Source organism: Phoenix dactylifera, chromosome 1, assembly GCF_051530095.1.
Source record: "Phoenix dactylifera cultivar Ajwa chromosome 1, Ajwa_hap1_PhDact_Kaust_v1.1, whole genome shotgun sequence".
NCBI lineage: Eukaryota > Viridiplantae > Streptophyta > Magnoliopsida > Arecales > Arecaceae > Phoenix > Phoenix dactylifera.
This window is the reverse complement of record NC_143190.1, coordinates 52,956,766-53,100,944: the sequence shown is the minus strand read 5'-3', so window position 1 is coordinate 53,100,944 and position 144,179 is coordinate 52,956,766. Positions and strand designations below refer to the sequence as shown.

General features: G+C 41.1%; 2 protein-coding genes and 2 pseudogenes across 15 annotated transcripts; 2 read left to right on the top strand and 2 right to left on the bottom strand.

The window, feature by feature from the left end:
* The first annotated feature begins 28,984 nt into the window (after positions 1 to 28,984).
* On the top strand, positions 28,985 to 36,564 carry LOC149768749 (uncharacterized). Its single transcript, XM_089925509.1, has 2 exons — positions 28,985 to 30,718; positions 31,443 to 36,564. Exon 2 carries the CDS (start codon positions 33,605 to 33,607, stop codon positions 34,799 to 34,801), a length of 1,197 nt encoding a protein of 398 aa, XP_089781635.1. The 5' UTR covers positions 28,985 to 30,718; positions 31,443 to 33,604; the 3' UTR covers positions 34,802 to 36,564.
* Positions 36,565 to 40,578: 4,014 nt separating this feature from the next.
* Positions 40,579 to 102,663, top strand: LOC103706893 (serine/threonine-protein kinase EDR1-like). 13 transcript variants are annotated; one of them, XM_088706190.2, is made up of 18 exons: positions 40,646 to 40,787; positions 42,644 to 42,822; positions 61,250 to 61,649; positions 67,863 to 68,066; positions 69,695 to 69,886; positions 70,038 to 70,297; positions 71,071 to 71,196; positions 71,461 to 71,553; positions 82,767 to 82,862; positions 85,444 to 85,530; positions 87,864 to 87,981; positions 93,754 to 94,033; positions 96,276 to 96,399; positions 96,496 to 96,515; positions 96,691 to 96,847; positions 101,763 to 102,051; positions 102,145 to 102,217; positions 102,386 to 102,663. In XM_088706190.2, the coding sequence occupies exons 3-18, from the start codon at positions 61,401 to 61,403 to the stop codon at positions 102,466 to 102,468; spliced, it is 2,451 nt and encodes an 816-aa protein (XP_088562316.2). In that variant the 5' UTR covers positions 40,646 to 40,787; positions 42,644 to 42,822; positions 61,250 to 61,400; the 3' UTR covers positions 102,469 to 102,663. The 13 variants fall into 13 exon arrangements, with proteins under 13 accessions (XP_038981434.3, XP_088562313.2, XP_038981436.3 ...); XM_039125506.3 differs by lacking the exon at positions 42,644 to 42,822 and having other exon boundaries at positions 40,579 to 40,787; XM_088706187.2 differs by lacking the exon at positions 42,644 to 42,822 and having other exon boundaries at positions 40,579 to 40,787; positions 96,276 to 96,515.
* On the bottom strand, positions 45,146 to 46,618 carry LOC149768748 (uncharacterized; annotated as a pseudogene).
* An 88-nt stretch (positions 102,664 to 102,751) lies between the features above and the next one.
* Positions 102,752 to 105,421, bottom strand: LOC103706894 (F-box protein MAX2 homolog A pseudogene; annotated as a pseudogene). Its single transcript, XR_015969828.2, has one exon. The product of XR_015969828.2 is annotated as an F-box protein MAX2 homolog A pseudogene (transcript).
* Between the last annotated feature and the right edge of the window lie 38,758 nt (positions 105,422 to 144,179).

Sequence of the window (144,179 nt, the reverse complement as noted above, 5' to 3'; positions counted from 1 at the left end):
CCCCCACGCTAAGCAAGTCATGAAGGTATCAAGCACTAACCTTCAACCTATCGATCGCTCTCCAAACCTTCCTGTCCATGACCTCCTCGGTGGGAATCAATAAAGCTAGGACTCTCTCAGCCAGCTGCAACCCAAAGACCTCCTCATTCCATCTTCTCTCCTCCGGGATAATCAGGTCACAAATTCTACGGCCGATCAAGTTCTCTGAATCGATCATGGTAGGCCACAACCCAAGCAGCTGCCCTATCAGCCATCTGTCATCTATCACATCAATAGACTGACCATCTCCTACAGACCATCTGATCTAGGGGAGCACCATCGAGGCGCGGGCACAGATCTTCCTCTAGATGAAAGAATTGTGTCGCTCAGTCTGGAAGTTAAGCGTCGAGGTCCGTGCACCATCTTTTTGGCCCTTATTGGGGTACTCCATAGACTCTCAGGCTCAAGGAGGTACCTAACGTGTCTAGCAGCAAGGTGCTCTCGCGTCACAAGCAAGGAGTGAACTCCCAGCCCTCCACTGTTAAAAGGCTGACAAACGACCTCCCAGGCCATCAGGTAAATTCCACTTATGCTCTCCCATCTGCCCCAAATGAAGCTTCAAACATCTGCTCAAAGATCCTTAATGGTGCCTGTAATAACCCCAAAATATTTTTTTTTATATAAAAAAAGGATAGAATAGTCCTTTAAAATTGATATAAGGGGTAAAATTGGAAGGAATCAAAAGATAATGGCATAGTTGTAGATGCGTTGAAGTTGTAAGGGTAAAATGGAAAGGAATCGAAAGTTAATGGCATAATGGTAGATATGTTGAAGTGTTAGGGGTAAAATGGGAATTTAATAATATTAAACAAAGGATGAATAGTGCCTTGATGTGATTTAATTGGAGGGTTTGAGCTGGCTTTTGGAATGAAACCGAGAGACAGAGAGGGGAGTCTCAGGCGTGAAACAGAGAGGAAAGAAAGAAAGAAAAAGAGAAGGAGAAGAAGAAGAAAGAAGAAGAGGAAGGGGATTCGAGGAGGAAAGAGATCCCGGTTGCACTTCCAGCTGAAGGAAAAAACGTAGATCTCCTTCCCCTCTACGCAAAGACCTCGATTTCCAAAAAAAAAAAGGTAAATATCCGTCCCTATCTAGTCTTTTGATGACATTAGGCTATACAAAGGGTGGATATAGTCTAGAGGGGTCGGATAAGGGTTGTAGAGGTGGTTAAAAGAGGAAGAATCGGATTTTGACAAATTTTTCCGGCACTACGAAAAAATTGTGTCGAAGTATCAACTTCGGTGAATTATTTAGGGGGCCAAACGACCTCCGATAGCAATGCATATTACCTCTTTGGAACCCCCTATGAGTGTAGAATGTTAGGTAAAAATTTCATCAAATTTGGAGTTTAGAAAGTGGATCAAACCTAGGATGAAGTAACCGGCTATCGGTCCGGATTACTGTTCATCCGAGTGGGAAAATAGGGGATTTCATGCCATAATAGGGTATTAAGCCCAGATTAAGCTAAGGGGACCTTGTACTCGTGCAAGGGAGTCCCTAATACACATAAATGATGAGTTAATTAATAGAAAAAGAAAAAGAGAAAGAAAAGAAAAGATTTAGGGAACGGGGGAGTTGAATCAATTAAAGTTCCCTATATTATAATTGGCACGTAGATTATAGCCCTTGATACAAAACTAAATGTATTGTAAATGCATGTCACAGTTGGGCAAGAAGCTAGGAAACAAGAGGAAGAAGTTCCCCACTGCCTGCTGTAGATTTTTGGAGGCGTATCAGGGCTGTGCCGGATTGACAGGTGAGTGGGAGCTTGTACTTTGCACCATGAGCATATTCCTTAATTCATTTTCATGAATGTCGCCAAGTGTGAATTGATTCCACTTGTGCATATTGATTGATATTGTAGTAGATTCCTCTATAATCTTGATTTCCTATGCTTGATTATTATGTACATGCATTTGAGGGAACATTGAGAGGAATTATGAGGGGTTGATGAGTAATCAAATTGATTTCGAATTGTGAAATGATTTTTTTTGTAAATTGATTTCATTTCCTCTATTTCAAAGATTTGTAGAGCCTTTTTAGTGGTATATTGAGTTGTATTGCACTTCCTTGACCCTCACTCCTAACCCTGATGTTAGTTATGATTGGGTCGTTTGGCCGAGTGAGTGGTAGTCTTGATCATACTTCTTTTTAGTAGAGTATTGGGAGGGTGCATTATGGCATTTATGCATGGCTTGGCAGTATCTGCAGGACACCTATAGTCGATGGGGGTTGAACATCGGCCTTTGTGCACATAGTAGCCTTCTGGGTGGGCGGAGCCCAGTCCTTTCCTAGGGGGGACACGGCCCTAGGCGTAGGATCGGCCGGTCCTACGACTTATATTCTGCTTGCCGCCGGGCATAGTAAGACCCCGCGAGGTGCAGTATGGCTTTCTGTGGATGTAGAATTCCCGCGAGGTGCCGTTTAGTATGTAGATGTGAGATGGATTTCTGTTCTGGATACTGGCCAGTATTTACATGATCAGTATGGTGTCTTATCCTGCATATGCATGTGACAGTATGAAATTGTTGCTGGTTCGCCTGGGGCGTAAAACCCACCTTCCGACAGCTGTCTAGTGATGATTTTGCATATTGACACCCTGATTTACATATTGGTGTGATGTCATATTCTATGTATGCATATGGCAGTAGGAAGTTGTTGCTGGTTCGCCTGGGGCGTAAAACCCACCTCCCGACAGCTGTCTAGCATTTACATGATCGATAAAAATGGTATCTTATCCTGCATATGCATGTGATAGTGGGGAGTTGTTGCTGGTTCGCCTGGGGCGTAAAACCCACCTCCCGATAGCTGTCTTGTTGATGATTCAGCCTATTGACACCTGATTTATATGATTCAGTACTATGACCTGTTGAGCATATTCATGTTATCATACATACTTATTTGATTATTCTATATATGCTCTAGATGAGTTGATTGGGATTGTGATGATTTACTCCTTATTTCTTATGTTGAGTTATGTGTATCCTGTTCTTGATGGCTGCTCATATGCTCTTGAGATTTCACCTCGAGCCATGATTATATCTGGTCTCATGTGCATAGTACTCTCTACTCCACTCACTGAGTATTTATATACTCACTCCCCAGTTTGGTGTTTTTGATTGCAGGGCAGGTATTGTATAGAGAGGAGCAGGATTAGTGGTTGCCTGCTAGCTGTGCCGCTCCATAGTATAGTATAATATAATGTAGATAGAGGTTTATACCTGTTGGTGTATTATAAACCTTCTATTGTATATAGTGCATAGTTACAGTCATAGATCCTGTTGTGGATATGGGTTTGACCATGGATGGATTAGGAAGCAGGTATATATATATATGTGTGTAGATGAGTTATATGCCTGAGATGATGTATTGATATATATTGTCCAGGTTCATTATGTGACAGATTATGTGATTGTTGCTCTGACAGGTAGTGTTGTTGTATGTATTGAGATAATCCTGACAGGTCACTATAGAAAAAGTGATCATTTTGTGCATGTATCATGCCAAATTTTTCAAGATTTATTGATGATTGATAGGTAGTAGGGTTCTACGTGGTGGCTGGTGGCCTTATGCCTACCCGCACCCTAGGACCGTCGCGGCGGCCCGCCGGGAACGGGGCGGGGGTCGTGACAGTGCCATGGGCATGATAGTGTTGGACAACAGGTATACTGAAATCGAGCAAAGGACAGACCATGCTAGGGTGACTTTGACCATCATAGAAAGAGTGCCCGATTAACATCCTTTGAGCCTTTGTATAATGCTTTGTTCTATAGTGGTGTAGCTCGACCTATGAAGGCGTCGATCGGTGATAGACATTTCCAGATATCTCAAAGTGCCCTCCTGCTCGCCCACATTCAGCAATTCTTTAATAATGGTCTTAAGCCACAGCTTGATCTTCGGACTGAAGTAAAGAGTTGACTTAACCAGGTTGACCTACTGCCCAGAATATAAGTCGATCATTGCTCGAGCAGACTACCTCATTGCTCGAGCTAAAAGCATACAATCATCATGATGGAGGACCACTGCAGGGGAAAGAGGGAAGGAGGAGGAAGAAGAGATCCTTTAAATAGACCTTACATTATGACCAAGTCAAGTTAATCAATTGACCAAGTCAATCAATTAACACTGACCAAATTTGGACCCTTACATCAATTAATCCCTTATCAAAATTGGTCCACTCAATTGATACAATTACATGAACCCAATTGACTTGTCTACTAATACAACAACCGACCAAATTGACTTGACTAAAACTAAAGCAAAGTGCAGAAAATAAAAATAAAACAGACTCAAATGGATCCAATCTAGGCCTGACTCAAATCGGCGGCTCAAGATCATCTCCGAGCCATAACGATGTCTGTTGACCCAAAGATTGATTTTGATGATCACAAAATCTTGAAGTATAATTACTAATGGTTGTGTTGCAAGAAGAAAGATAATTTGTTTTGCAAGGAATATAGCAAGTTGGAAGAATGCAAGAAGGCCTCAAAAGTTCTCAAAAAAGTTGAAAGAAAGCCACACTTCATTGGCCTAAGGCTCAAGTTCAAAGAATTCAAGTTGGAGGGACAATTCTAAAGAAAAATTCAAAAGAACAGTCCTCGAGTCGACTCTTGGAAGTTCCGAGTTGATTCTGGCACTTTGAAGTGCTATGGCACAAAAAGAAATTTTCAGCGCTACAGTGCTCGAGTCGACTACTACTATTCACGAGCCGACTCTAGCTACAGTGCCGAGCCGACTCCTACTATTCGAGCCGACTCACTCTCATTCAGGACAGAAAGCAGTTTTCAGCACTACAGTGCTCGAGTCCACTCCAGCTACAGTGCCGAGTCGACACTAGCTACAGTGTCGAGCAGACTCCTATTTACAAGCTAACTCCTGCTTCAGCCGAGTCGACTCAAGGTCTGCGCGAGTCAACTCGAGCATGCTAGGAGGCATAACGGCTAGTTTTTCACGACTCCAACGGCTAGTTTTTCATCTCTAACGGCTCTATTTCATCTCTATTGGCTAGGAGAAGCTTCCCACATATTCTTAAGGCTATAAATTTATGAAAACACCATAAAATAAAGCGAGGAAGAGCTCCACAAGATCAAATCCTTTCAAGAACTCCAAAAGAGAACATAACACCAAATCCATAAAAAGGGGCAAACATTTGAGCAAGAAGAGAGATATTCAAGTTAGGATCAATCAGAGCATCCACCAAGAGCCTCAAGATCACATCCTCAACCTCAATCAATTGGTGAAGAGCTCCAAAGATTAACCACTACACCAATCCGAGTTTTGCTCTCTTTTCATTTGTGCTTTAAATCTTGAGCATAATTCTAGTGTACTTTAATTCTTTCAATTCTTGCATTTGTAAAGGGTCTTCTAAACCTAAATTGGAAATTGTTGAATTAGGGAGATTCAACAAAGGAAAAGGTTTTGGTTGGTGAGCCTTCGGAAAAACCAATTGGATTGTTTGTGAGTCCGAAAAACAAACGGAAAGGTTTTGGTTGGTGAGCCTTTGGAAAAACCAACTGGGTTGTTTGTAAGCCTGAAAAATAAACATTGTAAAGGTTTTGGTTGGTAAGCCTTAAGAAAACCAACTGGGTTGTTTGTAAGCCCGAAAAATAAATGGTATAGATTTTGGTTGGTGAGCTGGGAAAAACCAACTGGGTTGGATTATGAGCCTGAAAAAAAATAATCGGCTTGGTTCTAGTCGGTGAGCTTGTGAAAACCGACCTAGTTCACTATGATCTCATGAAAACAACAAGTTGGTTGTGAGCTTGTAAAACAACCGGACTGTAATCGGTGGAATTATAGTGAATTTCCAAGGGGACGCTTGGGGAGTGGATGTAGGTGCTTGTGGTGCACTGAACCACTATGCATGCTTGTGTTTGTATTATTTTCCTTGTGCATCTTGCTTTACTTTCATGCTTGCATAGTATAGTTGCTCTAGCTTAACTTTCCACTGTTTTACTTGTAATTGCCTAGAGCTTAAGTAAGATAACACCTTATCATTCCACTGCTTTCAATTTAAAGTAAATTTGGGAACATAATTTTTGGAAAACCCAATTCACCCCTCCCCCTCTCTTGGGTTGTCACCTTAGGCAACAGGTGGTATCAGAGCCTCGTGCTCTAGTATTGATTGTTGATCTAGCGATCAAGAGACAAAAATCATAACAACTCAAATAGATAGTTTTCTAGGAGAGGGACAATTAATTAATAAACCTCCACTATTTAATGGACTACACACATTGGAAAGCACACATGTGCATTTTTATTCAAGCACATGATTACGATTTATGGAGTATCATAGTCAATGGGCCAATCATGATAATAAAATGGCTCAGCAAAATGCAAAAAGTCATGACTATTCTATATTGTGCATTAGATGATAGTGAACTTAATAGCATATCTTTTTGCATAACTGCTAAGAAAATCTGGAATATGCTTGAAGTTAAATATGAATGCACTAATATTTTTAGTGGATCTGAAACTGGCTTTGAAGAAGAAGAGTAGCAAATTAAAATTGAAAATTAATATATTGTGGCATATGAAGATGAGGTATGTACGGGAACACAAAATGATTTCTCATTCAAAGATGAAGTATATGCTGAAACTCAATCTGATTTTATATTTGATAAACTTCATGATGATTTTTCTGATCTATATTTAGAATATAAGAAGCTTAGTTTAAAGAATAAAAAGCTAAATCTGAAAAATCTATCCTTTGCTGAAAGCCATGATATAATTCAGAAAAATAATGAATTGCTTTCAGAAGACAATAAAAGATTAACTAAAGAAGTTAACAAATTTAAGCCTATAGTTGAAAAATTTACTATCAGCTCTGAAAAGTTAAACTTAATGATAAATAATCAAAGAGCTGAATTTGAAAAGGCTGGATTAGGATATTAACCTTGGTACACACAAAAATTTCTTAATGACATATGTGTTAAATCTCCTACTATCTATCCTAAAATAGATTCTTATAAATCTGATGAATCTAATGAACAAAAACAGAAAATTGAAAATTCATCAACTAATTATGTTAAATCTATATTTGTTAAATTTAATAAGAGTATGCAGAAATACATTCCTTGTAATCCTAAAACCTACAAACTAATAAACAAAATAGCTATTAAGAGAATATGGATTTCAAAAGAAAAAATTATAGCTAACCTATAAGAACCCAAAAGAGCTTGGGTTCCTAAGTTGAAAACCTAATTCCTTTTCAGCAGGTGTCTCTTGCCACCCAAGGTTCCAATGAAAGATGCTATCCGGACAATGGGTGCTCTAGACACGTGTTAAAGAATGAAACTTAAAATGTAATTAAGAAGAATGACTAAAATGGAAGAAATAATGAAATTAGTAATTCTTGCATCCTCTCATACTGAAATTGTTTTATTAGTTGATTAAAACATAACTTGCAAGTATTAATCTTTTTTGTGATATAAATGATATTTTTGGTATGAAAAGAAAATATATCCAAATCACTCCATCTTTCTATATTATGCTTTACTTATTGATGGATAATTTGGTAAATCAATTCTCCTAGAATAACTCTATGAATTCTCTATATGCTTGATTGAGAGTTCTTATCCATGGCATTTACCTTTATTGATCTTAGATATAAGAATGTGTACTTGGTATATTTTCAGATATATGCATTATAAATACTAAGATTAAAGAAACTAGTTTTTGCATATAAAATCAACTCATACTAGTATGGACTTAATCTCAAAAGATCTTGTCATTGGTTTACTTAGATTAATTTATGCAAGGTCAAAGTTTGATATACATGTCATCTAGGAAAATAAACTAGAATTATTTCTAAATCTGAAAACATTATTTTCACCTCATAGTCCTTGAAAATTCTCCATAAGAACTTATTTGGATCTCTAGGATTGTGAACCTAGGAGATAAACTTCTTGATTTTGCAATTGTGGATGATTTCTCAAAGCTAATGTTGGTTTTGTTCATGGCACTTAAATTGAAATATTTTTTTGCATTGGCACAAACTTAAAAAAAGGTTTCAAATTAAAAAGGTTTGCAAACTATAAAAATAAAGAAGTATCAAGGCACAGTTTTGAAAACTAATTTCTTATTAAGTTTCGCACAAAAAATGATATTTAATACAATTGTTTCTGCACTAAGAACATCACTGCATATTGGGTTTATAAAAAGTAAAAATAGAATTTTTGAAGAAATGTGATGGACAATGCTATGTGATAGTAATTTACCTAATTCTGATTATAGCTATCATCACAGCTTGTCATATTGTAAAGTTTCTATTAGAACCATTTTAGAAAATCCCTTATGAACTCATGAAAAATAGAAAATCAAATGTTGTATACTTTCATGTTTTCAGTTATACATGTTATGTTCTCAATAATATAAAATATGCCAAATCTGATAAGAATGTTTGTCTTTGGATATTACTCATCAAGCAAAGCATATTGAATATTCAAATAAATAGAACTCTAATTATAGAAGAATTAATTCATGTTACTCTTGATGAGACTAATAATCCTTCATCAGGGAAGGACATAGATATTATTATTGATGCAGGTAAGCTTGATAAAGAAATTAAGGCCTTAATCCTAAAGAATTGCTCTGCATCAGAAAATGATCAAGGAGAGGATCAATTTCAGCAAGGTAAATATATTGAATGTAAGCAATTCAATATCCTAAAGGTATAATCATTTAATGATCACTATCAAGACACTAAAATCAGAATCTTATGATAAGTATATAGTTAATCCTTTTGCTTGCATATAACAATCTGAATCTAAAAGACATTAAGAAGAATGAACAAGATGATAATTGGTTAAGTTAAACTAAATCATTTTGAAAGGGATAAAATTTTGAAATCTTGTTGAAAAATCTGAAAACTTGTTTATAATTAGAACCAAAATCAAGTTTTTCAGAAATGCACTTAATGAAGAAAAATTGGTGACTACTAAAAAATTCAATCAAGAAAAGATGAAATAGATCTTAATGAAATTCTTGCATAATTAGAAGTAAAGATCACCATTATCATTTGCTTGCTTTATGAGCTTTATATTCTGTCAAATAAATGTGTAGAATGCACTTATATGTGGTTATTTCATTAAAAAAGATTTATGTAAAATAATCATCTTGTTTGAAAAAAAATACTCATTACAAATATGATAAAGCAATATGTGATTTGGGACAAGCACCAAAAGTATGATATGAAAGCTTGGGTAACATTTTGATAGAAAGCAATATTGATAAATCTATGCATTAAAAAGATGAATTTGTAATATCATATCTGCTCAAAGTATACATTGATGACATCGTTTTTGGTTCTACTAATGAAGCTTTATATGAAGGTTTTACTAAGCTATTACAAGGTGGGTTTGAAATATGTATGATGAATGAGTCATTTTCTTTCGAACTCCAAATTAAGGCAAACAAGAAAGAGGATCTTCATTGACCAAAGTAAGTCCATAAGAAAACTCTAATAGAAGATTGGTATGAAGAAGGTATGTCTATGACCTCACTTGTATAATTTGAAAAGAATGAGCAAGATAGATCTATTATTTTCAAGCTGTATTAAAGTATGATAGAATAATTATTTTATCATACAGCTAGCGGACCAAATTGTATACTCACTATGTGCCCTTGTGCAAGACTTCAATCTAACTCTAATGAATCATATTTTATTGATAATAAATGAATCATAATCAGAATTTTGATAGAAACAACTGATAATCAGATTAAAACTTAATTTGTGATCTTTTGAGCATAATGAGAATTTTATTTGCATGATATATATTTATGTGTTATGCAGCATATTATATTATCTCTTTATTCTGTTCTTTCATGAAAATTACTTGAAAATAATAAAAGAGAGAAAGATAAAGAAAAGAAAAGGAACATTGTTTAGGAGGATAAAAACTAATAAAAGGAACATTGTTTAGGAGGATAAAAACTAAGTAAATGTTCATATGAAGAAAATTAAAATGTTCCTTAATTGTTTAAAGAAAAAAAGCTTACAAAAATATAATAATAATATATAAGGAAAGGAATGACGGATAAATGAAAAGGATTGTTGCTCACATTGATAATCTCTAAGTAAAAAAAACAAACAAAACAAAAGAAAGTTGTGAAAAGGAAATATAGTTTCAATCACTTTAAACCACACCTTGAATATAAAATCAGTGAAGAATTATATTTCATTAGAGAAAGTTTATTTGAAAAGAATTGATTTTGATCCTTGACATGCTAGTTCTTAATACTTTAATATTATGATGTAATGCATATTATGTTTTGCATGTGACATGATGATTTGAATTATGTATTTTCACTTTGCACACAAGTTTTTGCTTTACCTTTGCATTCAAAATAACTTGTGTTCCAAAGCTTAAAATTGTTTTCACTTGCATTCCATACTTTTCAATTATATTTATTTTTTGGATTCATCCTGTACTTTTCTGATTAAAAATTGCTTATTAAATCAGTTTCAATACTTGAATGTTTGAAATACTACATAAGAACTTTTCTAAGTATCTTTGAAAGAAATTTCAAATTAGTCATTCACAACTACCTTTGAAATCTGAAAGTTGAATATATTTGCAAAAATAAGAAGAGAAGGATATTTCTATTTTAATGAATATCTTCTGAAAAATAAAAGAAAAGAGTAATCTGAATTTGCAACTTAGGCAGAATGAACTGATTTTGTTTATCTTTCATCTCGTCTAACATTGGTACATAATGTCCTAATCATGTTAAGTTGCTCCAATCTGTACCAAAATTCATGTTAATTACAAAGATTCTGAATGTGCTCTAATATTATTGAAATATGTGTTTTCAATCTTAGTGATTTAAAATGAGCTACAATGTAAAAGATACATATATAAAATTATAACTTTGAAAGCCTTCTTAAAATTTTTTATGAAATTTAGAATCTGATTTTGTATAAAAGCTTAAACTTAATTTATAAATGCTTATGTCGTTGCATCTTTGTAACTTTAGTTATATGCTTTAGTGATCGCATCATTTAGGAGAACAACTCAATATGATTCCTAGATGAAAATTATAACTTAAGAAAAATAGAATCAATTTTGATGTCTCGATTGATTGCTCCGATATGCATCTGAAACATATCATCTTTTATCTTTAAAGAATACTAAAATTGATCTAAATAATGTGTTTTTTCAATGATCTTGATTGCAAACAAATATTTTAAAATATATGATTTACTTTGATATTAAAAAGATTTATCGTGTTTCATGCATACATTGCTATGAGCCTATGACTAAGAAATCAAATTTTATAAATATACACTTGAATGATCTTCTATATGTTTATTATCATGCATAATTAAGGGGTTCTATCATTAAAAGGAAAGCTATTTTTAAAAAGAAGAGCGAATGATCTTAAAGCTAGAAATATTTCAATTCACTCAAATGATTCTAAAAAAAAGAACAAGTAATTACTTTTGAAAGAAGAACTTTGAGCTTCAAAAGAATTATTTTCTGATTAATTTTTCAGCACATATTCTCAAAAATTAAGAGAAAACATGATTTGTTCTTGAAAGATTAAAAAGAGTGATTGCTATAAATTTTGAAAAACTCCATATCACTCTACATTTTTGATATCATATAATTTCAATTTTATTCATGCTTATCATTAAAATCTAAAATTCAACAAAAAAAAGAATGATTAAAGAAGAATGCATCTTTTGAGGGAGAGCTTTAGATATTCAATCTAAATGCATTCTATATCTTATCCAAAAGTCACTTTTATTTGATACATGTCTTGAATATTTTATGATTTGATTTTGATAAACCTCCTTGTATTGCCTTACTTGACTTAGTTACATAATAAACCTATACCTTGAGTTGAATTCCATAAAGGTTGTCTTATCTCAAACTTTGAGCTTTATGAAAATATGCTCTCATTAGTATAAGCTGTGCTGAAACTTATAGAAAATATATTTTCGAGATTGACAATTTGAATGTTTTATTGAACATTATCTTCAAATTCTAAACTCTTAAATGGAATGTTCAATTAAGGAGAAGAAAGAAAATTTTTAGGAGGAGAGATCATATGGAACTTAATCGCATAAATGTATAACTAAAGAAAAGAGAAAGAATACTAAATGAGAAGTGATCCTAATACTCTCCAATATGTATTATAAAAATCTGAAATTTAAATCTGAAAATCTCTGTAATACACCTTGAGGCTTGCTATTTGGTTAATATATCTTATGCATCAATCATGAACCAAATTGCAATTCAAACAGTTGATCTTAAGAGCCTCTAGTTTAATAAAAAAGGGGGAGAATAATGTGATGAGCTAAATTTCCTTGAGTATCTCTTGTGAACACAAATTTAAAGTAGCTGCTACATATGATAGATTTATAGATTTTAAAATGCACCTAATTAGCAAATCAGCTGTTTTGAAAATTATTTGAACATGAATTCCATCTGTCTCTATTAGAAAATCTATTTTGGAATTCACTAATGAGTTCTTATTGGCTTGCTCTTTAGAGTTTCAATCTTGTGCCAATTCATTTTTTATATGTCTTAAAATGTGTTTCTCTTTAAAGAAATAAAAGAAAGTCTTTAAAAGAGCTCTAAAAAAACTTTCAAAGCTTTGGATTTTATATATTCTCCAAGATGTATCATAAATTGCATGAATTCATATTTTGGTATCTGTACCCTAATATTTTTATATCATGAAAAAACTTTGAACTAATGATTCAACATGATGTTATGTTTTTCGAGTATATAAGTTTCGATATTATACTTGAAAATTAATTAAATTGTTCTCATGTTGCTATATACTTAATATATTGGGCCAAAGATTTTAAATAAATAAGTTTTCATACTTATTATTAAAGCTCTTTCAAAAAAAAAGGGAAAAAGAGGTTGGATTTCCATTTGTACTTTCTTTAAAAATCAGTCTTGATACTCTTTGAAATAACTTGAAAAAGATTCCTTCTATACTTGATTTGAAAACTATCTTTGTAATCTATATTTAGAGATCTCTTTTAGCTCGTATCAAACGTCTCATTCTTAAAGCCATACTTTTCATCCTTGATTTTGATGATATATGTTATACTTTGAAATTATTTCTAATTTACTCTTTTTGGAAGAGGGATAAAAGAATCTTTAAACAGAATATTAAAATCATCAAATTCGAGACTTGCTCTGATTTGCTTCGAAATTATCTTAATTAGCTCTGATCTATGCTCATTAACTTGCTCTGACATTATTGCCTTGAATTCCATGATTCATATTCTTGCCTTAACATGCGTTGAATAAAAATTAGGGTATAATAAGAGAGAGAAATATTTGAGTATCATTTGTTGCTTTGTGCTTAATGTTTCATTATCTTGCAACCTTTTTGATGTTGTCAAAAAGGGGAAGAAATATCTGAGTATATGCTCATAATGCTTTATGTGTTAATTATGTTAAGTTGATTAAATCTAAAACATTATCATGAAGTATGTTTTAAAGATACATGTTTTCTACTTCATGCATCTTAGCTATGCATTAGTTCTAAAACATAATCTATTTTATATTGCATATACTTCAAGTTTTGTCATCATCAAAAAGGGAAAGATTGTTGATCCAAAGATTGATTTTGATGATCACAAAATCTTGAAGTATAATTACTAATGGTTGTGTTGCAAGAAGAAAGATAATTTATTTTGCAAGGAATATAGCAAGTTGGAAGAATGCAAGAAGGCTTCAAAAGTTCTCAAAAAAATTGGAAGAAATCCACACTTCATTGGCCCAAGGCTCAAGTTCAAAGAATTACAGTTGGAGGGACAATTCTAAAGAAAAATTTAAAAGAACAGTCCTCGAGTCGACTCCTGGAAGTTCAGAGTCGACTCTGGTACTTTGGAGTGCCATGTAAGGCTGCAAATGGGTCGGGTCGACCCGAGACCCGATCCGGCCCGACCCGCGTTGACCCGACCCGACCCGAATTTTAGGACCTGCGGGTTCGGGTCGGGTCCTAAAATTGGACCCGAATCATTTTCTGGGTCGGGTCTGGGTTCACCGAACGGACCCGACCCGGCCCGAATGGATTCGAAGAGAGAAAGAAAGAGGGGTGAAAAAGCAAAAGAGAGTTTTTTTTTCTTTTTTTTGTGTGGGTCGTGGCACTATTGGTCCGTGAGGATCCTCTCTCGGTCTATTACACTGTTGATACCTCTGGTGTCTCTGTAGTAGGCTTTTTTTTTCTTTTTTTCCTTCTGTTTTTTGGTTTTCGTTTTTTTTAACTTTTGCAGGAAGTGAGGGAACACCGAACTGAATATGGGTCATGTGCCAGTTTCCTGCAACGGAATTGGATTTTGGAAGAAGGTCTGGGATTTTTTTGTCCTCGTGAGAGGGGAGCCGGGAGACACCAAGTTCCGTCCAATCAGTCATATGGACAAAAAATAGTGTGATATGAAATTTGGCTTGTAGACCGACTTAGTCAGGGGTCATCTGTTCTGACTGGAGGTCAATTGCAAGTCTTTCAAGTCATGGGTCACCCAGCACCTCATAATTATGATATGACCAAATTAGATTTGCCCAAATCCTTTCCCAAAAGCACAAAAAATTGGACCTGATTTGGACCCGAACCCGACCCGACTCGGACCTGGACCCGACCCGATATTCAACCGGATCGGGTCTGGGTCCAAAATTAGGACCCGAACAAAAAACCGGGTTGTATCGAGGTCACCCAGGATCCGACCCGACCCGGCCCATTTGCACCCCTAGTGTCATGGCACAAAAAGAAATTTTCAGCGCTACAGTGCTCAAGTCGACTCCTACTATTCACGAGCCGACTCCAGCTACAATGTCGAACCAACTCACTCTTAGTCAGGACAGAAAGCAGTTTTCAGCACTACAGTGCTCGAGTCAACTCTTGCTACAGTGCCGAGTCGACTCCACCTACAGTGCCGAGCAGATGCCTATTCACAAGCCGACTCCTGCTTCAGCCGAGTCGACTCAAGGTCTGCGCGAGTCGACTCAAGCATGCTGTGAGGCATAACGGCTAGTTTTTCATCACTAACGGCTCTATTTCATCTCTAATGGCTAGGAGAAGCTTTCCACATGTTCTTAAAGCTATAAATTCATGGAAACACATAAAACAAAGCAAGGAAGAGCTCCACAAGATCATATCTTTTCAAGAACTCCAAAAGAGAGAGTATAATGCCAAATCCACAAAAAGGGACAAACATTTGAGCAAGAGGAGAGCTATTCAACTTAGGATCAATCAGAGCATCCACCAAAAGCTTCAAGATCACATCCTCAACCTCAATCAATAGGTGAAGAGCTTCAAAGATCAACTACTACACCAATCCGAGTTTTGCTCTCTTTTTATTTGTGCTTTAAATCTTGAGCATAACTCTAGTGTACTTTAATTCTTTCAATTCTTGCACTTGTAAAGGGTCTTCCAAATCTAAATTGGAAGTTGTTGAATTAGGAGGATTCAACAAAGGAAAAGGTTTTGGTTGGTGAGCCTTGGAGAAAACCAACTGGGTTGTTTGTGTTGGGGTATGTGGAGACCATTGGTGATGAAGAGAATTGAAGGAGAATCAATTCTGCATAATTCTGTCTGGCGGACTGTCGGAGTCGACTCGAGCTACAGTCGAGTCGACTCGGGAACAGTCGAGTTGACTCGAAAACAGTTGAGTCGACCCAGAAGGAGAAAGACCAGAAGACCGAGAAAACCATGTTTCTGTCTAGACTGTCAGAGTCGACTCGAGCTACAGTCGAGTCGACTCGAAGCATCGTCGAGTCGACTCGAGCTACAGTCGAGTCGACCCTAGATCGTGCCAGTTTTGTCCAGACGTGCCAGAGTCGACTCGAACCACAGCCGAGTCGACTCGGGCTCGCGGAAAATCGTACGGACGATTTTCTTTTGGTGTTTGTTGGTAGCGTTTCGACGGCTATGATCATCTGAAGGTCTTGAGACTATATATAGGACTCATGAGAGCCCTAGGAGTAGTGATATTCAAGGATATTTTGAGAGAGACTCTTGTTTTGTGTGGCTAGGGTTCTAGAGAAGAAGAGGATTGGGATCCTACTTCTTGTGCAAAGGGAATTCTGTGTGAATCTCTTGTAGAGCGATCGCGTGTGATTGTTCGGGTGTGTGCTATCTCTGTAATCTGTTCATCCTAACTGAAATTTGGAGCGGTGGAGGACGTAGGCTACTTGTTGCCGAACCTCGTTACATCTTTGTGTTTGCTTTGCTATTTTCTTCCTATTTCTTCTTCCTTTGGTTTGATAATCCGCTGCGGTGCTCAAGTGTTTTACCCTATTGATACCACGGGGTAATCTTTTGCCCTTCGTAGCGGAAGCGAAGCGGTGATCCTTGAGTCCGGTGTCGAGAGAGCGAGAGAGTGCTTATCCGTTTGCTTCTCTCTTTGCTTGTCCGACGTTGGTGGTTGTACCGGTGTGAGTGGGTTCCGGTGCAGGGCGTCGCCAACAAGTGGTATCAGAGCTATTGGTATTTTGCAATGGCGGATGAAGGGAAGTTGCGAATTGAGAAGTTCAATGGCACGAACTTCGGATTTTGGAAGATGCAAATAGAGGATTATCTTTACCAGAAGGATCTCTATTTACCTCTTGGAGGTAGAGCGAAGAAACCAGAGAAGATGTCCGATAAAGACTGGGAGGTCCTCGATCGGAAGACGCTCGGCACCATAAGATTGTCACTTGCATCCCAAGTGGCATTCAACATCAAAAACGAGAAGACGACGATGGAGTTGATGGCAACATTGTCGCGGATGTACGAGAAACCCTCAGCATCAAACAAGGTATTTCTAATGAAGAGGTTGTTTAATCTTCGTATGAAAAATGGCGGCACCGTAGCAGAATACCTCAACGAGTTCAATGGACTCACGGCCCAGTTGGAGTCAGTGGAGATTAGTTTTGACGATGAGATTCGGGCATTGCTAATCCTCTCCGGATTGCCTGATAGCTGGGAGGGCCTGGTGATGGCGGTGAGCAACTCTTCGGCGACGGGGAAGTTGATCTTTGATGACGTTGTGGGAGTGCTTCTGAGTGAAGAAGCAAGAAGGAAATCTTCTGGAGCTACGGAGTCGTCTGGAAGTGCACTAAACATCTCTAACCGGGGAAGACAAAAGAAGGACGGTCGATTTCGAAGCGACTCGAAGTCGAGATCCAGCAGGTCTCGAGCACCTCAGAACAAGGGAGCGAAGTGCTGGAACTGCGGAAAGATGGGGCACTTTAGGAGGGACTGCAAATCTCCTAAAGGGAAGCAAGGCGACCACACCGAAGGAGTCAGCAAGGATCTGGCAAATCTTGCTGAAAACGGTGACATGGATGCCCTCGTTCTATCTTTATCTACCGGTGACGAGTCTTGGGTGATAGACTCGGGCGCGTCTTTCCATGCTACATCCCAACGGAAGCTTCTTGGAGGATATGAGAAGGGAGACTTCGGCAAAGTCTACTTAGGGGATGGAGAGCCTTGCACCATACAAGGAAGGAGAAGCGCGGAAGTGAAGTTGATTTCTGGATCTTCACTTGAGCTTGAGGACGTACGGCACGTGCCTCAACTGCAGAGGAATCTGATTTCTGTTGGACAGTTGGCGAGCCAGGGGTACAAGACTATTTTCACAGCTGATCAGTGGAAGATATCCAGGGGTTCGTTGATGGTGGCTAGTGGCAAGAAGGTTGGGACACTTTATATCGCCAACGGCACGGAGAACTCTATTGGAGTTGCTGCAGCAGATGTGGACGCCAAGTTATGGCATTGCAGACTTGGGCACATGAGTTATCAGGGACTGGAGGTGATGCACCAGTTGGGAAAGCTGCAGGGTCTCAGGAGTGTTGAGATGGACTTCTATGAGGATTGTATTCTCGGAAAGCAGAAGCGTGTTTCATTCAACAAAGAAGGTAAACCTCGGAAGCAAGAAAAGCTAGATCTCGTGCACACGGACGTGTGGGGGCCTGCACCGGTTTCTTCCACTGGTGGATCTCAGTACTATGTTACTTTTATTGATGATGCTACCAGGAAGCTTTGGGTGTTCTTCTTGAAGCACAAGTCAGAGGTATTTGGGATCTTCAGGAGATGGCAGGCAATGGTAGAACTCGAGACAGGAAGGAGGTTAAAATGCCTGAGATCAGACAACGGTGGTGAGTATTGTAGCAGGGAGTTTGAGGACTACTGTGCAGAGGCTGGGATAGTCAGGCAGAGGACAGTTCCAGGGACACCACAACAAAATGGAGTTGCTGAAAGGATGAACAGAACAATTAATGAGCGTGCCAGGAGTATGAGGATACATGCTGGATTGCCACAGCAGTTTTGGGCGGAAGCAGTTAACACTGCTGCCTACTTGATCAACAGAGGGCCATCAAAGAAACTTGAATTTGGAATTCCTGACGAAGCATGGACAGCGAAGAAGATTGATTTGGCGCACTTACGAGTATTCAGTTGTACCAGTTATGTCCATGTTGATTCCAGTCAAAGAAGCAAACTAGACGCCAAATCAAAGAAGTGCATTTTCGTTGGATACGGAGGTCAACAGTTTGGGTATCGTTTTTGGAATTCCGAACACAGGAAGATCATTCGTAGTAATGATGTGGTATTTAATGAGAAAATGCAGCAGAGCACTGAATCAGAAACAAAACCTGTTGAGCCGTGTTTTGTGGATCCTGAAGAGAAATCTACAAATTCTGGTCAGAAGACTCAGTCAGAGCAAGAACCTGAAGTATTGGCACCCTCTCCACAACTAAGAAGGTCCACTCGTAGTACTCATGGGAAGCCTCCTCAAAGGTATGATGGGACTCTTAGTTATTTGCTGCTCACAGATAATGGCAAACCTGAATGCTTCACGGAGGCATTGGAGGTTGATACCAGGAAGGAGTGGGAGTTGGCCATGGATGATGAGATGGAGTCATTGGAGCAGAATCAAACGTGGGATTTGGTGGATCTGCCCAAGGGGAAGAAAGTACTGTCAAACAAATGGGTTTACAGGCTGAAGGAAGAGCAGAATGGGAAGAAACGGTACAAGGCCAGGCTGGTTGTAAAAGGATTTCAGCAGAGAGCAGGTATCGACTTCACGGAGATCTTTTCTCCTGTAGTCAAGATGAGTTCTATTCGGGCGGTGCTGAGCATGGTGGCAGTAGAGAATCTTCACTTAGAGCAGCTTGATGTGAAGACAGCTTTTCTTCACGGAGATCTCGATGAGGAGATATATATGCAGCAGCCGGAGGGATACATTGCAGCTGGCACGGGTGACTTGGTTTGCAAATTGAAGAAAAGCCTTTATGGTTTGAAACAGGCGCCCGGGCAATGGTATCTCAAGTTCGATAGTTACATGCTTGAGATAGGATACAGGAGATGTCAGGAGGATCACTGTTGCTACTTCCGGGACTTCGGTACATCTTACATTATCTTGCTATTATATGTTGATGACATGTTAGTTGCAGGAGCTAGCATGCATGAGATTGCAAAATTGAAGCTGAAGCTGTCAAGAAAATTTGCAATGAAGGATCTAGGAGCAGCGAAACAGATCCTTGGGATGCGGATCAGCAGAGATAGGTCTAAACATATCCTCAGACTATCTCAGGCAGAGTACATCAGCCGAGTACTTAAAAGATTCTGCATGGAGGGTGCCAAACCTGTTGGCACACCACTAGGTGCCCACTTAAAGCTTTCAAAAGGACAAAGTCCGAAGACGCGGGTGGAGGAGCTCAATATGTCAAAAATCCCGTATGCATCGGCGGTGGGGAGCTTGATGTACGCTATGGTCTGTACGAGACCGGACATTGCTCAAGCAGTGGGAGTTGTGAGTCGCTTTATGAGCTGCCCAGGCTTGGAGCATTGGCGTGCGGTCAAATGGATACTGAGGTATCTGAGAGGCACGGAGCACATGTCATTGTGCTATGGAGGTTCTGAGATCCGGTTACAGGGCTTTGTGGACTCAGACATGGCAGGGGACTTGGACGGCAGGAGGAGCACGACAGGGTACTTGTTCACCTTGGACAGTGGAGCCGTCAGTTGGATTTCCAGGTTGCAACCAGTTGTTGCATTGTCGACTACGGAGGCGGAGTATGTGGCAGCCACAGAGGCGTGCAAGGAACTAATATGGCTTCAGGGCTTGATGAAGGAGCTTGGGAAGGAGCAGAAGGATTGCATGTTATATTCAGATAGTCAAAGTGCAATTCATCTGGCAAAGAATTCAGCTTTCCATTCAAGGATGAAGCATATTGACATACGGTACCACTTCGTGAGGTCATTGCTCGAGCAGGGACTCGTCAAGTTAAAGAAGATTCATACAAGTCAGAATCCTGTAGATATGTTGACGAAGGTCGTCACGGTGGAGAAGCTGAGGAGTTGTTCAGCTTCTGCTGGTCTTCATGCTTGAAGACGTTGAGGAGGCATCGTACCTATCTCACTAGGATGATTCAGTTTCAGTGGGAGCACAGAGGAGAGCCAAGTAACAAGAGGATATACCCAAGGTCTCCAAGTGGAAGATTGTTGGGGTATGTGGAGACCATTGGTGATGAAGAGAATTGAAGGAGAATCAATTCTGCATAATTCTGTCTGGCGGACTGTCGGAGTCGACTCGAGCTACAGTCGAGTCGACTCGGGAACAGTCGAGTCGACTCGGAAACAGTCGAGTCGACTCGGGAGGAGAAAGACCAGAAGACCGAGAAAATCATGTTTCTGTCTGGACTGTCAGAGTCGACTCGAGCTACAGTCGAGTCGACTCGAAGTATCGTCGAGTCGACTCGAGCTACAGTCGAGTCGACCCTAGATCGTGCCAGTTTTGTCCAGACGTGCCAGAGTCGACTCGAACCACAGCCGAGTCGACTCGGGCTCGCGGAAAATCGTACGGACGATTTTCTTTTGGTGTTTGTTGGTAGCGTTTCGACGGCTATGATCATCTGAAGGTCTTGAGACTATATATAGGACTCATGAGAGCCCTAGGAGTAGTGATATTCAAGGATATTTTGAGAGAGACTCTTGTTTTGTGCGGCTAGGGTTCTAGAGAAGAAGAGGATTGGGATCCTACTTCTTGTGCAAAGGAAATTCTGTGTGAATCTCTTGTAGAGCGATTGCGTGTGATCGTTCGGGTGTGTGCTATCTCTGTAATCTGTTCATCCTAACTGAGATTTGGAGCGGTGGAGGACGTAGGCTACTTGTAGCCGAACCTCGTTACATCTTTGTGTTTGCTTTGCTATTTTCTTCCTATTTCTTCTTCCTTTGGTTTGATAATCCGCTGCGGTGCTCAAGTGTTTTACCCTATTGATACCACGGGGTAATCTTTTGCCCTTCGTAGCGGAAGCGAAGCGGTGATCATTGAGTCCGGTGTCGAGGGAGCGAGAGAGTGCTTATCCGTTTGCTTCTCTCTTTGCTTGTCCGACGTTGGTGGTTGTACCGGTGTGAGTGGGTTCCGGTGCAGGGCGTCGCCAACAGTTTGTGAGCCCAAAAAATAAATGGAAAAGTTTTGGTTGGTGAGCTTTTGGAAAAACCAACTAGGTTGTTTGTAAGCCTGAAAAACAAACGTTGTAAAGATTTTGGTTGGTAAGCCTTGGAAAAACCAACTGGGTTGTTTGTGAGCCCAAAAAACAAACAGGATAGGTTTTGATTGGTGAGCTGGGAAAAACCAACTGGGTTGGATTTTGAGCTCCCACAAAAACAGTCGGTTTGGTTCTAGTCGGTGAGCCTGTGAAAACCGACCGAGTTCGTTGTGATCTCATGAAAACAACAAATTGGTCGCGAGCTTGTAAAACAACCGGACTGTAATCTGTGGAATTATAGTGAATTTTCAAGGGGACACTTAGGGAGTGGATGTAGGTGCTTGGGGTGCACCGAACCACTATACATGCTTGTGTTTGTATTGTTTTTCTTATGCATCTTGCTTTACTTTCATACTTGCATAGTGTAGTTGCTCTAGCTTAACTTTCCACTATTTTACTTGTAATTGCCTAGAGCTTAAGTAAGATAACACCTTATCATTCTGTTGCATTCAATTCAAAGTAAATTTAGAAATATAATTTTTAGAAAACCCAATTCACCCCCTCCCCCCTCTTGCGTTGTCACCTTAGGCAACAATGTCAATCCCTGATGCGAACGCTAACCAGTAGCTCTAATGTCCCCATTAACTCCTTCCAGATGAAAAAAACTCGACTCTGTCGAGTGTAGATCTGGCCGGCTGTCGTACTGCACCAAAAGATTAGCATCAAGGCGCTGCAACTCGGCTCTGAAAATCCACGTCATGTTAGACTCTGACCGGCCTTTCTACCGAACAAGGTAACATTGGTAACCGCCATTTCTGGTTGACATAACCTACTCATCTAGTATATATTCTATTTGTTCTCTGCGTGCATAAAATTTGGAAGGTGGTAGCTCAATAGCAGGTAATGGGTCAGAGTGATCAACAAGGGTAGGTGCGTCAACAAACAGATCAGAAGAAATAATTACTGTCTTTTTGTACAGGATTAAATCTTCAATATTAAATATTTCACTAATTCCATAATCCTCGGGAAGATCCACAACATAAGTATTCGAACTGATTTTCTTTAAGACTTTGAACGGTCCCACATTATGAGCTTGAAACTTTTTAAATGTTTCCAAAGGAAGTCGTTCAGGTCTAATCCTCACCATGACATAATCTCCTACATTCAACTCTTTATAACGTTTGTGCAAATCAGCAAGGAACTTATATTTTAAGTTATTAGAGTGAACGTGTTTGCTGATTTTCTGATGCAATGAATGCAAGTGTGATGCAAATTGTGCAGACTCAAAGACTTTATGTCGATGAGACATTGGAATCAGATCTATGGGTTGCTTAGGTTTATAACCATTCACCACTTCGAAGGGACTTATACCTAAGGATCTATTGACCGAACTATTATATGTAAACTCAGCTGTCAGTAACACTAAATCCCAAATTCTAGCATGCTCACCTATCAAACATCTTAAAAGATTTTCTAGACTAGGTTAACAACTTCTGTCTGGCCGTCAGTTTGCGGGTGATAGGCAGAAGAAAACTTCAATTGGGTGCCTATCATGTGCCAATGGTCTTCCAAAAGTAACTCATGAATTTTACATCCCTATCAGACATAATAGATTTTGAGAGGCCATGGAGTCTAACGACTTCGTCAAAATAAAGTTTTATAATCTTAGAAGCATCAGAAGTCTTTGAACAGAAGAGAAAATGAGCCATATTAGAAAATCGGTCCACAACTACAAAAATGAAATCGTGTTTGGTGGAAGTATGTGGAAGCCCTAACATGAAATCCATCCTGACATCTTGCTTGGGACACTCAGGAACGGATAGTAGAGTGTATAGACCAATATTCTGCTTACGTTGTTTGGCTAGATGATATGTGCGACACTGACCGATAATTTTGGCCATGTCTCTCTTGAGGCTCGGCCAAAAGAAAAGTCTCTCCACCATTTCAATAGTTTTGCCTCTTCCAAAATGTCCAAAGAGTCCTCCAGCGTATACCCATACTAGAACATCTCTCACTGAGGTTCAAGGGATACATAATCGATTAGAGTGAAAGAGGTAATCATCTTGCAGAAAGAAGTCATTTTGTTCTCTTTCTACTCCGTCTCACAGGGTTAGGTATATGTTACTAAAGTCTGGACAAATGGTATATTGTTCTCTGATCCTGTCAAAACCAATCACTTCAATGCTTATCATGGATAGGAGGAAGATCTGTCGACTAAGCTAGAGGTGGGCATTGGGCCGGGCCGTCCATGGCCCGGCACGAAGCGGGCCGTGCCACCGCTTGCTACAGTAACGGGCCGTGCTAGGCACGGCCCATAAAAGAGGACCGGGCTGGGTTAAGAATTTCTGGCCCGCAGGCCGAGCCCGGCACGGCCCATAAGGGCCTGGGCTGGCACGATTCGTGGGCCAAGCACGGCACGGCCCGCGAGCCAGTACGGCACGACCCATAAGGGCCTGGGCTGGCAGGATTCATGGGCCAAGCACGGCACAGCCCGCGAGCCAGCCCGGCACGGCCCATAAGGGCATGGGTTGGCACGATTCATGGGCCAAGCACGGCACAGCCCGCGAGCCAGCCCGGAACGGCCCATAACGGCCTGAACGGGGCCTGGGCCGGGCCAGGCACGGCTCGTCCTCCTTAAAATAAATGGAAATAATTTTTTTTAATAAATTAATAAATATTGGGAACTAAGGATTTATTAATATAAAGCCACCTTAATGGTGGGGGATTTGGCATAGACCCCTACCAGTTTATTAATTTAAATCAAAATGATACATGAAGGGAGGTTTGGACCTTGGTCTGACCTCCAGAATACAATAAGAAAGGAGAAAAAATAGAGATGACTCACTTTAACAATTAAAAAAATAAAAATGTACAATTATAAAAAATTAAGAAATAAAAGTAAATGATCAAAATCTTACTAATCATCAGTATTCACTATTCAGTAATATTTGTATCATCATCATCAGAGGATGTTGTATCATGTTCATCTTTATTTTGAAGTCTCGCCTCAGCATCCAACCAATCTTTGAAGCAGAGAAGCATCTCAACCGTTTTGCCAGTCATCCTACTTCTCTTTTCGTCAAGAACACGCCGACCTGCACTAAAAGCAGATTTCGATGCTACTGTGGACATCGGCACAGCTAAAATATTGCGTGCAATTGCAGATATAACAAGATATTGATTTTTAACACTCTTCCACCAAGATAATACATTTAGACTCTCTATTTGATTTTCATCATATGCAGACTGAAGATCATTTCGTAAATAAAATTCTAGTTCACTACTTAAAGATGAAGAAGATGAAGATGAACTTGAAGCATGTGTGTGTTTTCTCTATGCAATGAATGAAAAAATAGATGACGAACGAGAACTACTAGAAGAAGAAATAGAGCTTGGTACGAAGAATCTAGATCCACGAATTTGTTGATCATATATAGCATAAATATTATAAAAAAGTTGTTTTACCTCAATTTTAGCAGGTTCAGGATCTTGAATCATATTTTCACAATATGCATCAAGTAAAATTAGTACGCCATTCAATTTAACTCTTGGATCAAATACATCAGCTAAGTTATGCATAGGACATATCTTGTCCCAATACTCATTCCATTTAGATTCCATTTGTTCAATAATAGGCATTAAAACATCATCATATCTATGTTCTGTAAATTTTTGACTAATCATATATGCTTGTTGTAAAAATGAACATGAAGTTGGATAATAAATACCAGAAAGAACATTAGTAGCTATTGCTGGAAATTGGACCCGGGGGCGGCCGTGGGCTGAGAGGGTGGAGCTCCGGCGAGAGTCGGCGGGCGGCAATCCGTCGGCGAGCGGCGTCCTCCGTGAGACCTGCAAAAAAGCCGGTGGCCGGGGTTTTCGGCGCCAGCCCTCCGATGTCGAAGTCAGAGGGGGGGCAAATGTATAAGAGGAGATATGTGTCCAGAGTTTCAGCGTCCAGCCCCTTCTAAGGTGGGAGGGTTCTCCTTTTATAGAGGGGTACTGGGTTACTTATGATATAACGGGGCGAAGTTACCGTATGATTGAGTATGTCGCATGAATGAATGCACGATCGTGTGAATTAATGCCTTGCCGCAGGAGATCGGGCTGGGGCTAGGAAGTTGTCACGGTTGATCAGGTGCGGCCGAGCTGATTTGCCGTGAACGACTTGAGATCCATAGATAGGAGGAGTCATGCGCATTGATTGTTGAGTAAGCCAGAGGTCTGCAGAGACCATACACATTAATTGTTGAGTAAGCCGGAGGTCTGCAGAGACCATGCGCATTAATTGTTGAGTAAGCCGGAGGTTTGCAGAGACCATGCGCATTAATTGTTAGCGGCGGTGGCAGGGGATGGTCTCGAGTCGAGCTGCAGAAGGATGCGACCGCGGCGGGTGGATGGTGAGGTCGGGCTTCCGAGGTCGAGAGCTCCCAGGTCGGGTGCCTGGTCGAGCGCCTGAGGTCGGACGCCTGGTCGGGCATTCGAGGTCGGGCGCCTGAGGTCGGGTGCCTGGTCGGGTATCCGAGGTAGGGCGCTTTCGAGGTCTGGTGTTTCTGATCACGTGCTGTCGATGTGCTCACCTGTTTGGGGGGGACTTGTATTTTCCCCAACACTACCTCCCGACTTCCGAGTTCGAGCTACTCGCGAGCTCGGACGTGAAAAGTAGTTGCTTTTATTGCAATGGTGGGGGCCAGGGAGACTTAAATTATGCCGACGCTCCGCACGCTTTGGAGCATTTTTAATAAGAGGAGAGGGAGCGACGCCCTTTCGTCCTTCGAGGGTGCCTCGTGTAGTGGGCTCATGATGGGGCTCCGAGATCCGACGGGACACCGCCTCGATTCCGTATTCGAGGCACTAGTCCGGAATGAATGTTCTGCTTTGGCTTTCGGGGCCGGCACATGGCGCAATCTGGACGGAAGGTGGGATCCAGCCCTGCCGATCTGGGCCGTCGGGAGGGTCCATATAAACCCCTCGATCTGATCCTAAAAAGGTCTCGCTTGGCTGTTTCATTCTCTTCCGCCATCTCTATTCTCTTGTTCTCCTTTCTCAGTCGTAACAGAGCCTCCCGGTGGTGCTCCAGGGCGATTTCCGGCGATCCCCCTCGTAGGTCACCTCTCTACATTAGTTAGGGAGTTTTCTTTCTTCTTCTTTGTTTTTCTTCGTCTCTCGCTTTCCTTTTTTCTTTTCCTTCTTTCTAAAAATAGGTTCTGGTCCGAATGAGGTCGGGTCCAATCTGTCAGAGGAGGTACTGGAGCTAGTCTGTACCCGATTCCTTTTTCGGCCCGAGTTTCATCTTGAACCTGCGGGGCCGGAGGACAGGGTGACGCGACCACCTCCAGATCGGATCGGAGTGCATGTTGAGACACTCTGGGTCGGCTTGCGGTTCCCCCTCCACGAGTTCGTGGACGACTTGCTGGTGGAGTACTAACTCATCCCGGCACAGCTCGCTCCGAACTCGTGGAGGACCATTGTCGGATTCTTGTCCCTTTGCCTTGCGCATGGGATCCCGACTTTGGTGAATGTCTTCCGCCGGTGTTTTTTGTTGAAGACGAACCCGGCGGACGAAGAGTGGCTATACTTCGCCTTTCGGGATGGTATGTCACTTTTCCAAGGTGCCCCTTCCTCTATCCACGAGTGGAAGGAAAAATTTTTCTTTCTTGAGTCTGAAGTGTCGTGGGGATGTGTTGTGGGGATTCGACCCGAGGTGGGGCTATCCCCGGCTGAAGGCCCTCAACAGGCTCTTCAAGCTCACGGCGGACGAGCAGAGGGTTCTCGACGCTCTGCGAGGTCTCGAAAAGGATATCCGTCTGACCGACTTCCTAAAAGAGGAGGCCTTGGTGAACGTCGGCCTGAGCTCGGCGCGTCCCGAGGGTAATAGCGGTCGTATCGCTTTGTTTTCCGTCTTATTTGTTTCTTTCTTCCCTTGCTTAGATTTTTTCTTCTTTTGTTTGTTTCAGATATTCCCCATATGCCGACCAGCAACACATCTCTCTTCTTCCGGCTGAAGAGGAGGGCAGTCGAGGCCGGCGGGGCTTATCTCGAGCCCCGAAAGAAGGCCAGACCGGCTGCCACATCCGCCCCTGCCGAGGTGAAGGGCTCTGGGGTCGGAACGTCAGGATCTACCCGGGAGAGGGCCCCAGCCATCGAGCGTACAAGCTCGGGTTCCAGGAGGGCGTCGGACTCGGCGCCTACAACATGTCCCACCCCCATCTCTCAACGAGCAGGTCGGCCAGTTGTCCGTCTGCGGCGCTCGGGCCCCGAGCCGAGCAGGGGCCCTGGGGTTCCGAGCGCGTCCCGCCCCGTCGCCATGAGCTCGGGCGGGCCGAGTTCTTCGGTGGCCGGGGGACGCTCAGGGAGAGAGTTGGCCGACCTGGAGTCCCCGATCCGTGAGGGCAGTTCGGCCTTCCAGGATGGCGATGTCGCGCGCGCCGTATTTCGCCGCGCGATGCTCCCAGCCGACCAGGCCGAGTTTATAGCCCTTGGGCTCGAAGAAGTTGTCGACCAGACATACCGCAACACTGTTCGAGTAAACTGCCTTCTCATTTTGTTTTTAGTCATCGGTATTTCCTTTATCCTTACTTATCGTTGTTTTTCTTGCAGCATATTCACGAAATCGATACTCTGGTGTTCATTGTCTCGGAATGCCAGAGCGAGTCTTGGCGATTCCAAAAACAACTGGAGTCGGCTGAGAAGAGGCTAGCTGAATTGGAGGACGCGTTGGCGGAAGCCGCCGCGCGGAGGGAGGCCCGCCGAGGCCGAGCGGCGGGCGATTGTCAGCGAGCTGGAGGAGGAGAGGGCCGCACATTCTCTAGCGAGGTCTGAACTGCGCACCTCCGAGGCGCGACTCGCCGAGGTCCGTGCTGAAGCCGCCGGCTTCAAGTACGAGGGTGGAGTTCTCCTACTGAAGATCGAGCAACTCGAGGCCTGAGAGAAGAGGGCGCTCGAGCAAGCCAAAAATGCCGTGGAGCTCTTCAAGGAGTCGGAAGAGTTCCGCGACATGCTGGAGGAGGAGACCGTGGACGGGTTCCTCCGGGTTTTGAAAATTTTCGGAGGCAGATGGCGTGGTACTGCCCCCAGCTCGACCTTTCGGGGTTCCGACCAAGATCGGAGATCGGCGGGGAGAGCGAGTTCGACCTACCCTCAACACTTGAGGATGAGGGAGAGGCTGCTGATAAGTGCTAAATAATGCATAAATTAATATCTTATTCATAGCACTTATCATTATTTTAATTTATATATTTTGTGAATTTAACTAAAAAAATGTGTCACCTTCATCATTGCATTTTAATAAATTATTAAAGGTAATTCGAGTTTTACTTATTTATTTACTGATTGAGTCTAATGTATGCAGGTCGAGTCAAACTCGCTTGGGATGATCGCTGAACCTAAATCACATGCACCCTACGATTCAAATCCTCTCGAATTTTTGATTCAGCCGTTCATCCCAACTCTATTGTTTCTTTCACATCCAACTGAGCTCGACTTTTACAACTCATCATCCCAGCATCCTTATCTTCTTCAAAAATCCCCAACTCTTCCGACATTCCACACGGTCGTGAGTATCGCCCGCGACGAATTCCTCCCGAGTCTATCCACAGCTCCAAGTCCAACAAATTCCACATCCTTATTCACAAGCTCCCAGCCGATTATACAACTCATCTTGCATCTTTATCTCTTCTTCAAAACAGAAACCATCTTCCTAGCTTCAACCGTATTCATCTTCCCATCGACCTACGCTCCCACGTCATCCATATCATCCCAGATTTTATCCAAACTCTATCAGTCTCCCACAGCAGAGATCCTTCCGGCATCTTCTCCCAGTCGGATGAACATCTCCCAACATACCTCCCCTGTTCCGAGATTCTCCTTCTCCCACGGATCAACCATCAGCCGAAGCATCCCAACGTCCCATGTTCTTCTCCGAACCCCAGCATCGGGCACGTCATCTTATCTTCATCTTCCGAATCAAGCTCATCCCAAGTTCACGAGCTCATCCTCCCAAGGAATAGAGCTGTCATCCCATTCGAATCATCCCACGATTTGGCTTCATCCCGTTCGAATCAAACACTCAATCCAAACTTCAACCACCCACGGATAACTCCCAGCCGAGATCCTCTCATCATCTTCCTAACCTCCCAACTCCACGCTCCCAAGTTCATTTCCTCTTCCGATTCCTTCTCAAACCGAATCTAGATTAGAACAAAAGCATTCCCTGTTTCTCCGTGACATCCTCCACGTCCTTTCCGAGCTTATCTTTCCAAGGAATGAACCAATTCCTTTCGCTCCCAGCTCAACCTCAAGTCCCAGCTTCATCTCTATTGCATTTCAGCTCCTTAGCTCTCATCCGCAAGCCATTCCAAGCTTCAACAGCATCACTCCACTGTTCGCATTGGATCCAGCTCCATTCTCCCACGGATAAACCCAGCATCCCGACCGTTCTTCTTCACAGAAACAAAACAGAGCATCTTCTCACGTTCACCATCCGCATGAATCTAGCTCACATCTCGTTCGTGATTCACTCGTATCCCAGCAGTTCCAATGTCTTCCCATTCTCCAGCATCCGGATGTTCCATGATTCAAACTTCCATAGCCAGCCTTTATCCCGTATCAAGCCGTTCACAGCTCTAAACCCTCTGTTACAGCCGAATCCAGCCATTCCCGAGCTTCTTCTCATTCCAGATTGATCCTATCATCCATAGGATAAGGTTTAGGTGTTCATTCCGAAGCTAGATCCCATGATCTTCGGATCAAACTCTCTCACCTTCTTCCGCGCATCCAGCTCACTCATCTCTCATCCTTATCCAAATAATATCTCCTACTTCAACGGAACAGAGGCACCTCATCTTCATCTCCGAGAGCATCCAATTGAGCGAGGGATCACGGATCAGTCTCTCTTATCCACGGAAGAGTTCTAGCTAAGCTCAACCCTTATCCTCCTACCCATTTGGATCAGCCACAAAGGAGGAGAGAGGGGGAGATGGCAGCCTATAAAAGGCCAAGGCAGGAAACAGAGAAGGCATTCTTCTCTTCCGATCCATCCTTAAGCTCTTCACAGGCCAAGTCCCACGGAAATAAAAGGAGGGAGAAGACTTTGGGTGTTTTGGGAATATTTCCCAAAGGAAGAAATAATGAGGGAAGGAATGGGAGCCCGCTGCTGTGCTGCTGCTGCCGTCCACCACTGCATTGAAGCCTAAGCTTTTCACTAGGGCTGGATGCAGCCCTAACAAAAGGATAAGGATTTTGTATTTTTTTATATTTCTATTTTTGGGGTTGTATGAACTTATGGTTTTTAATGGATATCTTCTTTTATCTCACGTTTAATTTCTGTGATTTTAAATATGAAGTTTATACAGCTGTTCTTCATGATCATTGAAGTAAAAATAAGATAGTTCATGCTTAAGAAAGATGCGATGTGCTACCACCTTAGATTAGGGTAGACATTTCATTCTAACTAAAGATGAATTATGCCTAAATTACTTTTGTGAAATTTTATTCAGATGCTTATTAGGCTTGTAGCCAATTTGCATGTTAATCCAAGAATAAATTAAAATACAATTAATCCTTGTTCCGATGTTAGTGGTGAATTCCTTGTCCTAGGTTCCCTCAAACTGATATCATTTTACTTGTATTTCTTATTAAATTGCTTAGTTTAATAGACTTCACAAATTTCTTTTTTCAAATATTTTTTTTAAGAAAACAACTATACCCCAATCCCTGTGGATCGATACCCGTAATCACTATCCTACTAGATACGTGCTATTGCGTGGTCTTTAAAGTTGACTATCAATTTTTGGCGCTGTTGCCGAGGATTGCTAGCATAGTTGTTTTCCTTTTCATAAAAAAAAACTTTCAAAAAAAATATATATATTTAAAATAAAATAAAAATATTTTCTATTTGTTGTTACTTTCCTTATCTCTTTTTTCTTTTGCTAATTTTTGATTTTTCTCTTGATATTATTTGATCAGGAATCGAAGAGGAACTCTGGGACGATCAAAAAGGGAACTGCTGGAAAAGGAATGCTGTAGAGGTTTGCCTAAAAAAAATAAATAAATAAAAATTGCTGGGAAAATTCCCTTTGGTAACCTCTAAACCTTTCTTATTTAAATTAATTTCCTTTTGTGGTGATTGTTTGATTTTAAATTCAGCAAAAAGTGTGAATGCATGCCTGATACACATACACCAATTAATCTGTACATAGTAAGGGCAATCACCCCAACAAGATAAGAACTGGATTTCATCACCAGATTCTTGCCCAAATTAGGTGAATCAATTCTCACATAGCTATCACTTTAATTAAAATCAATTAGACGTTCGCCCCTAGGGACATTCGAGCTCAGTAGGACGAAGATCACTGAAAGTTGCACCAATTTCGCTCTGTGGTTTAGTTGATGTCTAGGCAAGCTTTGTCCCAAAGGAGACAGTTCATCTGTTCGAGGTAAGTGGTTTTTAAGTGGGACCTTTGCAACGCATCGTGACCCCCCCACTTACCTGGGAGCTTACCTGGTCAACTCAGTTCATTAGACTAGATTGGAGGCTTAGGTGCCCTCTTCAAACCAGTTAGGAGCTGTCTAGTGATTTTAGGGCAAACATAAGGATTTGAAGTATTTTTCTTTTAATTCATGCTTGACCGCACTTGACTGATTAGAAAAGCATTAGCGTATGCTAGGGTGTTGTTCCAGATCTCCTGAATTAGTACCTTTTGATTCTGAAATAGAGTGTTCTATTAGGGCCCTTCGAGCCGAAATCCGTACCTATAGAACCATAGGATCTACCACTTGTCGAGATGGCTGAAGAACAACCCAAACTGTTAAAGGAGTACTTCACTCCTTCCATTTATACCTCTCCATCATGTATTCGACTACCTGATACCACTGCTGCTGTACAGTTTGAGATTAAGTCTAGTGTCATCCAAATGCTTCCCTCTTTTTATGGACTCAACAATGAAGACCCATACAAACATTTAGATGAGTTCCTTGAGATCTGCACTACTGTCAAAATTCAGAACTTCACTAATGATGCTCTGAAACTTAAGCTGTTTCCTTTTTTCCTTAAGGATAGAGCAAAACAATGGCTCCATTCATTAGAAGCTAATTCCATTCTTTCATGGGCTCAAATGCAATATGAATTTCTGAAGAAATATTTTTCCATAGGAAGAACAAACCAATTTAGGCGTGCTATCACGAGCTTCTCCCAATCTGATGGGGAAGAATTTCATGAAACTTGGAAAAAATTTAGAGATTTACTTCGAAAATGTCCGCATCATCAAATACCCAAATGGCAACTAGTGCAATGCTTTTATGACGGGTTGTCTGAACGAAATCGTCAAATGGTTGATGCTTCTTGCGGGAGAACTTTCATGCTTAAGAGTGAGCATGAGGCATGGCAGTTGTTTGAAAACCTCAATGAAAATTCCCTCCACCATGCCTCCTCTGCTCGTCAAGCACCCCCGAGTTCCCAAAGAAAAGGAACCATATATGAGGTTAGCCAGTCCATAGGTCTATCTGACACAGTAGATGCACTATCCCGCAAGTTGGACCAGCTAATGTCTAGAGAATAGCTTCCAAACTTTTCCCAAGCACAAGTTTGTGCTCTTTGTTCTAGCCCATCTCACCCTATTCATGAATGCCCTTCGGCAGCTCAATTCCCTGAATTTGTGCAAGAACAAGTTTATGCTGCCCAAGCACAGTCCCGACCGGGTAATGATCCGTATTCTAACACTTATAACCCAGGTTGGCGCAACCATCCAAATTTCTCTTGGAAGCAGCAGACTTCCAATACCTCCCAGCCGTATTCCCAAAACTTCCAACCATTCAAGAATGTTCATCCGAACTGTCCTCCGACTCACTATTCACAATTTCAACATGTCCCTCCTCCTGCACCCCAAAGAGATACGGCTTTTGAGCAAAAAGTTTTGACTGCCCTTCAAGGACTCGAAGCCAATACATAATTGTTGCACTTCCGCATCCAGTCTATTGCTAAATTAGAAATCCAGCTAGGGCAGCTAGCGAGTGTACTAAATAAAAGAGAGGAAGGCAAGCTTCCAAGCTAACCAGTGAGTAACCCGAGAGGGCAGTACATAGCTCAATAGACTCACCCGAATGATGTTCACCATGAACAAGCCAATGCCATGACTACCTTAAGAAGCGGACGCGTAGTGGACAATAAGGTTGGAGAAAAAGAACATAAGGAAAATGAAGATAGGAGTATGACTATGCCTAAAGAGATCCCAAACTCCTCTATGTCACCATCAAACCCAGTATCAACCACACCTTTTCCACCGAAGGCTCCTTTCCTTCAGTATCTGAATGCACCTTCTTCCTTTAGCAAGAAAGAAACTTCGTTGGAAGAAATAATGGAGGTATTCAAACAAGTCAAAATCAACCTCCCTCTCCTTGATGCTATAAAACAAGTTCCATCGTATGCCAAATTTCTCAAAGACCTTTGTACCCAGAAACAAAAATCTAGGACACATGTGCCTAAAAAGGTCTTCCTAACTGAACAAGTGAGCTCCATCCTCCAACACAAAATCCCTCCTAAGTTCAAGGATCCTGGTGCACCTATCATCTCTTGTGTGGTAGAAGACAATTCGATTGATCGTGCAAGATTAGATTTAGGGGCAAGTGTTAACCTCCTTTCTAATTCAGTCTACGAGAAGTTCGGATTAGGTGAATTAAAGCCTACTTCGGTGTCCCTGAAATTAGCTGATCGATCTGTTAAAATACCACGAGGAACAATTGAAGATGTCCTAGTCAAGGTAGAAAAATTTTATTTTTCAGTTGATTTCATCGTCCTTGATATGGAACCGGTGCCGAACCTTAAGAAACAGATCCCTATGATTCTTGGTCGTCCCTTCTTAGCTACAGCCAATGCATGTATTAACTGTAGAACTGGGATAATGGATATATCCTTTGGGAACATGAAAGTCAAACTAAATGTATTCCATGCCTCTGATCAACCTGCAAGGGAAGATGAGTGCTTCCTAGTAGACAAAATGGACGATCTTGTAGAAGAAGCCCTTTCCTACATTCTGGCAGATGATCCTTTGGAAGCATGTTTAGCCCATTTTGACATTGATAATTTTAATTTAAACAAGGCCATAGAAGAAGTCAATGTCCTACTTGACAATCCGTCTCCCACAAATTTTCATCCTTGGCATATCCGATATGAACCTCTTCCTACCCTTTCTGGTATGCCACAGTGCCCTTCCATCGAGTTCCCTCCCAAACTTGAGTTAAAACCACTTCCGGTAACCCTTAAGTATGCTTTTCTTGGATCCGAAGATACCCTACCTGTAATCATCACAGCTGATCTGTCGGACAAATAGGAAATTCAACTTTTAAGTGTGCTAGGGGAACACAAACATGCAATTGGATGGTCCGTAACTGATCTGAAGGGGAATGACCCATCCATTTGCATGCATCGCATTCACCTAGAAGAAGATGCAAAACCGACCCGTGAAATGCAAAGGAGACTCAACCCTAACATGAAAGAGGTGGTCAAGAAAGAAGTAGTAAAGTTGCTAGATGCCGGAATCATTTACCCTATCTCTGATAGCAACTGGGTGAGTCCGACTCAAGTAGTACCAAAGAAGTCGGGCATTACTGTGGTTGAAAATGCAGAAGGGGAGTTGATGCCCACATGCACGACCACTAGCTGGCGTGTTTGCATTGACTACAGGAAGTTAAACTCCATGACTAGGAAGGACCATTTTTCTTTGCCCTTTATTGACCAAATATTGGAAAGGCTAGCCGGTCAGGGTTTCTACTGTTTCTTAGATGGTTATTCTGGGTATAACCAAGTGGCCGTGTATCCTGATGATCAAGAGAAAACCACTTTCACATGTCCATTTGGGACATTTGCGTATAGAAGAATGCCATTTGGACTCTGCAATGCACCCGCGACATTTCAACGATGCATGATGGTAATTTTTTCTGACATGGTAGAAAAATTTCTGGAAGTATTCATGGATGATTTTTCAGTTTTTGGCCCCTCATTCGATGATTGTCTCAGTAATTTAGCCCTGGTTCTGAAAAGATGTAAGGAGACCAATCTAGTGCTGAGTTGGGAAAAGAGCCATTTCATGGTTCAAGAGGGTATAGTCTTGGGACACATTGTGTCCAAAAGGGGTATTGAGGTAGATAAAGTAAAAGTTGAACTTATTTCTAATCTTCCTCCACCCAAATCTGTGAAACAAATCCGTTCTTTTCTAGGCCATGCTGGTTTTTACCGTCGCTTCATTAAAGACTTCAGCAAAATCTCCAAAGGATCGCGCCCACGAGTCGCACCCATCCCTGCAAAGGTTTCGTACCTCACGCAAAAAGACGCACCCCATAGGCATACATCTGGTAGAAGACTATAAATAGACGACCTCTACAGATTAGAAAGAATAAGAAGAGAAAAACAAAAGAATTCCTAATTTCTTTTCTTTCTCTACTCTCTCTTCCTACCCATTAAAATATTTCTTTCAAAATTGTTTAACAGGCTTGCTGCATATTTATTCTGGGTTCGAAGCCTTCTTTGATCCGTGCAAATCATCGAGGCAGAAGGAACGAAATGCTGTTGTATTTCAGAAGTAGAACGCCATCCAAGCCTAGTGCACTGTAAGGCGGCGAAATCTACTTCAAGGAAAGTGACCAACATACCACGCCTCAGCATCTCGGATTCCATTTTTCCTACATTTACTTTTAATTTTTTGTTTTAGCCTATCACTGCCTATTATTTATTAAAGTAGAATAGTTTAGTTTTATTTCTGCTTCAAATTTATTATCAACAGTTTCAAACATTCCATTATCACATTATGATCCTTAAACATAAATTTTGATCAAATGGCAACTGAAGAGCTATTCTTAAGTCAGATCTGCATGCAGAACAATTGCGACGACTGTGATCCCAATAATTATTAAGTGTAGCATTAAGAAAAATAAGGATTGCTTGCCCAAGCATTTGGAAAGTCCATTCTTTTTCCTTTTCTTCCCTCCCCCATGCTAAAGCTCCACCAGCAACAATTTGTTATTAAATTTCGTTTTCCATTTCTTAAACTTCAAATATTTTTTCCTAGTTTGAACCTTGTTTTTTTTTATTAAAAAAAGGGGGGGGGGGGGGGGGGGGGGGGGGTGGATCTGCATATAAAATAAATATATATAATTAGATTTGTTTATATCAAAGCATTAGCTTTGATAGTTGCATCATCAAAAGCTAATGCTTCATTGCCACTTCCGAAAACTGATTCTTCATGGCCACCTCCGAATATCCTAAGCATTAGAAAGAAATTAAATCGACCTATTATACTTTGCTTTTTCTTGGCTGCTTCTTACCTGAGCACTACTTGAAATGAATTAATACCAAAACAACAGAAGTAGTAGGACCTAATTATCGCATTTGAAATCTACATAACTGAAAATATCTACTATAAGACCATGAAATTACATTATGAAGAAACCTTGTTAGTTCCCTCAGTGGACAGTTTGCCATATGATAAATCCCCATTTTGTATCATGTGTTATACTGCATTTCCATTCATCCCAGGTTCCTTAAAATTGAAATTTACAACATTTTAGATTTAGATTTCAACAAGATTGAGTTGACACCAATTTAGATTTAGATTTTCCCCTTTCAAGCAGAGAAATTTAAAGGTCATTTATTGATGGGATTATTGTCATAATGTTTGTTCAAATGGCATATGTGAATGTACAGGTCACTTGAAGGGCATGCCAAAGATAAGTGTAGAAAAACTTAAATATTTTTATAACTACAAGGCATTGAGAATTGTTGATAGAAAGAGGAGGGAGTCAAATTGCAGCGGCTCTAATGCTACCTGTCATGGATTCAGTCCGGAAGGTTTACGTTATTGGGTGGCGTATAAATCCATGTGGACTATGATAGCTGACACCAAATTTCCATTATTTCTTATTTCCATGCCAGCTTATTCCTGAAAGTAATAAATTTTTGCTTTCTCATAAAAATTTAAAAAGCTAGATCAAAAAAGGTAAAAAGTCTCGTCAAAAGCATCAAATTTTTTTTTTTTTTTTTGCCACCAAGGTGGTAGCTCAGTTGAAACGGAGTGTTTTCTTCTAATCAAGTGGTTCCAGATTCGAAACGCACGGACGTCGATTAAATTCGGGGACCAAATGCCCCACGCCTGGACATGGGGTCTGGAAGCGCTACTGGTCGGCTGGTAGCCTTGATGGTGCCAGGTGTGACATAATCACACATGAGACTCGTGTCGGAGCCCAGAGGGGTAACCGAGCCAACCTACGGGTGGGAAGGGTATAAGTAAAATCGGCCGGGTGCCCAACACACGATCATTTTTGCCCGCATCGAACATTCTTCTGGCGGGGTGGGGGCTGCTACGCGGGGGTGGGCTTGTCCCTTCCTCCCTCTTCCCCTTTTCTTAAGTAAAAAAAAAAAAAGCATCATTTTTGGACTTTTGAAAACAAAAAAAAAAGGTTGCTGGTACAATGCCAAATGAGCCCTAAATTATTCTGGCAAATACAACAGTGAAAATAGTTGTAAAATACCATTTTTTTTCTTAATGTCTTATTGGGTAGAAGTTATGTTGATGGAAAAAATATTGAACATCTCGACCTCAGACCGGACCGACCTCCTTAACCTCGAACATAAACCAAGGTAAGTGACTTTGGCCCTAGTCGACGAGTCGGCCAATTGATACGTGCCAGTAAGGACTGACAATTCTGACAACTGACAGTTGTGGCAATTCTGCAATAGATGTTTGAACAGTACGCCGCCCATACGAAATGATTTCCAAGCCGTAAATGTATAACTAGTCGTTTGCCTAGCGACTGGTGCATGTTACATCAATCCAGGTAAACGACAAAATAGACTTCCCTATATAAAGAGATAGTCCGGAGGACCTCAAGTATGCGATATCATTCATGGAGAACTTAACTCTGCTAAAATTTTTCGCTTTTACACTGCTGCTTTTCTATCCTAATTTAAACATAGTAGGGTCTTCGCCGAAAACTCTCCGGCAAGCGGACTTCTTGCAAGCTATCCCCAGAGGAGTCTAGTTATCCACACTTCGGCCAGCCAGTTTAGCTCAGTTTCTACCGACTTTAGGGTCATCCGAACTCCACTCCGATCTTTGTCCAGGCAACACATATACTATGAACTGATATGTTGAAGTGAAATCAAGTGGTGCCTAATTGAGGCATCTTCTGAAGTGGCAGTGCCTCTATCAACAGTGCACTCTTTTTTCCGCCTATCTTAGAGGGCTCTTTCACGCCCTTCCCAATGGTCCTTTTATATCAGTTATCTTGCACATCTTGGAAGATCCCAATTAGTTTTCAATTTAGTTTCCTTCAATTAAAATAAAATATAATACTAAAAACTATATTGATAAACAAAACCAAAGCCCACTCCATGTCAACCCAATTCGACATGAAGGAGCATAGTTCGCACTATTAAAAGTTATTATTGTACAAACTAGGGTACCAAGTAACCATGGTTCACACTATTAAAAAGCATGATTTTGGAACCAACTGGGTTAATGAAAATAATTAACTCCCGGTAGGCAACTTGACCATGATAGCTTGGTCAAATGTTATAAACATGGAAAAGTTAACCTATATTTGCTTTGTCCTTTGCTTGGTTTACATGCTTTTCTCAAGTATTGGCTTCCACCGCATACAATTGTTTGTACACATCTTTTTTAACCTAATAGTGAGAAAAATCCAGTCCATACTTTCTAGATGGCGAACCCTTCAATTGACATGCAAGTTATTTTCGTCCACATGCTGGGACCTAACACTTATCATAGATTCAAATAGCAGTTTTCGTCAAAGAAATGTCATTACTCCCATATTTTTGGAAAGTTCTGCTATTGGCAAAAACAAATAACCAACCATCGGTCACTAGGATTCTTTCTCAACAAGGACCCAAAACCATGTTTCACATGTTTCTTAGTCTGGGAGCCACAAGCCTTCCTCAAGTCACCTAATTTCTCCATCTTACACAATGACTTACATTTTTGCTACTAATATCACTTATAGTTTCTAGTTCCAAAGGCAACAAGAAAGTTTGTCTATTGGTGCCGCAAAATCTTGTTACCATCCAACGTCCTAAAAGATCTTTAGGATTGAGAGCAGTTTTGCTACGATGATTGATTAGATTTCGGGACAGATCAAGACAAAACAGAAGATGAGCACATATCTCCTTTTGGAGCCTAGCGAGAGGAAGCACCTCTTTTATTGTGAGACACATTTAGTACGAGACGAACAGAACTACAGACTCGATGGTTTTATTCCTGACTGACCATCCGAATGGTGTCCTTTGGACCGATTTGATGCATGCTCCGATGGTTTGTCGGAATATATTATTTTTTAACTTTTTTAGATCTATTTATATTAAAATAGTGCGAATCGTTCATCTTAGAAGGAAAAAATAAGTTACTAGGGTTTATAACGTCGGCCAGAGAATTTCTTCAACCGGGTAAATAAAGTTGCAGCATGCCAATGTATACCAATGTCGTTTCTTCGCTCCTCCTGCCACATTTTCCATCATTTCTCCATCTTGCCAGCCAAATACAACAGGCTGTAGTAAATGAGAAGCTTTTGAGGTGGAGTAGTCTCGGGCCGGCGGTGGATCTCGTGGACGCCTGCTAGCCAGCGAGCGGACAGCTGGCGCGCAGAGGGCCCCAAAACGGACGCCCTCCGCTGTCCGGCGAAGCAAACTGCACGTGACCCCAACCCCTCCCGTCTCTTTCGCCCTTCCCAACCCCTCGCGCTGTCGACTTCCCAGGCGCTCGTTTCCCCATCGACGGCTCAGATCACACCATCCTTCTCGCCACCAGCAACCGCGTGGACTCATGCGTACGGCCCTAGCACGTGTCGGCCGTGACATAGCCACGCTGCTTCTCCTGTTGGAACCTTGGCACTGAAACATGAATCAGGTTCTCCGTATATGGAGTATATGCGGGTAAAAAAAATCCTCGGTCCATTTCTGCACCACGAATCACGAGGAGGGGCCGACGTGTCGCATACAATTGTTTCCGGGAGCGTCCGCAAACGGGAAGGGGTCCGATACTCTTCAGAGCGGCCACCCCGTCCCGTCCGGAAAGCGGAATAAGATAATTATAAATTGGAAATAAAGAATCGGAAAAATCGCTCGCTCGCTATAAATAACTCCGACGGCCTATGCTCCTGTCTTTCTCGTTCTATTTCTTCGATGCTTCTCCTCCTCGCTCTCTTTTCTCTCCCTCTCGCTTTCGTATCGGTGCCCTAGATTTCTCCGTCGTTCGAGATTTGGTCCTAGGATTGCGATTGGTGCGCGGATTTCGAGGTTCGCGCGGATCTGTAAGTCTTTCTTGCGAGTTCTTTACTTGGTTGCTGTTCTTTGGATCGGAGACGGTGGGGTGAATTTGATGTATTTGGCCCGGTATTTCGGTGTCTGGACTTGGTTCGGCGTTGATTGATGCAAGATGCATTGATTTTTCTTCGTTTTTCTCTTGATTTAAGTCCTCCTTCTGTCATCCAGTTCTTGATTATAAATTGTTCCAGTAGATAGAAGGGAAGTGGACTGACTCAAGGTGTATTGATTTTTCTCACACTTTCTCGGGATTTGGGTCCTGTGGATTTTTAAAGCTGGCTTGGTTTCTTGATATCTTGCAATTTTTCGGATTTTTATTTAGTGGGATCTTTGGTGATCCAGTTCTTGATTCTAATTTGTGGCAAGAGATAAAAGGGAATTCGAAATCCAGTTCTTACAGTTAGTCAACTATGATCCTATCTTTCTCGTTTTTTTCAAGAACGGAATGAATTCTATTGATTTTCTTGATAGTTAATTTGTGTGAACTTTTGCTGTTCTCAATCAGGATAATGCATCTTGGTTCATGCTGTCTTCTTGCTTGCTATCACACCACGGAATTCATCTCTTCCAGTTAGTATTATCTGAAGCGAAAATGCGTTGCTGTAGCATACAGAATTGCATATTTTGAAGCAACCTTATAAAAGAACTAGAAGCCTCTACCCTACATGTATTGCTTCTGCCTGACTATATTTTTCTTTTGACCCCCCTCCCTCAAAAAAAGAAACTCAAGAACATAAAACTAAAACCTATTAATTCCCAATTGAGGGCTCCTGGGGGCATTTATCAGTGGCTGATGGATGGTGACAATTTTGTGCAGTCAACATTGCTAGGTTATTGGTTGTAATGGAGAAGCACAGAAGTTACTGCAAACCAACACCTTAATCATTCATAGAGTGCGTTGTTAATTCATTGGTCATGGAACTTGTTTACGTTTCATTCTTTGAGATGTTCCATGGAATTTGATGTTGTTGTTGAAAGATATTCTGTCGAACACAACATGTCTAATAGCAAAACACCTGCATATTTTTTTTTTCTCGTGTAAATGTGTTCTTTATTAGTGTTGTACATCTAATTTTATTGTCAGGTTCTAGGCATAACACTGAGATGGGTTATGGTAACAAAATTAGCAACATTTAAGCATCAAATTCTTGGAACAACTTGGAAGTACATTAACTTTTCACTAGTGCATGTTAGCTAAGTGTTCATTTCTGGCTAAATTTAAAACAAATCTTGCCTTCTTGAGTGATACTTATGCCAATAATTTCATCCCCTCCAAGATGGTTAGAGTTTCTCCAGTGTGAAATTTATCTCTGTATGCCTGCAGTTTTGTCTAAGAGGATTCAAGAATTATGAGGCTCATGCGAAAATAAGTTGAATTGGGCTTTATGTGAAAGGATCTACTCTGATCTAAATAGAATTTGGCTGTATGAGCCCCCTTAAATCTGGAAAGAAATATCTGAGTCATTTACTAAAATAGGAAAGTTATCCTTACAATCAGTTATCCAATTAATTAATCTTTTATTTCCAATATGTTCTGCAAGAATTTTGAAAATTTAGAGTAGTAGAATGCTTGCAAATCAATCAACTAGATTTTTCATCTTCCATGCTTGTCATATCATCCACAAGTTGATAGAATTCATTAAAGTGCATTGCACTTGTTGAGAGCTGCCCTTACTTTGGTGTCGTGGCATGATAGCACTGCAACAAGCTGCACCAACTAAAGTTTTTTTTTTTTAATTGCTTAAGCTGTATGAGATAAATCTTCTGAGTGGATTTTCTCATGACGGAGAGGCTGTAAAATAAGAAAGTGATATTTCTCTTTGAACTTTTATTCGGAGAGTAGGTGACTAGAGAATGAGCCAATCAAAAATCAGAAAACAACGAAAAACAAGAAAGCACAAGAAAATTATTTGCTTCAATCACTCTATAGACAAGAGAGGGTTCATCAGACCACCAGAGAACAGTGAATATAATATTCCTCGGAACTCCTTTACAATCTAGGGAGTGGGGACGATTTTGGAGGTTCGTCATTTTCTCTTTCTACAATTCCATCAATTACGTGTGAATTAAACAACAAAGTATATTTAAAGTCTGAAATCTGTTCCTTGGGTTTGGATTTTATATGAATCCTTCATCTTCTTATTGATTTCCAGGATTTGGTTTTGAATTCTGTTTGAGGCTTTGAGCATGCCAGAATCTTGATTGGGTTTGCTGACACTTAGTCGTGACAGCCTATTTTGCCAAAATGAGAAAATTCTTCTATTCTTATCCAGTCTAAAAGTTAGCCATATAAGTATGTAGGATCACATATTAATAGAAGTCAATTTTATAGTATAATGGGAAAAAAGATAAAAGCACTCTTGACATATTTAGGCATCATTTTAAATTTTGTTGTGTTCATTTTACATGCCCAATATCTATTAATTATTAATTTTTCACAGTCTTTAAAAATATATATATTGTGATAAACTAGGTTATTTGCAATACAAGCTACAATATGATGCATTAAATATATCTGTTTGACTTGACCAACCTTCTTAACAAACCTTCACCATGAGGGCTGTCAATCGATTTGGTTAGGCTTGATCAGGCTCTTGCCTGATTTCAGCCCCAGCTCGAAGCTATGGTTTGAGACTAGCCTGTCCTGAACCAGGCCCAAACTTGGCCTAACTATAGGCATGTTCCTGGGCTGGTTATTTTTTGACTCAGACATCATTCATTTTTTCCCAAAATTTAAAATCTTATTCTAGGCCAAAAAATTTCCGTCTTTGTGTTTTTTGGGTGCCCAATCATGCTTTAGGGCCTAAATTCCAAGTTTATGCCTCATTTTTGGGCTGTTTAGGCTGGTCCTGCCCATTGAGATCCCTGATCACCACATACATTACTTGAGTCACAAGTCTGCCACATTATCATGGTATACTTTATTTTTTTCTATGTTGAGGTAATGTGTTAGAATACGTGGTGAGATAGGAGAAATTCCTAGGATTTAGATTTTTGAAGAATGTTGAGAATTAGAAGAATCTCTTTGGCATGAGGAAGATGGAAAGTCATCGACATGTTTTAGCAGAAGATTCTGTCACGTTAGTTATTCCCAAAACCAATGTCCGCCGTACCGGTACCGGTCGGCGTACCGGTGGCCGGCCGGGCAGTTCGGTACCGGTTCGGTTCGGTACATACCGGCCCGTACCGGCCGGTACAATGAGCCAGAAATTTGGATTTTTTTTAAATGTTGTCTCTGTTGGATCTTAAATTAAGTGAAGATTGATGTTTTTTTATTGCTTTTTTCATGATTTTTGATGTTTTTATGTTTAAATTTAGGGTTGAAATTTGAAACATAGATGATGCATGTTATTAGCTCCTCCCGTTCCAAATGATAAAATGATACACATAAAATATCTTCAAATTAAGATACAATCATTTACATACATTTAAAGCACTCTCGGATATCTAAAATCTGGACGAGTGCCGATGGCTCTCGTAGATATCCGTATCATAAGTATAGTCAGGAGGAGGCAAATCAACCCAATCAGAAGGAACGCGCTATAAGAACTGTCGGATCTCTCACTCACGCTCTGGCTCTGAGAGGTGTCCTCTGATTGTGTAGGGGCCCATCTAAATATGGCGGAAGCAAAATCCGATGCACCATATCCATATTCGTCAGGCTGAGGCTGTGGATAATAGAATCCGTATCCGTATGCTGTCGGATCTGCAGCCGTATTCTGTCTTCCTGAACGACCTCGAGGAGCCCGTCTTCTATATCCAATGATATCCTCATGAAATTTATCAGGTGGTCGACCGTGGTCCGTATCCTGTGTATAATCCGTAAATTGAGACTCACCGGTGAAATAAAGACCATCCTTCGGCCGTGTTTCATGAGTACCATACTGTCCTCCGCTTTCTCCATGGCTAGAAGATCCATCACCACCAGAACCTTCATCGCTGCTAGTCCAAGTCTCCTCCTCGACACTCTCCATTGGGACCCTTTGTTTTCCTTTCCTGGCCCTTTCTGTCTGGTTATGTCGTCCTTGTCTGCCGAGCATCTCTCGATCAGCTCTCTTGGAGGGTGTCTCGTACCAATCATGTGGTGACTGGATCCCCTGTGCCTGCGGCTGATCAGCTCTGGGAGTGCGTGGAATTCTGCGCTCAGCCCATTGCTCTGGATTGACCCTAGCTTCGGTGGCTGTGAAGTTAGTTGGTCGTGGAGGCGATCCTGGCTCGTCAAGCTCGGGCTCCTGCTGCTGGCCTACAAGCCAGCCGAGTAGTGGATCATCGTCATCATCGGTGAAGGTCCCGTAAATCGGATCTGTATACTTGAGCTCCGCTTCCTCCTGAATGCACTTTAGCCTCAACACAAATTGTAATGCACATAAACAAGATCGTTGAGGCGCTTTTGCGTCAAACGGTTTCTTTGTTTGCTGTAGATATGGGCGAAGGTGGACCAATTGCGCTCACAGCCACTAGAGGAGACTGTTTGGAAGAGGATCCAGATAGCTATCTGCTTTAGATTTTTCGCGGACCAGCCAAAATGCACCCACCATTCAGCTGCAAAAATATTTATGAAAATTACATATATGATAGTTCCATAATAGTAACTAAGTAACACCAGGTGAATGTTTTCCTGATGTGTCACGTACCTGGATTCATATTGTATTTGCTGACGACAGCCGCTCGTTGGCCAAAACTGTAGCTGCCCTCTCTAAATAATTTGCTCTGTGAAAAATAAGCATGTTCTACCATGTTAATAATTGAAGATGCCGATATACTTACACATGCTGGTAATTACGAAATCATAATTACCTCTTCAAGACGCCACTTTTTCTGGATCATGCTCCATCTTGTAAATCACATTACGCAAAGCATCCAGAAGTGTTTCATCCATACCAATTCCATCTATGCTGCATTGAAACCGGGGGTTTAGGTAGTATGCTGCACATATACGAGACTATCTTAGCATAATTATATAATTACATCCATCACTATAATTGTCACTATAATTATATCTTAACTTACCTGCTAGATGCAATTTCTTACCCATTTGCGCTTCCCACCGTCGCTCAATGATGTTGATGTACGACCGGCCATGTGCTGGATCTGCCTTCATAATCTGATCCTTTGTCTTGACCATCATGTGATACAAAAACTCCATCTTGGGGCAGATCTCGCTATCTACGGCCCGCAGCACTTCATATAATGGTTTGATAGTCTTGACTATTGCAGTAGCCCGCTGCCAGAATGACTGTCTGATCACCAAGTCTTCTATCTTGCTCCCTTCAGTGCCAGCATAAGAATATCTACTATCATACCACTCAGGACTGGTAAATATCTGACGTAGGGCTCCTCTCTTCTCGAGTATGTTATCATGTGCGATGAAGTTGGTAGCAAGCCGTATGACTCCTGATCTCAGAATCTCTCCCCCTGCATACTTTCTCATCAGTGAAAGGACCCAGTTATGGTTATAAATATACCTGGTAATGCGTTGGGCTGTCTCCACCATTTGTTGCACCCTACGGATCTTTTCAATGTCCATCAGCATGAGATCGATACAATGTGCAGCACATGGGGTTCAGAAAATATGTGGTCGCCGCTCCATCAAGACCTGCCCGGCAGCCTTATATTGCAGCCCATTATCAGTGACGACCTGCATGACATTCTCCTCTTCTACCAGATCAATCACATCCTCCATAAGTTTCAGCATGTACACGGTGTTGTGCACATAAGCCGAAGCATCAACCGACTTGTGGAAGAAAGTCTTCGCATCACAATATATCAGAAAGTTGATGATGCTTCGCCCGGTCGGACCAGTCCAACCATCGCACATGATGGTAAGTCCATATATGGGCCACTTGCTCTTGTAGGAGTCAATCTAATTCTCCAGCTCCTCCTTATTGTTATTAAGAAGCTCATCGTATATGTTCTTCGGGCATGGAGGAACTACACTAGGACCGACAGCTTGTATGGCGGCAATGGCAGACCTGTAGTATGTATTGTCTGCCACATTCGCTGGGATGTGGCTGAAGTGAAATCAGGATCCAATAGCTCGCCACATAATTTTCTTCTTATCCTTCATCCATATTGTGTCTACTCTCTGCTGCCTTGAATCTCTGCTGGGGAGAGCATGCGGATCTACATCATGAATTGTCGCTCCTTGTGGAATTCTTCTAGATGACTTCTTTCGGCTACCAAAACTACCCAGCATAGATGCAATCCGACTACGTTCTTTGCCGATGCCCAGTCTGACTGAAGTTGTCCTCAAGAACTTTGGATGTTGTCTAGTGCTCCTAGAACTGCCGTTCGACTCGTATGCAGAGGGCTCAAATCGAGCCCTATGGCTGGCCACCTCCTCCTGCTGCCACTGATCATCCAAGCTTGCGTGCATGGCCGTCTGAATATTTGCCTCCTCCTCATCTAGATCCTCAACCTCCTCTGGCTCCCTAAAGTGATAGGAAGGTGGCTCTGCCGCTCGGCAATCGACCTCCGCCCTCTTCTTGGAAGTCCTCTCCTTCGCTTCTGAGGATGATAGTGGTATTTTGATGATTAACACAACCAATGAGGGAATATCTAATTAAATACTACAAGTTAACATGATACATCATTACTGAGTTCGTCACTCTCGGTACAATAGAAGAATGAGATCAAGATGTATTTCAATGATTAATAATGAGATAAAATTTGCGATAGAAAAGGGATAGTGAATTCTAAATTCTAATTCGACAAAGTTTCAAGTGAAACGTACTCTTAAGGGGACAATAGTAATTTTCATTGTTAAGAGTATGTAGCACTACCATGGCATACATTCCAAATTGCTTGAAGTATATTTCATTGATTGTATGGATGAATCCTTAAGTTGCAGCAAAGTGTGGAATGAGTCGACCCTAAGATTGGTGGAGTCGACCCCGGCACATCATGGAACCATCAGGCACACTTCTGCAAAAATGGCACGGATGAACAGTAGTTGAGTCGATCCCAAGCTTGCTTGAGTCGGCCCCATCTTCAAGCCTCAAGAAAACAAGTCTCTGAAATTTACTGAGAGGGCCGACCCCAACCTTCCTTGAGTCGACCCCAGATTGAGTCGACCCCAACTGAACATGAGTCGACCCCAAGGCTGTGTCGTTCAATACTGTCTCTCTGGAATCCTTGAGAGGGTCGACCCCACTGTACCTTGAGTCGACCCCACTGTACCTTGAGTCGACCCCAAAAAGTGTTGAGTCGACCCCAGTGAAAAACGACTGAGATGTAAGGTTCTGTGTTTCCTGAGAGGGCCGACCCCAATGTAGCAGGAGTCGACCCCAGTGAAAGTTGAGTCGACCCCAAGTCTGATGAACAGTAGTTTGAGTCGACCCCAGGAAAGTTTGGGTCGACCCCAGCACGGGCAGAAACATAACGGCTAGTTCTGCAGAAGTACTTTTTGTCGTTCCAACGGCAAGTAATGGCTAGTTTTTGAAATCTAACCAATGGGGGGTGTCCAATGGATGAGGAAAACTATTTAAAGTGACACTATTCATCAGAGAAAGCATCATTTTGCAAAATATCAAAGCTCACACAAGAAAGACAAGAGCCCTAATTTTCTTCATCCAAGTGCTTCACTCAAAGAGTCAAAAGGAAGTGGTAGAGCAGATTCTAAGGAACATTAAGAGCTCCATCAACCCTTGAAGAGTGAAGCATTCTTGACAAAGAAGAGAGAAGTCTCATCAAGCGATAACTATATTCTAAACTCTTCTTTGTATCTTATAATTGTTATATTTGCTCATATAGGAGTTTCAACTTTCTTCTTTTTAATCACCTTGTAAAGGTTTGTTGGTGAGCTCGTAAAATCAACGGTGTAGGTTTGTTGGTGATCCCGTAAAACCAATTGTGAAGGTTCGTTGGTGAGCCCGTAAAACCAACATAGGTTCTTGGTGATCCCGGAAAACCAAAGTGTAAAGGTTTTTGGATTGTGAGCCCGGAAAACAATCCAACTGTAATCCGCGGGATTATAGTGAATTCCGAAGGGATCGCTTGGGGAGTGGACATAGGTGCTTAGGAGAGCACCGAACCGCTATACTTCTTGTGTGTTTGCATTGTGTATTGTTTTAACTTCACTCACTCATCAATTGACTCAATTAAGACAGTAAAAATTTAGAGAAACCAATTCACCCCCCCTCTTGGCTTGTCACTTTGGGCAACAAGTGGTATCAGAGCAAAGTGCTCACATAGTATTTGTTGATCTCACAATCAAGAGACAAAGATCATGACAACCCAAGTAGGATGTTTTATGAGCGAGGGGCAATCCACAAATAGACCTCCTCTGTTTAATGACACTAATTACACATACTGAAAAGCTAGGATGAGGATATTCATTCAAGCTCTAGATTATGAATTGTGAAATATCATAACTAGAGGACCACACACACCCACAATTAGTATAGAGGGCACAATCATTTCCAAATCTGAAATGGATTGGAATGAGAGTGATAGAAGACTAGCACAACTAAATGCTAAAGCAATTAATGTACTTTATTGTTCACTAGATGTAAGTGAATTCAATAGAATATCTACATGCATTTCCGCGAAAGAAATTTGGGATAAACTGGAGGTCACACATGAAGGAACTCATCAAGTCAAGGAGTCAAAAATAAATATATTAGTACATAAGTATGAGTTGTTTAAAATGGAATCCACTGAGTCCATAACTGAAATGTTTACTCGATTCACGGAAATCATAAATGGGATAAAGAGCTTAGGAAAGTCTTATACTAACTCTGAACTAGTGCGAAAAATTCTCAGGTCTCTACCAAGAGTTTGGGAGGCCAAGGTAACAGCAATTCAAGAAGCAAATGACCTCAATACACTGCAATTGGAAGAACTTCTAGGATCACTCATGACCCATGAGTTGACCATGAGGCAAAATTCAGAAGATGAGGTCAAAAAAAGAAAGACCATTGCCTTGAAGTCTACCACTCCAAAACAGGAAACTGAATCAGAAGAATCTGATGATGAGGAGGAATATGATGAAGGAATGGCTATGCTTGCAAGAAAATTCAGAAAGTTCATGAGAGGAAAGAAGAAATTTCATAAAAGGAAGCCCTTCCTCAAAGGTAGCTCAAGCAAGGAAAAGGGTAAGGACAAAGAAAAGGAAAAGGAAACACCAATTTGCTATGAGTGTAACAAGCCCGGACATTTCAAGATAGATTGTCCGGAATTGAAATGGATGGCAAGAAAACTTAAGAAGAGGAACTTCATGGCTGAATGGAGTGAAAGTGAGGAGTCAAGTTTGGAAGAGGAAGATCAACAAGAGACGACCCAAATCTGCTACATGGCCAATGACGATGAGGTAGATTCTGAACTTGAATGTGATTTTACAGTAGAAGAGTTACATGATGCATTTTTAGAACTCATGGAAGAACACAAAAAATTAATCAACAAAAATAAAGTTCTAAAAGATGAAAATCAATCTTTTATCAAAGAAAAGCTAAAACTATCTAATAACTATGAAACATTAAGTAGGAGATTCACCAATGAAACCAAAAGTCAAATTGCTGAAAATGTCAAGTTAAAAAAGATGTTGAAAAATACAAATCCTTAGTGGACAAGTTTACACTTAGCTCAACTAAATTAAATATGATTCTTGATAGTCAAAAAGCTGTATATGATAAAGCTGGTTTAGGATATAAAATAAATAGAAAACAAAAATACTTAAAGAACATATTTGTGAAAGCCAAAAATAAAAATATAACTTGTCATTGCTGCAATCAAGGTCCGCCGTACCGGTATCGATCGGCGTACCGGTGGCCGGCCGGACCGGTACCGGTACCGTACCGGCCGGTACGCGGTGGTTTCAAAAACCACAGCGCGCGGCGCTGTGGTTCTTAAAAAAAAAAATCGTACCGGTGCTAACCGGCCGGTTCGCATCGGTACGAGGCCGGTACCGGCCGGTTTGGAGCCCGTACCGGCCGGTACGGGCCCGAACCGGCCGGTACGGGCCCGAACCGGCCGGTACGGATAAAAAATCGGAAATACCGTTTTTTTGTCGTTCCGGTACCGGTCTAGGACCGGACTGGTACGTACCGGCCGGTACAGGCCGGCACGGCATTCCATGACTGCAATAAATTAGGACATAAAGCATATGAATGTAATTATAGAAAATCTAGCTACAACAAATTGAGTAATAATTATAAGCTAAAATCCAAGAAAATTTGGGTTCCAAAAGGAACATCAAGTACTAACCCTAAAGGACCCAACATAGTTTGGGTACCTAAAGCATATTCTTGATCTTGATTGCAGGGATGTCTTGCAGCTAATAAGGTGGATAAATGATGGTATCTAGATAGCGGCTGTTCAAGATACATGACAGGTGACGTAGAACAATTTGTCACCTTGGAATCTAAGAAAGATGGAGTGGTAACCTATGGAGACAATGGAAAAAGATTTATTATTGGAAAGGGTAAAATTTATATTACTCCATCCACCTTTATAGAAAATGTTTTATTAGTTAATGGTCTGAAACATAACCTACTTAGCATAAGTCAATTTTGTGATAAAGGTCTTAAAGTCACATTTGAAGCTTCAGTATGCATAATCATAAATCCTAAAGATAATAGCATTGTACTTATAGGACAAAGGCTGAGAAATATTTACATGGTAGATCTTCATGAGTTAGGCAAGAAAAACGGATTATGTTTAATTACTAATGAAGAAAGGAAAAATGAAACAAGTTGGCTTTGGCATCGTAGACTAGGACATGCTAGTATGGACTTAATATCAAAACTAGTCAAGAAGGATTTGATAAAGGATGTGCCAAAATTGATCTTTGAAAAGGACAAAATCTGTGGTCAATGCTCATTAGGAAAGCAAACAAAATCATCCTTCAAATCAAAGAATATATTATCAACCACTAGGCCTTTTGAACTCATACACATGGATCTATTTGGACCCATTAGAACCGCGAGTCTAGGAGGGAAGAAGTATGGACTAGTTATAGTAGATGATTTTTCAAGATATACATGGGTTTCATTTCTTACACATAAGAATGAAGCATTTTCAGCATTCTTGAAATATTATAAAAATATCATAACTGAAAAGAAACTCACCTTAATAGCAATTCGAATTGATCATGGAACTGAATTTGAAAATCAACACTTTGAAGAATTTTGTAATGAAAATGGTATCTCACATCAATTTTCAGCACCTAGAACGCCTCAACAAAATGGGGTTGTTGAAAGAAAAAATAGGACCTTGGCAGAAATGGCACGCACAATGTTGTGCGAGTCAAATCTTCCAAAGTACTTTTGGGCTGAAGCTATAAATACTGCTTGCCATATTCTAAATCGGGTTTTAATACGACCTATAACTAAGAAAACTCCTTATGAACTTTGGAAGAATAAGAAACTAACTGCTAAATATCTTAGAGTATTTGGATGTAGATGTTTCATTTTAAACAATGGCAAGGAGGATCTAAGTAAATTTGATGTCAAGTCAGATGAAGGCATCTTCTTAGGATACTCTACATCTAGCAGGGCATATAGAATATTCAACAAAAGAACTCTTGTAGTTGAAGAGTCAATTAATATCATTTTTGATGAGTCTGATAGTGAGTCTCCTAGGAGAGAAAATACTCTTGATGATGCAGGAATTATTGATTTTGAAAAATTGAATCTTGATGACGTGCCAAATCAAGCAAAAAAAAGGATCGCGTGCCACCACAATCTCAAGACTTGCCAAAGGAATGGAGGTATGCACATGGACACCATAAAGACTTAATCATTGGTGATCTATCTCAACGGGTAAGAACTAGATCCTCTCTTAGAAATTTAAATGACTATCTTGCTTTTGTTTCACAATTAGAACCTAAGATTAATGAAAAAGCTGAAAAAGACATAAATTGGATAAATGCTATGCAAGAAGAATTAAATCAATTCAAAAAAAGTAATGTATGGACTTTAACTGAGAGACCAAAGCATAACTCTGTAATTGGAACAAAATGGATCTTTAGAAATAAATTAGATGAAATGGGGTAGTCATAAGAAATAAAGCTAGACTTGTAGCTAAGGGATACAATCAAGAAGAAGGGATAGATTTTGAGGAAACATTTGCTCCCGTGGCCAGATTAGAAGCTATTAGATTACTTCTAGCTTTTGCATGCTTCATGGATTTCAAATTGTATCAAATGGATGTAAGAAGTGCTTTCTTAAACGATTTTATAGAGGAAGAAGTATATGTAGAGCAATCTCCTAGTTTTGAGAATCATGAATTGCCAAATCATGTGTTTAGATTACATGAGGCATTATATGGATTGAAACAAGCACCTAGGGCTTGGTATGATTGACTAAGCAAATTTCTACTGAATAATGATTTCAGTAGAGGAAATATAGATAAAACACTTTTTCTCAAAAGAAAAAACAAAAACCTGCTAGTAGTACAAATATACGTAGATGACATAATCTTTGGTGCCACTAATGATAATCTTTGCAAAGAGTTTGCTAAATTAATGTAAGGAGAATTCGAGATGAGTATGATAGGAGAACTAAATTTCTTTCTCGGATTACAAATCAAGCAAACTAAGGAAGGTATCTTTATTCATCAAACTAAGTACACAAAGAAAATATTAAAGAAGTTTGGGAATGAAAATCACAAGGGAATAGGCACCCCAATGAATCCCACTAGTAAGCTAGACAAAGATGAAAAAGGAAAAAGTATAGATATAAAGCTTTATAGAGGATTAATTGGATCTTTGCTTTACCTTACTGCTAGTAGGCCAGACATAGTGTTTAGTGTGGGAATATGTGCTAGATACCAATCAGATCCTAAGGAGTCACATCTAAGTGCTGTCAAAAGAATCCTTAGATATTTGAGAGCAACCACAAACATAGGTTTATGGTACTCTAGAGACTCCTATCTAGATTTACTTGCATATTCTGATGCAGATTTTGCTGGTTGCAAATTAGATAGGAAGAGCACTAGTGGAACATGTCAATTTTTAGGAAATAACTTAGTATCATGGTTTAGCAAAAAACAGAATTTGGTAGCATTGTCAACGGCTGAGGCCGAATATATAGCTGCCGGGAGTTGCCGTGCTCAAGTACTATGGCTCAAGCAACAACTAGAGGACTATGAAATTAAACTAGACAACATTCTTATAAAGTGTGATAACAGTAGTGCCATTAACCTTACTAAAAATCCGGTTCAGCACTCTAAAGCCAAACACATTGAAATAAGATATCATTTCATTAGAGATCATGTGCAAAATGGGAACATATGTATTGAGCATGTATGTACTGAGAAACAATTAGCTGACATATTCACAAAATCTTTAAGTGAAGATAGATTTTGCATGCTTAGGAGGGAATTAGGCATATGTGATCCTTTTGATTGAGGAGATATAAAAAGGAACAAGTTATCTCATGATACTCTCCTCCTATTTCGAAAAACCCATGAAACATTAGTCAAACTAGTCATCTATAGATTTCTTACTCATGTATCATTGTCCCATAAAGAATTTGTAAGGATTGGAGGAAAGGAAGAATTTTTAAAAAGAAAGGAAGAGAAAGAAAATTTTCTGAACTGGGGCCGACCCGAGCCAGAATGGGGTCGACCCCACGTTGAGTCGACCCAAGAAAAATCTGGGGTCGACCCAACGGCGGGACCTTGTTTTTAAAAGAGGGACCCGTGAGCTATTTTAGGGCACTGTATCTTGTCCTCTTCCTAAAATCCTATTTTTTAACTTTCTAATCCCTTCCAATCATCTCCAAACAGTGCTAGATTGCTTCTCTACGCTGTTAAATCAAGACCTAAGGAATGATTTGGTGAAAATGGGACCCAAACGAGCCATTGCTATGAGATCCGGAAGAGTCTCACGCCCAACCATTGTAGATAGACATGCTAGAGATTCATCTACAGTTCCTCCACAAGGTGAGACACGTGTTGAGCCTCCTCCACCTCCTTCCCCTTCATATATCTGAGAGAGATTTGGTCATTATGGAGCACGTTATTCAGGGCATTCCTCTGAACCTCCCAGCTATGATGATCAGGCAGATGAGAGAGGCTATATGCAAGTCGAGAGTCTCCCTGCCCTATGGTATGATACTCACCCTGGTCTTCCGACAGCATGACATATCAGTGGAGGGAGAGATCTCCAGGCATCTATTATTACCGACACTTACACTGCACGGTCCCTAGTTCGCATGGGTTATGAGAAGGTGAACGGGCAGTGGGTGCGTGGAGGAGCAGGGATACATGCACCAGAGGGTGATGCACCAGAGGTTGGAGACCCCATCCCTGAGGCTGAGGTACCTGAGGATCATCCTACGGCACCTTTAGAGGCTGGCCCATCGTCATCCGTATCCACGGGGTGCACAGAGGAGTTTTGGAGTAGAATGACTGAGCTTGTGTCAGCTCAGGTGAGGACTCTCTCTAACGGATTGACGGGCAGGATGGACATTATGACTGCTGAGATTAGCGATCTCAGAGAGCAGGTAGGAGCATTACGGGGAGAGAGAGAGGCTCATGGTCCATCTGTGCCCCAAGCAGCTGAGTCGGAGGTTTCGGCACAGAGTCATCCAGCTCAGCGAGGCTCGACCTCCCCTCGCCACTTATACTAGGAGGATGAGGACTAGATCACAGCCCTTAGATACCCCCTAGGCTGGTGTTAGCATTATGATTAGTGCCTAGGATTTATCTAGCTCTCATATGTATTTTGCCTTGTTGATGTACTTTGCACTTTGATTGAATAACATTATATTTTTGACATTAATGTACTATAATGTTCCATTTTGATCAATGAAACTTGACTGTTTATTATTTACTGCATCTACTTATCTATTGCCATGCACCTATTTGATGATAACAAAAAGGGGGAGAAGTAAGGAAAGAAAGAAGTTGCAATAAGTTGACAAACAAGTTTGAAAATTATAATAGGAGATAATATACACTTAAGGTGGAGCGATATGTAACAATGAAAATGTTAAAGTCTAAACATTTAATCAAATTTCAGAATTTGGCACATACCTCTTATACCTCAATACATAACCTGAAACTCTTGCTTTATCTCAAATTTTTGAAGTTTTATCTTTAACCAAATATAAAAGAAAGGGGGAGAAAATCAAAAGTTCAAATTGGCAATATTTGGATGAAAAAGGGGGAGACTTCACTCTCAAATTTGAAAAGCTGAAATTCAGCAACTTGAGCTCTTCTAAAACTAATTTTAAGATAAGTATCAATCTGCTCATACTCAATATTTTGTAATCATCAAAAAGGGGAAGATTGAGGATGATAGTGGTATTTTGATGATTAACACAACCATTGAGAAAATATCTAATTAAATACTACAAGTTAACATGATACATCATTATTGAGTTCGTCACTCTCGGTACAATAGAAGAATGAGATCAAGATGTATTTCAATGATTAATAATGAGATAAAATTTGCGATAGAAAAGGGATAGTGAATTCTAAATTCTAATTCGACAAAGTTTTAAGTGAAACGTACTCTTAAGGGAACAATAGTAATTTTCATTGTTAAGAGTATGTAGCACTACCATGGCATACATTCAAAATTGCTTGAAGTATATTTCATGGATTGTATGGATGAATCCTTAAGTTGCAGCAAAGTGTGGAATGAGTCGACCCCAAGATTGGTGGAGTCGACCCCGGCACATCATGGAACCATCAAGCACACTTCTGCAAAAATGGCACGGATGAACAGTAGTTGAGTCGACCCCAAGCTTGCTTGAGTCGACCCCATCTTCAAGCCTCAAGAAAATAAGTCTCTAAAATTTACTGAGAGGGCCGACCCCAACCTTCCTTGAGTCGACCCCAGATTGAGTCGACCCCAGGAATGCTTGAGTCGACCTCAATGGAGTCGACCCCAACTGAACATGAGTCGACCCCAAGGCTGTGTCGTTCAATACTGTCTCTCTGGAATCCCTGAGAGGGTCGACCCGAATGGAACTTGAGTCGACCCCACTGTACCTTGAATTGATCCCCAAAAGTGTTGAGTCGACCCAAGTGAAAACCGGCTGAAATGTAAGGTTCTGTGTTTCCTGAGAGGGCCGACCCCAATGTAGCAGGAGTCGACCCCAGTGAAAGTTGGGTCGACCCCAGTGAAAGTTGAGTCGACCCCAAGTCTGATGAACAGTAGTTTGAGTCGACCCCAAAAAAGTTTGGGTCGACCCCAGCACGGGCAGAAGCATAACGGCTAGTTCTGCAGAAGTACTTTTTGTCCTCTCAACAGCAAGTAACAGCTAGTTTTTGAAATCTAACCAATGGAGGGTGTCCAATGGATGAGGAAAACTATTTAAAGTGACACTATTCATTAGAGAAAGCATCCTTTTGCAAAATATCAAAGCTCACACAAGAAAGACAAGAGCCCTAATTTTCTTCATCCAAGTGCTTCACTCAAAGAGTCAAAAGAAAGTGGTAGAGCAGATTCTAAGGAACATTAAGAGCTCCATCAACCCTTGAAGAGTGAAGCATTCTTGACAAAGAAGAGAGAAGTCTCATCAAGTGATAACTATTGTTGGGGAAAAAAATAGACCACCCCACACGTACAATTAAAGCACCCAAATCTGACAACAAGCCTGAGTTCATCATGCAGGCCGAGCTCAGAAGGCCGAGCCGAGCTCATCATGCAGGCCGAGCTCATCATGCAGGCCGAGCTCAAAAAGCCGAGCCGAGCTCATGCAAGCCGAGCTCAGAAGGCTGCCGAGCTCATCATGCAGGCCGAGCTCAGAAAGCCGAGCCGAGCTCATGCAAGCCGAGCTCAGAATGCTGCCGAGCACAGAAGGCCGAGCTCAGAAGGCTGCCGAGCTCGGAAGGCCGAGCTCAGCAGGCCGAGACCAGAAGGCTGCCGAGCTCAGAAGGCCGAGCTCAGCAGGCCGAGACCAGAAGGCCGAGCACAGCAGGCCGAGCACAGAAGGCTAAGACCAGCAGGACGAGACCAGAAGGCCGAGCTGACCTCAGAAGGCCGGCCTTGTTATCTATATGCTGCGGCCATGCCCTGCAGCAGCCTTACCGCACCATGTTTTACTTGCCGGCCACGCCACGACATATTAATCAGGAACCATACTCTGCTACGACTGTCAACGCCTCATCATTCCCAAGAATGTACTGCACTGTGCGCCTCAAGCAAGCTCTGGCTGCACGCCATCTCCTTCCATGATGGGAACGGGCCATCCACGGCAACTCATTACTTCCACGCCCACGTCCAATCGTGACGGTAACCCATTAATTCGCCCAGTCACATCACAGGTAACCCTGCCACTCTCCCTATAAAAGGGGAGCTTCTCCCTCTAAAAAGGGGGCTGGAGGCTTCTTCCTCCCAAGGGAATTTTTCGGACTTCACATACAGTCCCTCTCTCTTCTCCAAAATTAAGCCCCCCTCTGACTTAGGCATCGGAGGGCCGGCGCCGGAAAAGTCCGACCACCGGCTTTTTGCAGGCCCCCCACGGAGGACGCCGCTCGCCGACGGATCGCCGCCCGCCACTGTTCGCCGGAGCTCCTCCTCCTCGGTACGCCGCTCGCCGACGGATCGCCGCCCGCCAATATTCGCCGGAGCTTCTCCTCCTCGGTTCGCGGCCGCCCCCGGGTCCAATTTCCAGCAACAACTATATTCTAAACTCTTCTTTGTAGCTTATAATTGTTATATTTGCTCATCTAGGAGTTTCAACTTTCTTCTTCTTTTTAATCACCTTGTAAAGGTTTGTTGGTGAGCCTGTAAAACCAACAGTGTAGGTTTGTTGGTGAACCTGTAAAACCAATTGTGAAGGTTCGTTGGTGAGCCCGTAAAACCAACATAGGTTCTTGGTGATCTCGGAAAACCAAAGTGTAAAAGTTTTTGGATTGTGAGCCCGGAAAATAATCCAACTGCAATCCGCGGGATTATAGTGAATTCCCAAGGGGTCGTTTGGAGAGTGGACGTAGGTGCTTGGGAGAGCACCGAACCACTATACTTCTTGTGTGTTTGCGTTGTGTATTGTTTTAACTTCACTTACTCATCAATTGACTCAATTAAGATAGTAAAAATTTAGAGAAACCAATTCACCCTCCCCTCTTGGATTGTCACCTTGGGCAACAGCTTTTTTGACCTCAACGAGATTCTGCCTCATCAGCACTTGAATCTCGCCAAGACAATTCGGGCACGTAGCAACCTCACCGGAATTTCCGGCTAAGTGTTGCTTCAACCTGGTTATCCCTCTTCTCTTGAAAATCTTATCGCAAAAGTTGCATTGAAACTGGTGCCGTTGCCCCTCTCTTTCAAGTCTTCGCCCATAAGACCAGCCAATATCACGCTTTGTAGGGTTCGTTTTGCTTGATGGCTCCATTTCTATCATATATGTACAACATATTAAAAAATTAAGCTAATGAAGTAAATTTTCACATGATCTTATTTTTTATGTAACTTATAAACTATTTTTTAAGTCATTTATTAACAAAATTAATGAAATAACGTAGGAAAAAAAACCGCACCTTAAATAGTCTCCGCTGGATTTTTTGGGCAGGACCTCCTCCTGAATTTGTGGGCTATCTCTCAAATTTTTCCTTCTCTGATTACTTCTCAGAGGCTCATTGAATTTGAGTTACTCTGAAGTTTGAATTGAATGCTCTCGTTCGGTTTTTATAACCAAACGAGTGAGGCCGAGGCGCAGAACCATAATCTCTCTCGGCCATCAAGATCCATTTTGAAAAGCAGCGGCCACTTCTGTTGCTTTTGAAAAGAAGCAGAAGTCGCCGAGAGGCCACTTCTTTTTTTTAAAAAAAAAACAAAAAAAAAGAAGTGGCTCTCGGCCACTTCTTTCTTTTCCATCAAAAAAGCTATGGCCAAAAGGCCAGAACTTTTTTTTTTATAAAAGAAGTGGCTAGTCGGGCCACTTCTTTGTGAAACCATGCGCCGCGCAGTAGTTTCAAAAACCACAGCGTGAGGCGCTGTGGTTCTTTAAAAAAAATACGTACCGGCCGGTTCGCACCGGTACGAGGCCGGTACCAGCCGGTACCGACCGGTACGGAGCACGTACCGGTCGGTTCTGCTAAAAAGACAACCTGGTACTGGATTCCATGCAGATCCGGTACCGGTCTAGGGCCGGACCGGTATGTACCGGCCGGTACGGCAGTCCATGCCCAAAACTATTAATTGTCAATAACTTATTGTCATCTTCCATAGGAGTACTGTAAAATCCTGAACATATTTTTAAACTTGTGGCACCACTTGATTAAAACTCCGTGACCAAGCCATTTGTAGTGGTTGCAGTCCGACAAAAGAGGAAACTTCTGTAATCAAAGAGTCTTCATGCCAATTTTGGGATCTCGCATGCACTGACAACTTTGTGTTCCCTTGGGTACGGTAGGGCTGGAAGTTGAGCTTGTGCTGGAGTTTGCGAAAACAATCCAATGGGGCATTTCTGTGTGGATATATGTCATGATGACCATTGTTTCCTTGCTATGTTGTTGATTCATTCAGATAAGCATCAAAACTTGATTTCCATTTGAATGTCTCAGGGATATTTACTTGTCACATCAAAAAGTTTTCTTCTTCTTCTTCTTCTTCTTCTTCTTCTTCTCTCTCCCTCTCTTCTCTCCGCCTCCCCCTCCATCCCTCCCTCCCTCCCTCCTTCCCTCCTTCCCTCCTTCCCTTCTCTGAATGTTGATTAATATCATTAACTGCATTCCATGTCAAAAATCTGGGCCACCACAGATTATCTGTCTTTTCATTTTCTATGGCTCATTCATTGTCTTTTGATACCATCTAATATTGATTCTACTTCCTTCTTGCCTATCTTTCATCATTTTTTCATCTAGCATGTGTAAAATGCCCAAAGAGGGCAGTCATTGGCGTTACGATAAGATTGCAACCTGGGTGTCATGAGTTCAAAACATGGAAACAACCTCTCCTCATGCGGGGATAAGACTACGAAAATCTAACCCTCCGCAGACCCTGCAGTAGCAAGAGCCTTGTGCATGTTCTTTTTTATGTGTAACATGCTTGAATGCACATTTTGCCTTTTGCATGCTTAAAAGTGCATTAAGTTTTAGATTATTAGTAGATTGGTTATTGGTAATTAAAAATTGATGAAAGAATTGTTCTGCACAATAAAAAATTTTAGTCACTCATTGGATGCCATCCATCATTTGTTTGTATTGGAATGGACTATTAAGCATGCCAGGTAAGTTTTTGTTTCCTGCTTATTACATAATGAGTACTGCACATCCAGCTAATCTCATCAACATTATTATCTCAAATTCAGTTAAAGGCTTGGGTTTTGTAACATATCATTTTTGGCTATGCAAGGCCATAGATACTTCCATGCATGAATGTTCTTCTATTTTGTTTATTCAGCTTTGTTATGAAGGTTTTTGTGTGTTTAAGAAAGAATTTGTAAGATAAATATTTTGTCTTATGTCTAATTATCTTACTTGGAACTTTTTATTTAGTTCTTGTACCACCTAACCAATTCTCTCTTTTTGTAACTCTCCTGTTTTGCAGAGATCATTACATTATGTTGATGTAATAAATAAAGTAACAAGAAATTTCTAGGCCTATTGGATGTGGTCTAAAATATTTTTGTAGATACTAGATTTTTTTTCATGGGGTGAGAAGTGGGGCAAGATGATTTTATACTTCAGATCTTTGAAAAATGAAGGAGAAACCGGGTGACGCAGGGCAATCTGATCCAAGGACTTCTAATGCCGCTTGGTGGACCTCAGATTTTGTGGAGAAGTTACAGGCTGTCTCTTTGGCTCCGCGAGAAGAGACTTTGACTGATAGAGTGTCTGCATGCTTGGCAGGAAGAACTGAACACTCATCTCAGTCTGCTTCTCAGATATTGTGGTCCACTGGGACTTTTTCTGCACAAATACCCAATGGTTTTTATTCTATCATTCCGGTGAGCAGAATAAATTATTAGGTCACATATTGTCACTGTCATGGGCCTATAACTATTGACAATTTTATTTTCATTTGTATACTATATAGTCCTTGTCTGGGCTGGGTCGTTTGAGAAATTTTAAGTGGTATTGCAGGTGCTTGTTTTTAACTAGTAATTCTGTAATCTTCTATGTTATTTACATAACATCCACGAAATTCTTTGATGCTTTATGTGATGTCTTTTAAATGAAGTACTCTCAATCTTTGCTCTAGAAATTGTTCTTCCATCTTTCAAATATACAAGTATACATGCATAACTTTTTTGCTACATTGGTCATTGCTATAACATAACTTGGGTCTTTTCTTGTTCATATATAAGTTCTCTTTTGATTATTATAATAAATGTCCACACATTCAACAACTGTTCTTGTGTTTATTTCTAAAACTTCCAATAACCCCTTTTATGGTCACTGTGCCAATGAAATCAAATGAAATTGTTACTACAAATAAGTTGTATCATGACAACCAATGTAATATTGAAAATGAGAAGGCAACCTCTTGTGAATCACAATTCAAACTTTTTTTTTTTTAAAAGTGTTGGTTGGCTTAAATTGGGCTTGGCGGATTATGCCTTCCCTCTTAGGTTTATTGTGATATTATTATTTCTTTTAGCCGACTCAATTTGTCTACCACAATAATACCTCATACTGCAAAGCAAGGTCCGCCGTACCGGTACCGGTCGGCATACCGGTGGCCGGCCGGACCGGTACGGTACCGGTCCGGTATGTACCGGCCGGTACGCGGTGGTTTCAAAAACCACAGCGCGAGGCGCTGTGGTTCTTTAAAAAAAAAATCGTACCGGTGCGAACCGGCCGTGGTTCTTAAAAAAAAAAAATCGTACCGGTGCGAACCGGCCGGTTCGCATCGGTACGAGGCCGGTACCGGCCGGTACGGGCTCCGTACCGGCCGGTTCGGCTAAAAAATCGGGAAATACCGGTTTTTTAGTGGTTCCGGTACCGATCTAGGACCGGACCGGTACGTACCGGCCCGGACCGGCCGGTACCGGCCGGTACGGCATTCCATGCTGCAAAGTTCTAGCTCGCGCTGATGTGGATAATAGATACACTATCTTATGTGAAGCCAATCCTCTTTGATTTGTTTTATGGCTTTATAGTCAAGAACATGCACATGCTTTTGATTTTTAAATTTTATTATTATATTAAAGAGCTTTACATCATCTCCGTCAAGATCATGCATGATGCTAACAATAACTTAATGCATTCCATAAAAAATGGAATTATTATTGCTTATAGTCAAGAACATGATGCTAACAAAAATACCTTAACTAGCAGTTTAATAGATCATTGTATGACCATAAATCATAGATGATTATACATTACAAATTAATCACTTAAATCAATTTTATTAAGTTGTTTCTAGAACTAAGTGTTGGAGAGATTCAATAATGTCTATTGTCTAATATGCTATCTATAGCCAAATTTATGTACATAAATGAGGGTATTTACTTAATATATTCATTGCCATGATTTAAAGAATGATCATGTAAAACATGTAGGCAATCATTCACGTATCTTTGCAAGCTCTAAACAAAGTCATTCATCATATTAATACCATTCATGCATATAGCAAAGGAGCTCAGGTTAGCAATAAGTGTTGTCCATTAAAGAGCGTATGAGCTTTAAATTGGGGATGTAATGTGCATTGTTTGCGTGGCTGTAGTATCGACACCCCTCCTCTCCTTAGAGCAGGTTTTGTGTTTTGAGTCTTGGGTGGTGATGCATCTCAAAGTATCTGGACTTGGATATTTTAGCTAGGTGGATCTTCCCTTTCTCCCTTTCACGCTCAAAAAAAAAAAAAGAAGAAAAAGACAAGAAAGAGGTGGTGATGTATTTGTAAGGAGAGGAGAATGCTGAGGTAAGGCAAACGAGGCAATCAAAATGACACTAATGGTGATATAACTAGTCTATTACTGTCCCAATTTGGGGTTCTGGGTGTGGTCGTACATCAATAGTAGTGTAACCATCATTAATCAGTTGATCTCAAAGCAATATGCTGCTCCTTACTCTTCTAAAAGAAAACCATCTCTGCATAAGACAGCATCTAGCTTGGAGTGATGATGACTAGTATTATAAGCCAACTAACATCATATAGCTTGCAATCGAAGTTGATCAAGGGCAATGTCATGAATCTATTTATGAGGTAAGACATGGAAAGTGTTAGAAAGAATGATGGGTGCAAATAGGGTTGCAACTTAGGAGGTTGGATTGGTTGGGGCTAACCCTAATGTAACCCAACTCGATCTACCAATGCTAATGCAACTCAACACTGCCTTGTGAATTATCAATCTAGTCCCAACACTTAAGCTAAATTAAATCTAGGTCAGATTAGGTTAATGTGGAGTGGGGTTGGGTTGATTGGACTAGATCAGGTGGTATAGGTAATTTAAGATCAAGGAGAAGTTTCAGACATCTTAGCATTAAATGGTTGGGATCTTATTTTGGTGCACTTATGCAATTCTAAAATTCAATAAGGCTAAAGATGTGGTTAAATGTAATATATAAGCATTTTATCTAAAACATAAATATAAAATATTTATATATTGGGTTAGGTTAGGTTGGGTTGGGTTGGGTTGGGTTCAAGCTCAACCATAACCTAACTGAGTTTGGGTTAAATTGGGATTTTTGAGCATGAGTGCAAGCCTGGCCCAAGGTCATGGGACCCTGGCCTTACATGACCCAATGAAGGAGTTGGGCTAATCTGCTTCAAAGTGGGCCCAACCTGAGTTGCACCGCACCCTAAGCAAGGTTTTAAGTCCTGGCGGGACAACAATCGTCTCGGCCCGGTTGTGTGAGAAAATGGTACTAGGATGGGGTCGGGACTCCGAAACCAATCCACGCAGGGAGAGAAGAAGAAAATGAAAGAAAGGAAGGAAATATGAAAAAAAAGGAAAAGGTGAAAGAAAAAAGAAGAAGAAAAAGGAAAGAAAGAAGGGAAGGGAAAGGAAAAAGGAAAGAAAGAAGAAAGGAAAGAGAAAGAAGAAGAAAAAGGACAAAAGAGAAAGGGATGATAAAAAAAGGGGAGAGATACTGAAAGAAGGAGAGAGAGACGGAGGATATCTACTAGGATGTTTGATCGGGACCGCCAGACGGGGTGGGGCAGTGGAGCATCCCGTTCAATGGAGAAACTAAGACACCCCTGTCTCAAGGGATTTAAGACCTTGCCTCTAAGTGCATTGTGGGAGTGCATTGGTTGATCTTGGGGATGATATTGGGGCACAGTATCTCCCCTGAGATGGTGAGAAGCTATTGTACTAATTGACCGCATGCACAGCAACTAGCTAGTAGATTATGAGATAAACTAAACTGGAAACAAGCTTTAGGTAGCAAGAAAAAGGATTTCTTAATCAGCATCCAGCTTGAGCATCTAATAAATTTCTATGGGCATGTGGAGCATGAGTCTTTTAGGCAAGCATGAGTCATTGACAGAACAGATTCTGTTGATGGCTATTGGAAAAATCTTTATGATGGAAGCAATAAAAAGGTTCTTTTAGTTCAATTTTGTATTGGAGTTGCTCTTTGATTGACTTAATATTGAACTTGATGGCTGCCTTGGCTACCCAGGCACCCAGGACGATTGTCAATGGGACAGAAAAGCGGAATTGGTTAGCTAGGCAATGAAAGAGAAATAGGGTTGTTGCCGAGCTTTGCATGGATAGGGCGGAGCGTGTCCCGTAGGCCCATAGAGCTTCCGGCAGCCTTTCGTGCCAGTCGCGAATATTTTGCATCATGTTTGAGCGTAAAGAACGTGATAGGTATTGGATTTTAAAAAGTTGATGGCTATATTTATCAATGGATTACCACAACTTTTTAGGTTTCTCCGTTTGTTTATTAGTTTGGTCTGGCATGAACTTTGGACTCTTGCCTTGGCACATAACATCTTTTATAGCGGAATGGAGGAAAAGGTTTCATGTAGCCAACCCCAAGTAGTTTGGGATTAAGGCTCAGTTGAGTTGAGTTGAAACAATCCTAGATCTCCTAATATTTGTTTCTAGTTTATACAATTATTGGGTTTTCGTTTGCTAGTCTTCTGCTATGTTGCTCTGAAGTTTGTGCTAGGCCTCCATGCTGTGTCATATATGCTTGTTGAAAACTAGGCAGGAGAATGTTTGAGACCATAGATGGTCTGAGGAACGTAACAAAAATTATGGATGGAATTTTCTTTAGAACCACATAATAGCCCTGGAGTATAGTCAATTTGGTTGAATCTTTAAGCTACTGATTAGTGAACAATAAGCAATTTGTGATTTTCTAGTAAAAAAGTTTGATGAATAATGGACTTATCATGGTAATTTAGTCCAAAGAAATATACATCCCGAACTCAATCTCTTTCTCAAGGACTTACACATGAGTTCCCCGAATGACTTATGTTCTGGTCCCAACAACATGGAGGAGAAAGTGTTGAAATTTAGTTCATTATTCCTAATGGGATACAGAGCCAAATATTTTACCTATCATTGCCCACAAGGACCTGCACATCACTAACAAGAGAATACACGAAATGCATAGATGTCCATATTCAATATACATTTTGTTGTAGATGCATACGTAAAAGGAATACATACTACATGTATGTGTACTGTGTTATATATTATATATAATAGATTACCATGTTTTCCTCTGCTAAAGTCTGGTGCTTATACTCAATGAACCCACACCAAAGAGCCATTGTTCAGTGTTTGATGAATCACATCATTATGCCCTGTGCTGGATAGCTGCATGCATGGGCACCCATGGATACATCATAAACTAATTTTCGACAAGTCATATTCCTCAGTCATACAGCTCAAAAAATTTAAATGTGCTATCTATCTCAAATAATAAACTAGAGGATAAAGGTTCGCTCAATTTTGTAACATGTAGTCCTGAATACTTTTATAAGCAAGTATGCCATTTTCAAGTCCATTATCATCTGGTCATGTATATGGTCGCGCAAGGTAGATCTTTTTGATTTTTTTAAATAGGAAGATAACTCCACCTTTCCTTGTTCGTTGTACTAATACATGGAGTTAGACATGAGTGAATCTTTTCCTTCAGTTTTATAATTTGGACATATCTTCTATGACGTGCTCTGGTCTATAACTAGGGATCTGTACTTTTGATGGTGTTGGCATAATGGAGCTGCTTCCGTTTCTGTGTCCAGTACTATTTTTTGAACTATTGATCTATCTATACTATTTTCTAAAACAAGAGACGAGCATGACTGAGAATGTTTTGTTTGTCAAATTTACTGAACAAAGTCCCCTTATTTTTTTAAAATCATTATTTGAAAAAATCATGTTAACAAGGCCTCTTTTAAAAATATCAGAAGCAATATGTTTCATTTTTTATCTTTTTGTTTGCCACCTAGATGAATTATTTTCTATGTTACTGATTCCCTCAATAAATTTCAAATTTAAATGGTTTGCTAGTGCTCTCTCTTCAATATACCAGGCACACATTCTCTCCCACTAATTTCAGTTTAAACGGTTTGGAATAGCCTTTGTGCAATCTGCCAAGCCCACATCCTGTGGTTCCATTTGCATTGCATATGCCTGGGTTGCTAGTAATTAATTAATCATTTCTATGCTCCATCCTTGCTTCCATTCCAAGGCTTCATTTCAATTCACAGGTGAGACAATCAACAATCCAAATCGACTCCCACTTGTCAAATGATCACGAATGTTCATAGCTTCATATGGTAGTCAGGAAAGGTGCATTGTTGATTATATACCTTCACGTTGTTTGAAATAAGACAATTGATATTAGGGTTGAATTACCATAAATATTGTTTTGATGCTTTTATTACTTCCTTTACTTTGTTGATATATGTTTATTCTAAATATAATAGTTGGTGAATATAATTTTTGATTGATTAAATTAATGCTGAAGATGAAAATCTCATTTTATATATTGTGATCAATGGCTTAAATCTTATTTTGTGGCCAACTCGGTCCATTCCTATGTTTTCTTTGTATGATTAAGTTTTCCGATGATATCAAAATTTATTTATTGTGAATTTGTTCTTGCATTCTTACCTCTTGTGATTATAAAATGTCACTGTTCTTTAGTTATTTCAGATATATTATGGTACTGAACCTGGAGGTCATTTGTTCATTCTCTGTCATTTACTGAAGCTGCAGAAACATGCTCATTTATTGGCTGAATTAATGCAGGATAAGAAACTCAAGGAACTTTTTGATACTATCCCATCTTTGGATGACCTGTGCTCTCTCGGTGCGGAGGGACTTAAGGCAGATGCCATTCTTGTAGATGCTGAGAAGGATAAGAAGCTTTCGATGTTAAAGCAGTTAAGCATAGCATCAGTGAAAGGATTAAACGCAAATCCAGCTTTACTAATTAAAAAGATTGCCGGCCTGGTTAGTTTTCTCTGCCACTGGAATTATGAGTCAATTGATTGAATTTTTGTTGTCAAAAGTACCATCAAGGAAGTTAAAGAGCTGAGACTGCCTAGGTAATGACCAATTAGGACTCATATTTGAAAATATAAAATATATTTATGTGCTTATGTTAAATAATTTAGAACTAAAAGTAACAGAACCTGAAAAATTTTATTGCTTCCCTCATCTCTTCCTCCATCTGACCAATCCAACACCTTCCTCATCTTCCGATGAGAGGACAAGTCAATGGTCCGTCCTCCACCAGAGTTGTCTGCTCATCCCCATATGCACCACCAATTGGAGGCTCTCATAAAGCCCTATAATTGCTGTCCAACTGTCAGCAGCCCTGTTGTATGCTGTCAATTCCCCTTTTCATCATTGTTTTTATCACTGATCTGACCTGTCAAATTGTAGTTTTGAGGTTTAACTTTAACAAACTACTTTTATTATCACTTTTTCACTCATCGATTGATATGTGACTAAATATGCTATGATTCTTATTAATTATTTTTTATTATAGTATAGTGGTTAATTTAGTTTTTATATGTGTTATTTGAGGGAAAAAGATTAATTCTGAGCTTTTTGACCTTTTGTGTATATTTCACTCTTTTTGATGGATTGCCTAGGACAGTGGGCAGTTTGCCTAGGCACTGGGGTAGTGCCTAGGTATGGTCAGTATTCTCTAGGGACTGCCTGCCACAGTAACAACCTTGTATTGAATTTTTTACTTCATGAGAGAAGTTTCATGGTAATATTTAGGAGAGCACAATTGCTATTGATTGTTTCTCTTTCCTTGCTCTTTTTTATGCACATTTTTCTATACATTTTTTTTTTTGTTTACAACTTTACATGGATTTAAATCTTGTGCAAATGCATGTGATTGGGGTCCCATCAACCTAGAAAACATTTGGGAGTAATGTTTTAGTTTTAGGTAGCCCACACCGGTGATTGTGGTGATAGACTGGTGAGATTGTATGTCTTAGTCTTCCTTCTGGGGATGTTAGTGGTACCTTTCAATACAATATGGTTCACCTCCTTACCAACACATGGTACACTGTCAGAGTCAGCATAATACTTGTACCATGTATTGTTATGGGAATATACACGTACTAGTACTATACCCTGTTGGTATGGTGTGCCTTGTATATGATTTGTTATGACCCTTCTTTTCATAGGTTTTTGTGGGTTAATGAAAACAATTTGACTTTTGGTGTCATCTAAATCTACACCTAAGAGTGTATTTTCTTCCATTTCTCAATGAAAGTGGCTTAGGCTTATCCTAACTTTTTTCTTTGTTTAAAGAAAAAGAAAACTGTGCCTGAAGACTCTGCAAATCAAGAATGGTATAAGTATTAAATAAGGACTGTATGTCTGCATGTATATGTATAATGAAAGGCTCGATGGCTCACAGGAAATAGGCACATATATGTATGTTGCCCTGCATGTATATACTTTTATGCATGATAATTATGCACACTTGTTTGAAGGCCCGACCTATGAACATAAAATATGTAATCAAAATATGCAAGTGCTTGGACATTTTAAAGTGGAAGGTTCTTTTTATGTCCAATAGATGTCTCATGCTAATATTTTACTTCCATATTCAGGTCTTTGACTTTTATAAACGCCCTAATCCAGAGCTAAGTCCTGCAAAAGCTGCAGTAGAGGATATCTCTCACTTAGTGGAAAATAGAGGCATTCAACTCTTGGGGCAGATAAAGCATGGATCTTGCCGACCTCGGGCAATTCTATTTAAAGTTCTTGCAGATGCTGTTGGTCTTGAGAGCAAACTTATGGTGGTAAGCCATCATCATTTTTACAGAAGATATATAAGTCTGAATAAGTTGCTATTCAGTTTTACTTGACTGAAGGAAATATAATATCCAAACATGTTTTTTTTTCCCCATGAACTTTAAGGTTAGCATCTGAATATTTGCTGTGTTGTTGTAGGGCCTACCAGATGATGGTGCTGTTGAATGTGCAGACTCGTACAAGCATATGTCTGTAGTAGTTGTACTGAATTCTGTGGAATTACTGGTTGATCTTATGCGCTTTCCTGGACAACTAATACCATTTTCAACAAAGGCTATCTTTATATCCCATATTTCTGCGGCGGGGGAAAGTGACTCTGCTGAGAATGACTCGTGTGATTCTCCCCTGGAACCCAATAGTCCGTTATATGGATTTTCTGATAAAATTGAAGCTGAAGGGTATGCAACTGACATTAGAGGTCCTCTATAAAAATTTCGTTTTCCTTTCTGTTATTATTTATTGTTAACAATGTCCATTTCACGGGGCAGCAATATTTAATGGAGCCATATGATGAACCATGGGTTGACCATTTCATACCTGGCAGAACTGTTATGATATTCATGCTAAGAATACTGAAGTGACATCAACTAATTCCTTTTGTTTTCTTTTCCTCTGTAGTGCTGCACTACACGGAAGTTAGTAATTTCTATTCAGTTACTTTTCATTGGGTTTTTAATTGGTCTGCAATTTGATGGCGCTTCTCATTCATCGACTATGATTAATTTAAGAAAAGATTTATGAGAAAAGCTGAAACCTATAAAAAAGTTTTACGTTGGTGAGCAATCCATTCGTTTTAGATGGGCACGTTCGAATTAGAATTAGTGGAGTCAATGTTTTACAAAATCATGTGCTACCTCATATAACAAATTATGTCGTTGGACTAAAATCTCTTATCTGATTGCCTATGGAAGCAAGCAAATTACTTAGTAAGAAGTCGGCCATGTAGATGGAATATTGGTGATTACAAAATATATACTTGTTCTTCATGACATCTCAAGATCTGTCAGTTTAGCACTTCTTTGTGCTCCCCCCTCCCCTAAATAGATGGCCATTTTGTTCTCGATGTGTTACACATTAACTTATACTCTCTGAGTAATTATAACTGCATTACATTTGTTTCTTTGCCGCATGTTTGTATAAAGTCTAGTGCTTTTTCTTCTTGATATGACAGCCCAGAGCAAGATGAGAATATCCATTCTTTGCATCAACGGAGAGTTGAGGCATCATCAAATGTACCTGGCTATTCGTTGCACAATGTCATGCTGAGGTCAACAACTTTTACAGAGGGAAAGTTAAGGTACTATTTCTAGTCAACAAATTGACAAGTAATTGCTGGTGTTATTCATTAATATTGTTTCGATAGGGGGTGTTCCCAAATTTCAGTCCGACCATTGATTTCCTCCTTTTGTCCTATCTCCTTACTACTGTTTAAATGATGCTTACAATGCTTATTTGTGTACAGATTTTGTCCATTTTTGCATTTCATAATTGTAAAGTTTTAGTTTCTGGGCTTGATCCGTGATACGTTCTGTATATCTTTTTTTTTTGGATGGCTTATTAGTGCATCACATAGTGAACCCAACATCACAAATGCTTTTTGGAGGCGCAGCCGGAGGAAAGCTGTTGCTGAACAACAACGCACTGCTAGTTCAAGGTTTCCCCCATTCGTGCTTATGTAATTTTTGATTTTTACACAAGTATGTCTATTAGAATATCATTCTAAGTGATGGCTTCATAACTTAACTTGAGCTTTGTAATTTAGCATCTTTATCTCTAGTTCACCGAAGCTTGTTGGTAGTTCATCCTCTCTAGCTATGATCAAGTTAACTAATCTGCATCGTTTATGACTGTTGGACCGAACATTTAAAAAATATTGAAGATTCATTGATTGGTGGGGACTTTTCTTATTGGGGTGAAATAGCAGCTCTGATTTTCTGCCTCTTTGAAATCAATGCTTAAACATGCCTTCATGGCATTTAAAAATTCAAAATTTCTGGATAAGGTAAGTTGTCAAAAGTTAATGAACATTTCAATATTTTTCCATTTCCTTTTATTAGCCATCACCATTAGCATTTTTTTTCCCGAGAATTGTGGAGGCTATGCCCCCTATAGGGTTTGAACCCTGGACCTCCTTGTTAGAAGAGGTGGGTACCCAACCAACTGTGCTAAGACTGGTTGGTATGGCCACTAGCATTCTTGCTGTGTGTTTTATTAAGCTTCTTGGAGCTATGTAAGATTTTGATGGTGTTGGCATTGGATTTTAGAGATACCACTTGTGCTAAAAATATTAACCTTCAAGCATTGAGTTTTACTGAGGACACTTGCTACGAAAGCTGTATCATCCTCTGAAAAAGCAACAGAAATAACAGTCATGTTTCTATACTTTTGTGCTGTCCAAGCATTGCTATACAATCTCTAGAAATCAATTAAAATGGTCATCTGATTTCAAAGAATATTTAATTGGTCCTGCCAGCACAGAAATTGTTATCTAGATTAGCCATCAGAAGTGTACTTGTATCTCAGGGGTGCCAAGAAAGATAGAAAACTATTTTTATGTGGGGGCCAAGAAAGATAGAGAACTATTTGTTATTCCATTATGCAAACTTGCACAAACTCTATGTAAATTACACGGTAGACCATAAATATAGGAGCAATAAATTTGTGAAGCTATGCAAAAAATATAGTATTTGTTTTCAGATGTTAAAAACAAAAAAAAAAACATGAAACAAGATATTAGTGTAATTTATTTATTTTCAAATTCTGATATTCAAGTTTAGGAAAACATTTTTTGCTGTCTTAAATCAAAGTTTTTCTTTAATTGTAAAATTATGTTTTCCTGAATTTATTGACAGCACTTCTTCAATAAGCTTAGTTAAGGAGTCAAAAATTTTCCTCAAATTAAAAGTTTGCAAATAAATCCTGGCAGACAAACTTCTTGCTAATTTTTTTAACATTCTGAGTTTGACTAGTTCATGGAAGTATGGTTGACTTTTTAGTATTACTAGCTTGGGTTTGACAGAGGAATATATTGGCTATGGTGGTCAGAAATCTTTTATTTGCATGCTTGTGCTCTGTCCTAAGTGTAGTCCTAAGATTGACACGCGGCTTCTTAGGTGGCATGGACCTAACCATAGTGGTTACCTGCGCAGCATGGTCTGCCGTACCGGTCCGGCCTGGGACCGGTACCGGATCAGCGTGGAATCCGATACCGGTAGTTTACTGTTGAAGAACCGGTACGGGACCGGTTCGGACCGGTACGCCACCGGTTTCATACCGGTCCGGGCCGCCACCGGTACTCCGACCGGTACCGGTACGGCGGATCTTGCTGCGCAGCATGTGATGGTCTGGCTTGTGATTCTGTAGTTCTTTCACAGGTGAGTGGTAGATTTCAGTTCTTGAGACCCTTGTGTGAAAACAACCTTGGAAGCTTTCCTTATTTTGTGGTAGCATATGGTGCTGACTTGGCAGTACTTTTGCCTTTGTATGTGCAAAGACCAATTCTGGACGCCTTTGTGTGTGACAATAACCTTGAAAGCTTCCCTTGTTTTGTGGTGGGAGATCCATATCTTGAAATGTTTTATCAGACCTGAGTATAACACCCAAGCTCTTGGCTCTTCTTGCAAGAATAAATTCTAGCAATAGGGAGGAAACATCTGTTCACTTGTATGGCATAAGCACACATGGGTGATCTATTAGATAAGATATCTGATAAATCTCTATAATCTTCTACAAAAGCAGTTTTAGCTCTCCAAAACTGTAGCTGCAACTTTTTATGTTTGTTGTGGAGGAATAAAGTAATCAACTGTAAAGTTCTTTCTCTATCGAATTTTGTTCTTCCTTTGAAAAGTAAAAAAAAGTAAAGAGTAAACTAATTACAAATGGTCCATGGAAAAATTGTTTCTGTTGGAGCTTTCAGGAAACCCATATTTTATTGGCTGATGACCACATAAATAGTTGCACATGGTGTTGAGGTCTTACATGATTTTTCATAAACCTAAGCCACACCGGACTCTTGGTCTCGTGCTACCATAAACTAGGAATCCGTACCATGGAAGAACTCTAGAGAGCTTGTAGGTTTTATGGGTGATCTAGGAAGTAGGAGGGCGCACACTCAAGGTATGCAAAAGGTGCTTCTGAGCACAACACCATTCAATATATATTTTTTTAAAATTAATGTTAATCCTGCTTAATGTTGCTGGATGTCAATTACTCTTGATGTTTGGGCACCACGCTATGGAATTCTTTCTCAAAAGACTGTAACCATCTTGTTAGATTGCTATGATATTGGTTGGTGTTTGCATAATCATGTAAGTTTCTTCATATCCTTTCTCTGCAAACTACTTTTAGATTAAGTTAATTGTGGTATGCTAGAGAAATGGTTGGTGAGAACTGAACTTTATGTGTTGATCTCTAAGTTGTTGGACCTTGTACCCTGTTTTCTGCCAAGTTTATCTTGGTATGGATTCTAGCTCTTTGCCGCCTCTAGTTGATTCTCTTGCATTAAGTAAGGCGACGTGTTTTTAACATGTCCTAAAAAAGGACATGGAAAAGCTTGAAATAACATTAGAGATAATTCTGTATAGGAATGGACTGGGTAAATAAGGATTCATAAAGCCAATTTCAGATAGTTGGGACAGAGGTTTTTTGGTTATGATCATAGAATGCTGAACCGGCCTGTACCAGCCGGTTCAGCCCGTACTGGACCGGTCTGGTAGTATACAGGCCGGTTCAGCCCGTACTGGACCGGTCCGGTAGTTGGCCGGTTTGGTTCTGCAGTGAAAAACGGTACAGGGCCCGTACCGAGAGAACCTAGCCGAAGTCGGAGAAGAAGAGAGCGAGCGGGGGAGGGAGGGAGAAGGAGAGACCTCCGCCGCCCATGGAGGGCTGCGGGGGGTCGGTCGAGGCCGCCAGGGGGCGGCGGAGCCTGCAGGGGCACGGTGGAGCCGAGGCCGCAGCCGCGTCCTCTGTTTCGAAAGCAACAGGGGACACTTGCAGACTTCACTTAAAAAATTCTAAATTTTTTTTGCAGCCGTGGCCTCGGCCTCCTGATGGGGGCTTACGGTCCCAAGCCCCACACCAAGTCCCTTGCCTTGCTCCTTGGCGTGCGCCTGTAGAGAAATCGCTGAATATTGGACCGATTGTAGGTAACGCCGGTGGAATAACATAATTACAAAGATCAGCTATTCAACTAAACTAAATATTTATTCCACTCCAAATTGAAGAACAATCAACAAAACAATGCAGAAAAATAAATCTAGTAGAGCATTCAAGGATTTCTACTGGACCAAATCTAATAAAGTATCGGAAGGACTCTCTACTAGCCCAATCTATTGAAGGCCTAACTCCTCAATAGCCCAATCTAGTGGAGATTGATTTATCAACCACTAGCCCAAGTCCTAGACAAAGATCTAAGGACCGAAATCGGTACAATGTCGCCCAAGCCTTACGGTCGACTCTCTCCCAAAGAGAACTAGACTCAACTCAATTTTCGAGATGCCTCACAATGGCCCCTTACAATCCCTTTTATAGACTCTCAACCCTAAGACTACTAAGAGCATTGAAAGACCAACATAAAGTAAAACTTCCTAACATAGAAACTAAGATAGACTCGGAAACTAAGCCAACAATGGCCCTTGCTGAGGTGGCTGACATTCCAAGGCCTTATCCTTCCATGGCGTGAAACTAGGGCTTGTGGAGAATCCTAGTTGAGCTCCAACTCTTGGTCCTTCCTCCTGCACGAGACGCGGGTCCCTGTTGAGCTGGGACTCCCTGGCTGAAGTGGTCTTTTGGTTGGCTGGGAACGTCCTGCGGTTGGTCTGAACGCGTGGCATGGCTGGACCGGGTTGCGGATCCCAATTGGCCAAGGACTGCTGGCTGGAAAAGACTCTTGGTTCGGCTGGGAGACCTCCCGCGGGTGGTTGGGATGTGTGGCACGGTTGGACGGGGTCGCAGATCCCGGTTAGTTGGGCCTAGCTCTGCTGGAAGAGTCCCAGTCCTGCTGGGACTAGGCTGGTGGCTTGGCTGACCGTCAGCTGCCCGCGTGTGGGCGCGTCCGTGGGTGGCTGATTGCCAGCTGCACGCGCGCAAGGGCTGCGCCTGATCGCAGAGCCTTGCGGGCCTGCCTGCTGGCGTGTGGGCGCGTGGGCGCGTGGGCCTGCGGGCTGGGGCCTGTGCGCGCGCAGTCCACCATGCGCGAGCGCCTGCCGCGTGCGGCCCTATGTTGCGGACCTCCCTCATACACTACCGTCAAATCCCACCACCAAGAAGAGGCCCGGGCTCGGAAGCTACCGAAGGAGGGTCCTACCAAGACCAAGATCAAGGATCGAGCCAATTACTTGCTTGGAGGGATGGCCAAGCCTTGGCCAAGCCTCGGCCAAGCCCCTTCACGCTTGGCCAAGCCTCGGCCGAGCATCTTCACACTTGGCCGAACCTTGGCCAAGCTCCCCCACATTCGGCCCGCCGCGCGCACGACGACGCCCGCGCTTGCCCGCATGCATCCGCGGTCGTCCGCGCCCGCCGCGTGCCCGACATCGCCCGCGCGCACCGGGCCCATACCATCAATGCCAAGCCTCGGCCAAGCACGCCCAACCTCGGCCGAGCCCACCGCACGCTTGCCATGGCCAAAATTTGCAAGACTGCATCGCTGCGGCGAGGTTCAGACCAAAGAACCTCGCCAGCTACAGTGTGCCGGGCGAGGTTCTGGAGGCTGAACCTCGCCAGCTACAGTGCCGGGCGCGCCCAGGCCCAGCGACAGGCTTGGCGAGGTTCAGGGAAAAAAACCTCGCCAGCTACAGTGCCGCGCGCCCGCCAGCCCGTCAGCACGTCCGCGCACGCCCGCCTGACCATGCGCGCCCGCGCCCAGCGCCCCAGACGAGGTTCGGCCCAGCGAATCTCGCCACAGCCCGCGCCTGCCCACGCCTGCGCGTGCCTGCCCACCGGGCGAGGTTCGGACCAGCGAACCTCGCCGCAGCCCAGGCACGCGCCCGCGCGCCCCAGCACGATCGGGCGAGGTTTGGGCCAGCGAACCTCGCCGAAGACTGCGCCCGCCCGCGCGCCCCTGCCGCGCGCCCTGCCGCGCCGCCTGCCGCGCGCCCTGCCGCGCCGCCTGCCGCGCGCCCTGCCACGCCTCGGCGCCCGTGCCAAGCCCTGACGTGCCCTGCCGCGCCTCGGCGCCCGTGCCAAGCGCCCAGCCACGCCCCTGCCGCGCGCCCAGGCGCCCTACCAGCCTGTGCCCAGCCCCTGGCTGCCCTGTAGCCATGCCCAGCGCCTGCCCAGGCCTTGCCAGCACCATGCAGCCTGCCTGGCAATGCCAGCCATGCTGCCCAGCCTGCCAGCCATGTCCATGGCCCTGCAGGCCCTGCAGCTACGCCCATGCCCTGCCAGCCACCTGCCAAAGCCCTGCCAAGGGCCATGCCATCCTGCCAGCAGCCAGCAGCCAGCAGCCAGCAGCCAGCAGCCCAGCCATTCCACCCTGCCAGCCACTGCAGCAGCCATGCCTTGCCCAGCCTGCTGCCATGCCATGTCAACAGCCTTGCCACAGCCAACCATGCCTTGCAGCCATGCCAAAGGCCTGCAGCCACTATGCCAAGGCTGCAGCCTTGTGCCACATGCCACCTAGGCCTTGGCAGCCATGTCTTAGCCACTTCTTTGGGCAGCCATGTGAGGACTTGGATGCCTATAAATAAGCCTTGGAGAGGCACATTTTAGGGACTTTATGTCATATGTATTCTCTTGTATTTCGGCCTTAGGCTTGGGAGGGCTTTGCCCTATTGTATTCGGTCCTAGAGTGTCTCTAAGGACTTGGGCTAGTGAGAACCCATCATAGTTCCACTAGATTATGCTTGTAAGCTTCATTTTGGGAATAGAATCCACCTCAAGCTTTCCTCTAAATCCACTTGTGTTCTTGAGTTGTTTTCTCTTCAAGCCAAGGGTCGGGCCAAGCTGCAGCCAGTAGACCCGCCCCTTGCCTTGATTTCCTTGGTTACTAAGTGCTCGGCACACAACCGGCGTTACCCGTTCGGCCCGCATCCGTACATCTTGAGACATTCGAAAGGAGCACGAGGCGAAGGGTTTGGTGTGGTGACTCGGGGCCGAGAGCCGCCCTCCAACAATGGTGCTTTCATTGAGAGATTTCGTCGAGAGAAGTTCCTAGAGAAGCTTTGTCGAAGATCTCTCTTCCTAAGAGGTAACGTCTACAACCCCAAGAAAAATTCAGATTATATATTGGGTTGTGTTTAGGTACTTTACTTTTCATTGCATGCCTAGAAGTTAAGTTTACTTCTTACTACCTTCATATTACTTGTTGCATTTGAGAGGGGGTATAGTAGAAGTTATTTTGCATGCAAGTAGTGCTCAAATTTCTGCATTTATCATTCTTATTTGAAAAAGAGGAGTGAGCATTTTTCTTGTGAAAGGGAACGGATTGATCTCTACCTTGCTCATCATTGTGATGGTGCCAATGGGGAGGCTAATGGTAGTACCCGACACTATTTGACCCTACTATTCGGTGTAGGGTATTTTAGGGACGGCACAAGAGTGAGGCTAGTGGTAGTACCTCGTGCTCTTTCCCAACTACATCGGGTAGGGAGCAAATAGAGTTTCAAAACGTCTCTCTTGGGAGAAAGAGAGGATTTTACTTTGTAAACCTTTGTTGTAATTGGAGGAGATTGAGTGGTGTTCAGTTCAAAATTTTTTAGAAAGAGAAGGGTCGGTTCATCCCTTGGGTGACGACCGAAGGAGGTTCGGGGTGGTGATTTGGAGAACAAAAAAAATTTTATGGAGTCCGGAGGGTTAGAGTGAAAGAATTGGGTTAACATGGTAAACATCATGGAGGAGAGTGAGGCTTGTTTAAAGAGGGCAAATGAGACCCTATCCAAAATTAGAAAGGATCTAAGGGATAGGGAAGAAAAAGAGAGGAAAAATGAGTTAATGAGGACGAGAGAAGAAAGAAGAAAAGAAGAGAGAAGGGAGAAAGAAGTGAGGAGAGATGAAGAAAAAAGAAGAGGAGAAAAGATAAGGAGTTGGGAGTATAGGAGTACTCAAGGAGCAAGTAGCTATGCTAGCCACCATGGGGAGCATGGCTATGGGGAAAGTAGGTGGAGAGAGGGCCAAATGATGATAATAAGAAGGGAGTTAGAGAAGGCCCGGCAGTATATGAAGATTGGGGCAAGCCATGATCATATGAGACAACCCAAAAGGAGCTTTCCCATGCTCAAAAGCTTGAGGGCCAATTTGAGGAAAACAAGATGGGACAAGTGGGAAGCAAAGATGAAGCCACCAAGACTGAAAATTTAGAGGAAGAAAGTGAAGAGCTTGGGCTTGATGGTGAGGCCGAACATAGCACTAAAAAGGAGGAGGCCGACCCCCCTTTATATACCTTGTCGAGGGTGGAAGGACCGTCCATCTTTCAAGCTTCAACGGAGGAGGTATTTTGGCCTTGCTTAAGAAAGCTTTCTCTTTCTTCTTATGATGATATTTTGATCCTTTCCCGACTCATAGAGCCACCTAAGAGACATTTGGAGGTTGTGTTGTCCATTTTGAATGAGCACCACTTCCACATCATGCTCACAAAGAATGCCCTCACCCAATTGGAATTCAAGCGTTTTGGCCAAATTATTTTGGGAGAAGAAACAAATGTTGGCCAATGGAAGTTTGAGGCCATGGTTTATTGGCCCTTGCCCAAGGTTGAGCCGGCATCGAAAAGAGTCTTGGAGTTGACCAACCGGCACATGATGAAAGCAACCGGCAAGAAGAGAAGTTGGAGGGCCTACCTTCGAAGGTTCGAAGGTTACTTGAAGCTCATAGGGGGGTTTTGAAAGAGAAGAAAGAAAGGAGAAAGATATGGCAAGTGTTCATCCATTGGGGAGGAAGGATGCTTGAGAAGACTATGCCAAGGTTCCCCGGCGGTATCCAAACTTTATCCTTGAGGACAAGGATAGTTTTCAAGGGAGGGGGAATGTTGCGGACCTCCCTCATACACCACTGTCAAATCCCACCACCAAGAAGAGGCCCGGGCTCGGAAGCTACCGAAGGAGGGTCCTACCAAGACCAAGATCAAGGATCGAGCCAATTACTTGCTTGGAGGGATGGCCAAGCCCCTTCACGCTTGGCCCAGCCTCGGCCGAGCATCTTCACACTTGGCCGAACCTTAGCCAAGCACCCCCACATTCGGCCCGCCGCGCGCACGACGACGCCCGCGCTTGCCCGCATGCATCCGCGGTCGTTCGCGCCTGCCGCATGCTCGACATCGCCCGCGCGCACTGGGCCCATACCATCAATGCCAAGCCTTGGCCAAGCACGCCCAACCTCGGCCGAGCCCCCCGTACGCTTGCCGCGGCCAAAAGTTGCAAGACTGGATTGCTGCGGCGAGGTTCAGACCAAAGAACATCGCCAGCTACAGTGTGCCCGGCGAGGTTCTGTAACAAGAACTTCACCAGCTACAGTATACCGGACGAGGTTCTGGAGGCTGAACCTCGCCAGCTACAGTGTCGGGCGCGCCCGGCCCAGCGGACAGGCCTGGCGAGGTTCAGGACAAAGAACCTCGCCAGTTACAGTGCCGCGCGCCCGCCTGACCGTGCGCGCCCGCGCCTAGCGCCCCAGTCGAGGTTCGGCCCAGCGAACCTCGCCACAGCCCGCGCGCCCAGGTGCCCGCCCGCATGCGCTGCGCGCGCCAGCACGACCGGGCGAGGTTCGGACGAGCGAACCTCGCTGCAGCCCAGGCGCGCGCCCGCGCGCCCCAGCACGGCCGGGCGAGGTTCGGGCCAGCGAAACTCGCCGAAGACTGCGCCCGCCTGCGCGCGCGCCCGACCGCCCCTGCGTGCGCCGCGCCTCGGCGCCAGTGCCAAGCCCTGCCGTGCCCTGCCACGCCCCTGCCGCGCGCCCAGGCGCCCTGCCAGCCTGTGCCCAGCCCCTGGCCGCCCTGCAGCCATGCCCAGCCTTGTCCTGCCGCCTGCCAGGCCATGCCCAGCGCCTGCCCAGGCCCTGCCAGCACCATGCAGCCTGCCTGGCAATGCCAGCCATGCTGCCCAACCTGCCAGCCATGTCCATGGCCCTGCAGGCCTTGCAGCAACGCCCATGCCCTGCAGGCCCTGCAGCCACGCCCATGCCCTGCCAGCCACCTGCCAAAGCCCTGCCAAGGGCCATGCCATCCTGCCAGCAGCCTGCAGCCCAGCCATTCCACCCTGCCAGCCACTGCAGCAGCCATGCCTTGCCCAGCCTGCTGGCATGCCAAAGGCCTGCAGCCACCATGCCAAGGCTGCAACCTTGTGCCACATGCCACCTAGGCCTTGGCTATGCCAAGGCCGTATGAAGCCATGTCTTAGCCACTTCTTTGGGCAGCCATGTGAGGACTTGGATGCCTATAAATAAGCCTGGGAGAGGCACATTTTAGGGACCTTATGTCATATGTATTCTCTTGTATTTCGGCCTTAGGCTTGGGAGGGCTTTGCCCTATTGTATTCAGTCCTAGAGTGTCTCTAAGGACTTGGGCTAGTGAGAACCCATCATAGTTCCACTAGATTATACTTGTAAGCTTCATTTTGGGAATAGAATCCACCTCAAGCTTTCCTCTAAATCCACTTGTGTTCTTGAGTTGTTTTCTCTTCAAGCCAAGGGTCGGGCCAAGCTGCAGCCAGTAGACCTGCCCCTTGCCTTGATTTCCTTGGTTACTAAGTGCTCGGCACACAACCGGCGTTACCCGTCCGGCCCGCATCCGTACATTTTGAGGCATCCGAAAGGAGCACGAGGCGAAGGGTTTGGTGTGGTGACTCGGAGCCGAGAGCCACCCTCCAACACCCTAGCAGGCCGGGTTTGCGGGCGCGGGCATACTGGCGGCCCGTCTGTGGCCTGCGCGCGTGGGTGCGCTGCTGGGCGGGCGCGCTGTGGCCGCCCTGCCGCGGCCTGCTGCCGCTGTGGCCGTGCTGTGCGCGTGGCCCTGTGCGTGCGGTCTGCTCAGTCTGGTGCACGGGCTGACCCCATGCGTTGCTGCTGCTGCCATCGAACCCCTTGGCCGGTTAAGGGTCGGCCGGCGTCAAGGCTCCTGAACTGGCCGCTCTGGCCCTCGGATGTCGCATGGTCCTCGCTGGGCGTGGCGCCATGGCAGTGCCGCTTGCGTGGGTCCTCAACACCTCCGCCGCACCCTCGCGGTGTCCGCCGGCCCCCTGTGGCCCTGTGCAGGCGACATAGGCCGCTCTTTCTCCCTTCCTCCCTGCGCGCTCTCTTTCACCTCGTCTTCTCCGACTCCGACTGGGGCTCTCAGTATGGGCCCAGTATCGAAACGATACCGAGAATGATAAATCAGTCCGGTAGGCCACCGGTACGCCTACCGGTACCGGTTCAAAATACCTGGGTTATGATTATATTACCCGCACCCCCCCTCCCTCGCTGAAGTCCTTCGGTAAAAGGTTCAAATATCCTCAGTGGGGGTGCCTGAAGCAGTCAAATTCATTTTATCAGAAGAGACCAGTATTGAGAACATAAGTATTGGCAATCTCTGAACAGATGCCAAAATATGTTTCATGAATTTCTCCTGAGATGCAGATAATAATGATTTTATCTACCACCTCTTCTTGAAAACATATGCACAATTGGATTTTAAAACAAACTAATGCCGTTGATACAGATTCCAACACACTGGTGTCAGGCACATCTATGTGGACAAGTTTGTTGATTGAGTTATATAATTTTCGGCACTTGCTTCCTGTCTTTAAACTTGTTATTGTCTAGATTTTTGACATCGAACGTAAATATTCGTGATAGATATTTGACTGTCCAGTGCTAATTCATCCGAGCCAGCATTTTCTTCCAATTTTTGTTAGAAAATGCTAATTCTTAAGCACAATTTTGTGACATTTTTGGTTTGTTTTGCAGTCCAGAGCATCCTCTATTTAGAACACGGGGGAGATCAATGCTTAGTGGTGACAGACAATCATTCAGGGAATATGCAGATGGTGTAGCTGCATCAAGGTTCTCAGAATAACTTTCATTCTAGATTTTGAATTATGGATTATTCTAGTGTACCTCATGTTTTACATTTTTCATCTTCTGTTTTAACGATCCTCGTAGCTGAAGAACATCACCTTGTATGTTTTTCTTTTCTCTTTCAATTGTAGGTTAATTGGTGTTGGTCTCGGGACAAGAACTCAGTATTAAATTTTGCCTGCAAGTAGTTCTTGTTTTTAGGATGAGGGTTTTCTAATAATATGGAGAGTTATCATATGTAGTTTCTAGTGAATAATTTTTAGTTGTACCGAATCTTTTAATATATATTGCTTGTATTGTAGATTAGCTGGTAGCTTGTTGTACCATTCAGAATTTTTTTAAACTTTAGTAGATTTTCTTTAACTGCATAGACGGTCCGTCTGCTTGCTCTTTTTGCCAAAGTTGTGGCAACTCAAAGTGAGTGGTGCATGCTATCATGAAAATGTATAATGGTGGAAAGCAAATGCAACTTTTTAGCTTTTATGGTGGATTAGAAAATTTGTAACAAGCTTGTATATGGCAGGTTGTTGACCCAGAGGATATGTTGATGGCATATGTTACCTAATCTTAGCAAATGCCTTCTCAGTTCTTTTAGTTTGCTGACCATCCAATGATCAAAGCTAGATGTGGTGAAGATTTTGGAGGTTAAACACTGAAAAACTATTGATCGGAACAAACTATACATGGCACAATTTTGTGAAATATAAATAAATTAAGCACTGATTAAAATTAATGACCCTGCAGTTCTTTGATTTATATCTCTTATCCATAACAATGTGGCACAAGATACAGATATCTTGTATGTCATTTCCTGTGTCAGTACGATACTTAATGGTCACCAAGTTATCTTCATCTTTGATTATGATCTCTTCTCAACTCATCACCTTCGTCATTGTAAATGTGTAGCTTAGTTATGATTCTATCATTGTTCTTCATGAAAAAATGATTAGACATATGGTAATGCCATCATGAAGAACAAAGGGCATCTATTAAGACATTTTTGTCCCAAAAAAGGGGTTCGTTCTAGGTGATCTATGGACAAGGTTGAGTCACTCGAGTGGTTTTAGCCTGTCATAGAATATGGCACACTGTTAGGCATAAATGCAAATGCCTGGATGAGCCTTTTCGATACCTTAATAGGTTTGTTTATATTTACTCTATAAACCAAAATTATAATATCTGTTAATAAGCTTCTTTGAATTACTGTTGCAAATGTTCTTCAAAAAGAAATTCTTCCTATTACAAGTTTAACTTTTTTAGTGAATAATTTTATACACCTTCGAGCTACACATTTTCCATGTAAGCACATGGACTATTATTCAAGCTGTTATTTTCCATGTGCTTAACCAAAGTTTTCTTTATTTGTGTCTAATAATTCCAAAAGAAATATTAATATTTTCCAGATTCTTGCAACTCTTTATAGTGTAAGTTTCCTTGCAAATAATATCTATGGCTGTAGAGAATGGCCCGTTTAGCTTGTTTAACATCCAATGATATACCTATAAAAAATCAATCTCCAGAATTATAGTATCGCATGTTCGCTTACCCAAGAATCATGTAACTTTTACTATGATGAGTTCCAAAAAATACCTACGCTTTACAGGAAAGCTAGCTTAAATTAGGTAAATTAGCCATAAGTATCTTGCAAGATATCTCATGCAGCATACATGCTTTGGCTTTTTTTTTTATTTTATGAAGATTCAAGGTGTATGAGAGGAGAGATGGAAACTATCATATTAGTGTAGGTTTTGAGTATCTTGCGCTGGGGTTGTGCTGGTCTGACACACCATACAAAACCATGCTATGCTGTGCCAGTGCTTGCATGCACTAGCATGCATGAAGACTGTGATGCGCTAGGCGCTAGCATGCAATTGTGTTGCATGCTGGTGTGGCACTTGCATGGTACATGCCAAGCGGTACAACACATCACAGTTGGCACCTAAATTATCCTCCCCATAAATCTCTCAGCAACTGTCTGAGGAGAAACAGAGGCAAGAGGGTTATTTTTGTTTGAAAGGGGTGTATTCATGAATCTGTTATTTTATTTGTTTTGATGTGGTATGAATGCAAAGTTGCGAACATATTGGAGAGAAAGAACCTTCTGGATACTAGATGAACATGTAATTTTAAAAGAAGCCAGGAATTATGATTTTCTTTTCTAGTTTGGTACTCTTGGGGTTGCCAGCAAGGGGTCTTTAGTTATCTGGTCATATCATTGGACACATACCCACTAACTTATTGGACATTTGGTTTGAGCTTGGCTCTTTTAGGCCTACTGTTCAGTATGCCTCTGTGATGTGTTTGTATAGTATGAATTATGTATTATACACAGATGTATCACATATGTATGTATATATGTATATTATGCACATACAGATACGTGGAGGTTATACACTATTCTTTTAGTTGGTATTTCATGAGTCTACTTCTTATTTTGCTTTTCAGACACTCAAATCTAGGATTAATTGTGTTTATAAACATTGATTCATATCCTATTTGCATCCATATGCTTAGCAAAATTTGTAAAGCAATTTTTGGATGGATATCTTGAGCATGTTACTTGCAGGTCAGATGGTGCATCGACGTCTGATGTTCGTAGGATACGAAGAAGAAGCATTAGTATTACACCTGAGATCAGTGATGATATTGTGAGGTTGTTCTTTGCTTTAGTTTGAGTAGTCCTTTGTTCATATTTTTAGTCCCTTTGTAACTTGCAGTTTTTCCAATTCCACTTCCACTTGTTCATTTTCTTCTTTCTTGCCCAGTTTTTCTCCAAATGTCCTTGTTGACAAAAAAATTAAATAAGGCCTGGTGGTTGCAAAAAGTTGCAAAAAATGCATATCATACATTATGCAGGGAATTATGTTAACACATTCAGTATAGCAGTATTATGGCCTTAGAATTATAAAAATCACGTGTCTATAGGGTTAAAAGGGACCATGTATAATTTTGTACCATATCATAGGCTTACAACCATGTAGGGCGGTCACAAATTTATCTGTATGAACTCAGTTTCATTCAATGTCTCCAAATTACACATAGGAACTGTTTCAATAATTATGTTAACATAGTCCCAAAATTTCTGGAAAATCTATAATTTGATTTAATGTTTTAAAAGTATTCATTATGTTTGTACTTCAAACTTGTCATAGGTGTGGTCTGTGTGCTTCTATTGATGCGCATTTATTAAAAAAAGTGCAAATACAAGAGTTCTGTAATATATCTGGTGTTTAATAATTAAACATGTGGTATGGGTGGTTAAAAAATTTATATGCATAAGCATGAAGCAATACAATTGTTCAAAAGAAGAGGTAAATTTTCACATGGTAGCTTTCTTATTAGGCTGTACTTTCTGCCTTGTGGATTGGCAAGTAACTGGCATGCTGTGACATGGTATATTGGTTGATTCAACCTGATCGATACATTTAACCTTGGGAACTGATATCAGGTAAACCTGGAAATAATGTTAGCTATGTTGCAAGACTCCAACAAACATGTAGAATGCCCTTCTTACAAGCCTTCCTGGAGACGAATATTGAAGGATATAATTGCCGGTTGTTGAATTTGGACTAGATATTTGTTGAATCATTCAACATGCACCACAATACCAATATGTAAAACCATGGTCTACCGAACCGGTCCATACTGGCCGGCCTGGTACAGACCGGTCCGGCCTGGAACCAGTATCCGGGCCTTTTTTTTTAACCACAGCGCGCGCGCTATAGTGTGAGAGCGCGTGGCCCGAAAACGCCATGCGCTCCTTCGGGGCAAAGCACCCTGCTCGTGGGGCAGAGCGCCCCCCGTGGGCGCAGGGCTGCGTGCAGTTCTCCCAGCGCGTTTCCCCCCGCACGTTTCCGCGCCCGATTCCACCACGCGCAGCCCGGTTTCACGGCGTGCGGGCGCGATTCCCCGCGCCGGGAATCGCCCCGCGCGGCCAACTCATCCGCGCGGGCCATAAATGCGGCCAGCTCTGGAGTGGACGCGGTAGAAAACTAATTTTTTTTTCTAAACTAAGACCGTTCGTACCAGACCGGTTTCGGTACGAACTTGTCCGGTAGGTGACTGGTACGCCTACCGGTACCGGTTCGGCGTACCTTACGTACAACTCAAATTATAATCAACTTAAAGACCTTCCTATTCCTGACTTGATATTATTAAGCTAGGATTCTTTAGATTCTTCCTATTCAAAGGGAACTTGTAATCTCTCTGAATTCAACCCACTTGACTACTTGAAAAGCCACGTAATTAGAAGTATTTCAAAGCTCAGTGTTTAACTAAGGAAAAGTTACATGATTAATTTGAATATAGTTTAAACTTTTCTTTTTGCAACAATTCAAAATAAATATGACTATAGTCATATGTACCGTATTTTGCAAGAAATGCTTTGGTAAAATAATCTTTTGTTTTCTAGTCAACCTTTAGGAGAGCATTCCTGAAGTTCTGGAGTCTCATTTTCTCAATGTATTTATCTCATAACATGCATGGATATGTGTCATGAATCACGAAATGCTATATAAATTTTGAGAAGACAATATCGTGCTCTACCATGTGTGCAATCATACTGTCAATAACAATTTTTGATATCATTCTTCTTCTATCCTAAGCAGTATCCAATTAATAAAAAGTTAAATGCAAGCAAAACACCTCATGCATGGAATATTTGATGTGGATCGAGCTTATTGTGGACCCTTATGTTTAATGTAAGTATATCTTTTACTGCATGTAGAAGTATTTATTAGGCAATCAATATGGTTGAGTTTGGAAAGTAGATGCTCTCATATTCTTGCACCTATTCTAGCTTTTGTTTATGCTTTTGCTTTATACAAATAAGACATGACACTTGCATTTTAACTTGAAATTTTGTGTAACCAAATTATTGTCAAGAACCTTTTTTTCTTAAAAGCATGAAGCCATGAACTAAGGTTTTTTAAAATAAAATAACTCCATATTTTGATTTGTCTTATCTCTTATTTAATTTGTCAACAGAGCTGTTCGAGCAATGAATGAAACATTAAAGCAAAATCGTCTCTTAAGGGATCATGGTGATGAAAGTTCAGGCTTGTGCTCCAGAAATGACAAGAACTTAAATGAACCACATAATGGTGTAAGCTTCTCATTCTTAGTAATAGTTGTTTTTTTAGTACCCTTTTCTGGTCATTTCCATCTTGGCATGACGTGTCAGAATTATTTGCAGGATGGTGATGGATAAAGTTGCACTATGTGTACATACATTAGTTAATCATGCCTTAGAATTATGCTTTAATTTGGTTTGTTGGGATATGATTTGTTTTTGAGATTGATGTATTTCTGTATATCAAAGTATGCTTTCTGTCTCTTATAATCCTAGTCTCTTACTCTCTTTCGAAGTCATATGGACCTTGCTTGCTTCCAGTTGATTTCTCCATCACTGGTAAGTTGTCTTCTAACCTGTGTAATGCCTCAATTAAATGAAGGCTTTCATATTGCTTCAAGTTTTCTTAGCAAGAAACTCAAACACCAAGAGATTGCTTCAAGAGTTTGTCATTAGATGTTCTTGACCTTTGATGGATTATATTCACAAGTTTGTCTCATTGGAAATCCTATATAGATCATGGAAGGCTAAGGCTGCAAATGGGTCGGGTCGACCCCCGACCCGACCCGTGTAGACCGGACCCGACCCGAATTTTAGGACCCGCGGATCCGGGTCGGGTCCTAAAATTGGACCCGAATCATTTTTTGGGTCGGGTCTGGGTTTACCGAACGGACCCGACCCGACCCGAATGGACCCGAAAAGAGAGAGAGGGGGAAAAGCAAAAGAGAGTTTTTTTTTTTGTGTGGGTCGTGGCACTATTGGTCCGTCAGGATTCTCTCTCGATCTATTACACTGTTGCTACCTCTGGTGTCTCGGTAGCTGGCTTTTTTTTTCCTTCTGTTTTTTGGTTTCTGTTTTTTTTAACTTTTGCAGGGAGGAAGTGAGGGAACACTGAACTGAATATGGGTCATGTGCCCGTTTTCTGCAATGGAATTAGATTTTGGAAGAAGGTCTGGGATTTTTTTTGTCGTCGTGAGAGGGGAGATGGGAGACACCAAGTGCCGTCCAATCAGTCATATAGACAAAAAATAGTGGGATATGAAATTTGGCTTGTAGACCAACTTAGTAAGTCATGGGTCATCCGTTCTGACTAGAGGTCAATTGCAAGTCTTTCAAGCCATGGGTCACCCAGCACCTCATAATTATGATATGACCAAATTAGATTTGCCCAAATTCTTTCCCAAAAGCACAAAAAAGTGGACCCGATTCGGACCCGAACCCGATCCGACTTGGACCCGGATCCGATCCAGACCCGAACCCGATCCGACTCGGATCCGGATCCGATCCAGACCCGACCCGACCCGACCCGATCTTCAACTGGGTCGGGTCTGGGTTCAAAATTAGGACCCGAACAAAAAACCGGGTCGGATTGGGGTCACCCGACCTGACCCATTTGCACCCCTATGTAAGGCTCTTGATTAAAATTAAGATTACTTTGTTTTTATCATATAATATACTTGCATGTTACCTTAGAGGATGATATCCTACTTCATGTATGCTATGATGTTGCCCTTAAATTTGTATTTGTTGCATTAGGGCAGCTCCCTTAATTTTTCTCTTCTATCTCATAAAATTAAAGCATTTAGATTTTTGGAGTCATCTTTAGTGGTTTGTCATGAGGAAACTCATTTTGCGAGCCAATCTACTTCCAAGCTCCAATGCTGGATGTAATCAACTTGTGATTCATGGAAGACTGTCGTGGTCCTCTTGCGACCATTCCAACAATTTTTGGGCACTTTCCTGGTCTTCTTTCTATCCTATAGTAGTATTGGGTAGACTTATTAGTATTTTTGAGAATTATGAGGCATACAACCTTCTTCCTCTCAGATCTTGGTGTAATTTCTTTATCTCCATTCTGTAAATTGATGCATGGCCACTTTTCTGAAGCCGATTCAGTTCTGTAAGTGTTGCCAATAAATCCTGAAAAGAATTGTCTATTATGACTGAGGTATGATCTTCCCCTTAAAACCATAATAAACTATGCATAACCTTTGTATTTTCACTTACATTTTTTTTAGTCCACTCTCATGGCATCCTAAATCTTGTTATTTGGTTGCATTCCATTGGGTACTGTTGCAAAGTATATTGGCCGTCCGCTAGAACTTACTTTCAATCCTATTGGTTTTCATTAAGACAATGATTGATGCTTGCAATGTTTTAAATATCTGTGGGACGACTGGGCATCTCACCGTTCCTAGTGTCGGTATGGTATGTGGGATGAGTCAGGAAATGGCTTGTGATGGGATGGGACATCCACTATCTCAAGTGTTTGTAGGTGGGGGGTGTCTTGTTCCATTGAAAATTGAGACAGTCCCATCCTACATTATTTACAACCTTGGTTACTTGTTTGGTAATTTTGCATTATGTTATCGAAATAGAAAATTGAGACATTCCCATACCACAGTATGTAAAACCTTGGATGTTTGTCTGGTGGTTTCATGTTATTGTCTCTTGTGCCCTATAGATGTGGATCTGCTATATAGGCTACAACTGTCTGATTTCTGGTAGCTTTTAAGGATTGGCATCATTCAGTATCTATTGTTTTAAATTATACATGAATGGATAAGGTTCACTCAAGGTCGGAGGAACCGATACCGAGCACCGTACCGGTTATCCGGCTGCACGAGTCGGTACAAGCTGTGGGAGCCGTACCGACGAGGGCACAATACTATGGGAGAGAGGAAGAGAGAGAGAGAAGGGGGAAAGACGCCGGCGGAGGCCACGGCAGGAGAGGTCGTGGCTGGTTCCTCTGTTTCGAACGAAACAGAGGTCCAGCCGCGGCTTAAAATTTTTTAGAATTTTTAAGTGAAGTCAGTAAATCAATTGAACACTTTTATGAGAAACACTTTATATTATAATTCTACAGTGCAATTTTCACGAATTGAAACCCATCTTTGCCAAGTCCTGAGTGTGGCAACAATTACAATGAATCATTGGCCTGATTTTAATATGATCAGTTGCCGCAGAAACACATAATTGTCAATTTAAACCTCGAGTCATGTAATCATAAAATGATGGATCTTTTGGAGCAAGTAAGTTGCATTCTAAATTCAAATTTTGTAGCTTACAACTCAAAATCGTTATACAGATCACTTCCATCATCCCATAATATATAACATAGCTCATTACGTCATATTACATATAGATATATTATACTATTCTTATCTCACTACTAATAGGCAACTAGAAGCCTTAAATTTAAATGCAAATATTGCCAAGTCTCTCTACTGTAGAAAAGTGGCCTTATTATGAATACCAAAACATTTGAGGCTTGTTAATAGTATAATACCAAGCAGCCTCTCACTTTGAAATATAACAAATATAGGTAGGTAAGCTATACAAGTATCCAACATAACAAACAATATCAAGGTTCATCATTCAATGCATATCGTCTTGTACCAAGCATAACCTTACAATACCGATACCAAACCAGTACTCAGTACAGGGACATATCGAGTGTCAGTACGTTGAACTGGCATTTTACTAATGTGATATCAATATGGACATTGAAACCAGTATTACGAACCTGGAACAATATAGTTTTCCAAAAAAGTAGAATGATAGAAGCAATAATGACCAGTACTAATTGAAACTCAAAAAGTCATGAAACATTATCTTATAAGAGTTATCAAATAAGTGCATTAGCCAAGATAGCTTACTTGTAAAACATTAAAAACACTTAAAACAAATAGTACAATCAAAAACATATCTTTATTCATATAGTTGAAAACACTTGTTTCAAAGCATTGAATACACTTGGAGTTTCTTCGTAAAGTCAATTCAGTATTAACTGGTTAGCAATCATCATATCTCATGCCGGTTGCTCAAGGGTTTACTGATGAATGGGCCCACTAACTAAAGATTCACTTGTACCAACTATTATACTAGCGGGTCAAGATTGATGCGTCAACTATTATACCCATTTTCTAGGGTTCACTAATAACCAACTACTATACCTGCTAGATTTGCATTGGAAACAATTATTATACCTGTTTCTCAAGGATTCACTCATTCATCGACCAGAGGGTTTTCAATCAATAAATATAAGATATTCACTTTTAAATAGTAGGACAGCAATAAAGTCTTTGAATGGATCAGAATGATCAAGAGAAATTTCTTTGATACATTGATAATGTTTGATTTTAAAAAGCTCAATTTGGCATTAATATATGCTTAAACAAATACTCCAAGCTCAAAGGAAAGTTTACAAAATTAACTTATTACAAAAGTATTAGTAAGAAGTGTTCGGCAAAATCATGAAACTGTGATCGCTTTAAATCAAGCTAGGATACATGTTGTTCCATCATTGTATAACCAAACAATTTACTATGTCTGAAATCCATAAAATAATTCTGATCCCAATAAAGCGAAATATTTTGATCTGACTGTTGCCAAAACATTGAGAAAACAGATTTCAAAAATCAGTGAACCAATTTCAAAAGCTGAACCACCACTTCCTTTTTGCTTTATTTTTCCTTGCTTCCCTCAGCTTCACTTTCTCCTCAACAAGTTTCTCTACTCTATGGTTGCTGTTATTTGGAGCATCAAAAAGGTAGCAAGAAGGCTGAAATCCCCTTTGATAGCTGATTAAATAGCTGAGGTGGCCAGTCATCATAAGGAAGCTAGGTGTCAACTATTGGCTACCATGCAAGACTGCAAGTAGGAGGTGGCAGCCAAGGAGAAGCATGAGGTGGTGTTAAGCATGGTCATAAAGATGGGGTGGCATTAGCATGAGATGGCAGCTGCCTGAGGAAAGCATGAGGTGGCAACTTATTAGAGAAAACATGCGGCGGACATAATTCTCTAGCATAGCAATTTAGTCGTGGAAGAATTTTCTTATTCATTCGTAGGTCTTATTAAATGAGTCCTTGCTAATATAATTCCTATATGAAAGATTCATTAAGGATTCTATTAACACATATCCGTAGCTGCTACTATAAACTAAGCACCCATAAACAAATGATCATCTAATACCCTATATAAAAGCAGATGGTCAGGGGGCATTTGGTTCTCATCTCTTTGGCCAGCAGCCCACCCACTCAAAGTTTCTTCACTTGCTTTTGTTTATCTTTCCACCCAATGACTCCGTGACAACTCCTATTGGCAGCTGGGGTACGGCCGCTAGCTGGCACCACCTCTACTATTTTTTCCATTCCATGCATCGTGCATTAAAAAAAAATCTGTCCTACTGCCCCATAAGAAAGTTTCTACATACGGTAGGGCTTTTAGTAACCACCTAACAATGCATACCATAGGATCAAGTTTTGTTGATTTGATATTTCTAAGTAGGACTTCATAGAAACCAGGACTCTTTTAATTTTCAAAATTAGCAGCTCTCATCATCATCTCAAATTCCCTTTCATCACAAGAAATAATAATAACTTACATAGCTGATCTATTTAAAAATAAATTTTAGAAAAGAATCTCCTATTTTTTTTAAATTTACAGATAATCATTAATTGATGTGTAAAATATGATGCATCTACACTATATGCTTGATATAAATACTTTTTACTGGTCGAAAATATGTATGAAATATGTATTATATATTCTATATGATCTGGGCTAGGGGGCTCACAAACTGCTAGCTTAAATTTAGTGGTTATATTGGACTTCCATTGCTTTCCATATTTTGCATGCTTGCTTCATAAGTCCATAATCAATTGCAAACTTTTTCTTTGAAAGCACTTCTTCATCCATTGCTTTTTTTGGAAGTTATTGCTGCCATAATTCTGTGTAACATTGTATTGATGTTTAATGGCTTTTTAAATGATTTGGGAATCAACTCATCAATTTGATGATCAGGATGAAGTATCTGGTAGACTATCTGGTACTTACAATGACTCAAGAAAGCAAACAAATTCCATGCCGAAGGCTGTATCACTACCTTCATCACCCAATGAATTCAGGGGTCAGACTTCAGAGAGAAGTGGAGCTTCTGATTTTCTAAGAACAGAAGATTTGGTATCATCAACTTGGAACAAAGTCTTGCAGTCTTGTCCATTTCTGAATAAGCCTTTATTACCTTTTGAAGAATGGAATATTGATTTCTCAGAGTTAACTGTTGGAACACGTGTTGGGATAGGCAAGTACTTTTTTCCAGCTTGAAATCATTATTTACTATAGTTAAAATGTTGCATGGCTGCTTCATTTCTGTTGATTTTGCTTCCCGATTGATAGTGAATATTTCACATTTTGAGTCTCATGTTGTATATTTGTTTTTTCTCTTCTTTTTCCTATGCTTGTGTAGCGACAATATCCATCTTTTGCTTCTAGTTCATTTGTTTCATTTACATTAGGGAAAGCTACATAAGAGAAGAATTGCTACTTCATTTTATTAAAAATTGAGCTCCTACTTTTGATCCTTACTGTAGCATTGCTATTTCTGGCATAGTAAGCATGAGTTATTTATGAAGTAGGTTAACTAGCTATTGATATATTCCTACTTGTTGTTCGCCCATATTTATGTGCAACATAGAATTGTTCTCATGTTAACTGCTTTCCTTTTGATGTTGACATTTTCAATTTGATGTAGTATACAAGCTATTAAATAGCATATACATTTTTTAAGACTTCAAGTTAGTGGTTACCATCTTCCACTTCATGTGTTAAGCAATTTCTGTTGAAGCTTTGCAGCAGATAACAGGAACCTCAATTAAGCTTTAGATCGTGAACATATCCAGTGGTGGCTAACTTCATCTTCAAAGGATTAGAGAAACTGGGCCTATTATAGACATGTTTTTGTGTTTCTTCAATGAATTGTTGAACGTGTAACCATTTCATCTTGACACTCTGAAACCTATGCATCCAACACTGTGTCAACTGTCAAATTCTGTTATTTCTTTAAATTCATGGATTTTCTTCTGGGAATCTCATGTTTGCGCCACTTTCTTGAATACTTATTACTCAAACCTCCTATATACTTGTGGGTTGTATTTTGCAAGCCATTATGCAATGTGGTATGTATCACATGTTACTGATTTTGTATGGCACGGCTATCACCTCACCTTTGCCAAACTACAAAAAATATGCAGCTTCCATGGTATATGTAGCCAACCTGTTTGCATTTGCATCTAGTTATTTTTTTTTTCAAAATTGATTTATCATCCAATATTTATAAAGTTTGACTAGTATCTCTCACCACTTGTACATATACTTTGCTGGTAAACTAATAACAGTTTTTGTTACAGTTAGCATTTAGGTACTGTAGCGTATTGGGCTATTTTGAATGTACCTTATCAATCTAGTTGGGTACCAAACTACCAGTACTAGAACATTTCTTGGCACATGCCCCATACCAACCTTAGTTGCTAGAAGCGAGCTTGGGTGCAGGATGGGATTCAGGTGTAGGTATGCGGAAGCAGATCTGTGAAAAAAATTTAATATGAAAACAGTTGGGTTGAACTTACCATCGAGATTTCTAAGTAGGTTTGGCACACTAAGCAGAAGATTCATTTTATTAAGGTACTGACACATGGTACTATTTGATGTGCCAGCTCTAACAGTGTACCATGCGTCATTATGGGGGTGTATAGTACTAATTTAGTGCATGTTGTACTATACTAGTAAGGCACTAGTATAGTATGGTGCTTGGTACAATACTTAAACTATTGGTTATGATAAAGTTCGTATATATGTTTGTGGATGTTGGTTGCATTAAGTGGCATGTGGAAGACCATTTTCTCAAGATAATAGACAGGAAGCAAATCATGCTTATCTTGGCTGACTGTGACCGGACATCATACATCAGTGTGATGCCATATAATTCAATTCTTTCTGAAGGAGTTCATGTATGTTTTAGTATCCTGAATCTCAAGATCTGTATGAGGTAGGGTTGTGTTGTTGGAACATGATGGAAATTCTTATCCTAACAACCATTTTCGAAACCAAGAACTGTGCTGCTTGTCCTTTGTTGCACAGTCATGCTAAAGCTGTGATGCATTTTTGCACATACAAACAAGCAAACATGCACCATGCATGCATACCTCTATGATCTATCCATGTTATTAATGTTTTGACATCCCTTATTTTTCTTGCCCTTCCTCACCTGACACCATCTCTCTCTCTCTCTCTCTCTCTCTCTCTCTCTCTCACTCTCACTCTCACTCACTCACTCACAAACACACACACATTTCTGTACATGCAGGCACACTTCATTTGATATTTGCACTTTTCTTATTTTGCATTATATATATTCGCTACTCTGTATTTGTTTTTCTGCCTGCTATTTGTTTGCTATTTGTTGCTGCTCAATGAACAATTTGGCTAATAAGGCTATTACTAAGAGGGTGATCAACTAAAAAATTGTGTTCTTTATCTGTCTTTAGGGTTTTTTGGAGAGGTCTTCCGCGGCATATGGAATGGTACAGATGTTGCCATCAAAGTTTTTCTAGAACAAGATCTTACAGCTGAAAATATGGAAGATTTCTGTAATGAAATATCCATACTGAGGTACCATTTAATTGTGATTAAGGGATATCAGCATTTTCTTCCTTTACATGATTGTTTGCTGACAATGTGTTTTTTATTTTTATTTTTTATTTTCAGCCGTCTTCGGCACCCAAATGGTAATGTTCTTTACCCATACTTATATTTAGTATTTTCATGTAGTGTATGATGATTTTTATTTTCATTTATGTGATGGGATCCATACTATCATATTCTAGGAGAAATGTGCACTAGGAGCCTCTCGTACCTTAACACATAGAAGTTTATATTGCTGTCTTGGATACTATTTTGCAGTTATATTATTTCTTGGTGCATGCATGAAACCTCCTCATTTGTCAATGGTTACTGAATACATGGAGATGGGATCATTGTATTATCTTATACATTTGAGCGGCCAGAAAAAGAAACTCAGTTGGCGTAGGAGATTGAAAATGCTCCGTGACATCTGCAGGTGTGTACTCGCTATTTTTTTTTACTTTTCATTTTTACCTTTTTTTTTTTTACTTTCTTATCTCCATTTCTGTTTTCTGATTGTCTATATATTCATATGTTGACTTTCATAGGAATAACTGCACTAGCATTGAACAGGGCACATTCATTGTTAGTGGTTTAATGGTTGGCACTTGGCAGAACTCATTCAAGGGAAAGAAAACTTTCATCTAGGCCCAAAAATACTGTGGTGACTTTAAATGTTGAACTTCAGAGACACAGCTTCCATGGTTTCTCACTTCATGTTTTGGTTTCATTAACCTATCAGCTGTGTCTGTTGTTATCTGTCTATAGTTTTATTCCATACTTCGAAACTGATCCTGGAGACTTATGAGTATTCTTAGGAAGTGAATTTTATAGTTATTTCAGCTATATTGCTATGCTGTGATAGCATATGTACTAATGTTTTACCTGTAGAAGGAAAGAACTGAAGATAGAGAGACTGCTGGTTTTTTGCTGTCGGAGGATGCAAGAAGGGCCTTATGCCCAAACGGTGGAATAACAACAATTGGTTCATCAAAATATGCTGTAAACATGACAACATGAACAAAAATGAGAAGTCACATATTGAGGTGGAGATCAAGATCATGAGTGAAAACACCTTAATGGTATCCATTTTGTGCTGCCGTTACATTGGAAACTTGAAGGCAAATTTCCCTCTAATTGCAGGCCTGGATCACGTGATTAGATTAAAGCAGTAGTGGATTATATCCAGCAATGGTCATGAAGCCTGGTAATGAATGACTAATCACCTTTGAAGGGTTTATATCTTTAGAAGATCAGGACAGAAAACCTAATAAATTCGATCAAGTGATGATTAAATTTTTTGATCAGAGTTCAGGAGTTCGAGCCACTTGAAGTTGGTATAAGTTTAATGGTGAAATGATATACATGTATGCATAGATATGTGATTAAGGCTATTAAGGAGGGCCAGTTCTTTTTTTTCAAGGGAGAAAAGGGTCACAAGACTTTTTAAGTTAGTTAAAATATGTGCTTGAGTAACAACAATTAACATGTGTCCCGTAACTGGGTGAAAATGACAGTTGTTTGGACTGCCATGACAATGCCCAGAATGGAACTTGATGGCGGACCACTGCAGGGAGGAGAGAAAGAGGAAGAAGAAGGGAAGGAAGAGGAAGAAGAGGTTATAGAGACGCAGGAAGAAGAGAAGAGGAGGAAGAAAAAGAAGAAGCAGAAAGGAGGTTAGGATTTTTTATTCAACCATTCAATTGCCTAATACATGAGAGGGCAGGCCTTTAAATAGGCCTTACATCATGACCTAGTCAACTTTATCAATTGACAACATACCAAAATTGAACCCTCAATCAATTGATTAAGTCAACCGATTGATTACATACCAAAATCGATTCAATCACTTGACCCAATTATACGACTTAACAGCTAATCCAATTGACTTGACTAAAACAAAAACAACTAACCAAATGGACTCGACTAATAATAAAAGCAACTAATTGACTCCATCATCTGAATGAGGGGCTCTGATGTCCCCATCAACTCCTCCCAGGTGGGAAAAACTCGACCCCATCAAGTGCAGGTCTGGCCGGAAATATTTCTGCAGGCATCTATGACAATGAAGCCGATGTGGTTGTTGTACGGTGTGAGCTTGATAGGTCTGCGGGCCTGTGGTTGTAGTTGGGCCTGTGTAACCAAGAGGGGAGGTGAAGCAATTTGTGGGAATGGTTGTGGTGTGAATAGGATTGGGGAGGGGGGGAATGATTGTGGTGTGAACGGGATTGGGAGGGGGAGCCGGTTTGGTGTGAACGGGATTGGGGAGGGGCGGCTAGTTGGGCTTGGGCCTATGGAAGGATTAGGGTGTGGGCTTGGGCCTGTGGAAGGATTAGGGTGTGGGCTTGGGCCTGTGGAGGGATAAGGGTGCGTGGGCGGGTTGCTGTCTGATGGGCCCGAAGGGCCTGCTGTCTGTTAGGCCCGAGAGGAATGAAGAGGGGGGCTGGCTCGGCTTGTGAATGTTAGGACTGAGAGTGGTGCGGGAGGGGTTTTGGCTCGATGGCCTATTGAGGGGAGAAGCAAGGTCGGGTGTGGTCTGGAGAGGAGGTGGGAGCGGAAGGGGCTCGGTGCAGAGGGGTTGGGTTTTGGGGATTGGAGAACGTTGGGTGAGCTGCGGCCGCAGAGGGAAAGGGGAGGAGATGAGGGGAAAGAGGAGAGGATGGACGGCGGGTGGCGGTGTGGCAGAAAAGGAAGGAGAGGGTTCGGATTTTTGTGGAGTTGGGGGGGAGAGGCGACGGTGGAGGCCTCGGCGGAGGGAGGCGACGGCGGGGAGAGGGAGCTGAAGGCGGAGGAGGCAGCTGGGGCTTTGGCGGCAGCCGACGGAGGAGGAAGTGGAGTCCGAGGGCGGCCACAGGGATGGCGGCTCGCGATGGCGCGGCTGGAGGAGGTGGCGCTTGACAATGGGCAGCGAAGGGCGACGGCGGTTGGGCGGCTACGGTGTGGTGACGACGGCGGATGGCGCGGCAGTCGCTGCAGGGGCAGAGGAAGAAGAAAAGGTACATTTTTTTTTGGAACTGACACATGCAGTCACGTGCGGATTTTTTTCGGGACCTGGGTTATCGGGTTTTGGGTTAACGGGTCTCGCACTTACCCGTTAAGCTGGTTGTCTCATTCGGGAGGGTGCACCGATCCTCACGGTGGTGGCTGCGGGGGAAGGCTGCGATGGCGGAAAGCGGGGCTTCGACGGAGAGGGCGGCGATCTCGGCCGCAGCTCCGAGGTCCGTGGCGACAGGCGGCGGCCGGTGGCTTGAGGGGGTTTTCACCGGCCGACCGTGGATTGCTAGGTTGGAGCCCTTGGTGGCGTTGCTAGTAGGGGGGTTGCGGCGATCTCTAGTGGTGAGCCGACGGCGAGGCGGGACGTCGCCGGAGGAGATGGATGCCGAAGAAGAAAACAGGGGGCGTCGACGGTTGTTGAAGGGGTTTTGGTGTCGTGGAGGATAATGGTGCTGGAGCTTGGGTGGAGAGGGGTGGTGAAACAGTGGGGTTTAGCAGGAGAGGTGATTAGCGGAAAGGAGAGGGGGATTCGGGCGGCGGGAGGGTCTTCGGCGGCCGCAATGGAAGAAGGGTGTTGCGGTGGGTTACAGCCGAGAGGGGAAAAACTAAAGGAGAGGTGAACGGCGGAGACAGGGATTCTTCAGAACGTCGAGAAAGGGAGAGGAGGTTTGAAGAGGTCGGTTTGGGACGGAGGAGCGTTCAGATCGTGTACGAATGCAGTGGTGGGGATGGACGTGCGAGAGGTGGTGGGACAGGGGTTTGGTGATGGTGAAATTGGGAGGGAGGAACCCTTATGGTAAAAACCGAGGGAGGGGCCTATTGAAATCGAGAGAGAGAGAGAGAGGAGAGAAAAGAAACTGGATCGTGGCTTTGGCAGCGGGGGCAAAGTCGGCCTGATACCAAGCTGAGGGCGGACCTCTGCAGGGAGAAGAGAGAGAGGAAGAAGAAGGGAAGGAGGAAGAAGAGGTTATAGAGACGCAGAAAGAAGAGAAGAGGAGGAGGAGGAGGAGGAGGAGGAAGAAGAAGAAAGGAGGCTAGGATTTTTCATTCGATCATTCAATTGCCTAATACATGAGAGGACGGGCCTTTAAATAGGCCTTACATCATGACCTAGTCAACTTAATCAATTGATGACATACCAAAATTGGACCCTCAATCAATTGACTAAGTCAATCGATTGATTACATACCAAAATCGATCTAATTACTCGACTCAATTACACGATTTAACAGCTAACCCAATTGACTTGACTAAAACAAAAGCAACTAACCAAATTGACTCGACCAATAATAAAAGCAACTAATCGACTATAACAGACAAATGAAAAAGTCCAGATATGAAGATGACTTATGCCGGAGACATGAGGCAATGTCAGACCTAAGTTGATGTCTCGAGGCATTTCTGATGTTAAAGGAGTTCTGTTTGTGAAGTGGCTAAAGGAGCCTTGGTCTGTTATCATATTAGGTTAGGAAGTAATATTTTTATCAGCATTCAGTTTAGGGTTGTTTGTTTAATATACATTTGGAATGAAATTTTCAGTGTTTCTTCTTCATATGCATCATGGTGATGGTGTTGACTGAGGCTGGTCACATCTTCAAACAAGGTGATTATTTATGGGCCATATGTAGTGGCCTCAACTCTGCCATTATTATACTGTTCAGTTTAGATTTATGGGCCATAAGTAGCGGTCTCAACTCTGCCATCATTATGCTGTTCGGTTCAAATTTATGGACCATAAGTAGCAGTCTCAACTCTGCCATAATATACATTTTCTCTGGGATGCCTGTCCCTGTAACCCAATAGGGAGTAACCGCAAAAGTTTTTCTCCCACTATTTAAAGTTACTCATTTCTTACTTACCACGTATATATCCTTAGATTGTTGCTCTCCTGAAATTTCAGAGAGAACTCAGGACTCAGGAGTGTCAAAGGAACTAATTAGGTTTTAAGCTGCCAAGTCATTCCATCTTCAAATACAACACTTGTGAAATAGTTTATGTTCGCCTTTTGCTTGCCTTGCGTGTGGCTGCAGAACCCGATCATGACATATTGGTCTTGAAACCTGGCCAGTAGGTCTACTTAGTAGCCAATCTAACATGATATGTATCCAAGTGTTGTTTGCTTTATATCACTGTTTGTCATATATCACCTATAAAGCTGTAACCAATCTTAATCTGCATCAAAGTTGCCTTGGAAATGTCAAAATATGTTTTTCTTTGAATGTTATAATTCTTTTTTGGGCTTGCACTTCATGCTAATAGTGTAGGATTTTGTTCTGCTAGCTCCCATTCAGTTTAGGGCTCTCTTAATCATCAAGTGAATTTGGATGATCTCTCACGATTGCTGCTTGGTTTTCAAGGGGGTTGATGTGCATCCACCGGATGAAGATAGTTCATCGTGATCTGAAAAGTGCAAACTGCCTTGTTAATAAACATTGGACAGTTAAAATATGTGATTTTGGGCTTTCACGAGTCATAGCAAACACTCCCTTGAGCGATAACTCCTCCGCAGGCACCCCAGAATGGATGGCTCCTGAACTTATACGCAATGAACCTTTTACGGAGAAATGTGACATTTTCAGCCTTGGAGTTATAATGTGGGAGCTTTGCACTCTGAGTAGACCATGGGAAGGTGTACCTGCAGTTCAAGTAAGCCATTATTTTTTTGTTATCAACAACGTAGTTTCTGAAGAGAGAAGTTAGCCCTGAAATGGCTGCTGCTTGTTATCATCTTCTGTTCAGGTAATATATGCAGTTGCTCACCAAGGAACAAGATTGGAGATTCCTGAAGGTCCCCTTGGCAAGCTAATAGCAGGTGCCCCCCCCCCCCCCCCCCCCCCCAAAAAAAAAAAAAACCACCACCAAAAAATTTAAAAAAAACACGCGCGCGCAAAAAAAAAAAAAGCAGATTGATGCTGTATCTCCTAAAATTTTTCATGCAATGAATATATTCTATCTCCTGATTCTGGTATCTCTGTTGTAGATTGTTGGGCAGAACCCCATGAGCGGCCTAGCTGCCAGGAAATACTCACCCGCCTGCTCGACTGCGAGTATGCCCTCTCTTGATCTGAATTGTAGTTTGTGCATGTACAGCAAGTGAAGAGACACTCGACTTCTAGCCGCGGCTTAAGTTGTAAATTAGCTTATGTTTTGGTGCAATAGATGAGTTTCTTAAGCTTCAGTTCTACAGCATCGATATATTGTAATTTCTTGTCAAAAATATAGAAATATGAAACTTCAATGAAATATGCATTGTGTTTATTTTGTATGCTATTTTTAAAAATAAGTGTTTGATGAAATTTCTAGAATAAATAGTCCGCAAATATGCAAAGGAAAAATGGTACTCTTGTTAAGCTGGAAACTGCCGATGATTACTTGAAGAACTAGTGTTAGAAGGTTGCTGTGAGAGAATCTCAGACTGCTCTAGATCCTCTCAGGTCCGACAGTGCAATTTACTATTCCAAGGAAAATTGAAAATTTACATGATATTTGATGATCATTATCTACCTCACTAGTGGGAGTGGAAGGCTTTATTTCTTTGTATAATCAGTCAGGAATGGGGCGCCTCCTTAGAGCGTCCTCAAAGCGACTACAGGAGTCCACTCTTATCTCCGTGCTCATGTCATACTCCGGTGCTGGATAGTAGTCTTCTCGCAGCTGTACGTCCCTGAGGTTCGGCATCACCAGAAAAAATCTCATGAAGTGTTCGTTGGCGGTCCCATGGATGAACAACTTCCGCAGGGCGATGCACTCCTGGAGCAGGCCGGCTGCTGGAAGGAAGAGGCTCCTCTGGTTCACATCCCTGTCCTGCGGTGGCCAGTAGTCGAGCTCGTAAAGATTCAGATCTCCCATCCCATGGAGGTAAAACCTCTCCCATGAGCTCAGATCCTTCCGACCGGTGGGCGCGGTCAGAGCATAACCAACCACATCCCTGCAGTCGAGCGTCATCTTTGAAAGCTTGGGATAGCAAGCGAGGGAGCTTAATCCGAATACCTCCTGGGCCGGCATTGGGCATGTCCGGCAGTCGCCTTCCACCTTGATACGTATCTCCTCCAGCTCTGGGCAGCTCTCCAGTCCAGCATCTGCCAGTGGAATCAGCAATTCTCCAGCAGGAACCCAGAGCGAGAGGTGGCGCAGCTGCTTCCATTCCCTGCACCAAAGAGCCCCAATGCCATTTCTGCTACAACCATTGCCAGCCCAATGGTGGTTGACTGCTGCCTCCGAGTACCTACACCTCGTCGTCGAGCTATCAGCAGGATCATCCGCTACGTCCAGGAAGTCGATGATGTCAGCATCGGAATCCTCGCTCGCCTCCAGCTCCATCTCATTCGACTCAAAGGCATCCCCAGCTGCCGCCTCGAAACTCAGAGGCAACTGTTCGAGCTCCCGCTCGGCCCAGATGCAATCAATGCGGAGGCGCTTGATTCGGTCGCGAATTGGCTCGACAGCTCGCAATGACTGGGGGACATCGAGATGCTCGCAGCGGGAGATGCCGATATCCACGAGGGTCGAACGAAGCATGCCGGCCATCTTTTTCAGCCCTGACTCGGTGACTCTCTTGCAGCCATGGATCTCCAATGTGGACAGCCTCGAGCATCCCCGGGCGATCGCCACCAAGCTGGCATCAGTGAGATCAGCCGAGTTCTTGATGCGCAAGGACTCCAGCCGGCCACAGAGGGCCACCCCATCCAAGTACAGCCCGGCGGCCCGGCAGACGCCATGGAATCCCCCCAGGCTGAGCGACGCTATCTTGGGGCATCTTTCGCTGAGGGCCTCCAATGCCGGCCCCGCGTCTCTGACGTTCTGGCACAGATCGACAGCGACGTCCTCAAGTAGCGGGAGGGCGGCGAAGAGGGCCTCGAGGCCCGCGGCGGTGATCCTCGCATCGTGCGGAGCGAAGCCCTCGGTGTCGGGCTGGGCGTTGGGGGCGTGGGCTGCGGGGAAGACGGCAGAGGGTTCGGCGAGATGGAGGATGGAAAGGCGGGGGCAGTTGGCGGCGACGGCGACGAGGGCCTCGTCGCCGACGGAGTCGATGTAGCGGGGGTCGAAGACGCAGGGAGCGAGGAGGTGGCGGAGGTTGGGGCAGGCGGCGGAGATGGAGACGAGCTCGCTGGTCCGGAAGCCCTCGGCGACGGGGCTGAGGAGATCGAGGCGGGCGAGGGAGGCGGCGGCGGCCGGGAAGGCGTGGAGGGCCGCGGGCACGTCCTCGGCCCAGCAGTAGAATTGGGAGAGATCAAGCGAGTCTAGCGAGGGGCAGGCGGCGAGGAGCGGGGCGAGGTCGGCGCCGTGGGGGTGGTGGGGGGGCCGCTGGTGCCAGCGGACGAGCTTGGCGTGGCGGAGACCCGGCCACTGGGGGGCAAGGGCCTGAAGGGTGGAAGGATGGCGGGCGTAGAAGGTGAGGGAGGTGAGGTTGGGGAAGGCCCGGCGGAGGAGGAGGGCTATGAGGTGGTGGTGGTGGTGCTCCTCGGTGGTGGGATGTTCGTGTTGGTGGTGGTGGTGGTGGTGGTGGTGGAGGAGGAAGGGGTGGCCCCAGGGGGAGAGGTGGGAAAGGTCGAGGTGGGTGACGGAGGCGAAGCAGGTCGGGAGGAGGAAGAGGTCGCGGACGTTGCCGCGGAGGCAGAGAGAGGAGCGGGTGAAGCGCTCGAGGGTGCGCCACCTGCGGCACACCAGCGCCATGCAGTTGCGCGTCCGCGTGTCCTCTACGATCGAGAACACGGTGCTCAGTATCGCCTCCGGGAGGTCGTGCAGGTGAGTCTCTCCTCCTCCGGCCATCTCTTCTTCTTGTTCCTCTCGAGATGGGAAAGTGAAAGTCGGAAAGAGTAGGAGAAGGGAGGGAGGAAGGAAGTGGTGGTGGTGGTGGGCCTGGCGGCGGAGATGGGGATGGATGACGTGTGTGGCGTTATGGAGCCGGGGACTTGGGGGAGGGAGGAGACGGTTGAGATTTGTCGGGACTGGGAGAGGTGCTCTCGTGTTGATGCCAAGATCCACGGGAGGCCTTGTGCGGCATACTTGGACATCCAGTGTCGTCACGCTTTCCTTTCTTATCCTCCTATGTTTGTTTTCCTCCTCGCTTATGGAAATTTGTTACGGTCGGATTTTTCCCAAGATGCTCTCGTGAACAAACAGGCTGCTCGAATTTGCTATTTCAAATCTGAAACGTGTATCCATCCATACTGAATCAATCACCTGACTCAACCGGTAAAGATGCCTTTCCACAAGCTCCGCTCCTCCGAAGTCCAACCGAACCATCTTGCTCCTCTAGAGTTAGTATTGGATATGAATAGATCCGAATACGCGCAATTAGATCTATGATGTGCATCAGTAACCTCCATCGAACATGTCTAATGGTCCAGTTGTGCTGTCACAGGCAAGCATCAGAATGGACTTAACAAAGGTGAGTTAGTTACTTTATAGTGTACTTTTATCTAATTCACCGAGTTAATTTATTCGTTTTCACAAATGTGAGTCTCAATGATAGGTGTTGGGTGGTTAAATAGGATATATTTCAATGTGTCCGGTTCTACCACCTATTCAATCACCTAATATTGATCCTCTCTTTTTTTCCCCATAAGTCATCATCTGTTATTGATTAGTCAAATCTATCCAAGATTTTTGTCTCAGCCAAGATCTTAATTTTCGTATCGGTATTTAACATCTCCTAATACAGTATATAACATGTGACCCTTGTTATTTAGGTCAGTATATGCTGGTATAGTTTGAGATATCAGTTGATCTGGATTGATGAATTGGATGAGATTTTACACACCTTGTCTTACAATTTTAAACAGGCATTTTATGATTAAGATAACAAGTGCATCACAAGAGTAGCTCTATTGTTGTTCTATTTATCAGCTGAGATTTAGATGTTTTGGTCCCAATATGACTGAGATCTTCGAATATCTTGTCCATATCTAACTTCTTGCAACTTCGATCTTGACCTAGATAAGTCGGAGTCTTGGTTCATCTCGAGCACCAACTTACGTGATTGATTGATATTTCACCTTTTCAAAACCTAGGATACATGTAAATGGATAGGCAGTGAATTAGATAGAACGAGGAAGAAACATGAATAGCGTGAGAATTCAATCTCTTCCTATACCATCACTCAAAAGATAGCCTTGTCCTAGTGCATGACCTAGGCAGGCTGATAACAACCATGCGGCTTGGTAGAATCATGTAGTCAAATCCTGGTTATCACAATCTTGCTTTTAATTGTATGATCAAAAACGCATGTCAGGTTGATCACGTAGAATCCATCCAATTGGCAATTTCCTACAATTCCTTGTCTGGGAATCAAACCTACCAAATCTGGACATTAAATTTGGCTTACATCAGCTTGAATTGTGGCGGCGGTCATATCCCTCTGCCGAGCAAATGGAGATTATAGTTTCAAATCTTGGGATGGTGTTACACCCAGATAATTGTGCGCATGGGTCTCCCTCCCTTTCTCTCAGTTATATAAGATTAATTCAGAGAATATACTTGGGCTGCCTCTTGCTTCAAAGTTAAATGCCCCTAGGTCCTCGATTCCCTCAAATTATAGGGACATCTCACGGCGCCTGACAAAGTATAAGTTTTTTCCAAGTAAAGCCTGTGCAAGGCAAGCATACACCAGGCCAACAAGTCAACCGAGCTGCGCCCCATTGTGCTGAAATCTAGGGATGACAATTTATAACATAGCCCGTCAACCCGAACTACAAACGATCCACTCTAAGCAAGTTTAGTTTTAATATAAATAGATTTGGATTATAAATGAGTTACACTACAAGAAAATACATATTCAGCGACTAAGATTCTAGTCGCCGAATAACCATATTTAGTCGCCAAAACCTTTTCGCGACTAGCATACCCTTCGTCGCCGAACCCTAGTTACTGAAAGATTTTGGCGACCAATATTGTGTGGTCACCTAAGGTACACCAACAACGATCAATGTTTGGTTGTCAAAGAAAATTATCCGCGACCAAATCTGTTATCGCTAATTTCAACGCCGACCAAATAGTTGGTCGTGGAAGGTTTGTCTTCCACTACCAAAAAAATGGTCACTGAATGTCTATCTTCCCCCACCAATAGTTTGGTCGCATAATGTATTAGAATGCATTGGCAACAAACATTTTTTGATAGCAGAAAGTATTAATCTGTATTTAATTAACAATTCATATTATAAGCTTAATATTTATTTTTGGGCTCGTTCCAAATCTGTACAACCAACATAGCCTATCCAATATCCATATTGCACAATACATTTGCTCATCCAAATAGAAGTATACACAATGTTGGAGAATCCATAATCATTCATTATAAATATTATCATCTATAAGTCTAAAGTCAAGAATACCTATTAACCATACATCATAATGTTTCATCCATACCATATGTTAAGGTATAGAAGGAAATTTGTCGTATGGCATCGAGAAAAGGTATATTTATTTGAACAGTTTTAAAGACTTCCATTATTTCATCAAAGTTAGATTGTTTCTTGGAGTCCTGAAGTCTACTGGAAAAGGGAACCTTAGGTTTGTATGTTTCTATGGGTTCTTCCTTTTTTTTTGATTTATCCTGTTCTTTTCCTCTCTTCTGAATAGGGTTCTTATCGGATTCATTTTTATTTTCTTTTTCATGTTCAGGAAGTTGGACTTTATTGTCCACTTGCTTGCCAGACCTTAAAGTGGTAATACTCAATAATTAGAACTAAATGGGTGTATAAAAATAAGCTTGATGAAAATGGAGTTGTGGTTAGGAACAAGGATAGACTAGTAACAAAGGGCTATAATCAAGAAGAAGGTATAGATTTTGATGAGACATTTGCTCCTATGGCTAGACTCGAAGCAATTAGACTATTACTAGCATTTGCATGTTTTAAAGATTTCAAATTATTTCAAATGGATGTAAAGAGTACTTTCTTAAATGGGTATATTAATGAGTAGGTTTATGTACAACAACCTCCTGGTTTTGAAAAATCAACAATATCCTAACAATGTTTGCAAATTAAATAAAGCACTTTATGGTCTAAAACAAGCCCCTAGAGCATGCTATGAAAGACTTAGCAAATTTCTATTAGATCATGAATTTTCTAGAGGGAATGTTGATACAATCTTATTTTTAAAAAAGAAAAATAAAGATATGTTAGTAGTGCAGATTTATGTAGATGATATTATTTTCGGTGCTACTAACAATCGTCTTTGCGAAGAGTTTGCTGAATTAATGTAGAATGAATTTGAGATGAGCATGATGGGAGAGTTGAACTACTTCCTCGGACTTCAAATCAAACAATCCAAGGAAGGAATTTTCATCAATCAAGCTAAGTATATCAAGGAAATGCTAAAAAAATTTGATATGGATGGAAACAAGTCAATTGGCACCCCCATGAGCTCATCATGCAAACTAGACAAAGATGAATTAGGTAAGTCAGTAGATCAAAAGCTGTATAGAGGTATGATCGGATCATTACTATATCTTACAGCAAGTAGACTTGATATCATGTTTAGTGTATGCATGTGTGCTAGATATCAATCTAATCCTAAAGAATCACACCTAATTGCAGTTAAAAGAATTTTTAAGTATCTAATAGGAACAAAAGATATAGAGTTATGGTACTCTAAAGAATCAAGCATAGACTTAATAGGGTACACTGATTCTGACTTTGCTGGTTGTAAACTTGATAGAAAAAGCACCAGTGGGTCATGTCAATTCTAAGGAGAGAACTTAATCTCATGGTTTAGCAAGAAACAAAACTCAGTTGCACTATTTATGGCGGAGGCCAAATATATTGCTGCCGGGAGTTGTTGTGCTCAAATTTTGTGGATCAAGTAACAACTTGAAGATTATGGCATTAAGCAAGATAAGATTTTCATAAACTGTGATAATACAAGTACCATAAATCTGACTAAAAATTCAATTCAGCACTCAAGAACTAAACACATTGAGATAAGACATCACTTCATAAGAGATTATGTGTTAAATGGTGATGTGATGCTTGAATTTGTTTGTACTGATGATCAACTTGCTGATATCTTCACAAAATTCTTTAGTAAAGATCGATTTTGTACTCTTAGAAGAGGGTTAGGAGTGATTGATCCATTTCTTTGATTCTTTTCTTTCATTCATTGATTTTGATCATTAATTTACGTTTGATATAGTATTCCACATCTATGATCATCAAATCATTCCTTAAGATGTAAAGATTACCATATCTTTCTCCTTTGGCATGGTACTAACTGAGATTTTGGTTATGTGCCAGAATTCGAGTCAACTCGGATGATTCTGAGAGTCGACACGTGCGCGAGTCGACTCGCGAATTTTCAGGAGTCGACTCGAGGTCGGAAATCCGTCTTTTAACCCTAAATGAAATGACTTTTTCCAAATCTTTTTTTTTGGCTGCCATTGTTCCAAAACCCTCGAGTCGTCTTCCACGATCATCTCCACCTCCTCCCTTCATTTTTCCTCCAATTTTCCTCCCATTTCACGTCTCTCCTTCCTTTAGTAGGTTAGAATGCCTAGAAAAACCATTGTATCTCGCCGGAAGAGGCCTCTTGTTGCGAGCGGCGCCGAGAGACGATCCAAGGCGAGGAATGAATCCATGAAACCACCTCCTCCGGTTCCCTCCCCGCCTCGGTCGGTTCCCTCGCACTTGTGCGCCGGGAGAGTTATCTCTATCGGGAGAAAAGTCGATTTTGACTTCCTCTCCCGAGAAGGGTTCACCTTAGGGCATCATCTTAGAGCTTAAGGTCTAGATTACTTTTGTTCCCTTGATCTTCTCACATACCCTGGGTTAGTCCGAAAATTCTATAGCACCATCACACGGGGTGGCGGCGGTATTCAAGGGAGGGTAGCCAATTGTTCGTCCAATTCCTGTCTAACTAAAAATACGCTAGACAGATCGTTGTTAGAACCGACGGACAAAAGTTAATTTTAATTCTACTCTTACCTGTTCTACTCGAAGAATAGCGGTTGTAAGAGGTCGATCCACAGGGAGGCGATTGGAGTTGCATAAAAATTAGAACGTTCACTCGGATTTGAAATCGATTTTTGAATGATAAAAGGAAAACATTATTTTGAGGATGTTGAATGTTTTCTAATTGAAATTAACTAAAAGACAAGTACGTAGATTCGAAAAGCATTTATTTAATTAATCAAAATAAAGAGCTTTGGCATAAATTAAAATAGACGACACTAAGAAGATTGAAGCCTGAAACATAAATTTCATAAAAAAAAATTAAATATATTGCATCAAAGAAAAATTAAAAGATTGCATAAAAGAAAAAAAATAGAAATTAATTTGAATCTAGAACAGGGATTGCATGAAAGAAAATTGATGGATTTCATAAAAGGGAAACTGATTACAATTAAAAATGGAGATTAGAGGCCTAATACTCCTTCTATTTTGCAAATCAAATAAAGAAAGAAAAAAATAAAAACAAATTACTTCTCTTTTCCCTCTCTCTCTCTCTCTCCCGGTGGAACATAAAATATATTTTTTTATCTTCTTCTTCTTCCCAAGAACAGAGTAATACTCTGTTTCTTCTTCTCCCTTAGACCAGCCGAGCCCTCTCCTCTCTTGGCCTCCACCGAGCACACCCCCTTCCTCTTCTTCTTCCCTCCTTCTTATATCTCTTGGAGACGCGTTGGGGGCGAGCTGGCAGCGACGGTGATTGCGGAGCGCTGGGATTTTAGCCATGTGAAGAATGCGGTCGCTGAGATTCCGGGAGACAGCTGGGAACGTTGATCACGGAGCTCGGACGCAGCTCCGGACGCTGGGAGGAGGCGATCGCACGCGGATGAGGCGGAGGGAGCTGATCTGGATGGTGATCCGTGGCTGGGGGTGGTGATTCACGGATAATGGGATGAGCTTGGATCACGGCTGGATCACAGGGTCGTTGGGAGCTGAAGCGGAAGGGAGGGACACGGCTTCCTTCTTCGGGTGCTGCTGGAATCTCGCATGATCCGTGGGGAAACGGCTGGATCCGGATGAAGGGCGCAGCGGGATCGATGGGAGGAAGCTGGGACGGATGCCACGGCTGTGAAGGAAGGTGGGCTGCTGAGATCTTCCTTGCTGGGAGGCGAATCGTCCGGGATTGCACGCGGAAGAGGAAGGATGTTGGGGCTTCTTTCACGAACGCGAGATTGCTGGGAGCTGAGATTTGCTGATGGGCGTTGCTGGCATGTGGTGGAGACGCGGTGAAGACGTGGTGCAGACGCGGTGCGGGATCCGTGGAGGCGTGATCGTCGGTAGGAGCCATTCATGGGAACGTTGGAGGCCGCCGCGGGATTGACGTGATGCGGAGGAGGTGGAGTCTCCTGTGATCGCACGGACCGCGGAATGAAGCTGGCACGGTGGCTGGCTTGGAGGAGCTGATCTGCCGTGGATTCGGGAAGAGTTAGACTTGAATTGAGCTCGGGCTGCTGCGCATTGGACTCAAACCCAATGTTATTGGGTCTTTTGGACTCCTTGCACTCAAACACAAATACAATATTAATTAATTAATTTTATTATTAAAAACTAACTATAATACTAATTATGGTGGTACGATGATTGCACTTTTGTGCTTTCATCACACCCCCCAACTAGCTTATTGCTAGTCTCTAGCAATTTAGTGCGAAAATAAGAGTGCAAAAGTGTTATTTATTATATAAATATACTAAGATAAATACTCACTTTCGTAGAGCATCACGATTGCACTTAGCATGTGCAACAAGCCGTTAAACCCCTAGGTTATCCTAGCGGACGAGTGTTGTCTCGTGAGGGTTTGCAGTGAAGTTACCCACAAACTTCATTAGTCAGGGATTTCCAAATTTTAACTTGAAATTTGAACAAGTATTATTGTATGAAACTAGGATTGCAAGGACAATAGAGACTTGTTGTAATCATATTTAAACAGACTCTAACTCAAATTTCATTATACCCCATCTATCTGCTAACAAGTCAAGAATGTAGTGAGGTGCAAGATAGTATCATATAAATGAGTGGCTTTTACTTTACTTCAACAGGATTACTTTAGTTTTCAAGACTTTCTAGAGTTAAATGGTAATGAACACCCCGGATTTATTTATTCAATTTTTTTTTTTTTTTCAGACTGAGTGCTAAGAAGAATGACTTGTGCAATATCTAGCCTTATTAAGCTTTCTAGCTAACCCATGTAGCGAGTGTTAGACCAATGACTCCCGATCCAGATGGCTCAGGGCACTAGGTGTAGAGACACCCTAACAGGCTTAATAACTCAGGTTAACTAGGCTTCAAGGCCAAATTAGTCACTCAGAGTTTAATCTCAATCATCCTCACCTTTTTACGCGAACACTCGCTGCTTGCCAGGCAGGAGGCCCGGTTACTCAGTGAGAAGACTTAAATTAAACTCATTATTTTATTTTATTTTATTTCTTTTTTTTTTTTTTTGGTTAGGCTAGGGTGTTCATCACACATATAACTCTAAATTATCCCAAAAATTAAAAGTATTCATATTAGTCGTAAGTTTACATACCCCACTATTCATGTGCTTACGTGTAGGTGCTAACTCATCTTGTATCATGTTAGCAGAAGATAGGTGGGATGAAAACTTAAGCTAGAACTGCTATCATATTTCTTAACTCAAAGCTATTGTCAGAGCAATTCCTAGTTTGTACAGCCAAAAAGATTAGAGTTTGAGTTAAAAATTTGAAATTCCCTTTTTTTTATTTTTTTTTTGAAAATTTTAAAAAAAAAAATTCTCTCCCCTTTTTTTTTTTGAAGAAAAATCAAAAATATTCTCAACCCCCATACCTAAATCTCACATTGTCCTCAATGTTAAAGAAAATTTAAAGCAGTAAGAGGACAGAGGAGAAGGTACCTGATATGGGCGGATAAATTGGGGCAAAATACCCCCAAACCTGCAATTTTTTTTTATTATTATTATTATTATTTTTTTTTTTGAGAACAGGAACATGTTGGGTTGCCTCCCAAGAGCGCTAAGTTTTATGTCTTCAGCCAGACAATTCTAATTCATTCATGATAAACAGGGTCGGTCAGAAGTGTCTCCTCAACTTCTGGACTCATATACTCAAGGTATGGTTTTAAACGATGTCCATTGACTTGAAAGGACCTACCATCCTTGGTATTGCATATTACTACTGCACCATGCGGGTGCACTTTCTCTACTGTGTATGGGCCAGTCCAGCGAGATTTAAGTTTTCCAGGGAATAGATGTAATCGAGAATCATATAGAAGGACTTTTTGTCCTTGGTGAAATTCCTTACGAATGATCATTTTGTCATGCATGATCTTCATGCGATCTTTGTACTTCTTGGCACACTCGTAAGCATTGTTTCTAATTTCTTCAAGCTCATCGAGTTGAAGCTTCCTATGTTCTCCTGCTTTGTCAAGATCGAAATTTAAATGTTTAATAGCCCAATAGGCCTTGTGCTCTAACTCAACAGGTAAATGGCAGGCCTTGCCATAGACAGTTCTATATGGAGACATTCCAATTGGTGTTTTGTAAGCCGTCCGATATGCCCACAGTGCATCTGTTAGCCTAAGAGACCAATCCTTTCGAGATGTATGAACAGTTTTTTCAAGGATGGTCTTGATCTCCCGATTGGAAATTTCGACTTGTCCACTTGTTTGTGGATGATATGGTGTACTGACCTTATGATTAATGTTGTACTTTCTCATAAGGGCTTTAAAGATTTTATTACAAAAATGTTTCCCCCCATCACTAATGATAGCACGAGGGGTGCCAAAACGAGCAAAGATAGATTCTTTAAGGAACTTGATCACCACTTTGTGATCATTGGTCTTACACGCGATAGCCTCAATCCATTTTGATACATAGTCAACTGCCACAAGAATGTACTGATGCCCAAACGACATAGGAAAAGGACCCATAAAATCAATACCCCAAACATCGAAAATTTCTATAATTAAGATAGGGTTCAGGGGCATCTCATTCTTTCTCGAAAGTTTTTCTAATCGTTGACATCGATCGCAAGATTTACAATAGTCATGCGCATCTCGAAAAAGTGTGGGCCAATAAAATCCGCACTGCAAAACTTTTGCAGCAGTTTTCTTCCCACTAAAATGACCACCACAAGCATGGTCATGACAAAAGAAAAGGACATTCCTTTGATCGTGTTCGGGGATGCATCGTCTAATGATTTGATCAGGACAGTATTTGAACAAGTATGGTTCATCCCAAAAATACCACTTTACACGAGCTAGGAAGCGAAATTGTTCCTGTTTGGTCCAAGAGCTGGGCATTTGTTCAGTAACAAGGTAGTTGACTATGTCAGCATACCATGGAACATTGGTGTGGGAAATCATCATTAGTTGTTCATCCGGAAAAGTTTCGGATACAGGTAAGGATTCCGCAGATGACTCAACAATCAGTCTGGACAAGTAGTCAGCTACTACATTTTCAGACCCCTTTTTATCTCGAATTTCGAGATCAAATTCCTGGAGCAATAGGATCCAACGAATGAGCCTCGCCTTAGCATCCTTCTTTGTGAGAAGGTACTTAAGGGCGGCATGATCAGAATAAATAAGGACCTTGGATCCTATAAGATAGGGACGAAATTTGTCTAGAGCAAAGACAACAGCCAACAACTCTTTTTCAGTGGTAGAATAGTTAAGTTGGGCATCATTCAGAGTTTTGCTCGCATAGTGAATCACATGGGGCAGCTTCCCCACTCGCTGACCTAGGACGGCACCTATTGCATAATCGGATGCGTCACACATGATTTCAAATGGCAAACTCCAATCAGGGGACCTTATGATGGGTGCTGAGGTTAGTTCAGACTTTAGTCTTTCGAAAGCAGTTATACAAATTGGCGAAAAATTAAAAGTAGCATCTTTCGCCAACAAATCGCATAAGGGTTTCGACAATTTACTGAAATCCTTGATAAAGCGGCGGTAAAAACCCGCATGCCCTAAAAAGGATCTGACTTTCCTAACAGTCTTAGGAGGTGGCAATTTAGCAATTAATTCTACTTTGGCCTTATCCACCTCAATTCCTCTTTGTGACACAATGTGTCCCAAAACAATACCTGATTGGACCATAAAATGACATTTTTCCCAGTTAAGAACTAAATTTTTCTCTTTACATCGTTCTACAACAAGGGTCAAGTGATGCAAACATTCATTAAAGTTAGATCCGAATACAGAAAAGTCATCCATAAAAACTTCTAAAAATTTCTCCACCATGTCGGAGAAAATACTCATCATACACCGCTGGAATGTAGCCGGTGCATTACATAACCCAAAAGGCATGCGACGATAGGCAAAAGTACCATAAGGACAGGTGAATGTGGTTTTCTCTTGATCCTCACGTGCAATTGGTACTTGGTTATATCCAGAATAACCATCAAGAAAACAGTAATGAGAGTGGCCAGCTAGACGTTCTAACATTTGATCAATGAAGGGTAGTGGGAAGTGGTCTTTCCTAGTCATGGCGTTAAGCTTCCTATAGTCGATGCATACTCGCCATCCCGTTTGGACTCGAGTAGGGACTAACTCATTGTGATCATTTTTCACAACAGTGATGCCAGACATTTTAGGTACGACTTGAACTGGGCTTACCCACTGACTATCAGAAATAGGATATATAATCCCTGCATCTAACAGCTTGATGACCTCAGCTCGAACTACGTCCTTCATGATTGGATTAAGTCGCCTTTGTGGTTCTCTAGAAATTTTTGCATCTTCTTCTAGATGGATTTTATGTTGGACCACAGAAGGACTAATCCCCTTAATATCAGCTATAGACCAACCGATAGCTTCCTGATTCTTCCGAAGGATACTTAACAACTTCTCTTCCTGTTCTTTAGTTAGATTCGATGCAACTATAACAGGTAAGGTCTTGTTTTCCCCAAGAAATGCATACTTCAAGTTTTCGGGAAGGTCTTTGAGTTCTAGTTGTGGAGGTTTGACATTGGATGACACTAGCTGAGATTCCGAAATAGGCAATGATTCAAACTTGGTGGCCCATCTGCTAGTATCCATCACAGGAATGGAATCTAACAATGCATTAACCTCTTGACTTGACTCACAATCTTGACCAAAATTAGCCAAACATCTTTCTAATGGGTCAGAATAACTCGACTCTTCAAAAGAACTGCTAATTATATTCTCAATCATGTGAATTTCTTCCAAATCGTCCATCTCAGTTGACTGACTACTACTATGAAAAACATTGAGCTGGACAGTCATGTTCCCAAAGGCTAGAGTCATTATTCCATTTCGGCAACTAATCACAGCATTTGAAGTGGCCAAAAATGGTCTACCTAGGATCACCGGGATGTGACTTTCTGGATTTTTTACTGGTTCAGTTTCAAGGACTACAAAATCCACAGGGTAGTAGAATTCATTAACTTTTACAATCACATCCTCCACAATTCCTTTGGGATACTTCACAGTCCTATCTGCTAATGACAAGGTAATATTTGTGGACTTTAATTCCCCCAAACCTAGTTCGGTGTAGACAGAATAGGGTAATAGGTTCACACTTGCTCCTAGGTCTAATAGGGCTCTCCGAATGATGGTTTCTCCTATTTTAATTTCAACAGTGGGGCAACCAGGGTCCTTGTATTTTGGGGCAATCTGTTGTTGAATAAGAGATGAGGCTTGTGCCGCCATCACAGCTTGCCTAGGAATGCTGGTTTTCCTTTTCACCGTGGTTAGGTCTTTTAAGAATTTTGTATAGGAGGGAATCTGTCTGATGGCATCTAGGAAGGGTAAATTTATTTGAACATTTTTAAAGACTTCCATGATTTCATCGTACTGAGATTTTTTCTTTGAGTCTTGTAGTCTACTAGGAAAGGGAGCCTTAGGTGTGTAAGTTTCTATTGGTTTCTCCTCTATTCCTTGTGTTCCCTGTTCTTGTGCCTTTTTCTGGATGGGATTTGGTTCATGCTTTTCTTCTTTTTCTTGCACAGGAAGTTGGACTTTGTTGTCCACTTGCTTGCCAGACCGTAAAGTGGTAATTGCCTGGACTTCATGGGTAGGGTTTCCATTAGAATCAATCTGAAACTGGCCTCTCGGCCCTTGATTCTGTTGTCTACTAGGGTTAGGTACTGGCTGACTGGGCAATTCACCTCTCTTCCTATCCCCTAGAGAGTTAGCTATTTGGCTCAGACTAACCTCAAGTTTTGCAATCGCTTGCGCATGGAATTGATTAGTCTGGGTTTGAGCTATGTTGGTCTGTTGTTGCTGTTGGATGAAGTCTTGTTGCTGCTTCATCATGTTAGCCATCATGGCTTCTAATGATGTAGTTTGCTGAGGGATAGGGGCACTATAAGTAGGAATAGGTGGAGCCAATGATTGGTTTATTTGTGATGGACCTATCCTAGAAAAATTCTTCTGAAAACCTGGTGGACCACCTTGATGCTGAATAGGTTCATTTTGCTTGTATGAAAAATTTGGGTGGAATTATCAGGGTGGTAGACTGGGCTGAATGAATTGGGAGTGGGCTTCTTGAAGGCACTATATGAGTTAAGAGCATTTGTCTGCTCAGCCTTAATATTGGGTAAACTAGGACAACACTCCACTAGATGCTCAGAACTATTACACAAGATACATAAACTATGTGACTCGTGATCCACTTTCATGATTGGATTTAACTCTTTATATGAACTCGGACTAGTGGAAACAGTGAAAGCATCAAACTTTTTGCTTAAGTTGTTCATTCCAGTCACCAGATTGGACATGACATTTTTGAGTTCTGGGTCTGCTTTCATTTCATAATTACCCGATTTTCTAGACCCGGACTCATCTCTATTTACTTCCTCACCATAGCTACTCCAATTTTGGGCGTTCTCGGCTAAGTCAACAAGAAATTCATAGGCTTGATCCGGGGTTTGGTTCATGAACCTACCCTTGTGCATGGACTCAATCATGTTTCTATGTGCTGGAGGTAGTCCTTTATAAAAGAAATGGACCAGATCAGCCTTATCAAGCCCATGGTGTGGGCATTTGACCAACAAGTCATGGAATCTTTCCCAAAGTTGGAAAAATTCCTCCTCAGATTTTCCTCTAAAAGTTCTAATTGCATCCTTAATTTTTTCAGTTTTTACCATGGGATAGAACTTAGCCATGAACTTCCTAGATAGTTGTTCCCATGATGTGATGGAATTTGAAGCTAGGGAATACAGCCATGCAGCAGCACGATCCTCTAAAGTCATGGGAAATAACCTTAATTTAATACCCTCTTCATCTAAATTTTGATTTCTAAACGTTTGACAAATTGTCAAAAATTTGTTTAGATGAATGTAGGGTTGTTCACTCTCGAACCCATGAAACTTGGGTAACATGTTTATTGTTGCAGCCCGAATCTCGAATTGGGCTGCATTATTAATTGGTAATACTATGCAAGTAGGGGGACTAGCGGATGCGGGTGCAAACAATTCATTTAGGGTTCTAATGTGTTCACCCATTGTAGAGATCGACGGTTGGTTTACAGTTCGCAGGTTGTGATGAAAAGTTCTTTCAATCTCAGGATCAAATGGGGTTAACTTATCCCTTAATGACCTTCTACCATGCATACATTTTCCACAACTTAATTAGATTCGACTCCTACAATGAACGAAATCCTAAAAAAAGAGAAGGGCTAGACACAGATGACCACAACCAACACCACACAACAATTTGACCCTATTAGTCTTAGAACTAAGTGAGGTTTAGTAGCTTCTTAAATCTAGTTGCACAGAGATGTATCAGGTTAAAAAGTTCCTGAAATTCTCTCCTAGATTAGACAGCTCCTAATCTCCCTTTCAGATTAAGCTTGAGCTTACCAGTTAAGCAATCCAGTAATCAGTGACCAGGAAAGTCCCGGGGTGTGTGGTGGTGCCAGAAGGGATACACCGATACCACAATACCCGTAACAGTTCTCACTGCTGTAAAACTTTCCTAGACATCACCAATTACTAAATTCTCACTGGAGTGGCTTTCAGCCGCTCCTTTCCAAGAGCCTAATTGAGCTCGAAAACCCTAAGGCCAACGTCTAATTTGATTTTAATTTAATTTGGCTTAGGGTAAGTATGCAATGTAGTGATTTTTGGGCTAAGGACAGGTAATGACTTCCTGACCTTATCTTTTTAGTGGGTTTTGCCCTTAAATTATTTTATGCAATGCTTGATGCAACAAATAATCAATAATTTTTTTTAAAGTTTATGCAATGTCATTAGGTTGTATTGATTAACTGAGCAAGCAAAATATTTTTTTTTTATTTTTTTTTATTTTTATTATTTTTGTTATTTTTTAATTTTTTTTTAATTTTTTTTTTAGCAATAACTTGAATGTAAACTAAAACTAATCCTTATGCGTCACTCAATCTCCGAATGCCCGTTGAATAAGCTCTGGAGATTACTCCGTGAGGAGTCCCAATAGAGGTATGATCACCTCGGGGGATTGCACCCTATCAATTACTAGCAAAAATAATAATTTTTTTATATTTTTTTTAATTAAAATTTTTTTTTCTTTTTAAACTTCAAATTTCGAATCTCAGAATTCAAATTTTGAATTTAGAAAATTTTTGAATTTTTGAAATTGTTTTTTTTTTTAAATTTTTTTTTTGAATTTTAAATTTCGAATTTCAGAATTTAATAACTACGAAATTATTAACTAGAAATTATAAGAAAAATTAATAAAAAAAAATAAAAACTTACTACCGGAGTACGTTCACTCCGGGCATCCAAAATTTGATTTGATCTTCGTTATCGTTCTTGCTTCTCGATTTGCCTCCCCGGCAACGGCGCCAAAATTCTGTTCGTCCAATTCCTGTCTAACTAAAAATACGCTAGACAGATCGTTGTTAGAACCGACGGACAAAAGTTAATTTTAATTCTACTCTTACCTGTTCTACTCGAAGAATAGCGGTTGTACGAGGTCGATCCACAGGGAGGCGATTGGAGTTGCATAAAAATTAGAACGTTCACTCGGATTTGAAATCGATTTTTGAATGATAAAAAGAAAACATTATTTTGAGGATGTTGAATGTTTTCTAATTGAAATTAACTAAAAGACAAGTACGTAGATTCGAAAAGCATTTATTTAATTAATCAAAATAAAGAGCTTTGGCATAAATTAAAATAGACGACACTAAGAAGATTGAAGCCTGAAACATAAATTTCATAAAAGAAAATTAAATATATTGCATCAAAGAAAAATTAAAAGATTGCATAAAAGAAAAAAAATAGAAATTAATTTGAATCTAGAACAGGGATTGCATGAAAGAAAATTGATGGATTTCATAAAAGGGAAACTGATTACAATTAAAAATGGAGATTAGAGGCCTAATACTCCTTCTATTTTGCAAATCAAATAAAGAAAGAAAAAAATAAAAACAAATTACTTCTCTTTTCCCTCTCTCTCTCTCTCTCTCTCTCCCGGTGGAACATAAAATATATTTTTTTATCTTCTTCTTCTTCCCAAGAACAGAGTAATACTCTGTTTCTTCTTCTCCCTTAGACCAGCCGAGCCCTCTCCTCTCTTGGCCTCCACCGAGCACACCCCCTTCCTCTTCTTCTTCCCTCCTTCTTATAGCTCTTGGAGACGCGTTGGGGGCGAGCTGGCAGCGACGGTGATTGCGGAGCGCTGGGATTTTAGCCATGTGAAGAATGCGGTCGCTGAGATTCCGGGAGACAGCTGGGAACGTTGATCACGGAGCTCGGACGCAGCTCCGGACGCTGGGAGGAGGCGATCGCACGCGGATGAGGCAGAGGGAGCTGATCTGGATGGTGATCCGTGGCTGGGGGTGGTGATTCACGGATAATGGGATGAGCTTGGATCACGGCTGGATCACAGGGTCGTTGGGAGCTGAAGCGGAAGGGAGGGACACGGCTTCCTTCTTCGGGTGCTGCTGGAATCTCGCATGATCCGTGGGGAAACGGCTGGATCCGGATGAAGGGCGCAGCGGGATCGATGGGAGGAAGCTGGGACGGATGCCACGGCTGTGAAGGAAGGTGGGCTGCTGAGATCTTCCTTGCTGGGAGGCGAATCGTCCGGGATTGCACGCGGAAGAGGAAGGATGTTGGGGCTTCTTTCACGAACGCGAGATTGCTGGGAGCTGAGATTTGCTGATGGGCGTTGCTGGCATGTGGTGGAGACGCGGTGAAGACGTGGTGCAGACGCGGTGCGGGATCCGTGGAGGCATGATCGTCGGTAGGAGCCATTCATGGGAACGTTGGAGGCCGCCGCGGGATTGACGTGATGCGGAGGAGGTGGAGTCTCCTGTGATCGCACGGACCGCGGAATGAAGCTGGCACGGTGGCTGGCTTGGAGGAGCTGATCTGCCGTGGATCCGGGAAGAGTTAGACTTGAATTGAGCTCGGGCTGCTGCGCATTGGACTCAAACCCAATGTTATTGGGTCTTTTGGACTCCTTGCACTCAAACACAAATACAATATTAATTAATTAATTTTATTATTAAAAACTAACTATAATACTAATTATGGTGGTACGATGATTGCACTTTTGTGCTTTCATCACCAATGTCCCTATTTCCATCTCGAAGGACCTCATTGCACGAGTCCTCCACCTCTCTCGTGAGAGTATAGCTCCCACTCACCCCTCTGATAGATCTGAGGCCCTTACGGCCATTCTAGGGTGAGCACCCCACTCCCCCATTGAAGAGGTCTTCGCAAATCAGCTCTCCGCTGAGATGCGCCTCCCACTGAGTATTATTTCTCGCACCCTCCTTCCTAAAATGGGTAAGTTTGACTTTATTTCTGAGAGAGACCTAGCTAGCATGTTCAACATCCTACATGACGTCCCTCTCAACTTTTCTAGACTCATTTACAGTCATATCTGTGATCCCCTAGAAAAACCAAGATTGAGTCTTCCATATGGTATGCTCTTCACCCTGATCTTTAGGGAATTAGAGGTCCCTATTTCTGAGGGGGAATCCTCTTGTTCACTTCGCTACACTGACCATATGGGCAAGGGGACTCTCCACCGAATGGGTTTCCACAAGGTTAAGGGTACTTGGGTTAGGAAAACTTCTTCTACCATACCATCTGACCCCACTGCTCCTCACTCTCCCACTTCTAAACATCAACCAGATACCTCCGCAGATCCCTCCACCTTCCCATCCATTGCTGGCCCTTCATCCACTGTGCCACCATCTCAGCAGCCCCTTGAGGTTAGGCTTAGTGGTGAGCAGCTTAGAGCTTTAAGGGATGATATTTTGAGAGAGCTAAGGAGTACAACAAGTACACCCTCCACTGATCTGACCCCCTCCACTGTAGCAGTTTCAGTGATGATTGCTAAAGTCAAGGAGGAATTATCTAGTCTGAGAAGTCTTATTCAGGGTCAATACATGAGATTCTCAGAAATTAAGGAAGACACGAAGCAGATGCAAGATTCGATAAAATCAGAGCTACTAAGGCTAAATGAAGGAGCTGAAAGAGTAGCAAACGCTGTTATTAATAAGCTTAACGCGAACATTGACAGCGTAAACTAGCTGACCCAAACCCACGATAGGGCTACTTCAGAAATTATTCAGCAACTGGAAAATATCTCTGATGGAGTTCGTTTGCTTCTGGAGTGTCAGCGATGAAATTTGGGAGCTTCATCTTCTTCTAGACGTCTACCTCCCTAAACTTGTATTTTCTTGAAAATCATATGAAGTCCTTTTGGACTTTCAATCATTGTACTCAATTTTGTAATACTTACAATGAAATGAAAAGTCTTGTCTTTATCTAAGAACTTGTGTATTTGATGTTGTTTGTATGCTTTTTGTGTTTTGAGTACTATGTACTTTCTGAACATCCTTTATGTATTCAAGTTTACAGTGAATGAAAAGCATATCTTTTTGTCTCATCTTGTATATTTTGACTCTTTGATACTTCACCTTTTTGCTACGATGACAAAAAGGGGGAGAACATATGATATATTGTAAATAAAGGGAATCACTAAACAAGACAACTTTTAAGCAAAATGTGATTTGTTCTTAGTGGATTCGATACCTCGAGGTTCACTATTCCTCCATTGGGGCTCCTCAAGGAGTAATCTTCAGAACTATTCAAGGGATATTCGGAGATTAGTTGAATCATATTCAAGAACAAATCGTCAGATTTTTCCTTCTATAATTAAGAACTTAAGTTCAAGTTTACAATATTAAAAGAAAATTCAGAAAAATTGAACAAAGTTCAAACAAAATTGAATGCACATGCTGAGGGGGAGAATCTGAAATTCTAAGAAAGCAAATTCATTAAAGACATATAAGCCAAACAATTGATTGTATGATTTGAAGGCTTATATAATTCCAAATGAAAGGGGGAGCTTTAATTTTCAGAATTTACTGACTTATACCATTCAATTTTGGATACACTAAATAACTAGATATTTGAAATCATTTCAAAATTTTACCTTGAATCATTTTTTGAATGAGTAATTCACTTTACAAATACTCAATGTTTTGTCATCATAAAAAAGGAGGAGATTGTGGAGTGAATGAGTAAATCCCTAATTGATTTTGATGAGCTCAAAGCATTTGAGTATGTCTTATATTGTTCTAATGAATTCAATCTAGTGTTTCAGAAAAATCTTTATTAAATTCTGTCTAAGTGCCTTGAGCTTTGGTTCAGAGTATTTTGGTTAAGTATTGAACTCTATTTGAACCAAAGTCTGCATCATGAGTCGACTCCTGAATCTTGTGAGTCGACTCCTGCACACTTGGAGTTTCTGGCACAAGCTCGAGTCGACTTCGGAACTCTTCGAGTCGACTCCGACTGAGAACAGACAGAAAGACAGAACGATAAATTTTGGATCTTGTTAACAAGTCGACTCTAAAAGGTTGCGAGTCGACTCCGATGCTTGGCGAGTCGACTCCAGATGGTCCCGAGTCGACTCCATGGCAAAGTTGACAAAAAGACAGAATGTTAGTTTTTGAGATCCTGTCAGCGAGCCGACTCGCGAAGACTTTGAGTCGTCTCCTATATCAGCCGAGTCGACTCCCAGTTTGTACAAGTCGACTTCCAGAGGAAAACAGTCTGAAAGGCAGAGACTCAGTTTCGGAGACCCTATGAACGAGTCGACTCCAAGTGTTTCGGAGCCGACCCTCAAGTTAGCCGAGTCGACTCCAACAAGGCCCGAGTCGACTCCGAGGCAGATCAGTTCAAAAGACAAAGAATCAATTTTTCGGTCTCTGAGAATGAGACGTCTCCCGAAGATCTCGAGTCGCCTCTCAAGTCAGCCAAGTCGACTCCAAGTAAACCCGAGTCGACTCGAGGAAGAAAAACAGAAAGTTGGGTTTCTCGAACCCTGAGAACGAGCCGACCCCAAGTGCCCGAGTCGTCTCCAGCTGTTGGCGAGTCGACTCCAGTTTGGTCTGAGTCGACCCCAGGACGAGACATGCACTTTAATTCAAATCTGGAATAGTGGGGGAGTCGTCTCCAGTAAAGCGCGAGTCGACTCCAGTAACAGACGAGTTGATTACAGATCGTGTGAGTTGACTCCGATCCCAACGGATACATTGTCAGATTGTGCAGACGGGTCAGAACGGCTCCAAATCACTCTCTAACGGCTATTTTTCGAAGGAAATCACTTAAATAGCTAGAGTGAACAGTAGTGGACAACAAGAGAGTTATATTCCATTTGAGCATTAAAGGTTTTAACCACCAAGAGCTTCCAAAGAGGGAATCCAAGCAAAAGAAGGAAGAAATGCATTCAACTCAAACCCAACAGGCTTCCTTCGCATTCAAGGCTCTACCTACTGTTCTCCATCCTTCGACTCATTCAAGAGGAGACTCAGAAATCGAGAAGCCTCATTTTCTCATCTCAAATCTGTTTGAGGGCTTCTAACTCAACCTTGCTTATATTGTTTCATATTTGCTTTTTTAGAAGCTTCTTCTTGTGAACTTTAAACTCTTATTTTGTATACTTGATTCAATCAGGGGATTGAATCAAGGGTTGTAAGGTTTGTTGGTGAGCCAAAGATAAAACCAACTGTGTAAGGTTGTGGTTGGTGAACTGAGGAAAACCAACTGGGTTTGATTGTAAATCCGGAAAAACAATCGAGTAGTTTTAGTCGGTGAGCCTATTAAAACCGACGGAGTTCGTTGTGACCTCGTGAAAACAACAAGTTAGATTGTGAGCTTGCAAAACAACTAGCTGTAATCCTAAAGATCATAGTGAACTCCCAAGTGCGGCTTGGGGAGTGGACGTAGAAGCAAGAGTTGACTCCGAACCACTATAGACCTTTCTGTGTTTGTATTGGTTGTTGTCTCTTTCTCTCTCTTCACTCATTGCATCTAGTGATCTAACTAATTCACTTGCAATAGATTTAGTTAATCACTCACCTTATTTTTAATTGGTCAATATTTAATTAAAACCCAATTCACCCCCTCTCTTGGGTTGTCTCCTTGGGCAACATATTTTTTATTGTCATCCAACTCTTGTCCATTTTGACTGACCTACAAAGTACTTCATCAAGTTAGATTGATTGGTTTATTGATTTATTTTTGTATCCTGCAAAAAAAAGTTGCAGCAGAAAACCAGGGGCGGCCTAATACATTTGGGGGCCTAAAACAAATTCAGTGAATGAGGTCTTTTCTTTTTTTTATTATTATAATAATAATAAATTTTAATAAGTACAAAATAGTTAAAAAAATGATATGAAAATAGATAGCTGTCAAGTATACTATTTCAACAAAGATGCATGAATCTAACAAAGATAGACAAGAAGCCTCTTCAGTTTAATATTATCCTTGAATAGAAGAATGGAAAAATAATTAGTTTTAAAGTAGTCCCATCCTACCATCTCCTATCTCCCCTTCAATACCCAAACTACATCACAGCACGGCAACCATTCAACCCAAATAGAAAGGAGAAAAAACAAAGAGGATAAAATAAAAAGAATCTCCACCCTCTGAGAAGTCCATCTCCAATCCCCCTATCTTTCTTCCCGATGGCCGAGCTGGATCAGGAGCAACGTGAGGGAAGGAAAACGAAGACCAAAACCAAAAAAGTGAAAGGATGAAAGATAAGAGCGGCTTCAGATATGTATCAAGCCAACTAAATCCCTCCCCTCTCTTTCTCTCCACCCAGAACAAAACTACTATCCCCAAATCCCTCCTCGCTCTCTCTCCCTACCAGCCCAAGAAAAGGCCCTCGCCTCAAATCCCTTCGCCTCCTCGCTCTCTCTCCCTGCCGCCCTAACCGGAACGGACCTGGCGAAGGAGGAGAAGCCCTCCGCGGTGGCTGCAGCGGCGGCGAAGGAGGAGAAGCCCTCCGCGGTGGAGAAGCCCTCCATGGTGGCTGCGGCGGCGGCGAAGGAGGAGAAGCCCTCCTGGGTTTCTTCTTCTCCCGCCTCGCCTCCAAATCTCCCGACAACCCGGCCTCGACGACCCCCACCTCTCCGCAGTGGCTGCGGTGGCTGCGGCGGCAGCGAAGGAGGAGAATCCCTCCTGGGTTTCTTCTTCTCCCGCCTCGCCTCCAAATCTTCCGACAACCCGGCCCCGTCGACCCCCACCTCTCCCTCTCCCTCTCCCTTTCCCTCCTGGCCTATGCTAAATCAAATTCCGGAGGAGACATACCTTGGGACGCCGACACCGAAGAGACTCGCGAACGGGCGAAGGACGCGACGGGTGAAGGCAAGGAGATAAAGCCGAATAGAGGAATAGGGAATTAGCTAGGGTTTGTTTGGTTTCTCACACGTCCCCTACATACATACGTTTCTCGACTACATTTTTTTTAGTCGCTGGAGGTAAACCTTTAGGGACCAAAATTTAGTCGCTAAAAATTTTACTTCCAGCCCGCGCGAAATACTGGACTCGTGCCAACTTGGTTTTGATTTTCCGCAATCAAATATGCATTTAGTTGGTGTAGGACAATCATTCAGTAACTAATAAGGATGCGTGCAAATTTATTTCTAAGCGGATTTTCGATCCTACTCGTAGGATGTCCAAGAATTCTATATATTTCTAAGCGGATTTCCGTTCCCACGTCTGCATGCCACGTATCCTGTCGATTCGTATATTTATTTGACAAGGAGTCAAGCACCGAGCTCGAGCTTTTAAAATTATATTATAATAATAAAAATAAAAAAGAATTTAAGTATGTAGAAAAGTTGTGGGATTGAGATTCAGCCGAAGAGACGAGGATATGCCTAAGTGAATTAAGGTGTTAAACGGCACCGTTTGAATATAAGCAGTTTTTTTTAAAAAAAAAACTTAGAAATTAGCATCTTACAAGGGCTAGTACAATATCGTTCGGTTTTACAGGAACCTTCCACTACCAAAAGTTTGGTCACTAAAAAACTCAAACTTTCTACCCAAATTTTTCATCGAAAAAAGGTGCCATTCGTAAAAGTTTTCCTGGACTAAAATTTTTTTAGTCACTGGAGGTGAACTTTTAATGATCAAAATTTAGTCGCCAAAAGTTTTACCTCCAGCCCACGCGAAATATTGGACTCGTGCCTACTTGGTATTGTTTTCCGCGACCAAATATGCATTTAGTCGGTGTAGGACAATTATTCAGTAACTAACAAGAATGTTGGTCACATATAGCCTTATTTTCAGCGACCAAACTTTAGTCGTCAAACGTTTTACCTCTATCCCGCCAACTTGGTTTTGATTTTCCGCGACCAAATATGCATTTAGTCGGTGTAGGACAATCATTCAGTAACTAACAAGGATGTTGGTCGCAAATAGCCTTATTTGCAGCGACCACTATTCATTTAGTCGCCGAAAGTGGTCGCTGAAAGTGTAATTTTCTTGTAGTGTTAACATATCTAAACATGTTTATTAAATGAGTTGGATTTAGGTTTAAATATTTAACCTATTTAATAATTGATCCGGTTATGACCCAATATGTTTAACCTATTTAAAATTTGTTTGATATGTTTGAAATCTAGTTAACATGTTTCTGACTTGTTTAATCTGACTCGCTTAACTTGTTTAAATCTATTTAACCTATTAAAAATCTGTCTAACCCATTTAATCTGACTTGACCTATTTAATAAATAGGTTATTTAGGTTAGATCGGATTATCTGTTTGATAAATATGTCAAATTTAGATTTGAAATTTTGACTTGTTTACTAAATAGGTCTAGTTTAGATGGAAAAATTTTTGACAACCCATATCGAACTCAACTTGTATCTGACCCGACTCGACCCAATTGCCACTCCTACAAGTCGTGCTTCTATTGCATTTCATGAAACACCTGTCTGTTCAATTTAATGCATGTCTATCTTCGGGGCAATCACATTTGATTACACGTTCAGGCTGTATTCTTTGCAACACAAATCACATGATTTGCACTAATAACTACATTCTAAAGGTGTGAATGTTACGATAGCCTTCAGGGAAATTGATTGTACAAACCCTACTCTTGATCTCAACATAAACCATCTGGATCATCAAATTAGGACAAAATAATAATATTATTTGACGGGCAAGTAGCCTTGCAAGATAATGCTAGCTTCTTTATGGACGCACGTAGGCGTCCATCATCCATCCATCAACTTCTCTAATAAAATATCAACCACGGCCGAACGCTCCCGTTGAGGGGCAGCAACGGCACAAGGAAAGCCAATTCAGCGATTCAAGCTCCACATGACACGTCGTGGGCAAAGTACATTTTCTTCCTTTTTTCAGAAGAAGCGAAGTAGAATTTCTAGCTTAATGGTATGAAAGAAGTACAATTAGCAAGCGAGCTAAAGCTAATAGTTCTTTTACCCCAACTTTAGCACAATTATAACAGCAGGAGTGAACCTGCATTTGAAACTTTTAAAACACTTGAGGCCGCACCTATTTCTTGAGTGTTTTGTTACTAAATTTTTTCCTTAGATAATCTCTTTTTTTTTTCCCTATCTGCACCTAACGTGCTTTAGTAACTAAGATTATAGCATTTTTCATCTTGAATGGCATTAATATGAACATTTGCTTAAACATTAAAGTGTTAAAAACTTCTTTTTGAAGAGGTAGATTTGTCTAAAGTACTCCAAGACTTGTTGTTTTCTAATTTTATTGGGTGTATCCATATTTGTAATATATGAAACACCCATCTTAGCAAATAAAAGGGGAAAAAAAACTCTTCCGCTTCTGCTCTCCTCTTGGGGGAAAAAAATTAACGTTTGTTTAAACATTGAAGTTTTGACACTCCCCGTCCCACTCCCTTTTTCAAAGTACTGCAGTCCGGAGCTACCAAAGGAATCCGTGGAATGAATAGCAGACATCAAAAGAAGTGGTGCTTTCAACTAGCTCAAAGGAATCCTCGAGGAAAAAATATGCACAGAGAAAAGTTTGCAACTTGAGGCAGAGGAGAATATAAGGTATAGTAATTGAGAGTGCAAAGTGATTTCTAGCAATTGTGCATTATGTCCTATTCACTTTATCTCGATCGGAATGCCAGCCGGAGAACCACTCCCCGTGGTGTAATTCCAAGGGAACCCAAAAAGTGGCAAATTCAGTGAGGAGATGACATGGCTTCCACATCAAAATCTTGACCTAACTAATGCAATACTGATGGAAAATGGACGACATATCTGCCCCATGCACAAGGGCCATCAACCACTTCTCTTCTTCCATATTATGGGGTAGAGATATATGATTTTGGGCAAAATTTCAATAACCTCGATATGCTCATAGAATTGAGTACCCTGATTTACTGTTTTAGTAGATATAATGGCTATCAATTCCATATATTTATTTGAAAACATAATGATAATTTTATCATAATTATCAATTGCAATGAAAAAAAAGTAATTATAGACAATAATGTAAATTAAGACTTATGACATATAAGAAGAGGCCTCGAAAACGGTGTTTGTTAGGTGTTATGCTTCTCCTTGATTATTTTTTTTTGATTCTTTATTACGCTTAAAAAAAAAAATATTAGCAGACATGATGACAAATATGATACGTGCATGATCTTTGTTATGAATATGTGACCACATTCTATGCCAAACATGATAGCCATTGTTATGTATTTTTTATGTCTTTTACAAAAAATAATGGCAGCTTTAGATTATACATTGATTAACAATAAAAGTCCAATGATGCCGCCAACTTTGCCATCAAAAATTTTCTTTGTATAACGATTTATTTATGATTGCTACTATCCTTTTGCATGGCGCCGGCACAAATATTGGTTGATGTAGCAATCTCAAAATTCAGTTGCAATGATTTTAATGTTACCTGCACGAACACATCGATTTAGATGAATGAAAGAAATCTTTATTAGCGTACTTATCATACGGAATCGATCACAACGGACTTAACAACTTTTGTGAATTCAAATATAAACTAATTTTAAGTAATAAAATTTTTGTTGGCAATCATAATCGTTAGTAACAGGGAGAAAAACTGCTATGAAGAAGCTAAATCCGCAAGATTATGTTCTAAGTCCTGATTAAGCACTGTTTATAGGCAACCTTTTGCATCAACTTTGATTGATGCTAAGGCCCACAAAAATCACACTCGGCCATATGAATCGTCGCATCTCGTTATCCGGTGGAATTTTTCCAGGCGAAAAGGTGGATTTTTGTTAGGTGGAGAGGGTCAGGTTGGCTGCTTGGCCCCTCCTGCAAGTGTAGATATATATGATGACAGCCTGAAATGGTTGGTACGGTGCCTGGGCCCAGAGTTTTGGTTGGTATGGGAGGAAGATGACAAGGCGTGGATCCCACAACCACGACTTGCGAGCCAACGGGGGATACGGCAATCCCCACCCACAAAAAAAAAAAAAAGGGGGGATGCCCGGGCTCCGATTCGGCTGGAGTCCGCGACTCCGCAACCCCATGCATGGATGCATGCATGGGACTAATTCTTGGTGCATCGATGCGCTGTAATTGGCTGCACTTCGGTCCTTATAAGGGTCGAGTGGTGGCTGCGCAAATGGAATCGGGATGATCATGCGATCTATCCATAACTCATAAGTTGTTGGTCCCCCCATCATATTCTCGTGTGTTCCAAGAAAAAAAAATGAGGATGGATAAGATTGGAACCTCGACAGGTCAATTAGGGCTATGGATCCTTATCTTGGCATAACTAAGTTGTCTTGTCTATTTTTCTTTTGTTTTTTTCTTTTCTTTTTATCTTATTAAAAGAAAACGAGTGCAAACCCATCTATTTTATAAAGGTGGGAAAAAGAGTATGGAAAAAGATAAGAAGAATAAAAGTTAAAGAAGCAGGAGAGGTAAGAGTTGCCGTCCTTTACAATATCTAAATACCTTTTCTGATAATTATTTAACCAATGGGTCTTAGAATGTTATTCGCCGATTCATTATTTCTAGGCGTAGCTATTAGAAAAGCTAGCATGGAAATTATGTTGAATGAATCAGTTTTATTATCGATGAACTTTGAACAAGCTACACCAATGAGCTTATTTATCTAAAAAATGGGAAAAAACATAAAAAAGGGCTATATGCATAAATTGTCATGTATACATATACACATACACATACATACATACATACACATACATACATACATATATATATGTATATATGTATGTGTTGGTGGGCGCGCATGCATGTGTGTGTTATTTAATTACTCAAGGTAATTTAATGTTTCCACAAGAATGGGAGCTGAAAATTAATAAAAAAGAATAACATGTGCTTTTTGCTGGACTGAAAAAGCGATGTTGGAAGAAGTGGCATATATTGCATGTCTTATTTCAATCAAAGGAAACATATATAGTTCATATATGGAAGAGTTGCAATATGCTATGCTAGTGTGAATAGATCGTTAGGATTTTATTGGCTAATTTGTAAGAATTTTTTCAGATTTTGTTTATAAGAACACAATTTATTATGATGAAGGTATAGTCATAGAAGAAATATAGCTTATATTAGAGGAAGCTAAACATACACAAGATGTCCAAATAGAGGCAAGTTGTGTGGTAAGTATTTGGTGCATACAATGCTTATAATTAGAAGTGTGAATGGTTGCGATGAGAGTTGGAATTATATTGAATGATGGCAACCAAGTGTTATTTTGAAACTATTAAAACGGAAACCGTTGCTCTTATATATTTAGACTTTTTGCTCCGAGTAAATAATAAAGAGAATTATATTCTCTTACTATAGAGTCTGGGATGGTTGGGGATGGCTCCTATAGTGTAAAGAGAAATTTCAAAAAATTCATGATGGTTGTGATCAGGATAAGGAGAAGAGGGGAGAGAAAATACAAGTAGATAGAGGAAGGAGAGACTTCCATATGCCAATCAGCTACCAAAGATCGAGCCCATAGCCTATGATGCCGCAATTTTTTGAGAAAAAAAAAAAGAGACCGTAGCACCTCCTACGCCCGAGGGTCTGACCTGTTCCTATGCACTAAGCATTACAAGACACGGGCCACTAAGCTTCGCTGGATATGCCAAACCAACATTAATAGAAAGAAGGCCTTAATTAAAGTTATTTGATACCCCACTATGTTAATTACTGACAAGGGGAGAAGGGGATCAGAACACCCACTCTTGGACGATATACGGTGGCTGGTGAGGAAGTGTGATGCCTTCCAGGCTATGTATATTTACCACGAAGCGGACAGGGCTACTGAATGGATCGCCTCCTATGCTGCTTATCATTCCGATGAATTTTTTTGGACTCAGAGTTCTATTGTTCCACCTGCACTGAGTTATCTTTTTTTCTTTAATACGGCTGGTTATAGTTACGTGCGATTAGTGCAAGCAGCCGATGTACCAAAAAAAACTAACTAGTTGACGCCATTAAGTATGTATTATATGCAGTTAGTGTCAAAAGAATGAGATGACATACCATGTGTTCGACCAATGTAGTATAGTTGCCATTATTGTTATTGCTTATTGGTCATATTTATCATCTATTATTGTGGCCATTCCACGAGGAAATGATGTGCTTTACCGACTGCCATGAAAATTGGTGGAAAGGTAAACTATTGTGGCGGCAATTTGGTGTCCATATGCCCTTAGTTGTGCTTATTATCCTCATCTGAGCACGTACGCCATGCTCACCAAATAGGGAAAAAAAGAAAGAGAGCCAGTCAGCGCTCGAGCTAGACTACGCTCTCTTGAGATCCCCAGCTTTAATCTTGATGTCATTAAATTCTGTTAAAGATTATATTTATAGTTAGAGCCTGTTTGGATATTCCTGTACCCACGGTAGATAGAGATGCCAAATACTAAAAAAAATTTTAAAAAAAAAATCACAAGTCTTTTTTTCCTTTCATAAGATGTGGGCTGGGTGTTGTTGGTGTAAGCCATGTTCAAATAGGCTGCCCAATCTACCAATCCAGCAAGAGCCGGCTAGGTTTTCTGTTGGATTATCCATACAAAACTCTAGAGACCATAATTGTTATTGGTTGCTAGATGATTGTGATCTGAAATTTTATATTTATGACATAAAATCCTTAATATACTCACTTTGTTAGAAACTTAAACTAAGTAATGCACACATCCTTCCATGGGCAATGGGATGAAACCCATCGCAAAGCTAGCTCCATGTCCAAGTGCAAATGGTATTTTTTTTGTGTTGTCAAAGATGGATTGGTTAGGTAGGCTGATTTGGGTATATGTAAATTTGCCTACCTTAGAACACTTAAAAAAGACGTAAAGTATACCATAAAAACTATTGCATATAATTTTAAAGATTGGTTAAATGATACACAGATATTTCATACGCATGATTATTAGATTGTATTAAATGTTTTCCAGTTTTTGATAAGTTCTCTTTCATTGTATCTCTGGCTGATTTAACTCGAGGAAAGAAGCAATGCATTGTCTCGAGTAAATGTTAGGCAGAATCTTGTGAAATATGGCCAGACTATAGGATATTACTTGTTGAATATCAGAAAGGTCGTATTACACCTGCTTTGTAAAGCCTGCTATTACATGCAAAATATAATATCAACAATTATCACAAAATAGTGTTTTTTCTAAATTAACATTGCCAAAAGCAAAATCTTGTAACTTTGTCATCCCTAATAACATAGGTAGACGGCAAAAGGAAAAATAAGATAAAAAAAAAAAAGAGTCATCATCATCATTCAAGCCTTTTCTTCTTGTTCTTCCCATTAAAACAAAGTCGACCCCAGTAGCACGAAATTATCAATCTCACCCAAAATCTTCTAGCAAGCAAAAGGCCCAAGAGCAGTGTGTGGCCATGCATGGAGATTAGCTTGCCGAAATAAAAACAGGGAGGAGGAACATAGACTGCAGTGATCCTCTGTGGAAACTTGGAAATCTCCATCTCGACTTCTTATCCGCCCACTGAAGTGTGATGTCATATCCACCCAACTTTTCACCATGCACAGTAGCTGTATGGGATGCGGGATCTCGTCCTCCTCTTCCCCGTCCCTTCAAAATTCAGTGCTGGGAGAAGGCGTAGAACATCATATAGATAGACATTATTGGTGGCACTTTTACTGCTTTCCCTGATAAGACTGCAGCACCATCTACCCAAAATAGAGAATCACAGTTGTTCCTGACTTTAGTTTAGTGCCCGCAGCGCACCAAAACTGCTCCCTTTTACAGCTCACAGACATTTATGCACATAGTACTGAACCATGCCCCCCCCCCCCCCCCCCCCCCCCCCCCTCCACAATGACCAGCATCTGGGAATATATTTCAGTTCAAGGAAAATTTAAAATATCCACAAAAAGGATCTAAAAAATTCCTAAGCAATCATCAATAAAACGAACCAAGTGATTCTTGAATAAGGCAATAAATAATTAGTGAGATTGGACAATCATTATATAACTTGTGTAGGACATAATTATGTGGGAATGGATTAGAATACTATCAGTGATAAAGTCATTTTAATTCATTAACATGGAGATTATCTTGGAGAAAATTGTGATTACATTCGTCACCCGAACACATCCAAACCAACCTGTCAACATCCAGTTTGCTTAGAAACCACCTTGGCAACATACCACCATTCATCTTATCTGTTGGCATTGCTTGCACCTGTCTTGTCAAACATTCTTTATCTTATCAGTAGAAGATTGAAAGTACATAAGAAAAGGACAGCAAAAGATTTGTCTAGGAACCTCATCTCTTTGCCAGTCAGTAGCCAAGGTTTTTTCTGAAGCTATGATGACATTTCGAAGTTTTTGGAATATTTTCTTGTTGACAGTGAAATGAAACCGAGAAGTAGAAAACACATGAAGTTTGAACTTTGAAGTACTTCGTTTTGTAGAAAACTAAATAGTAACTGATATGCATGTAATCTATGCAGTTGAATCTATTGTCATGCATAGATAAGAAAACAATCCATCAAAATTTGAAAAGTGACGAACTTTCAATCTGGTGTCAAGTTTCATTTATTGTTGCACAGTTACTGATCAAGGAAAAACATGGCCAGAAGAGGTCTGAAGAATAGATGGTAAAAAACATACTTAATTCAACAGTGCTATGTTCATGCATCTAAGAAGCAAGCCTCCAAAATTTTCTTAGAATTGAAAAGCAACTGTGAAATCAGAGGTAGCAACTGTGGGTCTCCTTTTTTTTGTTATACATCTTACTATATGTTTTTGTTAATCATCTTGCATTTGTATAGGCAACATCTAAAAACTTCATGCAATAATTTGCCATTCACAGCTTCAACCGAAATTATTGATATAACCTCACCATACAACAAAATAACAGGAAAAAAGGCTCATTTAGATAAAAGATAACAACCAATCAGTATAAATCATCGCCATGTCATTAAAAATATTGAAAGACATCACTAAGATATTGCAAATTTTGAAGAACATATGATCTATTTGAATCAAAAGAAAAAAAGAACATATGATCCATCCAGATGTTGCTGGTTTTCAAAATCTTGCCAATGATATCACTGACAGAAGTTAACTATTGTGTTCTGACTGTGCAGGAAGAGACGGCATGTTAGTTGTTGCAAGGAAAAAGCTAACCAGGTCTGAGGTGAGCACAGCCGATATATAATTGGGCCATTTAAAATCTTCATTACTAAAAGGTTCTTTCTGTGCTTTTAACATTAATTCATACGATAGGTCTCTGAGACCTGGCTGGCACTACGCAATGTTCAGGTATCAATATTTTAACAAGTATTCGAGATTCATAGAAACAAGGAAACCAGGCCTTGGCCCATCAGTCCAGCTGGGTTTCGCATTTTTACAACAGCCATTGACCTGAAGAATATGGGTACCCCACCAAAAACAAAAAAGAAAAGCATAGAGTACAGGAATTAGGATAGGGAACGTATTATTATTACCTAACTGAAGAATATTGAGTCCCAGAGAGTATGCAAGAGACGGACAAGAAACTGATGAGTAGCAAATAGATGTAAAATAGCATCATGAATCTAAAATCAGATCAGAGGCTACCCAGGAAGGAAGTTTAAACCTGAGGTGCACTTATGACAAGAAAGAGAATGAACAGGCATGCACAGCATACACATCCAAGTGTGGATAGTCCAGACAAAAATGCTTTCCGAAGTGCAGATAGGTGTTGTTAAAAAATGTCAGCCTTAACTTTCCCCTTGTATGTCGGTAGTGAGAAACAAAAGGTGAATCCTGAATGATCAAGAAAGAAAATAAACTGTCATGAAGTGCCTGAAGGAGCTATGTTCATTCTTTATAATATCAAAATCTTAAAAAAGATGGACACAATCTTCCAAGGGGATCTTCAGCATCCAACATATGAAGTTGCTTGAATCACCTTCCAACATTAGTGTAATAATTGTTTGATCATCCAATTTCTCTATAAGAAGTTGCTCGTTGCTTCAATTGAAGTCTTCACACCAAATGGCCTGAACTAACATACAGTATAGCTTAAACACTACATCACAAAATAGCCAGAAAAAGAGGCCAGATTTTTGAAAAGGGTTTCCATCAAGGTTGATGTTGAGGGTTCCTGCAAAGAGAGCCATCTTAGATTTGCCAGTTATATCAAAAGTGGCATGCCCCTCAATTAAAAGGTAATAATAAGCTACAAATCATTCTCTCTCTAAGCGAAGTTGACTAAGATAGATTTGCCCCCAGAAAAACTACATTTTCTCTCTTTCCTAATTCCACACAAAAACAGCATACAGTTCGAGCTTCATAGTTCTTCCATCCTCCCAAAATTATCTCTTCTTCACCACTCCAAAAACATCCACTAAATATTTGGGAATATCAAGGAACATCCACCTAACCAAGAAATGTGACTAAGACATGCTACCTGACCATGGAGGTGACTGGTGGATACACCATCCGTCACATAAAAAAGATGCCAAGGCAGGTTGAAGGATCAGGCGTTGCATCTTTGTGGTGGTTACAAGTTACAACTCTCTCCAAGACTACTGTCCGACAAAACATTTCCATGCAGGTGAAGCCTGTTAACCCTAAACACATGCACTAGAAGAAACCCAATGAGAATTTAGAAAAACAGTTTGGTGGGCACTGCAATGGTCTGGGAACCTTGCGCGCTTGTCCTTATTAAAATAGATATTTAAACATTTTCAAGAATCTTTGAAAAGTAAACTTTCCAAAATAAATAGGTTTTGAGGCCATCCCCCAATTCACAAGTAATCTTCTTCTCAATCCCAGGGTTGATAAAAATCTTTTCCTTCTTTGGCACTATGAGGGATTTTGAACAAAGCTTGCAAATAAAGGAGGTTAGAATAGATAGATTTTGAGTGTAGGTCCCTGTCCCTACAACTGGTACGTTCTCTTCTGAGAGAAAACTCATTATAATCAGCAGATCTTTATGAACCCTAGTAGAAGTACATGATATGAAGAAAAAACTCGTTCATGCAATGTTTTAGATTTGCCAAGATGCTTCATAGCCAAATTAACTACCACCTAATACTGCAAGACATGTTCACTAGATTCAAAGCAATATATACAGTAGAAAAGACAAAATCAGAGTCCTCACAAAGAACATGAACAACATGCATAAATTATAGATGGAAACTTTGATCAAGACAGACCCAGTAGAGATTCCTCCGGAGATTCCTCCAAACTTTACAAGCTCTTATATTTTAAGCATGAATGTCCTCTCCCTGCAGGGAAGGAGAAGGGAAAAAGTAGAAACCATTCTCAATCCTCTAAAGTTTCTCATGCACTTATAGTAACATTCAGGAATAACATAACTTAGGATCAATACTGTTCAGACCTGTAGGTATAGACTTGGATACTTACATCTGGTACATAGAAATGGCTATAAGTATGACACTTGGGTACAAACCCATATTAAAAAGTCAGTAGGCATTAAGTTGATCTGGCACCTAGACATCAACAAAAGACACCCATAATCAAATGCATATAAAGTAGATTTGGACAGAACAATGAGGACTAAAAAATATCTAATTCTAAATTTCCTACCTATCACCAAGAACTATGGTAGAAAGCATAGCTTAAAGACAATCAATTAATCCCATCTTTAGCCTTCTTCAAGTCGGCTTCACAAATCACCCATTTTTTAAGAAACAATATGCACATCTGCATTATAGACGCCATCAAATTTTTTCTAAACATTTATTTGCTCCTTGTGCAAGAGACATGACTTTTTCGCTTACCGTGCATTGGCAATACAAAAATATATTGACCATTCAATTGGACCTCCTGTAGAACACATTACTCAATTTTTTGAAAAGATAGATACCTAAGCAGTCACTTGGCTAGGGTTACCACCTGCATTGATCTTCTGCATCATGCTTGAGTATAAAGAATGAGAACAATTTATGAATAGGTTTGAATATTGTCAAGTTAGAACTTACCATTGACTAGATATAATTTATCTGATATATATTTCATTTTTTGACTACTAGTTATCTCTAGGTTTCTTCTTACGAGCCTCATGAACTTATCATTTGGGGCTGACTTGATCTCTGCAAGATAGTACCTTGGTATCAGGCTGCCAACCTGGCTGCTCGTCTACCACCTGCAGTCTTATAAAACTTTGACATGAATTCTTAGACAATTTGTCAAAGCTGAATTCCCCTCAGCCAAGGAGGATTCATGAGGTCCAGGGATTTTGGATGAACTAGGGGTCATTCACATGTTGGAGACCAAATTATAGTCCTAAATTAGTTTATGTTAAGTTGGAGGGAGTCAATTCTGGTGTCTGGAGGCTCTGCCTATATTAAATTTACAGTTTTGGTGGGAGCTAAGTTTTAAGGCACTTCTGGACCCATGGCCGAGATATACCATGGCTCACTGTAGTCCCCCCCCCCCACCCCGCGTAATAGGCTAAATCAAAAATTTTAGCTGCAAACTGTGTTACCTGGATACTTGTGTCTAGCTCCCAAAGTCCATGTCAGATATGAGGCCTAGTTTTGGCAACATATGAAGACTAATACAAAAATGAACAAAGCACTGAAACCCATTTGCCTAACAAAGAATACCAACAAAATGTATGAAAGAAAGAATAGAAAAAGTAAGAAAGACAATGAAAATTCTTATACAGAGAAGAAAATAGATGAAGAATTAGAAAGTATGCAAAACAAACAAATGAATCTCCTGCAGCAGTTAAAATAAATAATTATGAAATTCCAAAGAAATTGCAAATAAATCGAATGGCAGCGACCCAACTAACCAGAAAATTAGGACCCTAATGAAAATGCAAGCTAACTTACAAAGAAAAATAAGTATAAATTAAAGCAAATAAGAATAACCTAGAAAAGTTATTAATATGGACAAAGAATTTTAATCAGGGCATAAAATTAAGAATCCTGTTAAAGATAAAAGGATTAATGATCATAAATTCAGAAATCACAATCAAGATAAAACCTTTAAATCAATGGCAAAGAAATATGAGAAGTTCTTATAAATCCAATGCTATTTTATTTGGAAGAAAGAAATCAAGCATGAAATTATCATATAGAAGTTGACATAATAATACAAAGCATTTAAAATACATTAGAAGAAATATATGAAATTAGTAAAAAAATCCAATTGGAATAAATTTTTAAATTATGTAAAAAGTTAATCGTCTAAGGAACCGCAAATCTTGATAAAAAAAACTAAGCAAAAATTTTACAAAGAACCATTGAAACCTAATATAGATTGAGAAATTGAAAGTAAAAATGTCATGAAAAACGCCATTGAATTAAAAATAAATTATTGCAACACAGAAAAGTGAACTGCAGTAAACTAACAATAGCATAAACAAAATTTGAATAATGAAAATCAGAAAAAATGAAAAGCTTTTATGTCAACAAGTAGTAAGGCAGTTGTTGTAAAAAAATAAGAAACAAGAATAGCTAAATTAAAATCAATTTATGAAGAGGATAAGACAAAATGAAGAATTCAAATAATCAGAAAAAAGAATTAATTTACCTTCTGGACACTGTTGAGCAAGGGGTTTCTTTCTAATATTCATTTAATAGTAATATATAGAAGAAAAACTCTCAAGCGACCGTAAATACTTGGGACAAGACTAGATGATTATGTTCATGGTACATAGAAGCAAAACTCTCTTAAAAATTATTTAAGTATTTTATAAACGCAAAAAAAATATTAATGCAAGATTTTGGATGCTGTTACTTCCTCAAACTACAAGCCCCACTTCATGGCTGTCTAACTGAATAAACTTCTAACAACTTGCTAGTCCATTGCTTGACATTTTGCTTTGTGTGAGAAGTGCCTTCAGCTAGAGTCCTCTCAGCATCCATTAGATGACTTCTCTTTTCAATACATTGCTGCTATCTTGTATTTCCAAACATTTTCAATAGCATATTTATGTTCTTAACTTCCATTTTGGTGACCAAACATGAGTTTGGCATCAGCCTCTACAGTTTATTAACAGCAGAAAGTGACAACTCCTGTAGGTGACTCATTTTTTGATATGTTGCTATTATCGTCTTTCCAATCATTTTCAATAATATATTCAAGTTCCAAGCTTCTGTTGGCCTGGGTGGCCAAAAATGGGGTTTGGCATCAAATTCTACAGTCTAATAGTAGATCAAGGTGACAATCCTCAATCAATTGCTCCAAGATCTACATTCTGAGTCGTATCAAGGTCATATCAGACAGACACTACAAGCAGCCATCACCATCGTATTCTCCAACATACATCAGACTACTCTAAGTTGGAGATAAAGCCACATAAAATTTAATTTTAGGGAAAACCCATATTGTCAATCGCGCTCTTCCTGCTTCAAATTCTCGTTCATCCACAAATTAAAGTTCAAGAACCTCCGAAATTTCGATCTAAAAACCACTTATTTATCTATCTTAAAGGCCCCAACCAGACCAATTTCCCAAAGAAAGAACGAAAACATGATACAGAATAAACTTGTGAATCAGAAGTAGCAGATAAATAATCTCAAGAAAGATTATAAACATTCAAATCATCAATCAAAATTTATGTTTGAAATCGGTAACAAGAAACACCAAATCTCATCAAACTAGGGCAAGCAATAAGCCAATAATCTTTCTTGATCAATAATGATTGCATGCCCGGGTGATTGAACCTATAATACATCAAGAACGGCATCCCTGCACGAATATTGGGAACACCCTTCCTCCTTTTTTTAGATCGGAGCCGGAGATGGTGGGAATCTCGAGGTTGGAGGCGGGCGGGCCCGCTTCTTTGCCGGAGGCCCCCCTCCCTCGGGGCACCTGGCCGCCTGGAGATGGCTCCAAGTTCGGGCGATCGCCATGGATTCGAGAAGGGGAAGAGCAACGAGAAGCGGAGGAGAACGACGATGGGAGGGACGGAGCCCTTAAATTACGAGCCGCACCTGCAGTCGGCATCAGTATACCGACTTCACACGGTAACCATAACCTACCCATGAGTCTCCAAATCACAAGCTTTATATTGGGCTCCTTAAGGAAAAATAAACAAATATGCTCTTGTTGACTCATAAATTACTTAGGTTTGTTTCAATATTTCTACCAAATTAAATTAGAAATTTTGTAAGAATCGGTCCTATTGGCTCATTTAACTTGTGTTTTTGAAAGGCCCGTCTAACCTAACCTTTGCATTGATACAAGGCCATGCTTAAATGCACAGCCCATAATGCAATAGATCCTATCGAATTTATTTATTGAGCAAAATTATTTATAAGTCCCAGTATGATTTCTTACCTTGCACAACTCTAATTTACAAACCTCATATATACTCGATGCAGCTTGTTATCTTTTCAAGGAGAAGCTTTTAATTATTTCTTAAAATTTTCAGTTAAAGATATATATTATGCATTAGATGAAAGTTGGGCATAAATTTTTTGGGTAACAAGGTTGTCCATGCATTTATGGAAATTAAAAACTTAATATAGGACTATTCATATTCTAATAATACAGACACTCATTGTTATACCTCTTGAACTACTGATATATGAAAAAAAAAAAATAGTGCTTATCTTTAACATTGTTTGTTAATGTCAAAGAAATCAAGAATAACGGCAATAGGTTATTGGAGGCATATTTCAAGTTAATATTTTAATAATCTTTTGTGTCTCTTCTATTTTATAACAATGATTCTATTTATCCCATGGCTAGTAAAAAAGGAAAATTTCTTTCATAGATTCATAAAAAACGTATTGTAAGGAGGTTTCTTGTAAGGGGAAACATTATCTAGGATTGGCTGCCACGCTACCTCTTGTTGGTCAATGTAATGATAGATTTGTTTATTTATGACACATTTAAAGGGAACTAGAACTGTATTTGGTAGAAGAAAATTGATAAATGTTCTCGCCATTTTTCTAGTAATTGTATTCTTGTAAGCATTGTATTTCACAAATTCATGAGCAGACACCCTCTTGTATATACTAAATCATCAAGGTGCACAAACGCAATGGATTATTTGATTTTCTCAATGCATTTGCTTCAATTTTACATTTTTGCCTACATTGTCCATAAACATACTTGAGAACAACTATAATATCATGATTAATATATATAGACATATATATATATATATATATCCATACACACGCACATACATATATAAACGACATGCACAATGAGTATTACGCATCTATTCTAAGTCGTTGCTTTAAGTTTAGATATTTCTAATTGGACCACTAGCAACTACGGGCTTGTTTGGTTTGTATGAAAATTTTTTCCTCGCTGGAATATTTTTCTGAGAAGATGATACCTAAAAAAATAATTTTTGGATATTTGGTTGACCATATAGAATTAGTATATTACAGAGTGGCTTATATTTGTTGGTTGAGCATCTATTTTTCTGAAGAAATTACATAAGATATCTGTAATGCTCTTAATAAAGAGAAGACAACTAAATATGAGGTATTTTTCTATTTTTTTACCGATCGCATTTTTCTCTCTTCTTTCAGCGAACCAGTAGTGCTCTGAAATGAGTTAATTTGTGTGTAGGAGCCCGAGTCTATCTCTAGTAGATTCGACCTGCATCCTAAACATTACTGCCGAATTTGGAAACGGGCTGCTATACCATTTGCCCATCCACACTAGAATACCACAAAAGCTAACTTGAAACGTATGAATATGCTTCCGTGCTAGAGTGCACCTGGGTGCTCGACGGATATTTCTAGAGAGCGACTCGACCACAGTAATCAGCTAGATCCGATGCCGGCAGGCCAATTCAGATCTACACCCATTACTCCGGGACATTTGGCGCTTGACGGAGAAGTTAGATTCATTCCGAGTCTCGCATGTGTTTCGGAAGGCGAACAATACTGCGGACCGCGTCGCGTTCTACGCAGCCCACCACTCCGAGTTTGTATTATATTGTATTTTCGATCGTGTGCCGCAGGCATTAAATCGTGTTTTGTCGAGTGATTGCTCTGGACTTTCTCACGGCTGAGTGTAGTGAGATGCCGGTTCACCAAATATATATATATATATATATATATATATATATACACTTCCATCACCTTGCTACATGATGATGGGTCCTGCTCCATCGGTCCAACCAACTCCACCTTCGTCTAATCAGTTGGACCACTGCCTGAAATCCGGGCCAGC

Bases quoted from the DNA above. Each gene is read 5' to 3' on its own strand.
- LOC149768749 (XM_089925509.1), top strand. From the start codon at position 33,605: ATGACTACCTTAAGAAGCGGACGCGTAGTGGACAATAAGGTTGGAGAA.
- LOC103706893 (XM_088706187.2), top strand. From the start codon at position 61,401: ATGAAGGAGAAACCGGGTGACGCAGGGCAATCTGATCCAAGGACTTCT. The intron at 70,298-71,070 runs GTATGCAACTGA...TTGATATGACAG, and splicing joins GATAAAATTGAAGCTGAAGG to CCCAGAGCAAGATGAGAATA. The intron at 102,218-102,385 runs GTGCCCCCCCCC...TCTCTGTTGTAG, and splicing joins CCTTGGCAAGCTAATAGCAG to ATTGTTGGGCAGAACCCCAT.